This window comes from Gallinula chloropus (genome assembly GCF_964237585.1).
Source record: "Gallinula chloropus genome assembly, chromosome: 3".
NCBI classification, from domain to species: domain Eukaryota; kingdom Metazoa; phylum Chordata; class Aves; order Gruiformes; family Rallidae; genus Gallinula; species Gallinula chloropus.
The window spans coordinates 27,572,935-27,710,249 of record NC_140087.1 but is presented as its reverse complement, the minus strand read 5'-3'; the positions used below and the strand labels follow the sequence as shown (position 1 = coordinate 27,710,249).

General features: G+C 43.4%; 4 protein-coding genes across 4 annotated transcripts; 2 read left to right on the top strand and 2 right to left on the bottom strand.

Moving 5' to 3' along the window:
• Positions 1-15,859: 15,859 nt before the first annotated feature.
• Positions 15,860-48,758, top strand: TMEM181 (transmembrane protein 181; the record flags this gene model as incomplete). Its single annotated transcript, XM_084261270.1, has 17 exons — positions 15,860-15,990; positions 29,159-29,262; positions 33,929-33,984; positions 35,300-35,390; positions 35,970-36,088; positions 37,155-37,274; positions 39,612-39,692; positions 40,650-40,749; positions 41,479-41,609; positions 42,233-42,324; positions 43,345-43,402; positions 44,094-44,196; positions 44,294-44,345; positions 44,918-45,003; positions 46,068-46,154; positions 47,278-47,344; positions 48,583-48,758. 17 exons carry the CDS (start codon positions 15,860-15,862, stop codon positions 48,659-48,661), a joined length of 1,557 nt encoding a protein of 518 aa, XP_084117396.1. The 3' UTR covers positions 48,662-48,758.
• A 6,889-nt stretch (positions 48,759-55,647) lies between these two features.
• On the bottom strand, positions 55,648-61,003 carry DYNLT1 (dynein light chain Tctex-type 1; the record flags this gene model as incomplete). Its single annotated transcript, XM_084261951.1, has 5 exons — positions 55,648-56,056; positions 56,409-56,486; positions 56,703-56,826; positions 58,022-58,063; positions 60,977-61,003. 5 exons carry the CDS (start codon positions 61,001-61,003, stop codon positions 55,986-55,988), a joined length of 342 nt encoding a protein of 113 aa, XP_084118077.1. The 3' UTR covers positions 55,648-55,985.
• Positions 61,004-69,751: 8,748 nt separating this feature from the next.
• Positions 69,752-98,112, top strand: SYTL3 (synaptotagmin like 3). Its single transcript, XM_084261547.1, has 15 exons — positions 69,752-69,865; positions 71,633-71,848; positions 74,693-74,757; positions 77,424-77,475; positions 78,816-78,888; positions 79,825-79,897; positions 83,270-83,394; positions 87,045-87,188; positions 89,547-89,725; positions 91,902-92,004; positions 93,985-94,155; positions 94,356-94,440; positions 95,605-95,713; positions 96,600-96,805; positions 97,933-98,112. The coding sequence occupies exons 1-15, from the start codon at positions 69,756-69,758 to the stop codon at positions 98,058-98,060; spliced, it is 1,839 nt and encodes a 612-aa protein (XP_084117673.1). The 5' UTR covers positions 69,752-69,755; the 3' UTR covers positions 98,061-98,112.
• Positions 98,113-100,446: 2,334 nt separating this feature from the next.
• Positions 100,447-127,877, bottom strand: EZR (ezrin; the record flags this gene model as incomplete). The annotated part of the gene is made up of 13 exons (XM_084261041.1): positions 100,447-100,611; positions 100,952-101,203; positions 102,061-102,153; positions 102,460-102,620; positions 103,310-103,440; positions 104,242-104,405; positions 106,432-106,528; positions 109,647-109,793; positions 110,382-110,465; positions 111,162-111,436; positions 112,250-112,341; positions 117,037-117,124; positions 127,836-127,877. 13 exons carry the CDS (start codon positions 127,875-127,877, stop codon positions 100,447-100,449), a joined length of 1,791 nt encoding a protein of 596 aa, XP_084117167.1.
• Positions 127,878-137,315: the final 9,438 nt, after the last annotated feature.

The window sequence follows — 137,315 nt, the reverse complement described above, 5'->3', positions numbered from 1 at the left end:
ACTTTTACATACCTATACTATTTTAAAAATATATTTTGGAGAATCTCAAGTTTTGGTTTGTTTTTTTTTTCCTCCTCAGTATACCATGATATACCTGGTTTCCATTGTACTTAAAAACCACCCTGATCTGCCTCTCCTTTTATGTATCTTGTGTAATAGATTTTGCAGGAGGTGCCTAGAAAGCGTTGTTGGTTTCCCTATAAAAATGTGGTTTGTCCAAATTCTTTACTGTCTTACATGATTGAGAGATGGACTGATTGCCCTATTTTTCCTTGATGAATCAGAATTGTAAGAGTTGTCCAGCTGTTGCTTAATAAAATTTTGCAGACTAGAAAGTCCCTGACTTGTTATTGTTGCATTCTGCACCTTGTCAAGCACCTTAAATACTTTTAAAGCAGATGACAAATCTGTGCTGGAATGACCTGAATAAGAAATCACCAGGCACCGTTACGCTTTCTCTCTCCAGTAACTGTATCCACAAGTTCCACTGAACCTGATCTGTGTACCAGCCCATCATACTTGGTGTCATTCATAGGGGAGGATGGATACCAAAGTTTTTGTGATTGTTTTATATATGGTTGTAGTTGTTAATAGTGATACCTTCTCTTTATGATTTGGGTGAACAGAAGGGCTGTCCATGCCCAGCACCCTCTGTTTATGCTGCCTGATTTAGAGCTCAGGACATGTGCAGACATGAGCAGTGAAGGAGCAATACTTAAGCAGGGGCTTTTTAAAAAGAAACAGACTACAGGAGCTATACATGGAGTTAAGCTTCTATACGTGATTTGATAGCTCCTGGCTAGCTCATGAGCTTTATCACCAAGACAGGTTATTGTTTTTGATACTCTCTGGTCAATGGTATATTCCAGTTTTTATTGGCATTGCTACCAAAATAACTATCAATAATAAAGTAGAAATCTTTATTTAATGCTCAGTTTTTCAACAGCAGACCAGCTTTCATTATGCAATCTTAATGAGATATACTCTGGAGCTAAGTAATTACCTAGTTATGAGAGAGCAAAAAAACCCAACCAACTGGAGCACTTTGTACCAATCGAGATTCATCTCAAACCTTTCATCTTGTTTCTCATCCTTTATAGCTGGGTATTGCATGTTCTCATTTTCTGTTTAAAACAGACACATTTCACATCTCTTTGTGTTTGATCAAAGGGAAGCCTATTCATCTGGGGGAATATTTTGCTTTGTTGCATCTCCTGGTATTTTTATCCTTTCTGACTGTTCCACGTTTTCTTCCATTTCACACTTCCCCGTGGATAAAGAGGGAAGTTAGATTTGAACTGCAGTAAGTAACATTTCTTTGTTCTCCTTTCTCATCACACTCGGTGGTGATAGTCTTCTCCCTTAAGAGTATCTTTGTTCCCTTTGTTGCCCCGTTTTGGTAAGATTAATTTCTTCCTTTCAAAGCCATTTAGGACTTCTTTTACTTTTTTGTAATCTGAAAGGATATTTATTTTAGAGGAGAGTCTATATGAGGTGGTTACAGCAGAGAGAAAATACTAGAGGTGATTTAAGCATCATGGGAGCTTTCTAGTTGCCTCACATGAAGGCAACTAAATGCAGAGTCTCATCTTCAGAAGTCGTGTAACTGTGACATGACTTCTAAGTGCCTTCTCTTTCTCATTTTATGATGCTTTTTAACGAGGGAAACATTCTTCTTTTCATCAGGTCTATGAACATACCTTAAGATTTTGCTCCTTGACCTGGTGTGGTAGCTAGCATCATCTGAGGTGGAAAACATTAGTTTTGGCAGGCTGTGTTTCTGTGGCTTAGAGAGTTGCTAAAACCAAGATGCTGGTTTTGTTGGGATACCTGCTGCTTGTGTTCCTTTCAGAATATTACCAACTATTTCATCCCCAGTTTATAAAATGTGGGTTTTAGCAGGTCTGAATTGTGTCCGATCAACAGATCAGTGAATGTGTAAAAGAGAGTGGAAATCTTCCTAAAAATTGGCATATGTAAAATTCACACTGGAACTTCTGCTATGAACTTCAGGAGTTCCAGATGCCAGTGAAGTGACCTCTCAGGCCATAAACGCAGAAAGCATCCCTCAGAGAGCCACCAGAATCCTCAGTAAGTTCCACTTCTGGAGATCATGGAGAACTTGAGCAAGAGCAAAATGCATCACACTGAGTATCATCAAAAGAACTGGAGTATGTTCAGGATGAAAAAGCTGTCCAGTCAGCAAAGCAAATAGCCACTGAGAAAGGAGAGATTTCTGGGAAGTCAGTGAAGCTGTCAGGGGTGGATCAGCAGCATATGAGACAGAATGCACTTTACTTCAGAAGTAAGGATGCGTTAGTGTAAGCCACTGGTATTCAGATTTCTTAATGCAATTATCTACAGTCATGGTCATCTATGCCGTCATCACTAGAAAGAGAGCAGCTGTGGAAATGTCTTTTTTTTTCAGAAATTGTTATCATGGGGATGTTAAATATGAAGAGAATGAAATTATGGAAGATTATGAGAATTGTGATCTAAAATTAGATGTTCTGAGATAGAAAATGTTGTATACTAAGAGCTATTTGCATCCATTAGGAACATATCTTTATTTATCCAAAGATAATAATGGTGAACAACCTGGTAATAAGATTGCTTGCATCTGTGAATTTACAAGCAAGCCAGTGAAGAAAAGATCCAAGAAATGCAGCTGTCCTAAGATGGAGCTCAGGTCTGAAGGACCCAACCATGGAGTTCCTGAAGATATTTATCATGTCCCCAAAGTTTTTTGTTTATCTACTACATGTAGGTTACTCAGTGCAAGGGACAAAGTTGAAAATTTAAACAGAAGAACAGATGCTTAAAATGGTTTTGAGTAGAGTTTTACAGACAACTGATGACGTCAAGTGCCTTTAAATTTGATCTCTATATTCTTTTGGAAGAATCTTAATGTAGCAGGCAATTGAGAAGTAATGAGCTAAAGAGATTCAAAGAACAGGATATATAACAAAGTTTACTCTCAAAATAGTTAAGTTAGGTGGCAATGACATGAATGAGTTAGTAATCATACGAAACAACTGGCAGCCATGATTTAACTGATGAATCTCATCACCAGCTGGGTAGATGGAGGGAGAGCAGTGGACATCATTTACCTTGACTTCAGCAAGGCTTTCGATACTGTCTCCCATGACATCCTGACAGCAAAGCTGAGAAAGCATGGGATAGATGAGTGGACAGTGAGGTGGGTTGAGAATTGGCTGTTGGACCGAGCTCAGAGGGTGATGATCAGTGGAGCAGAGTCTGACTGGAGACCTGTGACTAGCGGTGTTCCCCAGGGCTCGGTGTTGGGTCCAGTCCTGTTTAATATCTTCACTGACGACCTTGATGAGGGAATAGCATCCACCCTCAGCAAGTACCCGATGATACAAAGCTGGGAGGAGTGGCTGACACGCAGGAACACTGCGCTGCCATCCAGCGAGACCTGGACAGGCTGGAGAGCTGGGCAGGGAGAAACCAGATGAAGTTCAACAAAAGCAAGTGTAGAGTCTTGCACCTGGGAAGGAACAGCCGTTTGTATCAGTACAGGCTGGGGGATGACCTGCTGGAGAAGAGCTCTGTGGAGAAGGACCTGGGGGTCCTGGTTGATGATGGGTTGGCCATGAGCCAGCAGTGTGCCCTGGTGGCTAAGAGAGCCAGTGGGATCCTGGGGTGCATCAGGAGGAGTGTGGCCAGCAGGTCGAAGGAGGTGATCCTCCCCTCTACTCTGCCCTGGTCAGGCCCCACCTAGAGTATTGTGTCCAGTTCTGGGCTCCCTGGTATAAAAAGGACAGGGATCTCCTTGAGAGAATCCAGAGAAGGGCTACGAAGATGATTAAGGGCCTGGAGCATCTCCCCTATGAGGAAAGGCTGAGTGAGCTGGGGCTGTTCAGTCTTGAGAAGAGAAGACTAAGGGGGGATCTAATTAATATCTATAAGTATCTTAAGTATGGAATGCAGGGGGAATTTGCCAGCCCCTTTTCAGTGGTCTGTGGGGACAGGACAAGGGGCAATGGCTGCAAGTTGGAGCACAGGAAGTTCTGCACCAACATGTGGAAGAACTTTTTCACAGTGAGGGTGACAGAGCCCTGGGACAGGCTGCCCAGGGAGGTGGTGGAGTCTCCATCTCTGGAGATATTCAAGACCCGTCTGGACGCCTGTCTGTGCAATATGAGCTGGGGAGCTGCTTTGGCAGGGGGGTTGGACCCGATGATCTCTCGAGGTCCCTTCCAACCCCTATGATTCTGTGATTCTGTGTGAATTTCACGGTAAGTCAGGAGGCCTGTGAGCACACACAGCCTTAGGTTATTGGGTGGGTGTTGAAGCTTTGTTTGAAAAATGAGAGTAATGCAGTCAATGCTAATGAGGCCGATGCTGTCAGTCTGGTAACTGCTTGGTCCATTTCCTCTCTGATGTTGTTGATAACCTATTGAAGTATGTAATGTTAGGGAAGAAGCACGTAATGATATCAGGAGGAACTGGTTTAGAAGTGATTCACCTTCACAGAAACATTATGGCTAGATGTCCAAGTAGAAATTTAAGATGTTCTCAAGTACCAGCAGAAAGAGGGGAGTTGGAAAGTGCTCAGGAAGGAATGTTGGAGGAATTTGTGAGGGCGAATACTAATTGTGCAACACAGAGAGCCAAAGAAGTCCCCATGTATTCCCTGGGCACTGGCAACATTGGGTGGGTTACAAGTTGACTCTTACTGAGATCATCGTTCTCTCTGCTACTACAGAATTAATTTAATCGAAAGAATGAACAGTGTTAACTAGGCATTGACTTCACCAGGTCATTAGCGTTACCAGATGATACCACAGCTGCAAAATACATGCCATGTGTGATTTTCCCAAAAGATGACAGAGGCAGCAGAGGATCCAAAGCAAGCATTCATTTTAAGACCAGAACTGCGCAGCAGCAGGGAAAGATTTTTAATCCAATCAGCAACTCAGGCCTCATCAAATTTGTTGCAGAAGAGAGTAAGTTTATGTGATAAATTCTCCATATCATAAATGAGTCCCTGAGCTAATCAGTGGCTTGAAAAAACTCTTCAGACTTCCTACATTCCAGCACAAAAAGCTCATGGACTTTTTTATGTGAAGTCTGTGCCTCAAGTGATGGGTGCAAATCAGCCACAGTTACCCTCGAAGACATAACTATTCTTGAGCTGAGCCTTGGATGCTGCAAATTTATCTCTTGCCCAGAATATCAGGTGGTTGGAACACAAACCTGGACAAGATTCACAGGCGTCCATGAAGCAGAATATTCCCCTGAGCTTGATGTTTGTGGTGTTGTAACAAACCTACATGTTGTGCTTGGGATGTTAACACCATTAGTGCTTTTAGAGGTGAGGGCAAGTTGGGAGACAGAAAACAGGTGTGGCCCCAAGCACTGGCAGTCTCAACAGATGTCTTTGAAACACAGGTGACATGCCGGGGTGGGCAGTGCTCGGTGTCTGTAAGTTTCTTTTGTTAGCCTCTCCTCCAACACACATGAAGCAGCCCCCAGCTGCCTCTGGGTGTGCTCTGTCAGTTTGCACCCTGTACCGTCGCCTGGAACTTGGAGGCAGTTGCTGCTGTACAAACCTCCTTTGCTCAGCCCTGCAAGCTGTGGCCTGACAACGGATACACGGAAGAATCTGGACGTGAAGTGGGTGTTGGGATCATCACTGCCACAGGTGCCTTTCACATTTGTTATCGGGTGTGTCCTCCCCTGTCAGAGCACATGTCCAACTCGGTAAGGCCTTTGCCTGAACCACCAAGTGCAAACTGCAGGTCCCTACCTACCAGAAATTTAAAGGTGAAGAAAGATACTGAGTAAGGTCATTACGCTAAAGATTTTTAAGACATGAATTATTTTCTTTATAGAATCTTGTAAGTGTTTACAGTATTTTAATGTGCTAAGGGAGAATATGTTGTCTGTTTATGGTGCTTTTAAACAATGAATATATATATAATTCTTGTTAATAATAAAATGTTGGCCAATTAATGTGTAAAGCTTAGATGTTACAGTGCAAAAATATGTTGCCAACAGGCATTGTTAAAAGCTTAATTATCACTTTGAAGTTACCAAAGGCTGTAGGATCCGAACAAAGCCTGGCAACACTGATACCTTCAAAAAGCATTATTAAACTTTGCTACTTCAAATGACACCAGTAGCTGAATTTTCTGACCTTGGTTCACAGACTCCGTGAGCTGAATGCTACTCCCAGGAGCTTTATACACAGCAAGCTCACCAAATTAACTGGATTTTCCTCCCAGGTGGTTCCTGACAATGACTTTTCTAACACAGTGACACAGAGAAACCCTGTAACAAAGGTTGTCTCTGCCTGACTCAGAGTGGTTGAATAAGCCATCGTTTCAGCTCCTCGGTGTTGCGTTCTAATAACTTCCCTTTTATTGCCATGTTCATTATTTCCCTTTATATTCATTAAGCCATTAAAAAGAAGAAAAAAAAAAACAAAATGAAAGCAACCTCAACACAACACTCTGGCTTCCTAGCACGTGCCACAGCGTGCCACCAGGCCTCGAAGGAGCCTTGATCCATCAGGGATGGCAGTGGTGTGTTGGGGGGCTTCTCATAACACTGCCTCAAGAACGAAGAGCGAGCAAACCCCGATTTCTGAGCCGCACCTGCGGTAGGAATGGGAAGGCGGGACGGCTCCTGCTATTCCATCGTTTCAGTTCCTGCTATTTCAATTCACTGGAGCAGCTGATGAATGAACATGCAGGCTGCAGCTGTAGGGACCAAATATAACCTTTGGAAAGCCAGAGGAGATCAGGGAATGGCAGACTGCAGCCGTTTCTGTTTCATGTGAAACAGATTCTCACTACAACAGAAATCATCTGGGACTGCAAAGCAGTGGATTTCAGCACACTAGCAGAAGGAATGTTCATTGTCATTTCCTGAGGGACCAGACAGTACACCCACAGGCAGCCAGGAGAGACAGCTTGAATCATAAAAGAAATTGAGTCTTGAGGGCCGTGCAGAGATGTGCAAAAGCAAGCTGTGTTGTGGCCCTATTGCTTGGAGTATGGATGCAACAAGCAGTACCCAGGACTTAGTTCCTAAACTGTGACTCATCCTGAGAGCTGTTGTTAGAGTAATTCTCAGCTCTCTTGTGGACAGCAGTAAGTGGATGGAATCCTGCTATAGCTTGAAACTTACTGTATAGCCCCAAAATAAAACGTTTCTAAAGAAATTCCTTTCTCACACACGGAGGCAAGAGGTGCATTCGGCGTGTGTCGTGAGAGCCCAGGCCTCAGTCAGCTCTGCAATTTTAGCTCCAAAGGAAAACATCTCTCTCCGAAGTACATGAGCTAACTTTAAGAAAAAATGTGGGAGTCTACTAGCTGTACTTTGTCACCCTGAGCGATGCAAGATGGTATCACATACTACTTGCTGTTGGAGAACATACTGCTAGACTTGAGAACATTTAACACCTTCCTTCCTTTTTCTGCTAAAATAGATGGGTAAATTAAGTACAAAGTTAAAGTACAGAGCCAAACATCCCGCCTAGCTCGTTCCTCAGAGAGTGTGGTTGATGACTTGCAGTTACCACCAGAATTGACCTGTGTCAGTTCATCTCATTTTTTTCTTTTTTTTTTCTTTTTTTTTCCCCCCAGAAAGTTGAGACTTGGCTAGTCTGTCATCAGGAATGGTATAAAGCAGGCTGAAGAGAATTCCAGCCAGCTGGCATGCATTTTTTATGAATTTTGTATCATCTGGGAAATTTCAGGAGCTTGAGAAAATGCTTACCTACCAATACTTGAAGAAGGCAGTAGGTAGCAGCCCAGACATGCTGACCCCAGCAGCAGGCAAAACAATAAAAAGGCAGAATAATATAAGAATACAAACCATGAGAAAGTAATTTTAGGTGTTATGTTATTAAAGAGATCTTATCCCACTGTGTCCTTTGACACCATTACTTGAGGTCGTTACCTCAATCTGTAAATACAATTTCATTCACAGGGCTTTTGATGAAATACTGCCTGGGGTTCCAATAAAGAAATTAGCTATAACTAGTGTGAGTGAGGTGGTGTGCTTTAAATGTATTACAAACGAACCCAAAGATCACAAGTAGCTTGTGAGGTGGAACTGTCACTGAGTGGAGCGTTTCTGATTGGATTTTGCAGAGGTGGGAACTAGATCTGCCAGTAAACAGGACTTGGAAGCAAATACAGGTCTGTGGTTGATCCAATCTGGACATGGCACAAAACTGCCAGGAAGGAGAGCAGCACTGAGGACAAGGCAGCGAAACACTACAGACAAAATGCATTTTTAAAATGGGTAAAGGCAAAGTTATGCAGTTAGGAACAAGAAATGTGGATGTATCTGCAAAATCAGTGATCTAGCTCCAAAAGCTGCAGGTCTGATTTGGAGAAACAGGCCAGAGCATCTCACTGGGATATGCTATGAACCCTGAGATCTTGCAGAAAGAGCTAGTACAGTCCTCGGATTGGTAAGTAGGGCAGTTGAAGGAGGGAAGTGATTTCACTTGTTAAAATACTGCATCTGCTTCTGCTTTTAAACTGTCTTGGAAGAAGGGAGAGTCTGTGGAGTTCAAAAAACTGAAGGAAATGCCTCACAGCAAGAGATTGGTCTGTTTATCTTATTTCAGAGAAGAACATAATTAAATAATTCTCACCATCTTAAAAAAAAATAACTAAAATACTGGTATCAAAAGGCACTTTGGTGTAGCAGGGAAAGCCACAGCAAGCACTAAGGACTGAGGGACTGGGGGCTGAAGCCAAGAAGCAGGACATGATGGAAATGATTAACACTGGGACAAGATCAAAGAAGTCATGGAATCTCCATGCTGCAAAACCTGTATGATCTAAGTTTTTGTGTTATCTTTAAAAAAAAACACATCATGTGATCTTTATAACTGGGCATTCACCTTGGTGGTTCAGCCCACAGGCGACTGGCTGGAAAAAGGCAGCACAGAATGGAGTAAGGCCCCGGTGATGCTGCCTGTTTGCAGGTACCTCGGGGTTCTTGCTCTTAAGGAAGGTGTGACAGTGTGTGTGTGTAGGCAACAACCTGCTTCTGAAATGAGGGACGTTTTCCAGAATGTCTGGCACTTTTTGCCATTCCCATGTTAGTTTTAATTGCTTCCCTTGAGATGTACAGAAGGCAGTTCAGAAGCATTATAAATAATGGAAAGGTATAATGAGGTATTCCATCTGAATAATGACATTCCGGGTGCTGGCAGAGGGGAGGCTGCAGAGAAATGGTGAGGGACAGCAGAGGAACACCAAAATCAGAGGAGGAGGAGGACATGCTCCATGGTGGGGATGGTACTCCACTGCCACCAAGGGACTGTGCATCCTATACACACACACACATGCACACACACCCCATAGCATGTACAGCTTCTGGAGGGACTGTAGCCTAGCACCCCCCCCCCACCCCCATTGCCTCACTTAAGAGATGATATAATTTACAATGATATATGGGGTGGGGGCTGGGTAGGAGAGATGCTTGGATGAAGATGAGCCTGGCAAAGGTGGAGAAGAGATGGTTTGCTTGGCTGTGTGTGGGCTAGGTTTGACTGAGAAAGACTTCGTTTTTTTCATAGTAGCTAGTGTGAGGCTACAGTCTGCATTTATGCTGGAAACAGTGTTCATGATGCAGATAATGTTTTCATTACTGCTGAGCAGTGCTGACACAGAGCCAAGGCCTGTGCTGCTTCTCACCCCATGCCACCAGCAAGGAGGCTGGGGGTGCACAAGGAGTTGGGATGGGACGCAGCTGGGACAGCTGAGCCCAACTGACTAGAGGGATATCCTATACCACATGGTGACATGGCTCAGCATATACAGCTGGGAGAAGGAGGAAGTGTGGACTTCCAGAGTGATGCCGTTTGTGTTCCCAAGTCCCCATTACATGTGATGGAGCCCTGCTTTCCTGGGGATGGCTGAACTGTCTGTATCTCAACCCACAAGGTTTGTTACTTTTACCCTTCCAATTCTCTCCCCATCCTGTGGGGAGGAGAGTGAGCGAGTGGCTGCCTGGGGCTGAGCTGCTGCCTGGGGCAAAACTACAACAGTGTGTAAATGTTTCTTTTGGGTTTTTGTTTCGTTTCCCAGTATCCAAATCAGTACTCGTTCATCTCAATTGACAATAAACTAAATTAAATTCCCCAAGTAACGTCTGGCTTGCCCCCAGCAGGAACTGGCAGGTGTTCTCCCTGCCTTCATCTCTGCACGTGAGCTTTTTTTGGTCCTGTTCTTTTTATTTTCTCCCCTGCACAGCTGATTGCAGGGCAGGGGTGGGAGAGTGAGCAAGTGGTTCAGTGGGAGTTTAACTGCCCATCCAAGGTCAACCCACCACACATTTTTAGCCTGAGGTGATACAATTTGCATTATTATTAGTCAATCCTAAATGTTCTTGAGAGATGAGCTTCTAATTTGGACATTTGTATTGGGTTTGTGTGGCAGGATTTTGGCAGCAGGGTGGAGAGGGTACAGGGATGGCCGTGAGAAGCTGCTGGAACAGTCCCCGTGACCCACAGAGCCAACACCAGCCGGCTTCAAGACAGCCCTGCTGCTGGCCAAAGCTGAGCCCATCAGCAATGGTGGTGGTGCCTCTGGGATAACATATTTAAGAAGGAGAAAATTGCACCACAGCAATTGGCAGTGAGAGAGGCTTGAGAATATGTGAGAGGACCAGCCCTGCAGACACCAAGGTCAAGGCAGGAGGGGGAAAAGGGGCTACAGGTGTCAGAGCAGAGATTCCCCTGCAGCCTGTGGAGGACCCCACCCTGGATCAGTTGGAGGTACCTGAAGGAGGTGGTGACCCCATGGGAAGGCCACACTGGAACAGGGTCTTGGCAGGACTGGTGGCCCCATGGAGAGGAGCCCAGGCTGGAGCAGGTTTGCTGGCAGGACTGGTGACCTTGTGGACAACCCAGCTGGAGCAGTCTGGTCCTGAAGGTCTGGACTCTGCAGAAAGGATCCATGCTGGAGCAGCCCATTGGAAGGACCCGTGTTGGAAATGTATGTGAAGGATGATCTCTCGTGGAAGGGACCCCACATTGGAACAGGGAAGGAGTGGGAGGAGGAGGAAGGAGTGGCAGAGACCCAGGGTCAACTCACCACAAAACTGGGTTTCAAATTTTCTCTAATGTATGCTCAGAGGAATATGCTGGGTGAGAACTGAAAAGACAGTGATCTTTTTCATTGACTGAGGTAACCAAAATACAGAATGTAAGCAGCAATTAAAAATGTGCAGTTGCTCTTAAGCCTTCAGTACTTGTTATCTACATGCCACAAGTTGCTGCATGTTCATTTTGTTTACAAGTATTCCTTTTAATAGAAGTGGGATATTAAACCTGATACATACCACTGGTAATTATTGTTCCAAGTACAGTTGACATCCGAAAGCTGGTAATCACACTGGAACAGCATAATGAAATGTTAATTTATCAATAGGACACAGAACATAGTCATGCTTCCAATTAGGCCATTTCAGTTTTCCCCTTGCTTTCTACATGCCAGTTGAGAAAAGAGCAACCCAGGGATGTTAGGAGATACACAAGGGTGTGAATCAGGGGTGATTACAGTTTCCTCTTTGTCATTCTTGAAATCACCTTGCAAGAGATTCTGCTAAGATTCTGATCAAAAGAGATTATAAATCTTATTCTATTTGCTTGTCTTCACATCTCTTCAAAGCAGGATGGATTCAGGGAAGATTAATCTCCAAAGGTAAAAAAAAAACCCCAAGCGCGATGAGTCTGTTTTGTTGCTGCTGTGAGGGTCGGGGCTGCCAGCTGCAGCCAGCTGTGTAGAGCTTTATTCCTCCCAGCGATGACAAGAGCAGCTGTGGCTCCAAAGCCCCTGTCAGCTCTGAGATGATTTGTTATGGATGATCTGTCAGGGGCTGCCCCAGCTGATGTCTCTGTGCCACCTCTTCAAATAAATGGCAAGCACCACGCTCCTGCTGAGCTCCCTGACCTTTCTGTCCCCAGGACGCCGCAGTGACCCTCTGCATGTGCAGCAAGAGCTGCGTGGCAACAGTTGTCATCGCGTAACTGGTTAGTTGGGACAAAGTCTTTTTCTGTCAGGATGAGACAATCAAGCCTCGATGGCCTGCGGCAAGACAGGGGGGGTTCTTTTCCAGACTCAAGGCAGCAGGGAAGAGGGCAGGGTGGACCAAAGTCCAGAGGTTTCCGTGGAGCTCAGCACAGTTGCTACTCATGTGATTTGGGGATGCTCAGTGACAGCTCCTGCATGCGGCATGGCTTAGAGGCATATTTGCAGCAGTGTAACAGCAGCACAGACTCTTATCTTCTGCAGGTCAGAAGGGATGTGTGCTTTTTTTCCTGTGCCCTCTGACATGGCAGCCCTTAACTCCACTCAGAAGGAAAAAGGCAGTAGCTCTTCTCAGCCAGCAGCTGCCACTGCTGCTTTTGAGCTGGCAGCATTTATTCCCTTAACTTCTCAGCGCCAGCTGCTATCGCTTCTGGAAAAGATGAGAGTAATAATCCCGATGCTTTTACGTGGATTGCCAAGCTTTGCATTTAGCTTCTATCACAATTTAATACATGTGGCTGATGCTGTAAAAGGCTAACTATGCACAGGGGGAGAATCAGAAAGGAAAATTACGTGGGGGACTTCTGTTAAGCTCCACTCTCAAAATAAAAACTGTCTGTGTGACATGTTGTGATGAGTGTATTGAACAGTTGTCGAGTTGGATCACGTCTTAGTCTTAGACTCTTGGGGCTTTTCCCTCCCTCATGAACTCCAGAAGCACTTGGGGCATAAATCGAGTTCCAGATGCTTAAATTCCAACTGAGATTTATAGGACTCTCAGTATTGCTTTAGATTGGTTTGTTCTTAGACACGGTTGGATGATGCCTCCCTTCTATTAGGTACTGTGAAAAGCAGCAAAACAAGGATGGCACAGAAGGCGCTGTGCTTGGCTAGATGAGCTGGGGTGCCCTGAAATGAGTGGGGCGAGTTATAGCCCAGTGCAGATTCCCAGTGCAGTTATTCTTGCATCTTGTTTGCAAAGCTGTCCGTGGAACCATGGCCTACCCTGGCTCCACGTGGCTGACGTCGCGCTTCCTGCAGAACCAAACACTTCTCTGTGCCAGCCCAGTCTGTGCCGTGCCTGCGCTGGACAGGAAAGGAGGACAGCCAGTTAATAGAGAAGTGCAACCTGTTGGCATCTGCAGGGCTAGGGGTAAGTGAACACCTAATTGAAATGTTCCATTCATTAAGGTTTGACAAAAGAAAATAGATTGGTAGTTTTAACAGAAGTGCCTGTTTAATATTAAAAGCTTGGTTTAATATTTTTCTAATGAAAAAAAAAAAAAGAAAACCTAAAATATCTTTGAAGAAAACATTTAGATGGCAGCTAATTTTTCATAGAAATGTTACCTAGGGACAGCTACTGTGTAGAAAGGCTTGCACTTTAAAGGAAGGCAGCAGGCCAGATGCGTACCTACAGTACGACATTCTCCAAGCCCCTTGCAGGTGGCTGATCTTCCCAGCCCAGCAGTGTCCTCAGCCCTGGGGTGCTGGGATGGTGCAGCTCTGCATGCTGTCAGTGCCCGGTCATCGCCCGGGCAGAGGAGGCCGCACACAGGAAACATCTGGTTTTCGTACCAGTGCACACGTGCAACTCTGTGTGCTGCTTGTTCTATTGGCATGGTGACCTCTGGAGACTCAAAGTTGTTTCCTTGCCTTCTCTGAGCCGTTGAGAGACCACAGTGGGAATACACAGTTTGCGTGACTCTTCAAAGCACAAATGTTACTATTCACACGCCTATTCATTTTAATCCTGTGGTGTTTGGCAGTTGTTAGATGAAACAATGTCTAGGGAGGGGTTTTTGATAGCAGAAGTTGGTGGGTCGGTACATGGTCAGTGCTGACACCTGCTCAGTGTGCGGAACCTGCGGGCCTGTCAGTCAGCCTTCTGTGGGGGCTGCAGCCGAGGTGCAGGGGACGGGCACAGTTTGAAGCTGGTCTGGATAATGCTCAGTGCAGCAGAAAGCAGACTAGATTCTATGTCTCTGTATGTATGCCCCCCCCCCCCAAAGACACCCTGACTGAGTTTTTTTTGTTTGTTTTTCTTTTGAAATAAATGCAATGTAGGGGTCATTTAGCTGCAAGCAATTAAATAGCAACCAGGTTTTTATCTTGAAGCCTATTTTTTATTACTTTCCTACAGTAATTGCATAACTCCCAGCAGTGAATGTGTTTTTACTCAGCTGAAGCCTAAATGGTTTCTTTCCTCCTTTTGGTAAATACTTGAAGAAGCCATTGATAATTCCTACCTCTGAGCCTCAGAGCTAGAAGCAGTACATTCATGACACTTAATAAAGAATTTTAATTCTTACTTTGAGAGAAAACATGACTAAATCTTAACCACAAATGAAACATTTCCCCAAAATAAGTACTGCCAGGAAAAATCCTACGTGACTATGTCAGCGCCATGTATTGTAAGGAGCTGGGTGCTGGCAAGCTGCAGTCACAGAAGTGAGAGGGACCAGCTGTGCCTGTGCCAAGGTTTCAAAGTTCAGAAGCTGGTCAAGCTTCACAGTAATACCAGCTGGGCTCTCTGCTCCTCTTTGGAGACTGCTCCAGCGCAATAGTCCTGTGCTTGTTAAGAACCTCCTCATCTCCATCTGAACTGTGTGTGTGCCTTTATCATGCTGCTACATCTTCTAAGGCTTAGAAATATTCTGAGTTAGGAAACAGAAGGTCTCAGTCAAAGGTGATCCTTCCTTTCTCTTCCTCTCTCTCCATCCTACCTCGGGAGATGTATTGTCCCTCTGCACCACTGGGAATGACCTCTTGTCACCGCGAAGTGGAGAGATGTAGAAGTGAGCTTTTAAGTAAAAGTGCAGGGACTGGTCTTAATACATGATAAACTGCAAACTAAGGGCAAGGCTGGGAAATAACCCAGCCCAACTCCCTGAAGAGGAACAGAAAGATGTTTTACATGGGAGCGGTAGTAGAGCAGCCTTCCAGATTTATATTTTCTAGAAACAATTACGACATACCAATAGTAATGGATTTTCATATTTAATATGTATACCATCATTGCTACTAATTCATGGACATTATTAAGGCCTGCATCGATAGAATCATTTAAACCAGACTTTAAATGTGAGTTTGTTTATGAAGAGAAGTTTAACACAACTGAAGCCAGCACGGCACTCCACAAACTGGCTGGGGCTCGGCAGAAGCCACTCTGGAAAGCTAACCGGCTAAGGGGATTGAGCACAGTGTGTCTTTCACACGTACCTCGGGCCGCCTTTGGTGGTGCACACTGGCCTCATTCAGGCTGGGTAAAGGCCACAGTAAAAATCAGGACGTTCATTTTGAATAGAGCCGGCGTGTTTAAAAGGACAAAAGAGGTTTGTTTTTAAAAAGCCGGTGTTCTCAGCGGAGGTAATGCGGGGTCTTTCCTCACTTCCCGGGGGAGCCACGGGCCGGACTGGAGAGGGCAACGCTGGGCCGGCGGGAAACGCGGCCGGGGGAGGCCCGGCTGCCGGCATCAGCTCCCGTGGGGGCTGAGAGGCTGTCGGCGCCGCAGCCAGAGCCCCCGGCCCTCCCGCCGGCTCCTGCGGCCCGGACCTGCCCTCGCATCCTTTCCCGCAGGGAAGCCCAGGGGGTGGCGGCGGGGCGGGGGCAGCCTCCCGCGGGCCGCGGCGGCGGACACCGCCCGCCCCTCTCCGTGGTGCTGAAGCGGCTCCCACCGCCCCCGCGGGCGCTGGCCGTGCGCCGAGGGCCCGCCCCTGCCGCCGCTGCTGCGGCTCCTGCACCGCCCCCGCCCCGCGGCCGCGCAGCGCCGGGCGGGCTCTGGCGGGGCGCCATGGCGGAGCGCGGGGCCTGAGGCGGCGCGGGGCGGCATGGAGGCGGATTTCGCCGCCTTTGGGAGCCCGCTGTGCGGCGAGGTCAAGCGCTTCTGCAGGCGGGTGCGAGAGACCTACCGGGAGATCAAGGAGGACCTCACCCCCTACAAGGATGACCGCTACTACCGGTACGGGTGCGGGCGCGGCTCTCCCCCGGGGACCAGGGCTTTCCCGCCCGCCGGGGCTCCGACCGGCTCGTCTGGAGGGGCCTCCGCGGCGCTCGGTCCGGGCTCCGGCGGGGACCGGGCCGTCTCCACGGGTCGTGCGGGGGGGGGTTGGGCGGGGACAGGCTCAGGGAGGTCTGGGGCCGGGCTCCATGCAGCGACCCCCGGCCGTGCACCCGGGAGCAGCCGCCCCGGCCTAAGGGCCGTCCCCGGCCCGCGCAGCTCCGGGCGCGCAGCGGCTGGGCGCGGCTGGGGCCCCGCCGCGGCGGTGTGCTCTGCCCGCGGGGACGCGTCTGGCAGCGCCTCTGGGCAGGAGGTCCCACAGCTGCTACCCTCGCCTATTGATTTCCGTATGTGGGTGATAAAAGCTATTTCCGTTCGCATTCCTCTGTGCCGTGCCTTTCCCGCTGTCTGGGGAAGCACGCTTGGGGAGCGTGGGCCAAAGCAGCCCTGAAGCAGTCCAGGAGTAGCCACGAAACTGGCTAGGGAATCAGAGTGGTTGGCAAAGGCAGAGGTCTGAAGGGAGAGATGTACTGAGTAGGCTACGCCCACGTTTCTTCTGTGCCTGGCCCTGTCTCCTGGTTCTGTGAGTGACCAGTGACAGCTGGAGAGCATTAATGCTTTGAGATGCCAGAAGGCCAGGAAGGCCTCCGAAGGCGTCGGAGCACTGGGGTATAAATGAGAAGAATTTTTGGAGCAGAGATGCGTTCTGAAAAAGCAGACTGAAAATCAGAAGAATCAAATGCCAGGTGCTACACAGAGAATGAACACAATCCAGCCACACAAATACAGGCTGGGGAATGAACAGTTCTGTGCTATTTTTGTAAAAAAAGTCTATGGGAACTGGCGTTGTCTTCTACACCTGACAAAGGTAAAAGCCATTTGGGGTGTACAACAGGGGCACCGTTTGCAAGATGTGAGAATGAAACCATCTAATTTAGTGACCACTCCAGACCTTTGCTGGAGGTGTGTCCAGTTCTGGGCACCACGCTTCAAGGGCGTGCCAGTGGAACAGAGCCTAAGGTCAGGGATACGGACAAGCAAAGGTCTAGGAAATACAGCTGTGAGGAAAAATTGAGGTTACTCTCACCCAAAAGAAGAAACACCCAGTTTGGGGTAATAGCAGATACTGTAAAGAGAAATTTCATGCTCATTTGGAGAATATACTGCAGAATAACTTAAAACAGTAGCAGGAACAGTTCATGTTAGACATTAAGAAAAAGAAAGCAACTTCTGAGTGGGATGGAGGGTAAAACACCATGGAAATAATTATCCAGGGAGACTGTAGCATCCTCGTCATGGAAGTTCATTAAAAGCTTTTGACAAACAGACCAAGAATTATGTAGGTTTGGCAGACACTCTCCTGAGACAGAAGGAAAATTATGTACCTTATGAGGTCTCTTCTACCTCAATTTTGCTATGTGTCTGAGATCAGGTACTTCTGTCTGTTGTGCACAGTGCCCCAAGTTCTCCAGCTTAGATCATTTGAGTTCAGTACGCTGTGTCCATTCTCCCCAGTGAAGAGGTATGTGGTTTGTTAGGTTGAATTTGTCTCAATGTTCACATTAGCAAAGACTACAGAGAGACACAGAGTTTGGAAACACTTCCTGACAGCCTGGCAGAGTTTTGTATGACCGCCATCCTGCCTGACAAAACCACGGCTCCTTGTATCTGAGTACAGTGTGAGAAGCCATGGGAGGTGATAAGGAGTGATGGAAATGTTGCTGTGTGCATCCGGTGGTGTGATAAATACAGGCACTAGAATGGAGAAACAGGGGAGACGTGAGCTTTGGATTAACAAATGACAGGTCCTGGGAGAGGCATTCTTACAGCTGTGTTTCCAGAAGAAACCTGAGCAGTAAATTGTAAATGACAGTAAATTGTCATTAAGTCGATTTTATGACTAAAAGTGTGTATGGAGGGACTTTCTGTATTGAAAAGAGAAGACACTGCTCCTCCAAATCAAATCAGCTTGGGTTAGGGCTAGATTGCCCTTTCTTCGATCAAAGTATCCCCAAAACATGAGCCACTGATTGTCCAGAATAAAATGGAGTAATACTGGGCTTTTGGCAAGGAAATAACATTTTGATATGTAGGAATCATGTGAGTACTACTTGGCGTTCCCAAGACCTTAACCTAAGGTCCTGACCTAGCATAGAATAAGTTTACTCTCCCTGCATACCTGCTGTTGTGGTGTTTCCCTTTAGCAGCATGGATGGATGTAGCAATGGCACCTGCTTTTCAGATTCCTGGTAAGGAGGAGAGTGTCCATTGACTCTTTCTTGATGTTGTCATGCATTCTTCTTATAGCCAGCTCTCACCTATGGGACAGAGAATTAGGTATTTCAACCTCTCCTTTCTATTTTATTCAGTACATTGGTCAGGTTATAAATGAGCACACTCAGGGATGTGTTGGAAAGACTTACTGTTCTGACAGCAGGAGGAATTTGGGAAATGTGACCAAGGAAATGCAGTGTGGCTTGTCTTTGCTTCAGATCAAGGAGGTTCTCTAAATAATCCAGTTACTAAAAGCAAGTGATATACCAGACTAACAAAATGAAGGGGTTCAGTGTGAGGAGATGACCTAGCTCAGCAATGGCTGATGAAGCTGTTATCCCAAGTAACTGTGCTTCCACTTGCATGGATGGCTGAGTCATTTCCGATTTGGTTCTGAGGCTGTCCCAGTTCAGTGACATCTTTTGGCGATGGTTTCCTTTAAAGCACAGTGCTTTGCCTCTGAACACGTGGTTCAGCAGCTGTCTGTGAGCAGCCTGCTCTTTGGGCAGGGTGACAACTACAGGTGGCAGGTGCCTCAGCCGTCTCAAGCTTCACCATCCTCACTCCACAGAGCCCCAGGGCACTCATCCACACTATAGGGATGAAGGGGTGTCCACATTTGTTGGTTTGTTTCTGCCAATAGCCCAGAATAATCTTTAAATTGAACCTCCTGTTGTATTTCCCCCCAGGTAAGCACTAGTTTTCCCAGCCCCCTGGGGGAGGATGGGGAGGGCAGGGTTAGTTGTGGCTCAGCAGCACTGATTAATGCCATCTGCCTAGGTTGACAGAAGAGGCTGTGTATCTACGGGCCAATGGGCGTGGTATTAAATAACCTCATTGGTAACCCAAATACAAGGTTGGTTTGGACTTAGTACAGCTAAGATCAGGCTGTGGTACACCAGGAGATGTGTGGTGCAGTAGATAAGCTTTAGGATTACTCTGATTCAGAGACCTGAAAAATTGCTCCAAACAAGTCACTTGAGTGAATAGTTTGTTCTGTGCTGTCTCTCCCTCCCACTCCAGTGTGTCCCATCCTCCCCTAGCACACCTCCTGGCCAGGGTGGTGGGGCAGGGAGAACTGGTGGAGGGCTGGCAGCCGATGGCTCCATCGGCTGCACTAGGCAAGTTAAAGTAAACTGTTGGTGCAAAGAGAGCTCAGTACTGATGGTGCCAAACCATCTGCATTTTTATCACTTAGACTTGTCATCAGTGACATATGCAAAGCTTACCAGGAGACATCAGGCCTCACAGTCAGCTGATAGTTATGTCAGTGGGAGTTTCATAATTCTAACCCAGCTCATGTTGAAGAGTTCAGTGTGCTAACAACATTCTGATAGGAAAGGTGGATGACGGGCTGGGTGGATGGAGGGACAGCAGTGGATGTTGTCTAGACTTCAGCAAGGCCTCTGACACCGTGTCTCTCAGTGTCCTTGTGAACAAACTTAGGAAAGTGTGGGTTAGATGAGCGGACAGTAAGGTGGGCTGAGAACTGCCTGAATGGCAGAGCCCAGAGGGTTGTGGTAAGTGGTGCAGAGTCCAGCTGGAGGCCTGTAGCTAGTGCTGTGCCCCAGGGGCCAATACTGGTTCCAGTCTTGTTCAACATATTCATCAGTCACCTGGGCAAGGGGACAGAATGTACACTCAGCAAGTTTGCTGATGATACAAAACTGGGAGGAGTGGCTGACGTACCAGAAGGCTGCGCTGCCATCCAGCAAGATCTGGAAAGGCTGGAGAAGTGGGTGAAGAGGAACCAAACAAAGTTCAACAAGGGCAAGTGTAGTAGGGTCCTGCACCCAGGGAGGAATAACCCCAGGCACCAGTACAGGTTAGGGGTTGACCTGCTGGGAAGTAGTGCTGCAGAGAAGGACCTGGTGGACAAGCAGCTCTCCATGAACCAGCAGTGTGTCCTTGTGACCAAGAAATCCAACGATATCTAGGGCAGCATTAAGGAGAGTGTGGCCGGCAGGTCGAGGGAGGTTATCCTCTCCTCCTACTCTGCCCCAGTGGGGTCATGTCTGGAGTACTGTGCCTGGTTCTGGGCTCTCCAGTTCAAGAAGGACAGGGAACTACTGGAGAGAGTCCAGAGGAGGGCTACAGAGGTGATGAGGGGACTGGAGCATCTCTTGTTTGAAGAAAGGCTGAGAGAGATGGAGCGGTCTAGCCTGGAGCAGACTGAGAAGGGATCTCATCAATTCTTAAATATAAGCATAGAGTGAATGTCTAGAGGAAGGGGCCAGGCTCTTCTCAGTGGTGCCCAGTGACAGGACAAGGGGCAATGGGCACAAACAGGAGCACAGGAAGCTCTGTCTGAACATGAGAAAAATCTTCTTTACCCTGAGTGTGACAGAGGACAGGGACAGGCTGCCCAGAGAGGCTGGGGGGTCTTCTCCTCTGGAGATATTTGAGACCCATCTGGACACAATCCTGTGCAGCCTGCCCCTGCTTTAGTGAGGTTGGGATGGGACTAGATGATCTCCAGAGGTCCCTTCCATCCCCTGCTGTTCTGTGATCCTGTGAATCTGTGGAAGCAACTGAAGTGCCCACCTGATACAGAGGAGAAAGCAGGAGGGTGGTCCGAAATCAAATGTGCATAACTATAAGCAACAAGTAGGTATTCTTGAAAAATCAATGTATAGGTTAATGAATGTATCCCACTGGCCAGTCAGCTCATACTGGGAAGCACAGTGTTGACAGTGAATTTAGTAATAATACCCAGAGCTTAACATAAATGACCTACATTCTGCCCTGCTTTAAATAAGGGGCACATTTTAAACTCCAATCATGCAAGAATAGGATATTTTGTACATCAAAAATAAAAGACTACATATAGGACATCCTGAAACATATTATTTAACTTGCAGCTTTAATTAATGCTTGATGTTGCTTATATGGGTAACAGAAGAGGTAATTACAGACGATACTGATACTCTTTATTTCTCAACATCTCCTATTAGTGTCTCCAGTTCATTAAAACATAGCTAATCTTCAGAACATGTGGGAAAAGTTAATTCACAGTTGTTCTGCTCCTTTGGCAAAAAGACCCAAGAATAGCACAGAATTTGACTTGGCAGCAAAGAGAAGCTGTTCATTTTTCCTTTGAGATACTCCAGTGCCTGTGTGCTTCAGAGAAGAAACTTGACTTTGCCAGGGAGGGCTGTTGTGATAAGGACACGCTTCTTCCCATCTTCTTAAAAATCTTTCCAAGTGCTCAAAGTGCAAGTCTCTGAGAAGCCAAGGGGTCGCAAGACCCCTTGATTGACCCTTCTTGCTGGAGAATTGCAGTCAAATTCCCTGAAGGCTGATGCTGCTTCCAGCCTAGACCCAGGCAAGAGCTTTAGTGGTTGCTTCAAGCCGTAGCTGGTACCTCTCTCTTGTTCTTCCAGGGCTCACTCCTGGGTCCTGGCATTTGGGGGAAGAACCCAAATGATCCTGGTGTGAAGTACACAGCTAGGGCTAGAAGGCTTGCAACAGCAGGAGGAGGAGACTGACGTAGCTTTGGGATTGCTTTAAGCTGCCATAAGCTGGCTTTGTGGCTGGAAGAAGCCATCCTACATCTCCTTTCCCTACTCACACATTCCTGCTCTCTTCCTCGTCTGCCCATAAAGATTCCTGTAGCTGCACAGTGACTGAGCAACTGATCCAGCAGCACACTGTGTTTTTTTCTGAGTGGTGTTTAGCTCGGGTAACTTCTGTTGTTTGATTCACCATGCAACTGCACAAAGGTATGTGCTGGCAAAAATCCGAGTCAGTGTTTGTGGAGGGAGAGGGGTTACACGGTGTCTTCCCTCTGAGCATTTAGTTTGTAAACTCAATGCCATTATTTTCACAAAACTTACAGGGTGCAGTGTATTTGTTTACAATCTACTTACAACCCTTTGGAAAGCGGTAGATGGCAAAAAGAAATGTGGTCCCATGGCTAATTGAAGTGAGCTGGATTTCAGGCTCTGCTACCCGCACTGTTCTCCAAGGGATTTTTGGCAAGGATGTGTGTCTGTGCTTCGGTTTCCCACCTGTTCCATGAGAAGAATGTGTGTTTGTTTTGAGGAGAATAAATTCACTCACATTAGTCAGACACCTGAGTGCCAGAGGGATTGGAGCTGTCATCCAAACAGCTCAGATGCACGCACGTAAATGGCAGCAGTAACTCTGCAACAGCACTTGCCAGAACACTGGAAACAGTCCTGGTTGCTGTAAGCATCAGTCCATTGTTTTCTGGCCAAGGAGGACTTGTTGGAGAGGCCCGAAGTGTGCTGAAAGCTACACACTGCATGTCATTGTCACCTGTGACCTAATGACGTTGAATTGTGGCTCGGCAGCACTATCTGGTTCTGAGCAGATGCAGTTTTTTAGGTTGTCCTGATTTTCTGCCCTGCAGTAGGGATTCCTGTTGATTGAAAATTTGTCAATACCTTTCCTTCATCACTTGGTATTATGTGCTTTTTTTTTATGGGATTGCTAAGTAATCATCAGTGCTGTAAACCACTGGTCTAACTGGTGGGATAAATACCAGTATAACAGACCAAATAAATTCCCATCATGTTTCTTTTGGGTTTAGTGGTGTTACACAGGAGACATACTGGGTCACACAGGTCACCAGTAGTGACATGTGCTACCTGTAGGGCAATTGAATGAAATGGGCATTATTATTAAGTACCTTTAAAAAATCACAACAAACCCATCTTACCACCTAAGTAAGCTTTTAACACACGTATTTGACTGTTGAAGAGAGAATATTTAAATCATATATGCTGACTGATCTATCTAAACATTTCTGTGGTCATCCTGAGATGGCTTTACCTTTTGTATATGACAAAGAGACCAAAGCCAGGGAAGTTACTCTAAATTTTATCCTAGACACATGGTATCCCCACACATTTACATAACTTCAGTGCTGGCTTTCTATGAGCAAATATTGAAGCTATAAAAATGAATAAGAAATAGAACTTGGCAAAAATCCCTAAAACTGCCTGGTTTTCCTCATCTCTACCCAACGGATTGCTTGACAGTCTTTGTTGCCAAGTCTTGGGAGACTGAATAGGAAGGCAGAATAAAATCCAACTTTATCTCAACATTTGTGCAAGAATAAAACAGTGTTAGGTGCAATCTGGAGATTATTATTAAGTAGTATGCTTACAGTAGTAGCTTACTCCTGGGATTTAATTTCTGGAGCCTGTAAGCCGACTGAATTCTCTGTGAACGTGATACGTTAATCACAGCTCCTGAGCACCACAAAGCCGCGTGCAGGTGACTGCAGCACGGTGTTTTCATCCCACTAAGAGCAAGTGATGGCAATGTCCCCATTGCCATTTGATCAGGCTGTGCAGAAAACTGCTGCCAACCTGGAGGCTGCCCCTGACGGGCAGTAAACACGCTCTCCTTGGGCGTGGATGGATTGCGTCAGTCCCTGCGCCTAACGGACAGGTTTAAATCCGCTCCGCAAGCACGTCTCTCTCTTGCAGGCCTTCTGTCTATAAGCTTAAATCCCCCTCCGATCAGCGTGGTTGCCACTGCCACAGCGCCAGCTGGAGCAGGGCGCTGGAAAGGTGCAGAATCCTGCCGGCACCCCAACAGAATGACCGAATTTGCGCCCGGGATTTGGATTTTGAACCCCTCAGCGGGGAAGGACGTAGGAAGCCATAGGCCTGCGCTCCAGGCCTGCCCACCAAAGCGAACCCGGCGTTTCAGAGCGCCGAGGCTAAGTGCCCGCCGTGAACTGCCTTCCCCAGGAGGCTCTCCCTCCCGCGGCCCCGGGCGGCCGGTGGGGCTGCCTGGGCGCCTCGGCGGCCCGTGACTGCGCCCGTTGCCCAACCCGGCGGCTCCCGCCGTGTAGAAGCGGCGGTTGCAGCTTGCGGTTCGGTGCGGGAGGCGGCAGTTCACCCCTCGGGCCCTGCCCGCCGTGCCCGCTCAAAGCCAGGGCCGCCAGCCGCTCCCCCGGCACCCAGGACCGGCGCCGTTCCCGGCAGCGAGCCGCGGCGCGCAGACCGCTGTCCCCTCCGGCTCGCCGTAGCGCCGCCGCCCCCTGCCAGTAGCGTCGCCCTTCGGCCCCGCGGCTGAGGAGCAGCAGGGATCGCCGTGACGTCTCCCGAGCCGCGTGGCGGCTGAGTGACGCACGCGGAAGCTGCCTCGAGCCACCGCTCGCGATCGTGCCACGGCAGCGGCGGCGGTTCCCGAGTGAGGGCAGGAGGCGCCCCCACTGCGCATGCGGCGCCGGGATGGAGCCGTGAGTGGTGGGCGGGGGAGGAGCGGGGTGGTCGCCGCTGGCGCGGCGGGGGTGGGGGAGGCGCGAGGCCGCGGGCGGTGGGGACCTTCGCGCGCGCGTTGGGCGCCGGGCGGGGCGGGCAGCTGGCGGCTCTGCCCTCGCGCTCGGGCGCCGGCGGCGGGAGCGGCCGTGCAGCGGCCGGCGGCGGGGAGCCCGCCTGCGGCTCCGAGCTGCCAGCGCCCCGGCCGCCGGAGCGGTCCGCTAGGTCACGGGGGAGCGCGCACCGACCCGGCGCTGCCGGCACCGGGACCTGCTTGTTTGCTTGGGGCCGGAGCTGTGCCTTCCTCTGTCGGGGCGCGGCACCTTCAGCTTTCCCCCGGTGGAGGCTTGAACGCTGGCGCTCGGCTCGCGCACGCTGACCCTCACGAGGGATGCTGGATCGGCGAGGGTTAAATCGCCGTGTCTGAGGCTTCGGGTCTCCAGTCAGAAACCCGCCAGTGGCCACCCGCTTCTTCAGCGGAACGCTGCTGCGTGCCTCTCCTGTCCCGAGCCAACACCTCCGGCCTCAGGTTCCGCCTGAGAAGGCAAGAGAAGTTTTCACGTGGACAGAGCCCTGGTCTTGACTGATTATTCAGTTTTCAGTGAATCACAGCAAACAAGATAGTAAAATAAACCCCAAAAGCCCCAAACCCCCCCGTGTGTGTGAGCTGTTTAGCGCAGTCATGGTTAGCTGTCAGTTCTCCTCTAACAGTGCTGTGTAGTGCTGTTTAATATTAATTGCACGCATCTTTCTGTGTAGTCACATGCTGCCTTGTTAGCTGTTAACCATTGTGGAATACATCTGCACGAAGAAATTCAAGGGCTTCTGGGGGACACCGAAGCAAGTGGTGTCTTTAAAGGGTGAGAAAGTGCAGTGTGTGCAGAGAGACGCAGTGCTATGAATGTAGGTAGCGTATATAATCACTTAAATCAAAATGGTTGTCATGATTTTATTTGGGAGTGAGCCTAAAATAGAAAAGAGGGGTTGAAGACAGATGTTGAAGCTAGTGTGTCAGAGAAACTGCTGTGCATAAAAGTGAGTGGTCTCTGATTGTAATATCAATTCTCTCCTACCTACTGCTTAATCCCAATCATTATCAAAGCCTTCCCATCTGTAAAATGAGAGTCTTAAATGAAAACTATTGTATAGAAGGCTCTAGTTTTCATTATGGTCTTTAGCAAAGACTATTGTGCAGGCTTGAGAAGTGATTTGATAGTTGAAGCGATATTTACTCCAAGAGCAAGATTTAATCTACCTTTACGTCTACACATGAACGAAAGATTGCAATTGTTGTGTGTGTTTCCAGAGTTCACTCTGTCACAGATTGCAATTTAGTTTCTGTTGACTACTGCTCAGGGTGCCCAAGTATAACATTTCTGTTTGTATCTCAATGCTTTCTGCTCCTTTAGAGTTAGTTTCAAATGTAATTACAAAATATTTAGTTTCTGTCTGACTTAAAGTAAAACTCAGTACAGGTACTAAAAGCTGCCTGAAAGATCTGCAAACACTTGGGTGACTGGTCTTGAGCTTCAGACTGCCTTGGCTAGGCTGATGAAAGCGTCTTCCACGGGTAAAGCAAAGCACAGTTCTTTACTCATTTGAACAGGTGCTTCCAGAGTGAGGAACCTTTTATACTTTTCCCATAAATGCCTTTCCAACATTTTATTCTTTATTAGGCTTTTCCAATGTGAGAAAGAAGCTGTTAGTGGGGGATCATCAACTTGCACCTATGTATATTCATAAATTATACATAATCTCTTTCCAAAAGGCAAATGTTAAACATCAGACATATGGGAAGATCATTTTACCTGCTTTGTACGTCAGCTGGTGACAGGTCGAAGTGAGACATGTTAAAGTCTTTCCTTCACACAAGGAAATTCTGTTATTGCAGCGAGGAACAATGAAAAATATGTATCACCCGATAGGAATGCTATGAATTGCTGTTTGCCATCGTGATAAATGTAGTAGAAGTTTGGCTGAGTTCTTACACTTGCTCTTACAAAAAGTGTCTGTGTTGCTTCATTGACCTGTAAAGCAGCACACAGAGTCAGCGGCTTAAATGAGACTTCAGGAGTGCCAGTGGGAAAGAAGGGGGGAAGACACAGAGTGTGTCCCTGCTCTCTCTGGGTTAAATGTGTGGCTGTTCTTGGGTTGGTGTAAACCTACCTGTTTTGGTTACTAGGTGTTGCACCACCTAGTAGTTGGAATAAAGGATGAGCCAGTGTCTGGAGCATGTTTTTTCAAAAGCTTGCAAGCACGTTTGCGCTCTGGCCTATGAGTAAACCAGTTGTCAACAGCTGTGACCGTTGTCTGAGTGGTGACTTACTTTCATGTAAGGACAGTGGAAATGAAGCTACTTTCTGTGTTCACATTGTGCATTTTGAAATGTTTGCCTATTAATTAGGAAGCTTATCTAAAGAACCAAGAATATGCATAGCAAGTCAGAAGTATCCTGCAGCAGACTATAGCTGTTAAGTGGATGCGCAGATGTAAGATGTTAAGAACAGCACAACCATATGCAGTACTTTCCTGGGTACTCTTCCAGTCACCAGTGGCTCTCAGCCCACCCGGGCCTGGTTTCTGTATATGGAGTAGTCCTCAGTGTGCTCTTCTGTGTAGCGTTTGGTATCCACTTGAACCCTTATGGTTAATTTAGGCATATCAACCTTTTATGTACCATTTTTGCAAATCAGGGATTTTCTTGTTAAGTTTACTATTTTGGTATTTCAAGATAATATCCCATACATGGTGTTCTTAGGCAAACAAGGAGTACCGGGTCATCTGTGGAAGTGAAGGAGCCCTTGGAACAGATGGGAAAAGGCACCTTCTTTAGTTAATTATTTTAGTACCGGTACAGATGTAATAGCTTTAAAGTTATGTAAGTCCATGAAGGCTGAGGTGTCAAAATACTGATTTAAGGAAAACACTGTAGCAATATCCCTGCAAAAGATGTGTGGACAAGTTCTGGCTTGAAATGACTCTACTGATTGGCGTTTTTCAAAGCCAGCTTAAAATCATATTTGTCTGCAGGAGTTCTGTGTGATGATCTCTGTGACAGAGATCTGGTCCATTCCTGTTTATGATAATTTCGTGTACATTTTACTATTTTTTGCCTGAAAAATCAGGTATTCTGACTTCTTACACTTGTGAAGGGGTTTTGTGCTGCATTAGGGTGTGTGTCAAGGCAAGGCTCATTGTTTGCAGGTGCTATGCCCACATAGAGCCAGTTTCTAACATTTACAGTTACATGCTTGCAGTTCTCATTACTTCTGTGTGTTTTCCTTCCTTCCTTCTCCATCTCCTTCGAAAGTTAAATTAAGATTTGGATCTTTCAAATTTTACAGTAAAGGAATAATGTGATTATTTTTGTAGTGCCTCATTTGGAGAGAATGTAGTAAGAAAATAGAAGTTATCATTAAATCTTTTTACTGGTTTAAAGTTAAATGCCTTGCTTTTAAGGACTGCCAGGCCTGCATGGGGTACCTGGTCCCAGAATTGAGGCTGGGCTTATGGAAAGCATTCTGCCACCTTTTATGCATTTCTTCGTTAATGTGGTGAACCAGTAAGAGCACCATTGAGATGTTGGAAAGAAGTTGGATTCCAAGCTGAAATGGAGCACTGTCATTAAAATCTTAGGCTTTCCTTTCTTTCCGTGATGGTGCTCATACAACTGTATCAGAGGATACCACCACCCACCCCCAATCCTACAGCTTTCCCATATAAACTGGACAGCTTTCTATGGTCATATCTGCTAGAACAGCAGTAGAAAGCCAGCTATATGATGGCATAGTTCTGGCATAAATCAACCCAAAATGTTGTCTGTATTTTGAAACATGGTGTATTTGTCCCTTTTTGATCTATGCATTTAACAAAAAGGAAGACAGAAGAAGGGAGAAAATGGATAAGTTACATAGATTCATTCTTGGATTATATTTCCCTTAAGCCAACAGAACTGGAAGCTACCTGTTTCCAGGAGAATGCACTACTTTCCCTCTTGTCTTTAATGTAATGATAACCACCATACAGTTGTGGAAGAGATGTCATTGCTTTTATGTGTATTTATATTTAAGTATCTAATAATAAACTTCAGTTCAGGTTTCTGTTTTCCAAGCTTTGGTGGAGCTCAGACAAGAATGCAGAAGCTGAGCATGCACATCTGGCAGGACTGGAATTCTGCCTTACTTGTTGTTAGGGATGTAGAAAGCTCATCGAGATTCTGTGCAGATAACTGATTTGTTAGTGACCTCACTCCCTTTAGGTTAAGCTGTCATTGCAGGAGGCATGGTGTCTTGGATGTTTAAAATATTTGTATATGAACTAAAAAAAGAAAGAAATGCTTTCTCTTGCTCAAGTCTTAGGACAGCAGAAAACCCCAGTGTAAAAAGAATAGTCAAAAATCAAAAATTAATATGTTTTGGGGCACGGATGTGTGTGCGCCTACGGGTGTCTGGTAATTCCCAGTAGTTATCCTTCATCTATAAAGCAGCCTTGCAAAGAAAAATGTGACCTCAGAGTTTGGTTTAATTTTCTTTGTGGAGGAATGAATGGGGTCTACACCCACCCCCTTTAGAAATATGACCAACAGCTAATTCTGTGCTTTCTTTTCCCTCCTGTAGGCTGGCACCGATGCGATTATATACCCTGTCCAAACGGCATTTTGTTCTGGTCTTTGTAGTATTCTTTGTTTGTTTTGGTCTGACAGTCTTCATAGGAATAGCAGGTAAGGATGTTGTCTTCTTAAAAGATTACAGTTCTTGTATGCTTTGTCTAAACCTGTTGGTATTTACAGATGTATTTAAATACTAATGAGCTTACTGCCCCTGAGAGGTCTGAGGGAGCCTTTTACAGGGAGGGGGAAGTGTTTCTTCCATCTCATTTTTTCATAGGAGGACTGCCCAGACATATTTGGTATTTGCAACTGCTCTTTAGGGGAGAGTCGGTAAAGTAAAACAAAACCAACTTCTTTGTAACAATTTTTTTTCAGCAGACTGCTACATCAATTTTCTTCTTTGTATTTCAGTCTGTAAAATGGAGGTGTTAATGCTTGATTTCTTGTGAGGAAATTGATAACAGTAAAGTCTTCAAATATTTGAGTGATAAATGCCACAAAAATATAAAACATTTTAGTAATGTAAAAATAGAACTTTTGTTATCAAACATATATGGTCTCTGGTTTCAAAGACCAGTCGTGGAAAAAGGGAGTCATGAAGTGGTCTGGAAGGCTAAGTACTTAGTGCCTGGATACTTATCCTGGAGATCAGAGAGATCTGTAGAAATCTGGTTGACAAAGATGCAGTATATTAAGCAGATGGAAAGCGTGGGAGCCCTCTGTATTTCACACTGGAGAGCTTTTCCAGGTCTAAAATGTACTTGAAAAGGAAGTCAGCATGCTGTCACTGCAGTGTTCATAAGCTAATAGTCTGCTGTCAGGTTAGCTTTGTCAACACAGAAGTGACAGACAGGGAGAGGGAGAGACTTCTACTCATTAAGCAACCCATCCCCATGTAAGAATTATTTAAGAACATTATCATTTCCCCTCACTTTACTGCTTATTTCCATGTCACCCTTGTGTCACTGTGACACTCCTTGACCAGTCTGTAGGGTTGTCCCTACTTCTGTCCAGTCTTTTGCTTCTTTTAGAATGAGGTGGGATGCCCAGGTCTAGGACTCATCTCCTAGGGCTGAACTCCTTAGCTCCTGCCTGCCTTGGAAAGAAGAGGGAGTTGATTTCAAGCAACTTTTTGGGCTTTTTGTGTCCATGTGTGCTTGTAGGCAATACATTCTTTGCAATGGCATTAAATAATAAAATTTGTCTTTGAAATAAAGCCTTCTTTTCTGCTGTTTGATTTGTTGTAGCAGCCTAAGGTCCAAACAGACTTTTAGTTCATAAAGGTTCACCACTGATACTTTTATGACTTGCCTAAGGGTGCTGAAGGGCATTACCTGACCACTAAAATACCACATAAATACATTTACAAAAAATGCATTTTGTATGAAAGATAAACAAAAAAAAAAACCCAAACATAAAACCAAACCACCAAAAAAAACCACCCCAACCATGAAATTACTTAATTTAGTGTCATTTGGCTATTGGCTCAAAAAATAAACCATATTTGTAGCTGTGTGTTTATACTGTCCAGTCACAGGAAATGCAAGAAAGTTGTTTCATTAAGACCAGGCAAAAAGCAGTGCTTTTTTCAGAGAAAACTGAGCATTTATTTCTTAATCTGCAGCAGGACCTGAAATGGGCTGTGCTGCTGTGTTGCATTGCATCTGCCTGATCTGAGGATGTGGTTGCCCTTGTTCCGGGGGACTTGGCTGCTGCAAGCAGTGCTTTGTCTGCTGTACCCTGCTGGGGTCCCAGGACTGCCTGTGATCCCCTTCAGGAACTGGCATGGCTGTGGGATTCTTGTCCTAGTAAGATTGGTGTGCTAGGTAGCTTTGTTGACAAAGTGTGAACACATTACATCATTATAACTTAATTATTTTTAAAAGAATGCTGTTTACCTTGGGAGGAGACCCACTAAAGACTTACTGTGATGGGTTTTTTTCAGCTTTTGCTGACAGCTCCTTGCTTCCTGTGAATGGAGGGAGGAGCACTAACAATAGAGTGCTCCCTCATTAAAGGGTGCAGTCTGAGCAAAACTCACCAAACCCACTAAGTAAATGAAAAAGGGGGAGACACATACGTATGTTCTGTGCTACTTGAATATGCCATTGCACATACTCAATGTCCTGAGCTGCTCAGGAAGCGTAGCTGCTTCTCATCTGAAAACACAAACCAGTTTAATCTGAGGTGGCTCTTGCTCTTCAGTTCTTGTAACCCAAGCCACATGCAAACTTGGTTCTTCCACAAGTTACACTTTCTTTCTTCTTTCCCAGTGGATCTGTTATGTTTTGGGGTAAGACAAGTCCAAGAAAAATGCAAGGTGCAGAGCTTGTTTTGTGTTCCTGTGCAGTTTTCCTGTTCACTAGCTCAGGATGGTTCTTTGCTTTCAGATGTGATTCTGTTAACTGAGCAAGACTAAAAGCAAAACAATAACACTGTAATTTAATCACCATTTTTTGATATTACCACACATGGTTTTGCTCAGTTGCTTTAAAAAACTTTGATGAATTGCTTGCTAGAGGAGTAGAAGTTATAGCAGTAGAACTTCATTTTTTTTTTGGTTGCTTCTCTTAAAAACTGGGACTGTGATCTCTCTGCCCCAACATTGGTTCATATCTTCTGGTAAAAAAAGAAAACCCCTTTTAAAAAAGGCTTGTTCAATTGTTTTTGTTAAGATGCAATTACTAAAATTTGATAACCAATCAACTGTGAGCATTTACTGAAATTTAATTATGTTTTTCAAAACAAAAATGGCTTCCAAAAATCTGAAAAGTCAGTGATGCAGAACTGACTTTATTTATAGCAGGTGGCTGTTGGTGAGGTTGAGCTGTAATTCTAACATGAGGTGTGATGGGTGAAATTCTTCATTTTTTCATTGAAAGTCTGTAAGATGTTTAATATTGTAATCAGAGTGGTTATGGAAGCCCAAGCAATGTCTAGAGCTGTCAAACTACTTCTGGCACAGAATGATGCCATGTTACTCATTTATAAACTTCCTTCTTGTCCATTGTTTCTCTGCAGTAACTTTGAAGTTCATGGTCTTTGTGAAAAACTGCCTTTCTTGCATCATTTTTTTAGTACTAAACTTGTGGTTGAAACAGCATGTTTTGAGAATTAATAAATTACATTAATTTGCCAGACCAACTATGTAAGGGGGGGAAACCATTTGGACAGAGAAATCACTGTGACTGGGAAGTCTCTAGTGTGACCCAAATTCACACATACATGTCCTGCCTATGTCCCAACCTGCTGAACATCTCTGTGTGTTCACACCCCGGTAGATAGACACAGACCTTTTCCTACTCTTCCCATTCATTGCTCTGATGTAGTCATTTCAGGTGTGTACATACACATTGTGACTGCCTGCTTTTGTGCATGTGCATAGGTGCATGCATTCCTCTTCTCCCCAGTACCACGTGCTCTTGCACACCCAAGGGGAGCCATGCCACTGTCTGCAGCAGCGTTATCAGAGGATACACAGAAGGTGGGACTAGATTCCTCTGAGAGGTGCACGGTGATAGGGCAAGAGGCAACATATGCAAGCTGGGACACAAGAAATTCCAGTTAGATATTAGCAATTTTTTCGTACTATAAGGATGGTTAAATAGTGGAACAGGTTGCCCAGGGAGGTTGTGGGAGTTTCTTTCCTTAGAGGTGTTTGAGATTTGACTGGACAAGGCCCTGAGCAACCTGATCTAATTAAACAAGAAGCCTCTGGAGGTCTCTTCTAACGTAAATTGTGATGTTATTGCTTCCTATTTACTGCATATAGTCTTAGAGGTCGGGGGTGAGTGGGTGGATGCAGTTACCAGGACATGCTAAGTGTGTGTGTCTCTATGCAGAATGATGAGAGGAATGGTTGCATGAAATGTCTGGTAGTGAGCCAAACATCTTCCCCTCTGACTGGACATGAAATCCCATGGATTGAAAGGGTTGTCTGTTTTATGAGAAATTCTTTACAGAACTTCTATGCAGTTATGTTTGTTTATGTGAGAATATACGTATTACAACCCCAGATTTCTATAGAAAAGGAGGGATCCCATCTGAACTGAGAACTGTTCCTAAACAAACGTGTGTGTCTTAGACTGACAGAGCAATGCAATGTAAATCCAGCAGTAGCCAGAAAGTACTGTTAGTGTTATTGTACAGGCAAGTACGCTCACACATGCATAAAAAGGGGTGGTTGTAATGCACTCAAGTACAATGGGATATATTTACCCTGGTACTCAGGCATTGAGTGCAATGTATCGTGGACACTATGGTCTGTGTAAATCGACTAATGGTAGCAGTTTGGCTATGGATACTTTATAGTGCAATTAAATATATTGTTGCTCCAGGTGCTTTTTGCAGCCCTTGTTGAGCTTCAAGATGCTGTAACAACAGTGCCACAGGTGCTTAGCTAGCTTTTTCTGTAGCTGAGTACTTTCACAAGTACAGCTTAGCTTAGGAGAAATACTCTGTGGGTTGTTGTAGTAGTTTAGAGTACACTTGCAGGGCTTCTGATGTGGAGTTTTTGATTTATAATTTACTTCTTATTTAATCGTGCCTTGAAATACTGTGGCAGAGAGGCTTAAAGGAACATTCAGGCCAAGTTCATTAGGAACATTGAAACGTCCAAGTGATTTACCCCTCAGCTTAAACATCTGAAAAGTGGGATACTACTTACGTGTTTTGCAAGGAGGTATTTTGTACAGTCTTTTGAAATCCTCTATCTATGTCATTATTTATCAGTAGTATGCATAATTTAGTATTGTTTTCTTCCTTAAATATTCTGTAGGTCCTAATGTAATTGAAACTTCTGTAGCAAGAACCGACTTAAATAACAGCCTAAAGGTAAGAGTTAATAAGTATTGTTGGATTACATGGATGGCTTTATTTGATGTCATTAATGTTAAACATTCCTCTCCTTCCCTCTACTTTACATTTTTACTGGAAAACTTCTTGGCCATGTGGTGCTTTCCAGTTTGAAATTGCACATGCAGTTCACTATGTTGTTTCGTAAGTGGCCCAGCAACAATTTCTAGTCTCTTACTTCGGGGAGCAGGTAATTCTGTAATGTTTCTGCACAGTAATTTCTGATAAGGTAATGCTTGAGTGTTGATAGGATTCCCTGGTGGGTTCATGTTGGAGATCTGTGTAGGGGGTCCAGAAATAGCAATGGAGAACTTAAACTGAAAAGCAGTGCTCTCAGTGGCACCTAACGATGTCCTCCTGTGATCTTCCTTTCTACCAGCTGGGAAGGAGCATTCCCAATTCTCCGTAGCTGTTCGCTGTCACATGGCAAAGACAGGGGATCTGGCTTCTTGAAAGCTTTCATATCTTGGTTCTCAGTTCTTGCATTTTTATTTGTCTAGCTCTTCCCTGTCAACCTGATATCTAAAGTAACTTTTGTAGAAGTGCTAAAGAGTCTCCTGGTTCTGTTCAGGCCAGAGTTACCCTCCCCTTTTATGAAGGAGTGATGTCTGGTAGTGCGGAAAACAGCCCCGGGCTAACTCAGCTCACCTGTGCTGTCTGCTTAGGGAGGTTAACTCTGACCTGGACAGAACCAGGACAAAATGTTTTGTTGTTTTGATTTTTTAAAAGTAAATTTTCTTTAAATACATTGGAATGTTTCTTTTTTTGGTCTCTTAGACACCTATACATATTTGGATTGGTATGGTGTTAGAGGTGGATTTCTTTTTTAAAATTAATCTTTTTATATCAAATGAGAGAAGTCTTTCTTGCGTGAAGGTTTTATCTATTACTGATACCTTCTATGCTTTTGAAATAAGTGTGGGATTTTTAGAAAACCTAGTGGAAAACAGTTGCCATAATTATAGTTGAACAGGTTGGAAAAAGTGTGTAGCAGATGAGGGGTCAAAAAGTCTGACTTTCAATGTAAAGTGCTAGAAATTACTTTTCAGTGTAGGTCTCAGGATCTTATTTTTCATATCTGAATTCATTTGTTTTGTTGCTGCTGCTTTTATCTTAAGTAGTTGTATGGAAGACTTCCATTTGAGCTGCTTATCATACTGTCCACAGAGTAGCACATACTAAATCTATTTCCAAAAATATTGTCACAGAATTAACATACCTTCCATCACTGTAACTACAGATGTATCATGTAACAGAATAATGGCTGGTGCTAACCTTGTGGGTTTTTCTACAGCTGAAGCCATTTAACTTAAGTTCACCACCACTGTCTACTTACAATCAGCAGCTGTGGCTGACCTGCGTAGTTGAGTTGGATCAGCATGATGGTGAGAATCTTACCTAATTCTCAAGAACCTGCTGTAGCTATCTGTATATCGCCTCTTTAATTTCATCTGTCACATATGTGATCCTGTTGCTTTCTGGCTATGGTTGGTGGGTTTTTCCTCTGATGCATTTTCTTCCCCTCCATCCCCTGCTCCCAGTAAAGAGAGGGACAGCACTGACCTTGAGAACTGGAAGCAGCGGGTATATGGGATAAATTATTCACTATTTCTGTGAAAGCAGGAGTATCAAGAGAGTCTGTGTCTCCATTTAGGAGGAGTTACTTGTGTAGGTTGTAGTGATAAGAAGTTAAAAAAAAAAACCCTCCCTGTAAATATGTGAGAAATACTGTATTAGTAATTGTTAATCTGATGAGATTCAGTACAGGGCATTTGTAACTTACTGCCTGAAGTTTTGTGGGTGTTTTATTAATGTATTGGACCCCTACTCCAGTAAAGTGTAACTGAAAAACTTTGAGTACAACCTTTGGATATCCTATGTGTTTTAAACTGTATTTGGAACTCTGGTTAAAGATTTCATTTATGCATATAGCAATAGCTTAATGTTTTCTCTTTTAATTACAGTGTCCTTCAAAAAGAATGTTACTATGGTAATCAAAGTCCTTGGAGTGGTGAAGGATGGAAGCACACCATATGTGAATAACCAGGTTCACAATCGGACACGATTACTCAGTTGTGCACAAGTATGTGCTCACTTAAACAAAACTCTGATGCAGTACATCTTTTTGTGTGCACGTTACGTTAGGTTGCAAATGAGGAGAATATGTCTGTTAAGCGTGTCTCAGGAAAGGTTCTGTAATTGTAACTTTGCTGGTAATGCTGACCAAGATACACACCTATCTGTTGTATTCTGTTTACTTTTATGACTTGTGTCTATTATCCCTTTCTTGTTAGAGTAGCTCTCTGCTAGCAAGGCAGCATATCCTGCTTACCTGGCTAAATAGATTTATCAGTACTGAAGGAAGGGATATTGTAGTAGAAGATTGGATATAGGGTTCTAGAGGAGAGAGAAATTCTCCTCCAATGCCTAGCAGAGATTCTGGTTGAAGTCATCCAGCAGCATCTGTGCTCTGAAAAAGCCTTTTTTTGCCATCTGTGAGGAAATATTTAAAGTTTTGAGTTTCTAGTATAATTTCCCTGAAATTTTTAAGCTTAGAGATATTCAAATCAGTTTTTTCAGGTGCAAGGCCTTTAGGAAGGACATAGCTGAAATTTTTTTTTGTGATAAAACATTTTATTTATCTTACATGCTTATTTCTTATATATACACATGTATGAAATCTGCAGAAATTAATGAGCGATGTTCCATTAAATTTACACACAGCCAAGAGAACAATATGCTCATGTTTTCTCTTTCCTCCTGTTAACTTCTAGAAATGAGTGCAAGATAGCCCCATCTCACAATCCAATGACCTAGAGCTTGACTGACAGAGTTACTCAGATCTTTCCTACTGCTGCAAGCAGTTGCTTCCAACAGCTTAACTGAAAAGCTACCCTTGTTTGTTGGTCCAACCTTTGATCCTGCTGAATGACTCTATCAGTTTCTTCTGCTTTGCCCAGTATCTTTCAAGAATTTATCTGCAGGTCTTGTTTGAGTCCTGTTCTCACTGATCAAGATTGGTAAGGCATATAATAAATAGCATCAGTATCTGACCATTTAGAAACAAATTTTCCAACCTGTACTAACAATGCCTATTCTGGAATAAATTGAAGCTTTTACATGCAATTCTTCACTGTATGTGTTCACAGAAATGCAGTGAAATCATTGTTGTTCACCTTGGCTACCTGAACTACACTCAGTACAACATATTTGTTACCTTTGAAGATCTAACTAAGTTGACATACACCATCCAGAATATCACTTTCACAGTAAGTATAGCATTTTATACTGAAAAAGAAATCTCATTAATTACTAATGCTATATAAATCTGCTTTAACTGCAATAAAAAAGCTATCTCATTTTTAATGATAAACATAAAGATGCATCATAATTTATTTTTCTGTTACTACTAAGGTGAGAACTGTTACAGCATTTGCTGTTAATAAGGGCCTAGACCATTTTTTTAACTCTGTAAGGAAAGATTTTTCTTTCAGAAGTGCTAATGCTGTTTTATGGGACAGATAAATTTAGTCTAATTCCTGGGAGGCATTTTTAATGGTAGGCAAGCTAGACTAGAACATCCAGTTTTCTGCATTTGCATCTCTCTATGAGAGATGTTGCCTCTCTAAAGCACAGCATCTTTTTTCAGCCTTTCCAGTAGGTGTATCTGAATTAGCAAGATTTTTCCAGACTTTACAAAAGTGTGGGCTGGAATTATTTAACAAACTCAAGGAAAAAATAAGATTTTATATATATATATACACACACTGTTCTTACAAGGAAGAGAAAAATGGTTATTTAGATATAGTAAGCAGGCTAATAATTCACTAAAATAATCAGTAGTGAAATAACTAGCTCAGTTTGTAGTGCTAAAGATTGGTTATAAGAGTTACATCATCAGTGAGCTGATTGGCTCCAGAAAGAAATTTAGAAACATTCATAGGGAGAAAATGAAACTAAACCAGATTTATAATATAGGTTACTGTGATATATTCTACCTGTATGCAACAGTTGGTTTGTCAGAGCAGGTAGCAAGCAAAATTCTTACAGTAAAGTAAAAGTGAGAAGGAAGCTCACTTAATATATATTGTACTGTGTAAAGCATGTAATTAAAAATAAGCTGTAAGGGGGGGGAACCCCCCAATCTCATAAACACTTTGCATACTTATAGATTTCAAACAGGACAGAGTGCTAGAGGATTTACAGCTTTCTGGTTTGTTGTCTTGCTTTGCAGGCTGCCTTGGAGGCAGACGTGCACAAGCCCAAACCCAAAGCCCTGTTTTCCCCCAGCAACTACAACTGTTAATTTATTTCATTATTACAATGGTTTATGGAGTCAGTTAGAATAACAGATTGCCTTTTGTGTAATGGGATTCTCTGCATGTAATGTTCATTCTACATTTGCAGTTTAAAAAGACAGTACAGGGGTTGACAGATTCAGTACATTGAAGGTAAAGGTTCTTGTTCAGATGGACAGATCTTATGTTGTGCTATGGAGTGTGTATTTCAAAAGTGTCTTCGAAAGAAAAGTAAGCAAGGTTTGAGATAAATTGACAACAGAGCAGACCTTATGCAAACTGATTTGTTACAATTAATACTTGTGCCTTTCTAATACTTAGAGAAGAAGAAGGAGCTTATCTTCTTAACCTGTTAAAAAAGTTCCTTATTTCTGGTTAGCTCATTTATTCTTCCCTTATTTGATTTTATTTTTACCACTTCTGAAACGAGAATAAGCTTTAAGAAAACAAACCCATTACAGAAAGCATGCCTGTACCTTCTCAAGCTCTTCATAATTAATTTATGCATCTGACCTTGGTAATAAAGAACATCATTCTGGATTCACACAATTATTGGCATTCAAACTTTGAATGAAGTGCAAGTGAAATCAATGAAGAATCTCCTTTTTGTCCTGAAAAGTGCTTTAACATGTAACAGCACACTAAGTATGTTACAAACTGACAGGGTGAAAGAGAGAAGCAAGGAAAGGCTGAGGGAGCTGGGCTTGTTCAGCCTAGAGAAGGCAAGGCTGTGGGTGGACCTCATTGCAGCCTTCCAATACCTGAAGGGAACATACAAACAGGAGGGGAAGCAACTTTTTATAAGGGCAGACAATGACAGGACAAGGGTGGGGTGGATTAAAACTAAAGGAGGGAAGGTTTAGATTAGATATTAGGGGAAGATTTTTACAGAGAGAGTGGTGAGGTGCTGGAACAGGCTGCCCAGAGAGGTGGTGGATGCCCCGTCCCTGGAGGTGTTCAAGGCCAGGTTGGTTGGGGCTCTGGGCAACTTTGTGTAGATCCAGGCTGGAGGTTGGTGTCCCTGCCTGTGGCAGGGGAGTTGGAACTCTATGATCCTTGGGGTCCCTTCCAACCCAGACCATTCTATGATTCTATATTATGCTGCTTTGGTTATCTTTCCATTGGCTTGTCCTACAGATACGAATTTATACCTGTCTTTCCATGGTGACATGGTGGAATTTGGTTATACCTTTACATGTTGAAAAGCCAGGTAACTTTTCAGTATCCACAGATAGTGCTAATTATTGTCATGTGTACCCTGTCAAACTCTGTTCACTGAATGGCTGCTTTTCTTCTGTTTTCTTGTAGTGGAAGACCTACAATCCAACTTTTTCACAAGTGGAAATATGGTTTCGATTTGTCTTTGTAGTTCTTACTTTTATGGTCACGGTAAGATCTGTGTTTCAGACCTTGTGGAATATATTATGTAGGTAGCTGTAACACTGCTCTGGAGTGCTGTGTTTAGGCAGCAGAGTGGAGATATCACTGTGTTAGTGTAGAAATTGTTTCTAAAATGCTTATGTTGTCGCTGCTTTTATGTTTTTACAAGTGGCATTGAAGGGACATTAAGAAAACAGGTTAAATGGGATTTTAAATTGAACACACAGAATTTTACTTACACATAGGGAACTGTGATTAGTTTCTAGAAAAAAAAAAATTTATAGTGGCAGATAGGCTCAGACATTGGAACAGAATGCCCAGAGTATGGGCTCTTCCATCACTGAGAGTGAGCGAAACTCATCTGAATACAGCCTTGATCTGGCTTTAAAGTCATCACTGACTGGTATGTGAGGATAGGCCAGATGACCTTCAGAAGTCTCTGGGAACCTAAATTACACTACGATTTAGACTCTTTCTCCCCTCCAACCTGGTTTGGCCCTTGGAAAAGTAGTGCTTGGAAAAAAACCCCAGCATAAAATCTAAAATGCAGAATTTTCAGAGCAAGGACAGTAAAGCACTAAACACTTGCATAGCATTTTTCTCACATAGATGATGTCACTCACCAGGTAATTGTGAATATAATATAGAAGCTGTTTGGTTTTTTGAGTGAGTGTAAGTGGAGGTTGTTGGTAGTGTGTGACTGGTAATTTATTCATGCTATTGTTTTACACTGTACCATCTGGTTTCCTTATCAGCTTGCTTGAGTGATTAAGTGTTTTGCATGGGGGTAAGCCAGCAAACTTGAAGCGGAAGTAGAAGCTTGAAGATTCGGCTCTTGTTTTGCAACATTCTCAGTGGCAAAGATCTAATGAATTAGCCTTTGCAACGTGCTGTGTTATCTCTTTACTCTGGTGGAACCATAAAGGCTGTATTCCTTCCTTACCAATTATTGTTGCTGTTTTACAGTGTCTGTTTGCACATTCCCTGAGGAAATTCTCCATGAGAGACTGGGGTATTGAACAGAAATGGATGTCCATTCTCCTTCCTCTCCTGCTACTTTACAATGGTATGTTTATCCTGGGATTTTTAGGGGGAAGGAGGGAAAGGAAAAGAGAAGGCAAAATGGAATTTGGCCTTGAACATATAAGCAGCTGTTTATAAGGCTTCAGAAAACTACTTTTAAAAAAAACCCAAAACAACCCTTTTTAAGTGTGTCAAATTCAAGGGCATAATGAGTGGGTGGATTTCATTCTTTTCAGTCCCATGAATGTCAACTCTTGTTTAAAGCTCTGGTTGGAGTAGGTGGCTGCAACTGCACTGAACTTTTCATATAGCAGCATGTAACTGTAAGTTCTGTGGTTTTACTTTTTCTTTTTTTGGGTACTTGCAGTTTAGTTAGAAATGGAGGCTACTTTTAGTCCATATCAAATATACTGCACTCTGTAGCAGTACTGAAAGAGTATTTGTCTTTCAGTCATTCTATGATAATTGTTTAGGTCTTCACCAAGAAAGTCTGATAGAAAATGTAATAGAAAGCCTGATAAAACCTGAAATCTTCTAGAAATGCTGGCAACCGTTTCCAGGCATTTCTATAGCACAGAGGATTGGTGCTGGAGAAATAATTTTCTTTGTAAATTACTTCAAGATACAGAAAACTTGCATTTCATTTTCTGGTGTAATTTGAAAAATCTTGAGGTTTTTGTTCCTCTGAAGATACATTCTGCTTTATTTTTCGTAATGGAAAAGACTGTGCCTTTTCTCCCTCTGTTTAACCTTTTTCCTTATTTTGTTACAGATCCATTCTTCCCACTTTCTTTCCTGGTGAACAGCTGGTTTCCTGGCATGCTGGATGACATATTCCAGTCACTGTTCCTGTGCTCGCTGTTGCTGTTCTGGCTGTGTGTCTATCACGGTATACGAGTACAGGTAAGGGTGTGACATTATCCACTACTTACTGAGGAAACAGTGCTTGGGGTTTTTTCAGTTCTGTCAAAAGGGGGCAAAAATTAAACCACGTTTTAAAAACCCCAAATATTAATTTTATTCTTAAAGTACAATGTGTTACATGAAGATTTGGAGTTGAAATTATTTTGGTAGATTGTCATGATGATACCGTGTCTAAATGAGATAGATGGGATGGCCCACTCTAAACTACAGCAAGACAGTCCTTGGAATTATGACACCATTATACTTTGTTCTTCTTTGAAGGGTTTTGTTGGTGTATATGGTGGTTGGCCGGGTTTTTTAAACCACCTCAAAATGCTGCATAAGATGAATTCTGGAGCATATTCTTATAATTGCAATATCAGTGAAATACGTGGGACCTTATAAATAAGGTGCTCCAAACCTACTATATCTTATTAATAGAAAAGATGATACAATTTTATGTCCTCTGTAATCACTTGTGCAGGTTAAAAACACAGAAGACGAGTCTCCTAATGTAGTTCATGTTGAGTGTAACAAGGATGCTAGTTGCTTTATTCTGTGAAGAATGAATGATGTCTCAAATGTGGGCTCACTCCTTCACCACACTGTTGATTTCTCAACAGGGAGAAAGGAAGTGCTTAACCTTCTATCTGCCCAAATTCTTTATCGTTGGGTTACTGTGGCTGGCCTCTGTTACACTAGGAATATGGCAAACGTAAGTAATGTAAAGTCTAGTGCAAAAGTAACAAGCTGAATGTGTTCAAGAATGAGAAGATTGTTTATAACTGGTGGTATCTGTTTCTTAATGTTCTGACTGTGATGTAGGAATGGGGTTCAGATTCTTAGATTGTTTTGCAAATTGTGGATGATTTGAAAACAGAATTGCCCATGCACGATCTAGTTGTACAGCATTTTATAAATCATAGTGAGACCTAGAAATCACTAGTTTGTCACAATATTACAGCACCCTACAGCACACTCTAGCCCATGCCCTGATCAGCTTTTAGTATTTGAGGCAACTGTTTCTCTGTAGTTACCAAACCTTTGCAACTATTAAACTTGCACAGTTGGTGTTGATGCTGCTTAGCCAAGCTGTGCTCTTTCTCCTCATAACTCCAGTCTTTTGCTTGGTTTAGTGTTTTTCCCTTTTTTCCAATTTTTAGTGTCACTGTTTCCCACAGAGAAAACTTTGTGAGTTTTGGTATGTTTGTATGACCATTTTAGTCTGAAGTGTTTGCCTCTTATTGTATTTCTCAGAAGGAAGATACAACGGCATGCAGAAGGTTAGAAGGTATGGTGCAAGTGCAGGAAATGCTTGTGCTAAAGCCCTATCAGCAGAATTGCTGTGAAGGAAGGGCTTAGAGCACTGTTGTTTCTTAAGTATAACTCTTAGCACCAAGGATAACATTTAAAAACGAAATCCTGAATGCTTTTAGGAATTTACAAGATTATACATATTCTGAAGAACAAGTGGGCAGGTTAGACATGCTCATGACAGAAGTCATTTGTATTCCTTGAACACTCAGTTTGTGAAGGAGGAGGTCCTGTAATGCAATTTGTCATAACTTTGTTGAAATCAATTGCAGGAATTTGTACAGACAAAACCTTTAGTTGTAAACTCTGTATAGTAACTTGAAACATTTCTTGTGTTGGTGGGTTTCTTGGTCAGTACAGCTGTTTGACCTGTCTTTTGTAATGGTGTAAGTACCACTTTTTAATTTTGAATCTTTTCTAGGGTTAATGAAGTTCATGATCCTACATATCAGTACAGGGTTGACACAGGTAATTTCCAGGTAAGTCAGAAATGTTTTCATGCTATTAACTTGTCAGGTAGAGATAGGCAATACAAAGAGGTGGGGTTTGTTCTTCTTTTAAAATCTAGAACACAATTTAGAAAATAGCAAATCTGGTCAGAGGGTTTTATCCTGACTAGGCTACTTTTAATTTTGCTTTAGCTCATGCATAGGCCATATCGACTCCATCCTAATGAGCAGAGTACATTGTCTTGCAAATCTGGAGACAACACCACAAGTTTAGTCTCAGACTCCTGATCATTGGGATTGAAAGAAACTCTTTGAAGCCTCTTGTTAAGTCAGTTTTGTACATCTTTACTCCTGCCAAGATCCTCTGTCCTAGTAAATTTCAGATTTCCTTGTTGTAAAGGAAGATCTGATTTATAGGTGTCCTTGTATTGTTCTCAGGAGTGGTGTTTTTAGAAGATCATTGAGATTCAGCTCACTGTGAACTCACTGAATAAAATGACTTGTATTAAACAGCATTTCTCTACGTTCCCAAAAAAGCCTACCTTGATGTGTAGCCACCTTCATTTTCTACTTCCTTTCGTGTCCTTTCATGAGCCTTCTTTCCCTGAATGGTCTAGGGACTGTTCTGTGTTGTGGTTTTGGTACTAATGATTTCTAGTGAGGGAAGAAGGAATAGACCAAATCTCAATAAATAATAAAAACCCTAACACCATTCTTACAGGGAATGAAAATCTTCTTCCTTGTCGTGGCAACCACATACATTCTCTACCTTTTGTTCCTGATTGTGAGGGCATGCTCAGAGCTCCGTAACATGCCTTATGTGGGTAAGGAATATTTCTTTTGATTCTTCCCCAAACAGGTTTGCTTCTGCTAGATAGAGGTGTAAGTTTGCTAATAACAACTTTTCTCAATCTTTTTCAGATCTCAGGTTAAAATTCTTGACAGCATTAACCTTTGTGGTGCTTGTCATTAGGTAAGGCTTTCCAAAGTACATTTCTCAGTACTGTAACTTTTATAACCTTTTTTCAGTGCTCTGAATACATTTTATTGATGAAATTGTCAGTGAAACTGAGGAATTCCTTTTGATGTGATTGTTATGGCAAGCCTTTCTTACTTTTTTTAACCCTTCTTGGGGCTTTTAGACCTAACTTTATATTATTTCCATCACCACAGCAATACACTGCAAGATTTAGAGGTTCACTTAGAGATGTTTTCTGTACTGTTGAGTGTCTTTGGAGTGTTGTAAGCTTCGCTTAGTCAAAGTAGAAGTTTAGAATTAGTTTCTTAGGTTGGAGTGGGGGAGGCAGATACTTAGAGCAATCACTTACTTCAAATTCTTGCAGAATCTTCTCTTGTCTGTAGTGGATGAGGGGTTGTTTTGGGGTTTTTTTTTCCAGTTTATTCAGTTGACTGCTGACTTTTAATCACCTTGGAATAAATGTTAAGCATGTTAACATAATTATTTTCTCATATGCTTGTCTGCCAAGCTGCTATTTGAATTTTGCTGTTTAAAGTACACCTATATGCTTTAACTTCTTTCCACAGCATTGTCATACTCTACCTACGCTTTGGAGCACAAGTTCTACAGGACAACTTTGTTGCTGAGCTGTCAACTCATTATCAGAATTATATCCTTATGTTGTGATAGTACTCAACTAGGGTTGTTAACCTGCTTTCGTGCAGCAGGTACTTAAAAATGATGTACCTGAAGACTGAGACCTTTGGCTTCTGGGTGGTGTTTTGAAGTTCAGGTCATTTTGACTGAGGTTTTGTGTCAGCGTTTTGTAATGGCTCTTAGCTGAGACAGTTCAGTCCAACTTGTTTGTATCACATGATCACAACTGCATTTGATACTCATTAAAAGGGATGAAGGCCTAGATAAAAGGAATTTTAACAAGTTACTGTGACAAATTTTAATTTAACTTGCTGTATTACCTATCAGCTGGCATGGGGAGTACCAAAATATTTGAGAAATTAATAGTTCAGTAGTCACTGAAAATGTATTTATGCGTTAGTCCAGATCTACAGATAGAAGAGGTCATAGCAGAGAGTTTAAATGACTTTAGAGAGAATATTTCTGATTTCTGTTGGCAACAGGATTACAAACTATGACCTGAACCATGACATCCTAAATCATTATACTTTCTGAAAATGCATGTGTGATTGCAACTGCTCCGGTTACTGATAAGCTTTGGTCGGAGTTGGGAGCTAGTAGCAAACACTATGTTAAAGCCTTCAGTATTTTCCCAAAATGATGGCAAGAAGCCATCCTCAGAGTTCTATCTACAGGTAGTCCTTTCTCCTTCCTTTTCAATCACAGTGACAAGGAAGAACTTTTTTAAAAGTAAAGACACCAAAACCACCTGCACACCCCCTTACTCAGCTTTCTTTTACCACTGAAGGCAGAACAGTTCAATTTACCATGCACTCCACCACTCAGGAGTAGACTCTATCTCGGCAAATGTTAGTTGTGTTAAAGCTTTGCCTTCGGTGGGACCTATACCTTGAAATAGCTTGAGTATATTATTTATCATTGTGTTTAAAGTATGTGGTTTTGTTTAGCTATTCATGCCCTCAAACTTCACTAAGGTAAACATTCTTCCCATTGAAACAGCTTATGTGTGGTTTGGGTTTGTTTCTGAAGTTAATAGTGTCTGGAGCTGTATTGAGCAATATCCTTGACACATCCTACCAGCAGAATTCTTATCGTTTTATGGTTTATTGAACTTTTATCTCTACACATTAGCCTTTGTGTATTCCCCTTCAAAGAATGCACTGTATGGTAAGTGTAAGCTGTTGTCTGGCAAACTTAGATGACACGAGCTGATGTATTAGCAGATACTCTGTAGCATCATTATATTTTGGTTGTCTCTTTACTGTTTTGATTTGCTTTGAGTTAACATAAGCAGAAGCTGCACTGTTCCCGAGCAAATATGAAAAAATGTATAAAATATATGCAACTAATTAGCTAGACTTGAATTCTTGCCCACATAAATCAAGCCAGTTGTCAATATGATGTGTTCATATAACATATTAACTTTTGTCTGACTCACAGATGATCTTTAATGAGCAACAATATGTCATTTGTACTTTGTTCTATCAGTAAGGTTAATATATTGGCATGCTGGCAAACTGGGCTCTGAAATACGCTGTTGGAAAAGCAGGAGTCACACTGATCTCTAACATGGAGGAGTTTTGGTGAAATTGTGATGGGGAGAGGGCTACACAGGGCCCATGTAAAGAGATATAAGGGATTGAATTGGTGGTACTTCTGGTTTTGCATTGAATTTCACTTGCATGTAATCATGAACTGCAGCTAAGCAGCACAGAATATGCAAGAAATGAAGGCAAGGTTAAGGGATTTGTCATAGATAGCCAATGGAAAGTATGTGCTTCTTTTCCTCTCAAGGTGCAAGTCCTTCCTTCATCTGTCACAGGGGTGAAAAATAATTGGCTTGCATACAAGGGATGACAACTTTGGTCTACTTATCTTTGTAGCTTAGAAATAACCAAGAAGTTAACAAAGTCTGCTTTTTAACTTATTTATGAACTTTTGAATAATGATTAAGAATAGTGAAGTCTGTCTTAAACTTACATAAAAATAATTAATATGACATTGGAAGCTGCACAAGGGAGGAAATCTGCCAGTGCAACACAAAGAATATTTATCTGAAATGAGACCTTTATGTCATCTCCTTAACTCTTAATACCAATACCATGATGATGTGGCTGAAGTTTGAAGAATTTAAAGGAGAGAATTCCTGTTTGTTGAATTAGTTTTGGTGAATTCTAGTTGTGACTGCCTTGGTAGTTGTCAAGTCTGTTTCATTGGTGTTGGCTTAGTAGAAGTACAGACACGTTTCCATATTTAATGCACTAAACTAACCCTTACTTGTATTTTCCAGAATCACAGTTGAAAGACAATCCCGCTTTTTCTATGTTGAATGATTCAGATGATGATGTGATTTATGGGTAAGATTATAAAATACCTATGGAAAGTTACCTTTGGTTTGCTATTTCTATCCCGTTCTTTTTCGTATTCATTAAATAGGTGAAGGCTTTGTAGGTTGTTAGTGACAGCATTCTGCCTAAAGAACAGACTCAGAACCTTATTCTGAAACAGAAACGGAATGAGATGGTCTGTTATTTTGTTTTCTTCTCTTTTGGTTTCTAAAAGGGATTGCCAAGGCACTGATGTAAACAGGTATGTAAGTATCAGGATGCTGGCTGGTCATGGGGTGAAGGCAGCAAGGGATGTGAAAGAACTTCCTTATAAACTGGGAAGGACTGCAGGAGTCGGGTTGAGTTAGCAAAGGGGCAGCTCCTATGTAAATGTTTCAGGGAAGGAGACTGGCATTTCTTGAGAATTCATTGCTTTGCTGAAATAAGAATAATCAAATCTAGCAAAACATAGAATTGTAAAATGGCATGGGCTGGAAGGGACCCCAGGGATCATAGAGTTCCAACTCCCCTGCCACAGGCAGGGACACCAACCTCCAGGCGTGGATCTATACAAGGTTGCCCAGGGCCCCATCCAACCTGGCCTTGAACACCTCCAGGGATGGGGAATCTACTACTTCTCTGGGCAGCCTGTTCCAGCGCCTCACCACACTCTCTGTAAAAAAACTTCCCCTAATATCTAATTTAAACCATCCTTCCTTTAGCTTTAATCCACCCCACCCTTGTCCTGCCATTGCTGTCCCTTTTAAAAAGTTGCTTCCCCTCCTGTTTGTATGTTCTCTGGACTTTTGTGAGTTTATGTAATATGGGAATTCTAGCAGCGTGTAAACCCTATGCCAGTCAGGTGTCTCTGTGCTAGACATGGAGCAAGCACGCTCTGCGGTGACTGGAAGAGATAGGATGGGGTTAATGCTGCGGTCACCTAAGTTAGCAGTAGACTAGCTGTATGCATTGTCTGAGATAACTGCCCTTTGTTTAGTTAGATGAGTAGTGGTAGTACCAGCTTGCTTCCATACTAATCCTTGTGAAGAGTGGCTTGTAGTTACTGGAGTAAGTTTTACTATGCATTATCATCTGGAGAAAAGATATATATATATTGTTCTTATCTCCAGCAAGGAAGGAAAACAGATACCAGCTACTTACCCAAATAACAATTTGATGCCTCAACTTAGTTTAGAACTTCTGTGTTTATTTTGGACTTCCTTTCTGAACACTGTGTGCAGAGCTTCTAACAAGTGTCTGTTTCACAGGAGTGACTATGAAGAAATGCCGCTTCAGAATGGCCAAGCTATTAGAGCCAAGTATAAAGAGGAATCAGACAGTGATTGACACTGGTGTCAACAGACTCATTCAGCTGGAATTAAACCAATTCTGAAGTTTTTCTAGATGGACAACTTCCTTGGCTTCCTTACAGTCTGCTGCCATCCAAACACTGATTCCCAGGAAGTTCATCCTGCTTCTGCTTCTGTTTACACAGTTAAAACTGAAAAAAAGTATGCTTGAAAAGGCTGTGGTGAAAACTTCAGAAACCAAAATTTTTACACGTCTCATAAAATGCCTGATAGCAGGATGTCAGTGGACTAAAATCTTTTAAGTCCACTTCCATTTAGAAGTGTCAGTGATTCTGTGCTGATTTTAAAATACTTCCTTGCTGCTTGTTTGGGTTTTGTTGGGTTTTTTTTGAGGATTATGTACAGGATACTGTCATTCATCTGATGCATTTGTGTTAGCTCCGCTGAATATTGTCCGCTGCTGTATGAAGTGCCTCATTTCCCTTTCAGTTTTCTATCTTACTCTTTTAAGCTGGAGCCAGTGAATGAAGTGTTTCAGGGTTTTCTTCTTTTTTTAATGCAAGAAAACACAAGCTTTCCTTTCTTCCATCAAAAAAGTGATATAGACTTAAGACCGTTTAGCAAATTAATTTAAATGAGTTTACCAGATCTGTAGTTGAAAGATATGTACAAATAATCAAGTTCTAGTGAGCCAGTATAACCTCAGTGGTGCAAAATTATTTGTATAATACATGTTTCATAACATGCTTTACTGCCACAAGAAGTGGATTGTTTGGTTTGGTTTTTTTTTTTTTTTTTTTTCTTAAACAGCCCTTTCAAGTGGAAATATTCAGGCAGTAACGAATCTCAGAAAGAAGCCAGCACTTTTCCTTCTGGGATTTCTGGACGCTGGAAGAGATTGTTACACAGGGAATACAGTGTGAATGTTTCAGAGAGAATGAATTTCAAATTTCCAAACATTTCATTTTTAGAGGCTTTTCTATGTCAGAATTTGTCTTTAAGCTATACTAGCAGATAATCTAGGTCCCAGGAACAACTGTGGTTCCCTATGTATCGACTGTGTGGGGGAGTTGGGGCTTTTGGGCGTATTCAGGGTGTGTTCAACTTTGCCGAACCCCAGTCGCCACCTGCACTGAGCGGGACTTGGGCGCTTTGTGATTCTCCTCTGCGTTCTGGTCTGGGCTGGAGTGGAGTTATGCAGGAATTAAGTATTCCTACTACAGTGCTGCTGTATTTAAAAGTGGCTTTTCTCCAATGCCATTGTTTAGTTCTTTATTTAAGTTGATGCTGTTTGTTTGTAACTACTTTTGTTTTCAGGTACTTGACCTGTCTGAAAGTATCTTTTTCTTTTTTCTTCCCCCATGGATTTGTACCTGTAACTTACTCCTACAAAATTGCTCTGCTGCTGTAGAAAAGACTCTTAAAGCACTGTTAATGTACTTAGCAGAAAATGGTGCTGGCTTACACTAGGGAACGGAGCTGTGTTAAGCAGGAAAGTGCAATGAAATCCTACTAGACTTGCAATTGCATTTGGGAAAAAGTAGATTTGTGCCGTTTTAGACCAATCCCATTGCAATAAGTTGTTTGGGACCATGAAAGGGAGGCTTCCCAGGACAGCAGTTTGCTTAAAGAGTACCAAAGGAACTGACTGCTTCATGTGGTTGCACCCCTGGTGTCATAGAATACTTGAGATTACATTGGTGCTCTGCTAAAGACAAATGAGGTAAAATGCTCTCTGTATGTGTGACAGCAAGAGAGGGAAAGCTTTCTAAAATATGAGCTGTGAAATTTTTTGAGAGTATTTGATGTTTAAAACTTTCTGTACCAGGAATCATTTATTTGTTGGAAGCCAAAGCACTATTGTGTGGCTACGGCAAGGAAACTGCTGCAGGCGAGGGGAAAGTTTTTCTCCTCTAATTTCTTAATGGTGTCAGTTTAGAAGAACATACAGCAAAACATTAAAGAAGTATTTCAAGTTAGTGGTGTTTTTTTCCCGAGCAAACCGTAGCAAGCTGTATGTTCAGCAGGGTTTTTTTACCAAGTATGGGAGGTGATCTTTGCATCCTAACAGGAGAGCCCATTCTTATTTTTGCTATTGCCCGCATGACTCTTGAGGCTTACAGCTGTTTGAATTTGCAGAGTCAGACTTGGGAGCCAACCAGGCCTCCTTTGCGTACCCCAAAGCCTTCTGACTTTCACTAGAGTAACAGTATGTCCAGGCATGAGGTCTTCAAAAATTGGTTATTTACATGATCCTTACGTATTCAGACCTTTTTGACTCTGGTACTGTTTAAATCTGTTCTGAATTGTTCCTTAGAGGTTATGATTTGCCCAATCTAAAGTTCCTTATGCCATCTAAACTGGTTGTTATAGACAACCCTGAAATACAGTGTCTTGCTTTGGGATTTCATTACCCCAAGAAAATATTTTTAATCTACCTTGGAGATGTTGGATTTTTTCTTTAAGCTGTTCTCAGCCCATTTCACTTGCCGTTTTGTGTGCATTAACTTCTCTACATCACTACATTCAAAAAGTGAAAATTGGACAGCTGAGAATGGGAAATGTGTACTTCAGATAAGTATCTCACTAGAAAAATAGTGAGAAAATAGTTCCCTCATTAATTTTTTGATATTATATTTAAGCAATATTTGCCATGCAAAATAGTTTTGTATTTTGGAAGTGCTAGAGTGAAATGGTAAGGTTGGTTGAAACACTGTTACATCAAACTCAATATACAGTAAAAAGTGAAAGGCAGCAAAGATGATGAGAAAATAGTTTTTCTATCAAGAAATCTCAATTTCCCTCCTCTTATTTCCAGGGTTGGAAAGCAGAGAGAGTATCTGAGGAATATTATGCTGTGGATTGTCAGTAGCTTGGGAGTAGATGGAATAAATTCACCTCAGTATTGTAACCTCAGGGTGAAACAGGTGAGGTCTGGGTAAGACACTAGCCTGGCTTTCCTTTCCATACTGTTAAACTGGTGCTGTACTTCCATCACTAGTGAAACAGTGTAAAATGAGAAAAGCATGTGAAAAGGCCCCACAGCGTACGGTGTTCCTCCTCTAAAGATGCCTGGTAATGACCGCAAGACTTGCGCGTACACAATGATCAAGAGAGATGTTAAAGAAGTTGGCCATCAGTGAGTGTGAGGAGCCATTCATGGCAACCCTTTTCTGTCCTTCAGAAACACCACTGGTGGTGGGAGCTTTCCAAAGGGCTGGCAGAGAACAGGAAGCTAAGGCGTAACACCATTAAGGCTCAGCCAGTGTGCCAGTGATGCTGGGAAAAGGGGGGAGCATGGTTGCAGCAGAGAGAGACTTTGATCCGTTGTCTTTCTCTGAGCCAAAACTCAACTTTGTATCCATAGGCACCTAATTTTTCCCATTTCCTTGTGCTTATGCCAGTAATAACCTTTGCATTACTGTAAAACTTTTTAGATGTTTGTAAATATGTAAAATGAAAAAATGGAAAAATTGTGTACCAAAATGGTATAAAAATGTGCAAGATAAATGCTCTGTTTAATGAGAAGCTGTAATTAAATGCTGTTTTGAGAAAGTGTGCATGAGGACGTGTTAAATATTCTATGTTTCTAGAAGTTGTGTTAATGACAGCAGATTATCCATTTATGTTGGAAAACTTCATGCTAATCTGGAATATGAAGGAAAAATATTTTACTTCAAGCAAAAGTTGGGTATTGAGTTTCTTGGAAGACTTCATATGCATAAGCATTGTTAAATATGTTCATAATAAAGTTTTATATCTTTACGTTGTATCTTGGTTTTATTTCCCTTCTAGGGAGCAACTACCATTTTCATAACTTACACGATTTTCAGCTTACATGTATTTTTCTCCTGTGTATTTCAATGTGGTTAATGGTGTAAGGATGGGATCCAGGAGCCTGTGGCAGCACACGGTAACCAGGGAACGGTGGTTTGGGTTGGGGTTTTTTTGGAGTTTCTTTTATTACCAGATCTGAGCTTGAAGGTGGAAGGACGGGTTGCTAATTCCTAAGAACTGGAGTAGCCCGTTTACAAAGGGGAACTGTCCTCAAACAGCTTAACACCCATTTTTCAAAAGCTGCTGTTAGATGATGCCTCTGCCAGCAGAGCTGCAAGTTCTCCCACCTGCCCTGCACAGGCAGGAAGGGGTGCCCTACCTTCAACCCCCTGGCCAGAGAGGGTGAAGATGCTGATGTCTTTCATCACTTCCCTACAGTGCTGTATCTGAGGGAACTGGGGTTGTTTGGCCTGGAGAGATTGACAGGGGACCTTCTCACTCTCTGCAAAAAGGGGCTGTAGCCAGGTGGCTCTGTTGGTCTCTTCTCTCAAGTAACAGAGAATAGGACAAGAGGAAATGGCCTCAAGATGCCTCAAGGGAGGTTTAGATTGGATGTTAGGAAAACTTTTGTCCCTGAAGAGGGTTGTCAGTCACTGGTACAGGCTGCCCAGGTAAATGGCTGAGTCACTGCCCCGCAGGTATTTAAAACAAACACACAGAGATAGTGCTGTAGGACACAGTTTAGTGGTTGGACTCAAGGACCTTAAATGCCTTTTCCAACCTAAATTATCTTACAAGAGTAGCTGGTTATAGCTGTTGGACTGCAAAAGTGATCAGCATGTCACCCTCCACTGGGAGAGATGCCTTGTATATGCTCAGGGGGGGGACTGAAATCTGTAAATACCTCTGCACAAGTGGATACTTTGCTATCAGATGGCAGTGCTCACCAGCAGCATCACCTAACGCTGAAGCAGCCGCCTTTAGGCTTCAGTTAAACTAGCATGGTGGAAGGCATGTCATACTCATCAGTGGCAGCTACAGTCAGTGACAACAGCCCACTTCCCCCTTCCTGGCTCCCCTCCAGACCAGGGCTGACATGCCCCAATTTCTACAGTTGCAACCATATGAAGAGCCCCGGCAGTAACTAGAGACAGGAATTGGACTGACCTCCTAATTACCTTCCTGACTATGCCAGCCCACCATTTGTGGTATTTCTTGTTTTTCACAGCCAATTAATTACTGAGAGCAAAGCCTCTGTAAGCTCATCACCCTACTGCCTTGCTTTGGCACCGAGCTGGCCAGCAGTCTTTGACAAAGGCTATTGAGGTGTTTGAAGGTAATTCAGATTTAAAAGTCACTGACCATGGAGCAGTGAGACTAGTACACAATGTCTGTAATACTTTGCAGAAAAGAACTACCTTCATGCAGGGTGGGGAAACCAACACACTAAACACCCCCAGACCTCTTTCTGCAGCCCTGAAACTGTTACATCAGAAGCACCAGCTATTGCTCACACCGAGAGCGACCTGTAAAAACTGCATCTACCTGCTGTAGTACAACCTCTGCTTAATGCAACAGGGCTGTTTCCTCCTCATGCAGCTCTTACACTGACAAGTGTCACAAACATTTTTTTCCTGCAGATCAGCACATGCATGAACCAACAAAGAAAACCCCAGGGGATTTGCTATCACTGACATGCCCCAAGGACAAGGGCTGTTTTAACACCTGACCAAGAAGTTTCTAGATGTAAATACTGACTCAAAAGTGCACAAAGCTTTCTTTTAACTGTAAATGAACAGCTGAATGTGTACTACACTACCAGCACTAATCTGGCATACTAATGGAAAGGAGATGAAGTATCCAACCATCCAGATCAGAAATTCCCTTGGCAATTCAGAGATCAAAGACTTATTCTCTTGATGAGAAGTTTGTTGCTCACCTCACCCTGATGGTTATTTCAGGCACTTTATCTATCTTAGTATTTTCTCTTTAGAGGTGCCAATATCAGTTCTGACAATAGTCAGCATTCTGCTTCTAGCCAAAACCATGCTAAAACTCTGCTACAGAAGTGTAAGGTAGATACTCCTCAGTATAAGGGGTGTACACTCTGCATAGTCCTGTGGCACTCACTACGGCTTGGCATCAAGGAGATGTCTTTAGACATGTTTTTAAACCAGAATCCTAGCAGAAATACATAAGCCTTACAGCTCTATTAAAAGTCTCAAATGTACCAAGCCCAAACCTCCTGATAAAGACAACTAGCAACAGGCCTGCTAGCAACAGAAACGCATAGGAAGAGGGTTGAAGCCTTGCTGAGTGCTGGGTTTCCTCACTCATGATATGCTGAGTAGTCACCCCAGAGAGCATCCCTGCACACCTAGTGCTATGAAAAACAAGTCCTCTACTGTCTATTCGATGTTTCAGTATTACATCTTTCCAGATCATGCAAATGTACTGCTGTTATCAGCACTCATCTCACTTGAAACAGCTCTAGTGAGAGACAGAGCCTGAAAATATTTGACAGGGCTTCCTAAGTATAAGCAAAAGCAGGTCACGCAGGCTGACTGCAGCCTAGGCATACTCCCATACTTGCTTTGTAAGTAATTCTTTCAACCTCACTAGCTGGACTGAAATTCATAGCATGCACCCGTTTAATGAGCTGACAAAGCAAACCTTATCTGAGCCCCTGCTGAAAACTTGTCTTACTTGTTACACCTCCAACTTTACTCTAGAAGGCAAGAGGCTCTATCTCACATTCCTTAGTCTTGAGGCAGTTTTTTCCTCCTTTCAGAAAGGATCATGTTTCACCAACTATCAAGGCTCATCACAGTCACCATCAGCAAAATCCATCTAGACAGCAGGGGGAAGTTCAAGACCTACTAAACACATGTAATGGGAGGCAGCAGTGAGTGATTACCTGTGTACAGCTTATTGAGTACCTCTAGAATGTGAATAACTTCTTACCTTCTTTGTTCAGTGAAGACAGGGGGGTTTTCTGTTATCATTCCATGCCCTAAGTAGCATACAAACAGATTAAGCAGATCCCCAAAATGCAGCCACGTTACTTTCTGATAAACATCACCTCATTGTTCTTGCAATTTTGCAGTGACTTCAGCAAAACTATGGAAGTGTTCTGTATTCTGGTAGGTACCTCAACTACTTTGAAGAGAATAACAAGATTTGGAACTTTTTAAAAAAAAACAGAAGAGTTAAGTTTAAATGAGTCACACCAATGGTTATGAATTTCAATAATTTAATGCAAACTAAGGGTACAAAGTGTGAAAGTTGGTGTCTCATTTATATTGGTCTTAAAGAAATCTAGAGAAAGTGTTTACACTGCAGCAGATTTCAGTATTAGCACCTTGAAGAGAAGTTCTTGAAGTGTTAAGACAGTATGGCAACACTGGTACGACACGAAGTACAAACATAAACCACGTAGCGGCACATTTCCACATTTCTACCTTTGAAAAAAGTAACTTTAAAAGTACATTAAAACCAGAAGTTGTTCAGTGTGTTCACAGTTTGAGTAGAGACGGCGTCAAGTGCTGGAGTAGAAAAGAGGATGAAGATTCCAAGGCCATTCGTTATATTGCAAGTCCAAAGGCACTGACAATACAGTACATAGTCTTATTCTCCCATCTCACAGTGCAGGTTCCTACGAATGCAAAAAGGGATTTCAGAGCCAGAAGAAAGTTACAGTCATTAAATGTATGCCCTCATAAGCATGTTGCTAATTGTTCACATTAAGCAGCTTAAGAATGAAGCTTTCATGAGAGCTAAGCATTTTATATGTAAAAGAATCAGCATGACAGCCAAATGGAAAAAATACCAAACTGCATGCTATTACTCCAGAACTACAGCACGTGGAAAAAAGTATCTACCTGGTCTTAAATGGACTAGCATTAAAGTTGCAAGCTGAAGAATCATGGAATCATTTGGTTGGAAAAGACCTTTGAGATCACCAAGTCCAACCACAATGCCCAAAATCCAACACTTGTGTATCTTACCATCGCTGGAGTTGTCCCAGAAGCAAGAGCTTGCTGTATGTAGCCCAGCACCATTCTTCTGCATAATGACACAGGTCACTGTTGATCAGCAAAGAAGCTTTTATTAATTTATCACTAGCATTAATATTTTTAGCTACATTTTTGCTTAGCATAGCACATACCTACACACATATGCATACATATGTGCTTGTGAGTAGTATATAGGCGTGGTTGTTGCTAAGACTTCCCCCACCCCGTACCCATCAGTGCCCTCGGCTGTACCAGCTTTAACCGAAAAGAGAAAGCTGATCTCACCAATGTACTTGAAAGGCTTCCCCAGCTTTGTGAGCTGGCTCAGTGTCTGTTCCACCACACTTGTTGTCCACTGGTTCACTTTGCTGTGCTGGTAGGCATTGCCGCCTATCGCGCTTTCTATGGCCTATCGCGACAAACACAGAGAAAAGATGCACCGTTGTCAATCTACACGGCACCCACTAACCTATTCCAACATCGAGCACTATAGATGAGACCCCACACCCACAGAAACAAGCCCTAAATACTTCCTGTTGGAAGTTGTTCAATTACTAAAACCCCAGAGGTCAGAGTTTGAACCAGGCATAGGGGAAATCACAGGCTCCATCCTCTCTTGGTTTTCTGATATTCTGATTATTTGTAATTCCTATCACAATGTTCTGAAGCCACAGCTGTGGAAAGGACGCTGCATTTAAACAGTCTGGAAGAGACTGAAAAAATGCACACAGCAACGGCTTGTTCACACATATTCTGTGTGAAATAAGCTTCAGATTTTACAGAGGAATAATTTTTTGTGAAATAAAACCCCAACAAATGAAAACAAGAGACCCATTTATAGGTGCTGGTTACTAATAGAGCAGAAGCTTTTAGCTAAATAATCCATTTTACTATGAGGATAGTTTCCCCTTTAAGATACAAATAAAACTACATTAAAGCTGCAGGTTTTCCACTGATGTATTTTTCCTCACAGCAATTGCATAAAAACTGACCACAAAATTATTGCAAATTCAGATCAGACAAGAGCCTGTATTAAAGCATGTGTATTCAATTTACAGAGTCTGACCCAAACAGTTGTTTTCCAACAAGAAAAGATTGGACTAGTCAGCTCTACAAGAGGAATTCTGGGCACAAAACCCAAATCCCTCTGGAAATTTTCTATACAGGAAATTCATGTTTCTTAGCAACAAGAGCAGTTCAATCATTTCAAACAAACAAGAGCTCGTTTTGAAGGAAAAACATCTCAAAAGCACACAGTAACATGCATATGCAGACAGCCTATAAAATCCCTGTATGTTACTGAAACATGAAAATCTATCCCTACAGGGTTTAACATAAAACACCGCCCCAGAAATTCTAAAGGATTTTAGCAGGGATACACCACAATCAGAGGGGAGCATATGAAATCATTTTACTTATCTTTTGGATTTGTAATACATATCACAACTAAAGCTAGTATGTCCACTGGTTAACAAGCACCTATACTTTGATAGCAACCTATCTAGAAATCGTATCAGTTATCAGAATTTCTTGCATGCCTTTCGGCACACGGCATACAACACACGATACTTTCACATCAACAAGATTAAAAAAATCTTATTTACCTCTTTAATGATGCCACTAACTTCATCAACAACAAAGGAAGTCTACAAAAAAGAAGCAGAATTTTAAATAATCAGTGGACACATTCTTCTCTTTACTAAGTTTAAGCATTGTCAAGAACATGCACTAGAAGCTTAATTTACACTTGTTAGATTTCCTGCAAGTCACAAGATACTGAGTCGTCTTCTATTAGCACATATGTACCCGGGGTCTCTAACCCAGTCAAGTTAACGTTCTTAGCTAAGTAATGAAAAGTAACACAAACTAATACCGGCTGGCCTTTTGAGACAAAGGTTTCAAACTTTAACTTGAAAAGGTAGTATGTACAGCAGTTCTGTACTTCTATTTTCTCATTTTACCGGTAGCAGTGATGCTCACAACCTGGCGGGGCTGCAGAGATAACCCCGGTGTGCAGGCACAGCTTACTGTTACAAGAAACCGCCAGCTCCAGTGCACTGATGTGGACAAAACACCAGTTCACAGCTCAAGGAAAAGCTGTCACAACAATTTCAGCTGGGGATAAGAAAACCGCCCCCTGGAAACGAGAGGGAACTTTTTGTTTGCTCTAGCTCACTGAACATCCCACCACCTATAGCTGTCTCAGGCTCCAGGAGTACAGACCAAAGTCTACAAAGTCGTATAGACCTGTTTACTTGTACCGTTAGTATGTTTTCCTGTTTTGGTCTCTCAGCTATTGCTGCCTCCCATGTAAGGTGACTAAAACAAGGTGCCACCGCTGTGAGGGGCAGCCCACACGCCGGCAGCTCTGGGAGCCCTAATGGGCAGGATCCCGCACGGTGCAGCAGTGAGCCACACACTGGCTGGCGTGCACACATGCATCTGTACTAGTGGCATCTCACAGCATCACCTCACAAACCAGAGGATAGGAATCAGACAACAGGCACATAACAGCAAACTAAGTACTTTTGGAAAACTGAATAAGGACATCAAAATTAACCTAATGAAGCATATACTGAGTTTTCACTTGGAGATCTGTCAGCTCCTCCATCTGGCAATCATGAGTAACAGTGTACCGCAGGTGTGCAGGCACGGAGTAAGGGAATTCCAACTTCATATTCAGAAACCTTTGGTCAGAAGGCAAACGCTCTAATCGGCTTCAATGATGTGTGCAAGATGTGAGCAGCTGAGTGTTCTCTATGACAGAAGAAGCAGCAGCATACCCCAAGAGATGTGCAGATGATGCCTCCTCTTGAACTATTCTGAGGTACCAACTTACACACATCAACATTTTTAAAAGCTTTTACGCACTGTGGCAAACTGGCTTTTATTTTCAGCTTCTTGACTTTAATTTTAATACACCTCATTTGTTTTCATGGTGCTAAGATTTATGGATGCTTACAGGCTAAGGTGCACAACTGCATTTACCCAAATGAGAGCTACAATTATCAGAATTCTTTCCCATAAGTTAAGAATATGCACGCCAGACGTGCCGGCAGACATGAAGCATGCTGCCAGGCAAGCTGATACACTATACAGTTTTTTCTTCACAGCACCTAGAACTCTGCTCAGAAATATCCTTGAGTGAGCACAAACAGCACTGACTGAATTTAACAAACAGCACTAACTGAATTTAACCCAAGTTCTCAAAGGTATCTACAATCTAATTTGTATTGAAGCAAGTGGGAACAGCTATAGACAGACTGGAGAATTTGGCTCTCATGCCGCTTTTACTTCTCAACCTTCTCCCTTCTCAGGGATGATAGCACGCATGGGTTTAGACATATGACAACACAGAACGTAAAGTTCTGCTATCCAGCTTTGTGATTTATATGCTACAACTAAGATGCCAAATAATACATTACTTGTCCATCTTTTAACAAGATGATATAAACACTTTTTTTGCTAAAAAAAGTAAGGGGAAAAAAGAAACTTTTGGATTTCCCCACACTATCCCTCTGGCACCAGGAAAGCAGGCGTGATGTTCACAAAATCTTGTTTAAGAGGGGTGCTCCCAGGCAACAAGTGCAAACTGCAAACGTCTAAAGACAGTTTTGAAAACAAGCCTAATAATGATGTTCAAGTATGTTGATTAGATCTTTAAAAAATAGCATCTGTAACTGTAACACAGGCCAGGCCCAGCAATGGGGACAAGGCTTTGTAGAGCGCAGGCCTGACACACCTTCACCCCAACACTGGTCTGCTATTGTCTGACCAAGCCCCAGCGCAGCGGTTTAAGGACAATGCAGCAAATTGTCACAGCTCAGACAAGCTGTCCCTCGACACTGGCTGGGCAGTCGTTCAGCACGACAGCTTTATCCGACTTTGTGCCTTCTCTAACGGGGCACAGCGGTCCCACCGGCGGGCCTGCACCGGGCAGGCTACCTGCCTGCACTCTTCGCCCCGCGCAATCAGCTCATCGAGTCATCCTCACGCTGATCCAGGCAGGACCCGCAGGCTGCCGCGGCCACCGCGACACTGCTCCAGCTCTGTCACCCAGCGATCCGCAGCGGCAACTTTCGGGAGGAAAAAAGCAGGCGCGGGTGGGCCCACGCCGGGGAAAAGGGGCGCAGCGAACACCCGAAACGCCGCCAAGGAGCTGGCCCACCGGCGCGGCCGGTAACCAGATCTCTTCGCGCCGCCAGAAGGACGGCGAGCTGCGGGGCGGCTGCGGCCCGCCGGGGAAGTCCGGGGGTGGGGGGGGGCCTGCAGGGCCGGGCGGCAGAACAAAGGCTGGGCCTGTCTCCAGCCGTTGCCCGGGACGCGCGGCTCAAAGACACCGCCAACGCCCGGCGCCACCCTGGACGAGGGCGGCAGGGGGTCGGTGCGATAGGGGGGAGGGGGGGCGACGAGGTCGCAAGGGCCCCGGGCTCGGTCGAGGGGCGGGCTCCGTGGCGGACAGGTATCACCGAAGACCCTCCGCCGGCCCGCAGCCTCCCGAGAGAAGACGAGGCAGCCCCGGAGCTGCCTCAGCCCTGCCCCTCACCCCACTCCGTTACCTCCTCCCCCGACTGGAAGTCGTCCATCTTCCCGGTGGAGCCCCTCACGCTGCAACCGACACGCCGGCACCGCCCCCCTCACCGCCGAGCCCCGCACGCCGGTCGCTACCCGCAGCGCGCCTGCGCCTCCGGCTCCGCGCCCCCTCCCTGGCCGAGCTGCAACAGCCCGAGGCACTTGCGCAGTGCCGCCTGCGGGCGGCGGGACCGACCACCAGAGCCTCCCGGCGCTCCGCGCCTGCGCGCCTTGCGCCCGTCTCTGTTTAAGTTCCGTACGACCCGGCGGTTCCCCGCCTGAACCGCTGGCAGCGCGCCTGCGTACTCCAGCCCATCGCCCCGCCTCTCCCTCTACGCCTGTGCAATACGCCTCGCCGAGCGCGTAGCAACAGGTAGCGTCCCGGTGTCTGCCTCGGCCGTCGCTATGGGGTTGGGCCTGTCCGGCGCCCTGTCCGCCGCGGGGTTTCCACAGTGACAGCGCTGAGGCGCCCGGCCGGGACCCGGGCAGGGAGATGCCGCTCGGCCGGGTGGTGGGCACCGCCGTCCCCTTGTCCAGCGCCCCAGGACCTGGGGCTGAGAGGAGGCGGGTTGCCACGGCTGAGCCTCTGGTACATACAGCTTGCCGCTTGTGCTCGGTGGGCGTGGAAGGGAGAGGCCCTTCCCTGGGAAGGGAGCTCTGCGTCTTCTTTCCTAAAGAGAAGGCCCGTTATGCCCTGCATGCCCGGGAGCTGGAGAAATCACAGAAGGACATGGCAAATACGTGAATTCTTACACGGCTAGAATCCAGTTGTTATTAGCAGTCAGAATCAGGACCATAAAATTAAAGGACATGCTATTCACCGTTAGTAGATTCTGTGTGTGCAGTGTTCACAGGTTGCCCAAATTGCTGATGATGTCAACATCTAAGAGATGATGTAAGCACTGGAAGATGTTTTTCAGGCTCAGAGCGGCCTGGATGAACTGGAGAAACAGTATGAAGAAAGGAGACAATAACTTACCTAGGGCAAGTGCAAAGGCCTTGACTGAGGCAGGAATAACCAGCTCTCTAAATGCTGCCATGGCAGAACCAGCTCACTTGGTAGCTGTTCCATAGACAAGGGAGTAGGGGAGAGTATTAAGTCCCTCATACAAGGCAATTATTTAAAAATGAGATTCCATATTGTACTGTATAAGTGGATGTATATCTTGCAGGACGTGGGAAGCTGTGTTTTACTGTACTCTGCACAGTAAGGCCTCATAAGCAATGCCGTGTCCAGTCTTAGGCATATATCAAGAAAGTTGTGAGTTACAGCCTCAGAGCTCCAAGGGTGGAATAGACCTCACCTGCCCAGATCAGCCTCAGCTGTGGAGTCCACCCCTGCGCCCTCTGCTGCGGGCCCTATGTTTTGGCCTTGTCTCCAGTCCCGTGCCTGACCCTGCCTCCTAGTTTTCTTGACTTTGCTTTGGTACTGTTGGGGGGTCCTTCAGGCAGCACTCACTCTACATGCCCTGCTGGGATAATGCAGGACCACAGCTGGCTGCAGAACTTGCCCCCGGCCCCTCTCCTTTGAGCCCTGCACTCACTGCTTCCTCTGGGCAGAAAGCAGAGACCGAAAAAGGAGGCTGATGGGAATGCTAACAAGTGGTGATTTTAAGACAAAGGAATAAAAGGGTGTAACTTGGTTATATTCTCAGAATGTATAAAATAAAGCAGCAGTTTTCCATGTCTGGGAGTAAAAGGGAAAAATATGTTGAGATAGAAGTGTGACAATTAAGGCTTTGTTTAAATATTAAGGGAGAGCTGTCAGTAAGGCTAACGTGGCTAACATTCTTCAACCTGGCTTTGTGATACTACTGTGGAAAATGCTGGGAAATGTTGCTTTTGCAAATTGAAAAGGGTTATTGTATTTTCTGTAGAAGAATTTAAGATCTATAGAAACTCTTGATTAACTGACCAAAACTAAACTTTATTAGTGTACACAGCTGTAACAACAATGGTAACCAGCCACAATCAAAACCAAAACCAAAATAACAACAGCTCCTAACAGTGCATAAAATTCTATCCTATGGCATCATTCACACATCGCCACATCATCTGCAACCCTGTGACGAGAAGCATGGGTCCTCTGCCTGGAAGTAAAGCAATAACAGAAAAGGAAAACCTTGATTCTTTCTAAACCAGCTGTCTGAGTTTGAAGAGACGTCTCGGTCTCAATAACCCCCACCTCTCTGGTTACTCTGGGAGGTGGAACTGCACTTGTCGGGTAGGCGGTGTCGACCTGAAAGTCTAATGGCGAGGGAACAATACACCACTATAGCCATAGCAAGGACATTGTCCCTACTGCCTGGCTATAGTGCTGTAGAAAGGAAACCTTACCACTCCTGGAGTTGTAGGGCGAAGTTCGGGGGAGGGATCTGGGGTCTTGTCTTCACCAACACCAGCCATTTTCTGCTGCTTGACTGCTTGTTCACCTGACTGTGTGTTTGTGGAAATGCACATGCACAGTTTTCCCCCCCACCTCCCCACAGAAAGTACTGGAAAGGGAAGCTCATGCATGCGTGAATCCAGTGAGTCCAGTAACTCTGCCATGATGGTTGATTTGAAGGCCATAACTGGCAAAGAAGACTCCAGCCAGTTTTGACCAGGCCTAGGAGACCCACCTAAAGCTTAATTTGCTAAGTAATGGGTGCTGGGGTGGGAAAACTGTGGACTCATGTCTCAACATTGCTGAAATATTACATGAAGACGGTTGTAAAGGGTTAAGGAAGACTTGCTAACAGGATGAAGTGCCATAGTGGTGACCTCCCATAAACAATGCCTCGCTTGAAGGACTGTGCCTCACTGATAAAGAAGAAACATCAATTGGGACATAAGTTTGAGTCTAACACTGTATTTTGAGTAAATTGTGCACTCAAGGATGATGTGCTCTGTGAAAATAAAATGATTTCTTTGATGAGTTGCAGTTCCCCCCATCGGTCTAACAAACTCCTTATCTGTTCATCAATTCCTTGCTTGCCTTGTAATTGGTCATAAATTCAGGCAGAGCATTTCATTTTAACTAGCTCAGGCTCCCCGTTGTCCTTGAAGGTATACAAAACCTGCTGAAACCAAACCTGTAGTTTGGATCACAGTGAAGGGATACCTGAGTCTGTGCAAAACAGAAGGTTCCTTGCAGTGACAAAGAGGAGCTATCTGACTTCATCCCCATGACCCTCAATGACCACCACCAAACAGCAGTGAGCAGGCACAGTTGGGAAGAGTTTATGGAAATCATTTCTTGGAACTCATTTTAACACAAAGCGGGACAGGTTATGAATATGTACAGGTGTATGAGGTAACCTCATGATTTTTGAATGAGGATATGATATAAAAGTGCTACAAACTCTGGCCAAAGGTGTGCCTACTTTGTTAGGTCACCTGCTCTTACAAGAATGTATAATAAATTACTGCTTCACTAATGTGTCTACCTCAAGACCTTTCTTTAGGAGCATTGGCATTTCTAACACTACAAATCTGTTGCTACGGATCGTTACAATCCTCAGGATATTTCCATCTTTTGTTTAGTTAAAGTTTTGCCTGAAATTAAATCCAAATATTCTTTATTGGACTTAGCTCTGTCCTCTACTAACAATTACATTCTCTTCAGCAATACACAGTTGATGCAGGTGATTAAACTTGCCATACACAGATGGAAGTGTTTGAACCTATTTAACTTAACGAGGTTATAAAGTTGCAGGCTGATTAATTTTGCCATGTGAATAGAATTGCAGTGCTTTGTTTAATGTAACTGAAAGTAATATCTCTTAAAAGACCCAAAGCACTAAGAAGGGGTTCTGTGATGTACATACAGTTTATCTGGTAGAGCCAGGAACAGGAAAGGAGGTTGACCTGCAAGAACAGCCTCCCATCTTTTCTGGACTTTGAAATAACTTGAATGTAATTTTGAACTTTATTGTTGTTGGTTTTGTACTAGACAGGATTAGGACATCCAATCCAAATAATATTTTAACTTGTAATTGTTATATGAGATCAGTTTTCTAGTTGAGGGGTAAAATAATTTCCTTCTTTTTGCAGATGCTTAAAATAATGAATTACTTTGAACTTTTATCTGTACTAATTGCTTTGTCATTCAGACCTGAATAGAAAATATTTTGTTTCCAGGAAATAACTGTTTACGACCCAGGCAGTGTTTTCTGCCTGAGCCCTGGGGAGGTTGAGGTTAGTTGTATTTGCATATCTATAGTATCAGAAAAAGAAATTATGTAGAATTCAAAGCCGCTTCTCTTCCTGTATGCGAACCAGGAGACTGAGTGTATTTTGCAGATACCAGTCATCTTGCATAGCTTCTTGTACTGAGTCTTTTTTTAATGTTAGAAATACGAATAGCTTCTCTTTAATTGCTCATGGTTGCCAGAGACCTGGCAGAAACTGTTGTAATGCTGGAGCTCTTCTTTAAGTGTGTTTGCTTTCAGCTGTTTTGGGGATGCTCCTCTGTACATACATCAGTCTAATTTTGGTGTCCAAAGGAGGGTAGAGAGCAGCCATCAGTTTATTTTAGGAAAAGATAAATAAATAATAAGAGTCCTATTCATCTCTTAGAAGCAGTTCAATTCCACACATCTTTCTTTGATGGCTGCAGAAAAGGTAAGGGCATCTTTTAAATGTGTTCTGTATGATATTACACAGGGGCATGCGTTTTAACTGATCAGAATGGTGGGTTTTAGTCTGCAAAGATTTCATGGAAAAAAACTGTACAGTTCCCCTAGAACTGTAAAAAGTTTTGTTGATTATTTTTCCTCTTGTTTAAAGTGCTGGAGAAGGATGTTATTAAAATCACAAGACATAGCTTTGGTAAAACATTACCAAAGAAGTTACAAATAATTTGCATGTGTGTATGCAGGGATGTGAAAATTAAACTGTTGCAGCCAGGCAGTATAAAATAGCACCCGTAATTTTCTCAAATAAGAGTAAAACTGTGTGATTTGCCTCTGCAGAACAGAAAATAGCCATAAATTCCAGGAGCTTTTGTGATCATTTCTACTCTAAACCACCTTAGTCTGTGTCCTAGCTCCTCATGTATTACATCCATCTTCTGAGTTAATGAATGAAGTTATCCAATTATCTCGTCAATGAAGGCTGTGGCTTTAGAAGATCAGTTTGTTTATACTTATTTCATTGTCATTATTTTGCTAATGCTTAAGGGCCTGAAAGGAGATAAATAATACATTGCATGCAAAATTGTTTTGATAAAAAAAAATCTTGCTAACTCAGGTGTATCTAAGTTCAAATACTTAAAAAATTAGGTGCCTTTTGCCAACTTAATCTTGTCCTAGGTAGGTCTTTTGATTGATCTTCAGTGACATAACTGTTTCAGCCTGGTAGAAAAGAAAAAAGCCAGGTCTTCTGAGACTGTACTGTGTGCAGAGCATGCTTCCCTCTCCTGAAACACCACGGCATTGGGTATCCCATCTCATCTAAAATGGCTTTGAGATTTCACATGATTTTTTCAAAAAGCATAATTTTAAATAACGCTTGAACAAAATACTTTGTGAGCTTTGTGATGAGAAGGGAGAGGTATCATGGTATGTACGAAAGAGGTTGCTGTTGCTTTTGGTTTTACATAGAAGATGCTTGTCTTTGAGGTTAGGTGATGGTGTGAAGCACTAGCTAGCTGCACTCACTGGGTGAATGTGAAAAGAGGGCCTCTGTGACGGTTTTTAAGACTGTTTTATCTTGTGGAGGAGTCATTACTGAAAATGCCACTTCTTTGTTGCTGCCAAAAAACTAATCTAATGCAAACAGCTTTGGTGTTAGAAATGCACTTCTTTTACAGTGATAGAGAGCTGTTCAGTCCAATTTAAACACCTCTGTGAAATGATTACTAGTTCAAGTCTGTTGTGGGGCACAGGTATTATCCCCCATTTTGGGAGATACAGGACTTTATTCTTAAAGCTACCTCATCGTTAACTTTGATTTTGAGTAATCTTTGTGCAAGAAAAATTGACAGAGCACAAGGACTCTCTGAGCTTAAAATCTTTATGAAAATTTGAATAAACACAAACCATAGGTACGTCCAGGTTGATATTGATAGAGCTTCTGGCTACATGGTGGGTTTTAGCCTATATTCTCTGCAGCATGCAATGTCCTGCCTAGTGGTGAGGCAGTCACAGAGGCTGTCTCCTACATAGGGCAGGTACTACAGGATGTAAGGTCCCTGACGCTTTGCTCTGCTTGTTGTTTGCTGCTAGAGGATTATGTTCATCTCTCCATCCTGGTCCTTGTAGCAGTCTGCTGCTGGCATTAGATTCAGCGCTTATGATTTATCACTGTGAGTAGGATACAAAGTGCAGCAGTAGACTGACTGATTTGGATTATGGTGTTTACTGATCTGGATTATGATGTTTGCAGTCTCACTGATGGGCTGCAGTTGAATTCTGAAGAATCCTGCCCTGGCTAGGGCAGAACCTCAGTCTCCCGGGGGGTACAGCTGCAAGCAAGAGAAAGTGGAAACGAGAGGGCATCCGAGCTATTTATTCTCTCATGCCATTTAAATTTGTGCAAGCTTGAATAACCAAAACCAGAATTTGAAAAAAACAAAAAAAAAAAATATATGCATCTCTAAATAAGAAGGTGTGTGCCCTCAGTATTTTTCACATACTAAGATGTCATCTGAAATCCAGTTTCTAAAATAGGCTTGAAATACAGAAAACTTTGTGCTCTTTGTGAAGATAGGAGGTAGTCCTTTTTAAAAGAATTTGAAGGAGATATCAAATAGCAACAATATCTGCTTAACTTCACATATTGCTCTTTGTTGCTGTTTTATGGTGGCACATTCTTACCAGCTCTGTATGACATTTGTTTTCTTTCATATCACAAGATTGGTTTTAATTGATCTACCTAATAATGACTGTCATGAATTTACTAGCTTTTACTGATGCTTCAGCATAGTTTTTGATGATGTTGTCAATATGCTACCCTGTGGAAATTCTAGGAGTTTACAGAAAGCATAACTTATGCTGTAATGGGTATTTTGGTATCCTGCATATTGCAGGCATCCCCAAGTTTTATTGACTGCCCTTTCAGATTTTATTGACTTAAATGGAGATGAAGGCTCTAAACACACACATCAGTCCTGGGAGGTATGTTGAGGTAAAATATGAAAGCATATGTGGGATGCAGGAGCCTTTGAATATATTGTGCTAAAAATTTGCTCAGGCTTTTTAGATTTGAACTGACTAATTTCCTGTGAAGTTTCAGTTGGGAAGGAAATAAAATACGATTATGTCTATCTCAGTCTCTTTTGTTTCCACAGGAAACCCATCTTTTTTTTTTTTTCTTTGTTAATGCTGCTTCTGTGAAATGCTTTGTCTTTTTGGTGTCTGTTGAAGGGTTTCATAAAAAATACAAAAGAATGGAATGTATGCTGTTTATAAATACAAATTATTACCTCCTGCTGTTTTTTTGGTGGGAAATGACATAACTTAATTGGGGCAAGCTGTATGTAGGGTAACTTCCTGCACCAACAAAAATACGTTGTCACTATATATATGAAGTTTTGTTGGGTTGGTTTGTTTGTTTGTAACTTAAAATTCACAGTATTTTAAAATAACTATCCAGCAATGCAGGCAGTCAGATTCTCAGCTGAGGTCCAGCAGCACCAGTAACTGCTCTGGGAAAGCTTTACCCTCCTGTCTTAGTATTTAATTTGGATTGAGTTTGAAACACTTAAACAGTTTTCATATGCACATCTTCAATATTTGGTGTACCATCAGTGGAACATTTCTTGTGATACCCACTAGACAGTAGCATTAAAAGTTAATGTGTTTGTAAGCTGAATTGGATCAAATAATTTTATTTCTCCACTTCAGTGCAAAGTATATTAAAATTATTTTTTATTTTAGTGGGAGTTTTACAAAGGGGAAGATCATAGAATATTTCCAAAATACAGTTCTGATTCTGATTTAATTTTATGCTTCTCAAATTTGTACATCGGCATCATCAGTTTGGGGTCAAAATTGTTAGTGAACTGAGCTGGAAATAGTAGATAGCTTAACTCTTCTGTGTTTGTGTGCATTAACAAAGGTAATGGCATTATTGGCCATTAAACTCTTTATCTAGACTTAACAGACATAGGTAACTGATAGAATTCAGAGGGGGTGTTTCCCCTTAGGCTTGTTGTGCTTTGTCTTTTCAATAAGTTGGGACCAGAAAGGGGCAAAGAACAGAACTGTGTTAAAACATCTCCTGTATTTGAGTTAGTGCATAAAAAGTCTGAGTGTGGCAAACTGTGGTCCTCACATAGTATTTGTAATGTCTTGGAGAGGTAAGAAGGGATAATAACATGTATTCTTTTTTTTCCCCTAGGCTCAGAAATCCCAAATCTACAAGACCAAATAAAAACAAACATTCCCTCCAGTCCTTTACACCATCTCTTGGTGAATTGTCCCCCCATCTGGTGAGAGCCTTATCTTGGGGGAACCTTGCTGCAAGCTCTCAACTGCTGTCAGGAAAAAAAAATACCAAGAAGGTTTTTTTCCACGTGAAAAAGAAGAGACTGCTGTGACCTTGCTAACTGCTCATATTCCCTGAGTAGCAGAGACTCTTAAATGATGACTTGTGTGAAGACAGACTTGGTTATTTTTCTCTTCAAGGGTATGACACAGTGAACCTTATCACCAATCAGTAAGAGTGCAGGCACTTAGTAAGCACACAGATGATGTTAGACTCTCAAATGTTGTATCTGTCATTCTGGATGTAGTAGAACAATACCACAGGAGTCTACAAAATAAGTGGAGCTTGGCAAAAATGGCCAGTGAGTTTAATCTAAACTTCCTGAAGGAATTGGAAAGAGAAGCTGTTCTGGAAGTCCTGTATCGAGACCAGATGGTGAGAAAAACAGAGGAAGAAAGAATAAGGTATCTGTGGTTCTCTTATTCCTGTATTTCTGTTCCTTTTTTTAACTTCTTAGCTAATGCCTTTTTATTCTTTGGGGAAATGAAGGGATATTCAGAGCCTCTTGGACTTACTGTCACTCTATAGTAAAGATGAGCAAATACTCTTCAGTCCATAATCTACTTGGTTAATTTTACTTCTAGGCTTCATGCAAAGTTCAGTTGCTGCCTGCATTTTTCCTATGAAGGCTTTATGGCATTCTCCTCCTCCTCCTCCTGTATATGCTTTTATAGCTCTGGTAACACAGAACATACACAGATCTTTGGCTGCTTTACTTAACATCTGTTGTGCCAAAATCGGGGTTAAGACTCCATTAGATATCTGCTCATTGTGCTGAATCCATCACCATCCCTTCTTACATACAGCAGGTACTGAGTGCACCACACTGCTGTGGAGGTTGTCACTAGTGGTAGTAGGTGATGTTGGTTAGAAAAAGAATTCTATCTTATTACTTGACACTATGCAATTATCTCACTTGTGAAGGCTAAGGGATAATCAATCCTCCAGCATTTAAGTGGCTTTGTATCAGGGATAGAGAAAATATTTCCTTGCAGCTTGTACCCTGCTTTGTCACATTGAATCCCCAGGCTATTTGTGTTGCTAAGTTAGAAATTTTTAGTCTCTTAAATGTAGAAATTTAAGCTTTGTTTACAGCAAACATTTATGTTAAGTATTACTGAACATATTAAATGATTGTGGAAAGTAAGTAAAGGGTTATAAAGAAAGCCTGAATTGGTTAGAAAATCCCTGACAACTGTTGATGATGTAGCTAACAAAACCACAGATCTTGATTATTGGTACATGTGATGGAAGCAATGTTAATGAAAGGGAGAGCTTTCAGTAATTTAATCTCATGTGATTATTTTTTTTAACTTTCAGATCGTAGAATCACAGAATCATAGGGGTTGGAAGGGACCTTGAGAGATCATCGGGTCCATCCCCCCTGCCCAAGCAGCTCCCTAGCTCATATGGCACAGATAGGCATCCAGATGGGTCTGGAATATCTCCAGAGATGGAGACTCCACCACCTCCCTGGGCAGCCTGTCCCAGGGCTCTGTCACCATCACTGTGAAAAGGTTCTTCCGCGTGTTGGTGCAGAACTTCCTGTGCTCCAACTTGCAGCCGTTGCCCCTTGTCCTGTCTCCACAGAGCACTGAAAAGGGGCTGGCCAATTCCCTCTGCATCCCATGCTTAAAATATTTATAAACACTAATTAGGTCCCCCCCTTAGTCTTCTCTTCTCAAGGCTGAACAGTCCCAGCTCACTCAGCCTTTCCTCATAGGGGAGATGCTCCAGGCCCTTAATCATCTTCGTAGCCCTTCTTTGCATTTGTGATTATTTCTAATTGATAGAATATTAGATTCTTGGATAAATAGGATTAAAAAAAAATAATCAAATGAAAGGGAGTGCCATTTAGTCTCAGTGTTTGTATGTGAATGCATAAACACTTGCATACATAATTTTGGAGCCGTGCCCTGAGTGTGCATGAGTGACGTGACCAGACACCCCCTTATACTAGGCTATTACTCCATCTGTGTGCACAGTTGTTGTATGTACAGTCACAGTGCAAAAATGCTGTGTGTAAACGCCTTCAGACAGCTCAGTTGAGGCCAGACTTGAGGGCTTGTCTCCCACTAGTAACGATGTTAAACAGCCAGGGTATTAGCTTGTGATTTACTTGGGGGTTTGAGGGCATTTCTTTCTTTTTTTTTTTTCACCTGCACGATTAGGAAACTGAAACTGCAGCTGCAGCAACTTCAGTGGAAAGGGGCAAGGAATGCAAGCCATGAATACCAGGAGAAATCCTGTGCTCGCTGTCAGAAATCGCTTGGGTTGTTGATGAACAGAGGCGCAGTCTGCAATGGGTGCAGCCATCGAGTGTGCTCCGAATGCCGTATCTGCCTGAATCCCTGCCTCTGGAAGTGCACTGTTTGTTATGCTCATGGGTAAGAATTTTTACTGGCTTGGGTAAGTGCTGGTTTACACTGGTTATCCAGTAGATGCACGCTGGTTTTGTGTGTGTCTCTTGCTTTAAACCATTAATGGAAAAAAACCCAAACAACCCTCTGGCAGAATGAAAATGTTGGGTGAGGTCCTGGCAACAATGAAATTGATGGAAATTTTGTGTTACATTTCATTTAGCCAGGATTTCCCTTCCTGTATTTAACAAAATGGATCCTCAGGGTAGGCCAGAAGTAGTATGAGAAAGAGAACAGCAAAGCGTAGGGACACTTGATGGTTTCTGAACTGCAGACTGACTCAATACTGAACCAATGCATCATATCAAGTTGCTGAAGATGCTGTGTTTTGATGTAGTATAGCCAATTTCATGACAACTTCCTAATAATTGACTTTTTTTTTACCTCATACGTCAGGAGTGAGGAACCAGTACTGATGAATAACTTGAAGTCGTGTACTGTATAAATTTAAAAAGCATCAATAACGCTATCAGAAATTGTTTAAATGTGGTCAGAAATCAAAATATGTTTACTTTGAATTAGTTGGGGTTTTTTCTTTATGTCACCTTGGTTTTATTTTTCATAATGCAAGAAACAATTCTTTTTCACTATTGATACAATATTTTTTAGCAAAATACTCCATCATAATCCATTCTATATATCAGAATCTTTCTAAACCGAAAGGTTTTGCTGTATTTCCACTTTTGATGAAAAATAATATTATGTAGGTAAAGAAAGACAGTTTTGGAAATGAATCAACGTTCCCTGTACAAAGGGTGAGGATATGAATGAAATTTTATTTTATGCCAACACAAGATTAATTCACTACTTTCTCTTAAAATGAGATCTCAAAGTGAGATTTAACTAATGCCTGGGAAATGTAAGGCAAGGTATTGATCTTAACTAAATGAATTTCTGCTTCTAGTTTGAAGTCATTTTCTATAGCTTAGAAGAGACTATATACTATCACTAAAAATTTGTTCTCGGATTCCTTGGGTTTTGTTGCAATTATGCATAAATTATGCAGATTAGCTCCATATATATTTGCTAGAAAGCAGTTTCTAGATTTGGGTGCATATATTTCCCTATCTGTGCTTCATTCTGTGCATATTAAAAGAAAGGTTAAAAAGTTAACTTTTCATATGCTGCTCTAGATACATCCTCCTCCGCTTCCTCTTCTTTTAAATTGGTTTCCAGTTATGTGGTGGCCACAGTGGAAATCCCCTATAGAGTAGCTCCTTGTTAAGCTACCTTGTACAGGGCTGCATGACCTTAATTATTTTGTAAACTTGTCCAGATATTTAATGGTAAAACCAGGAAAGCAATATTTAAATAAATTAGAAGACGTTTCCCCCCCCCCCCTTTTTTTTTTTTTGGAGGAAATTTACTTTTCTGTCCTGCTAATACAGAGGAATTCTTTAGCTATCATTGAAATTCTCTTTTTAGCAAAGAGATGGCACAATTGATCTTGCTCATTCATGATGCACAGTCCATTAAAATCTGTTAGACTTCTTCCATTGCCTTCAGTGAGCTTTACATCAAGGCTGCAAATCTCAGGAAGTGCAGCAGTGCGGTAAATGCTACTCAGTGCCTTTTGTTTGCCCTCATGGAGTCACTTTTGGTTATAGCTTACCTTTTTCTTTTTAAGGGTAAGGAGTATATTAAGGTATTTCCAGATCTGTTTTCCTCCTGTGAGTGGTCTGATTATCGCATGAGTCTGTGCAGAGCTGGAGATTAAACTCTGGGAAGATAATCATGGGTAGTGGGCAGAATCTAAAGGCAAAGCTGGACACGACACTCAAGGCACTACCAGTGCAGAACCCATGAAGATCTAGTGCAGCCAGAGATTTCAGACATTTATTAGTTAATGTATCTACATACAAAGTAAATAACTATCCTGTCTCAAAATTTATTTTAAGCTAATTTTCAAATTTATGTGTGTTCAGTTATGCACAAGGACCTATGGTTAGGCATGAAAATCCAATCCAAACCAGTAGTTAATGTTTTTATTGTTCTGTATTGGTGCTTATAAGGTGTATTTTAAATGCCTAAAATGCCTTAAAAAAAAGCCACAGAGAGCACAACCAGCATCGTATCTACGGTCTGTCTGTCTTAACATAGAGTAAGGTAAGGTGTGAAATAGCAGGCTCAGGGATTTTGCTGCCTGGCCTTTGGTGGATATCACTGTAGCTCTCATGTTTGGAGATAGTGCTTCCTTAAGGAGGCAAGCCCTACATGAATTTACTATCTGTATATTTTTGACAATTTCAAGTAATTTTGGCAGAGGGAATGGCAACAAAAGGATTAATTTCATAGAAGGAAAATGGACTACTGGGTAGACAAGAAAGTTTCGTAGTGCCTACACTGCGGAAATTTTTGCAGTGGCACTTCAGTGTATAATAAGCATCAGAAAATTCAGAAGGAACAGAGATACTATATATAGCCTAAAAATAAGAATATTATTTAGATGAGAATTCAGAACCTGAAAACCCCAGAGAATCTTCTCCTTAGTTAAAATTCTTTCTGTTTCTCTAATAATGGATGAGTTCAGATTGCAAACTTCATCTAAGTCAGTTGGAGACAACAAAATGCAAGTTTCAGAGCAATGCCTAGAGCAGTAGGTATTGCATTCTTTGGGCAGTTTTACCTAGCAAATAAGGGGGAAATAATGGAGGAGAGGAATCCTTTGTTTGCAGACTTAGTCAATGGAGCGAGCAGTCATGAAGTCCTAGTTTTGTGGTAGGACTAAAAGGATTGTTAAAGGGTTGTCAAACATTTGAAGAAATGCACTTCAGAAGATGTTGATTCAAATGTCTCTTACGTGTTTTTCAGAGATGTGAAAGTAAAGGCTGGTGAATGGTTCTTTGAGGAACGAGCAAAGAAATATCCAGGTGAAGGTAATCGCTGGAACAGACTGTCTTGTGATGGGTAGTCCTCATCTCAGTGAAACATAGAATGTAGCCTGCCACTGTATTTAAGATTTCTTCCCCTTGGTGCGAGATTTGCTAGAAGTTATCCTGCAGTGCATTTGTCTTATGCACTAAATAAAACATGATCACAAGCTAGCAGAATGCATTTTGAATTATTTAAAATTATAATTGATTTTGTATAAATAATAAGAAAGTTGCTGAGTGTATCAGTGTGAATTAATGAGTGTGTAAGGCTTCTAAGAAATGCTGACGTGAAATAAATATAGAAATGTTAAAATATCTGTGTAGGAAGGAAATGATCTTGCATCCATTGTTATCAAAGTTAAAACATTGATTGTTATTGCTGAGAAAGTTCTAAAGCTTAAAGAAATGACAGAATAAAATACTACCTTACCCCCACCCCCCAATGGATATCTATAAATCAACAGAGCACTAAATGCTTGATGATCCTTGTAGAGTATCTTGAGCTGGAAGTGACTTATGATTCTATGCTTACTGCTTCTTTACAGCTGAGCCCTTGCCTTGTGTTCAATCTTTTCAGTGCAATTAAAAATACAAAGCCCTGAAAGAAATTATAGAGGTTGTGGATGGATTACCCTATGGGGAATGTGTTTCTGTAACCAGAGGGCTATTACTCTCCGTTTTCACCTACAGTGACTAAATGAGGCAGAGAGTATTTCCTTCCTCTTTCCCTTGAAGTGCCACTTCAGTTAGGCAACTATCTCGCTTTGTGCCTGACTGTAGCTAAATGCTCCAGTTTCACTTCCAGCATCTGCATCTATCTAGACTTAAGAAAAGCTGGTAAAAAGGGAAACTTTAATAAGAATAAATTTATATGGAAGAATGTAATCAGGCAAATGTGGGCTAATAAGTATTCAAGAAAGGCAGTAGGTAGCATATTAAGAAACTGAGCTACAGGTCATGCTAAAACAATTCACTTAGAACTTGAAAGGTTTCACTGAATTCCATTCTGGCTAACAGAATTACTTATTTTAGAGAAAGTACAGTTGTATTCCATAACCATTGTTAATGACTTTATGTTGTATTCTTTTCATTGAGCCTAAAGCTGCTGTTTTTAATAATCTCTCTCAGTTATTGAAAAATGCTATGTTGTTTTCAGGCACTGAATCTGGTATTGCAAGGTACCACCTGTCCCTCTTCCCAGTAAAATAAATGGGTGCTCACCTTGCATTATCAAAGCTTTGTGGGTGCTTGAAGCATTTTGCTTAGCTGGGCTGTTAGTAATATTGTTGAAGACACAAAATTCTAAGGATATTCAGAATATAAGCCTGCAGGGAGAAAGGTGTTTTGTTTAGTTTCTTTTGATTAGGCCAACTGATACAATTGAAGGAGCTTAAAAGCTGGCAAACTTTGAAACAGTGCAGCTGCCGTGGTTAGGTATCCTTCAAGCCTGGGGAGACAGTGCCCTCTTTTGGTTTGAAAATACAACACAAGTGAAGTATTCACTGTAAAGTAAGTTTAACTGAAGATTTACATGTTACAGTGAAGTTTTGTTGTGTCGCAGAGTAAAAATAACACACACGGTGATGTGACTTTTTAATTTTGTGTAGCTTCTACCTAAAGAATAAAAGTAGTATTTTCATTAAAAGGCATATTGCCTTTACTGACTAAGAAATTTGAAAAACTGAGAAATCATTTAATGTTACAGTAACTGAAGATACCAACTATTCTTTATTAATAACAGAGCATTAAGCCTGGAGTTCTGGTTGAAATTTGTAATGTCAGTAAGTTGGTTATTGTTTCTATTGCCATGAAGGTCTGCTACTTTGTAAACTAATATGTTATAATTAATGACATCTTCAGCAAAGCATGGATCACGTGCTGCGCTCTGTATTAGGAATGATTGGTGATTAAAGCCACTCCAGGTATTGTCAGGTGGGCATTTGGTACAGGCATTTAGCCCTTCTTTCTGTTTGTGCTCACTCAGAGCAAACAGACCTTTTGTAAGTCTTCATTGTTTGTGCCTCATGGAGTGCTTGCTCCTTGGTGTGGCTGCTCACCTGAGGAATGTGGCCTGGTTGCTGTTCCCCCAGGGGGATGCCCTTAGCAAAGGGCTTTGCACGTGTCTGAGCTAGTCATTTGCATGATTGCTCAGATCTCTCCTAGGAAGAGCGAAAAGAATTTGCCTGAGATGTAAGAGGTGAGCACGTGCCTACTCCTGTTCGCGTTTCCAGGCTTTGCTTAGTGCTTGAGTTGGATGGTTGGAGTGTGCTTCAGTGCAGTGGGCCTGTGCAGTGCCTGCTCCTGGGCCTCAGGTGGCTGAGAGCACTTAGCAACCTGGAGGTATGGGCCTGTCTGCGTCCACACGTGATTGTCCTCACACAGCATGTCTGAGGAGCTGGTCTGAACGTGTCACCTGCAAGAGGTGAAGGTGAAATTTCCAAAGTAGAGTTTGTGATACAGGAGAAACGTGCATGTTGCTTGGCACCTCTGCTGATATGTCAGTCGAGGGCTGATTTCACCCCTGACTTACATGTGCAGGACCTTTTGTAAATACAGGCCAGTTCCTGAAAGGCACTGATTTTAAAAAGCATTATACAAGTGTTAGTAACTGCTGTTGTTGCAAAATGACCTTTGGGTGTTTGGTTGGGGTTTTTTTATCTCCTTCACAGGCAGACATGAAACAGTTGGTGCAAAGCTCTTGAAATCTTATCAGAATCTGAGGTAAGACTCATAAAAGGACAAATGGTCCTTGGACACTGAGGGTTTGCCTAGGTGATATATTGTATGCTATAAGCTAGCCAGCAGTTTGTGGGGTTTTTAATTATAAAAACCAAATTTCAGTGCTCTTTGATTACAAATGGTAAAAGCTTAGAAAAATTGCCACTTTTATCTCTCAGCCACCCATAGGAAAGGTCTCAAGTAAAAAAAAGTACTATGTTTAAAGTAAGTTTCTTATTTACTTGAAATGAAGAGCCATACATTTTTTTATATGTGCTTATATTTTTTGCATATGTGTTTACACCATTGGCTTTGAAATTTACATGCTACTTTTAAATGATCAGAGATTAAAGTTATTTTCTAGGTATAATACCAATAGCCTCGTTATTTTCTCAATGAGAGAGACTGTGGATTTGATAGATTTAAAATAAATAATATACAGGAAGGTCTGTATTCAGTAAGATACTTACTAAACTTGAAACAAGTAAAAAGTCTTGTTTATGCTGAATAAATTCTTTGACTTGGGGCCTAAGCATGGCCATACTTAAGTTATTACTAGTGCTATCTAATGAAATAACAGCTGTCTTAAGCTATATTGTATAAAATAGATTCTTTTCCTTAAAAGAAAAAAGGAAGTTTAAGATACAAAGAGAGAGCCTCAGTTTTATGATAATTATCTGGTGAGGTATAGCTGCATAAGACAGAAACTTACAGTCAGGTAGGTATGATCCTAACCAGGGCTTGCTGTTGCCTGGATATGTTAAAAGAGAATCAGAAAGGAAGTTCACCGGCTGCCTTTAGGGTCTGTGATTGTGCCATGATAACAGCATCAGCCAGGTAACAACAGATCTTTATAGAGATGGGGGCTATTTACTACAGATGAAATGGCTGGAATGCTTCAAAGGGGCTCTTACAGCTCTGGGCCCAGCCAAGAAAGGCTCCTTTTAGTATTGTAAATAAAGGTTACTCTTTTCAGAAAACATCTCTGAAACAGAGATGGGGAGTGTTAGACAGGAATTGTGTTTTAGCACTTGGGATGTGTTGTAATACTGCCAACCATATAGAAGTCTAGGAAGCCTGTCCTAAATTAGACCTTCCTGATTGTTTCAAATTAATAATTCTGCCTAGAACAGACCAATATTGAGCAGATAGAATGGTAGTCCTAATTCTTACAAACAGGGAATGAGCCTGTGCCACAACTCTCAGAGATGTGGGATCTCAACCCAGATCTTTAGATTGCAGGAGAGGCAGGTAACAGTGCTATGCATGGATATGGTTTATTTATCCATCTATTAGCATAATGTAATAATTCTTGCACTGTTTATTGTCTCTTATATTTCTAGTAAAATTTCTGTTGTGCCTCCAACTCCACCTCCTTTCACAGATTCCACAGCAGGAAGCAACACAACCGTAAATGTAAGTCTCTGCAAAATACAAGTGTACATCTTAGGGTGTAATTCAGATGAAAAGGTCAACCACAGAAGTGCAGTAAATAGCAGCAGCTCTAGCATCATATTGCTGTATAAATCCTGCCTTCTGTTTCTTTGGGATGTTTTTTTAATGCTGCATTGGAAAGGTCAGAGGCTATCATGAGGGATGCTTGCAATTAGTTTACAGTTTTTGAGGGAAGTATTCTGATGCCCTCTACTTAACATTAGAATACTGCACCTGATTTTTGGTACCTTGCTACAGGAAGGCTGGACTGAGATCCCCTGAGCTCCCCTCCAGCCTGGAGGATTCCATGATCCTAGGATAGTCTATAGCCACTTATAAAGTGATCATTCCATGAGTTTCTTTCATTACTGAGTCAAAACCAGGGAGTTTGGTTGCCTTTGCATTACAGTTTCTCGTGGGCAGAATAGCAGGACGTGGTTCCAAGCTCACCAAAATCACACCAGGTTATGATTTCAGTTCATTTTGGACTGGTTCCTCAGAGCCTGGTTCTGAAGCCCATTGTAATTCTGCAAACATTCTGATATGTGCTTACCTGGAGTTTGATGAAAACTTTGATTCAGAGGCACAGGAGCATCTGTAATAGATGGGACTTACCCACTTGAATATTACATACATTGCAGCAAATCAGTGATTTAATTAGTTGTATTTATGAAATTGCTGTGTGATCTTCCTACAAGGGGTTCCACTTAAACAGCAAAGAGTAAGGAACTGAAAAGATTATTTTCCATCTTCATACAGTTTTCAACCCTGCCAACGTGTGTCCTCAGGTGTGTTTGTCTCCACAAGGGCTGCAGCCTGACCATCTGATTGTTACATGGTCTGTAGAGATGTGATTGTGGAAACTTCAAAACAGCAAATATTTGGTGTTTTCTTACTCTTGGCTTCTCCCATTTGCAGGCACTCAGTCAGTCTAAAAGCTTTAATAAATCTGTGGAAAACTTGTTTTTGTCTCTCACAACACATATAAAAAGTAAGTAGCTTTCACTACTTTGTCATTCTAGAGTACTGTAGTCAAATGTTTCAACTTTTTGGAAAAATTGTTGGTTAAAAGATAGTTATTAAGGAAAAAAAAAAAAGGTTATTGAGTAACAGGTGAAATTACTATTGCCAAGACTGAGCCAGCCTGAAAAATAATACAGTAAGTCTAATTCTCCTTCAGTATTCTTAGACTTTAACAAGGTGATGATACCAACACAGAATCCATTTCTTGCAGAACTGTGAAAAAAGTGTGTAGTTTGAAGTTAACTGGGTGTTCAGTGTATTTGACTCCCATTAGCACAGAGCAGTGACCACTTTCTACTGCAGTGACCTTTGTGTTATCTGACTGACCCTCAACTGACCCTGTCAAAGAATCTATCATGCAATGGAAGTAGAGTTGTTTTTTTTCATTCAGTGTCACTTCTCAAGAGGGCTTCCTTCCTCTTTCTCAGTCTGTCTAGTTGGGTGAGTTTTATTTTTTTCCTTCAGTGAATGTTTCTAAGAGCCAGCCAGTCCTAACAGCACTTCTTTCACTGATTCTTTTGGTTCCTTCTTCAACTGATTCTTTTGGTTCCTTCCACTCACACTGCCAGCTGTTCTTTAGGGTGTATCACCTGTAAGGGCAGCTGCTTTGAGGACAGCCAGCCTTTGCGAAGAACAAATTAAAGGCATCAGTGACCAGAGGAAAACAACTTCTGAACCTTATAAAGATTACAGGGGCTTTCAGATTTGCATGTATTTGAATGAATTGTAGTGTTTTCTTACTGACTTCATCTTGAACAACCCCAAATGTGAGATTAGACCTGAGTAATTTTGGGTTTAGTGACTTTCTGACTTTCTCCCCAACTTTTGTCTTCGCTCTCATTTGGTCTTTCCTCTAGTTTCTTCTACTCATCATAAAGGCTGGCTCTGCTTTAGCTGCACAGATTTACTGTGTCTGTGTGAACAGAAAGCTATGCAGGGACAGGATGGCTAACTCTCCTGAAGTGTAGTGTAGGCTTGCGTAGGGTACTTTGTTACTGGAAATAGCTAGCTGAGGCAGCACAGAACTGGATACAAAGTAACTTCTTCTGCTTTCTGTTAGTTTGGAGCCTGGTCATACCCCACATTTACTGGTAAAGGCTGTCTGGACTGCAGCAAGCTAATTTAATAGCTCTCTGCTATGAAGAGGAAGGTCCGACTTCCCCCACATCTTTCCTTTCTCTGTTTCTGTCCTTATGCTGCTGCTGTTTAACTTGAGATAGCACCGGTGTGTCTGGACCGCTCTGGAAACTGATTTAGCTAATTAACCCAGACAAAACACCTAAGTACTTTTCTGCTGGTTTGGTGAGTTAAATAGGCTCAAGGTAGGGTATATATGCTGGAGCCTGCACAACAGAGGATGCTGGCCCTTGTGGCCAGGAGCACTGTTTGGGGGGGGGGGGGGGGTGGAGGGCGGGGGGAGTGGTGTAAGAAAGTTGTTAGCTCAGTTCAGCTGTATTTGAAACCCCACTCAGGTACTGTCACCTACAGTTAGGGCAGAGCCTTTTAATTTGTGAGAAAATAACAGGCTGTTGGAATCTCTGAACTCAATAATTAGAAAGTATAGGAAGCCTTACAGAGAGAAGGACCTGGGTTTCTTGACTTAAGAAAACAGCTCTTCCAGACAATGTGGCCTCTTAATGAAACCTGGTACTGTGCTGATAAATGCTTTTGGTCACGAGTGTCTAAAGTTAGCATTCTATATCTTATCCAGATACAACAGTCCTGGTTTGCAGAGGTATTTAATACACCCAGCTCTTGTGTGCTGCAGTAAATAAACCTGGAGAACCTTGTTATGCCTCTGATTGTGTCACTGGAGCCAGTGCATGTGTGTGTCTGAGAGCAGCAGGAACAAAGGGTTAGCCCTCTCAGCGCAGTGCCACTGCTGTACAGTCTTCTTTTTACTCTGTTAACCTCCTGTTCCAGCCTGGTTTGGAAACAACAGGAGATTATAATCCAGTGTTTGCCATTTGGTGAATGTAGGAGGAGTTTGTTGTAGGGATCGCCCTTGGCACTGGAGATACTGTCCGTCCTTACTGGCCATTTGGGTAGAGAAGCCAAAGGAGGAATTGATATAAAAACCAAACAGCCATTCTTTTTCTTCACAATAACCTGTTCTGGAACCTGTTCAGCTTTTTATGTGTGACAAGGTTGTGTTTTTGCTTCTACTGCTGGTAAAGCTACTCAGATTGTATCTACTCCATTAGATCTCTCACTCCAGTTTCTCTTATAATCTCTGATTTCTTTGTGTATTTTAAAAACCTGGTTTCATTTACAGTCAGAGATGATTTAATTGAGCCTGCCTATGAACATGTCACATGATGCCTTAATGGTGTACACAGAGTACAGTAAACATCTGAGGACTGATTGCTGCTAAGAACAAAACTAACCCAAAGTGGCTTTAAAAATCACACTTTGCTGTGCTGTTGTTTTTGAATAGCATAATGACATAGTGTCTGCTGTCTGAGGTTCCTCCACAGTGGCTCACACTGAGAGAGAAACATTTCATTTCTTCTGTATGAATTAAACATATGATGGCTATTTCATGTACCACTTATAACTTATTAATTCTTCATGAGAGACTATCTGGGATGTACAGCAGTGTCTGCTGCCAAGCCTGCTGGTTTTCAACTTCAGAAATCACGGGTGGGTGCTGCCCTTCCCTTTAAGTGAAGTTCTGACTGTTCCCTGCAGAATAAGAAGCAAAAAGCTGTGCACTAAATGTCCAAATAGATTGATTTGACAATTAACTAGATATTATTGAAGTGCTAATTCAATAAGTGTGGACATAAGCTTTTCTATGAGTGATGGAAGGGCTACTTACGTTCTTAAAACTTAGATTCTTCAAATTATATGTGGTTTGGGACCAGAGTTTGTAATAACTCTCATCCATATTTTGGCTAAATATCTAAGTATTTTCCAATATGCTCTGCTTTCTAATTTCCATTGTCATGTCACTTTATATTGTTGTTTTATCCTAAACCCAACCAAGCTGCGTTACAAATTAAACTGTATATAGGGACTGTGGTAGCTTACTTCTGCAAAGGAAACAGCATTTGATAGCATACAGTATTTGATAGCATACAGCAATTCCTTCCAGCAGCTATAATGACAGGAAGCAAGGGGTATAATTTCCATTTGAAAGAGCAGAAAGGATTTAGGTAGGCAAAATATAATTATAAAAATGGGACAAGCACTTACCTTCACATCTGTTTCTTGCTCTTCACAGATTAATACTAAAATAGCAAGGTGAAAGTTTGAAGACTACAGAATTATCCTATAAATCTACAGGATTGCTTTGCAATGTTTGTCATAGTGATTTGTCTCTTTGTTTTCACTTCAGAAATCTCTAAGTCCCAGAATGATATGGCTGACAAAGGTCTCCTAACCACAGACTATGGGCAGAATGTGGAAAGAAGGAAGCAAAGGAGGAGCCAGTCTGACACTGCCATCAACATCACAAGCAGGGTATCCATATTATTATACACAGTCTCTAGCTGTAAGGGCTTTTTCAGGAATGGAATATATTTGTAAGAGTAATGGCTTGCAAGGTGGAATCTTATTATTTGAGCAGGGCTGAGCTGGGGTTCACTGATCACGGCCAGGATCCTGATTCTTCGCAAGGTTTTTGAGTCTGCACACTTGATCTCAGCCCAGAGCTGAAATGTTAGACTGAGAATTTACGAATACCCTCATGTAAGGAGGGGGAGGATGGGTTGTTTTTGTCTTGGGTGCTCACAGACTTTCTCCAGGCTGATTGATGTCTGCTCTGTGTGATTGTTGAGCTGCGGGGAGGTGCTCTGTCTCTGGTCCTGCTGCTCTTGCTGCTGAACAGGACCATGCTATGACCATCCAAAACCCATCCTGACGCTTCCTGAGCACTTTTTAATTTGGCAAGGAGAAAATGCTGACTGCTGTCAGTTGTTGGGCAACTTCCCTTTTCCTTTTGCTTTGGTTACAGTCTCTAGCTTTCAGTGTTTTCTTGAGAAGTTTGAGAAAAATCCAGTCATCTGTTTTTCCACAAGTTGCACAGGGCTAAAGATGATGTCACATCTGCCTTAAAGTTACACTGAACATTTTTTGTACATTTTCAGCTCTCAAGTGACTGAACTTTGTCTGTACTCAATTTTCCATGTAGTTGGTACTTACTGAATTGCCTTGTCTGTCTGAATGAGATGGTTGTGGTCTGCTAAATGCCTGAAATAGATGCTGAGAAAAGCTTTTGCTCTGGGCCAAATCTCATGGCAAATATTACTCACAGCTCCCTTGCTGCACACTTTTCACTTTCCTCTGAAGTGTTAAGTGTTGATAAATGAAAGAGACAGGATGTCAGACCTCAGGGACTAGTGGCTTGAACTGGCCCAGAAAGGTCTGTGAGCTCTATGAAATTAGTTTGGGTATCTTTGTATGCAATAATATTGTAAACAAAATGGGCAACAATGCTGACTGACATTATTCCACAGGCAGAGCACTGCTCTTTTAATGCAGAAAAAACCATTGGAGTTGGAGATAATTTTAACTTAAACTGTGCTTCACTGCATGCTGATCACACACATCTTGTCATGTTGAAAAGATGGGTATGGATTCTTTGGCTTGAGAAATGTATTAGTAGCAGATTCTAAATTATTTGTGTGGGTTTTTAATCGCCCATTTAAAGATTTAGAAGTTAATTAATGTCCATCCCTTGCATTACAGATTTTGAACGATAGAGTTCAATGTTGTTTGTGTGTCAGAGCACTATTTCTCTGAGTCAGGGAGGTTTTGCTTCACTCAAACCAGTTAATGATATTTAACCTAGAATTTCAGTTTCTCTAGAATTACTGTTGATCTTTTTTTTCCCTCTCATGAATTTAATCTCTGCCATTTACATTTTTTAATATTGAAGGAAATTTTTACTAGTCTGTCCCTGCACTTATTTGATGGTGTTTTGTGCCTTTACTACTGTGATTTGGAAAAAAAAAAGAAAATCTCTGTCAATGGTACTATTGCAGTATTCTTCAATGTTTTTTCCATTCTTGTTTTCCTTTAATAAGGGTAGCTGTTTACATCCTTACTACAGCAATGACTTAAGTTTAGGGACAGAACCTGCTTTAAACAGGTTAATTACTCAAATTTATAACAAAATATGATGTAGAAATCTCACTTGTGGTGATTTGCACCCCAGAAAACTTTCTTTTTCAGAGGGTGAATTGAAACAGTATTTTTCCTCCCTAAGAAGTTTGCATGTTTTCCTAGGAATGACTGAAATGTAGTAGGTGTAACTGCCATTTTGAACGTGTGGGGTATAAGCCTGGGGCATCACTTCAGTCTCAGGAGCACTCTCTGTTTCTTAAGTAAGTTCTCCAGATTTGTGATAGTTCAGAGCTTGGTTCCTTCAGGTCAAAGTTGAAAGAGGTTATATTTAACTTCAGTAGTAATAGCAAGAACTGCCAGCCAGTGTAAAATCTGCGTGTAGGAAGTTAAATAGGGTTTTATGGGGCCTCTTGCCATCAGAATCCCTTAAGTTCATTAAAGGAACTGCAGTTACCCACTCCCCATGGGGGGAACAGGCAGACATGTGCAAGCTCTGGGAGCTGTCTGTGGTGTATGGGTAGCTGTGGGTTACCCCTCCTGGAACAGTGGGTGCAGGATGCTGCAGATGTTAGAGCTGGGCTAGGTGAGAGTCTTGCTTATGTGTTCTGATACTAAGGTTAGCGCTGGTAGCACAGGTTTTACCTTCTCAATCATTTCTGTTCTGTTTAGCAGAGAGAGAAGTCTTTCTGATCCAAGTAGAAGCTAAAATTCATTGTGTAGTAGGTTTTCATTAGCAAGTGAAAGGGGTGATGTTTCAGGTTTCTATAGAGCAGAAGACAGTTTCTCTGCTGAGAATTATGAAGCTTTGGGTGAGGGGTTTTTTTTTTTGACACTATATTCTGAATGCCTTTTCTGTCTGTTCCTTCCCACAAGGGAACTTAATTCTTACACCTATTCTTAAGGTAGAGCAGTTACTACATATAACAATTTCTGTGAGTTATAGCAACAGCATAACAGTTTGGATTTTGCAGGTCCTGTTTAAGAGGTAATCTCAATATATTATCTCTTCTGTTGTCCTCATTCTTTAGGGGTATCTGCTGATTGTGCAGGAGGGGTTCCCAGGTTTGTTAAACCATTATCTGCTTCTTTTGTGCAAATAAGTCCCCATCCTTTTTGTTGATTCAGCCACACTATCTTCCTTCTAGTCTTCCAGGTAATCCCTGTTATGTAATTTTTTAAAAAGGAAATTATTTTCTTGGATCCTAACCATGTAAAATTTCTTGCCTCACTCTTTTCCTACCCACTGAACTGTGACCATACTTTGAATAGATTGTGTTATCCAGGGTAGTGGCACACCAAAATGAGCCAAAAAGTTATTTTCAGCATATGTCTACTCACATGTATTAGTCTTTTGGCACTTGGTTCTGTTAACTGTAGTTATAGGTAACAGAGGTGGGTGACAGTAAACCTCAAGGAGTTTTGCTAGTATATGTCTTAATTTTCCACAAATTATTAGGGTCCTAATAGGAAAATTGGAAAAGTGAATGGACTTAGTCAAAGCAAAGTCAGGAACACCTCCAAAATGTAAACCTTTTCTATAATCAAAGCTAAGTATGAGGTTTTAAGTCTGATTCTATTTTCAAGTCTCTTTTAACTTAGATTCATTCTTGTATAGGTATACATGGGCATGTGTCATGTGTAATACAAAATACTATTTTTAATTTCCTGAAGGCAAGATATCTTTTTTTTCTTCCAAAATTGCTGTTTTGTTAAAGGTCAATAAGGCCTTTCATTAGTGCATTGCTACTTTTGCTGTGTGATTAGTAGACTGTTGTTGGTAATTGCCATGGTACTGGTCCTTAGATTAGGTAGTGGTATGTTTATTTTAAAAAATTATCAATTTAATAAATGTACTAGCTGTGATGAGAGAGTTGTAAATCAACATTTAAATTAGGTTACTAAATTATCTTTTAAAGTGTACAATCTGTGTGACATTGAGCAAGGTGAATTGTAGCTATTTACTGAATTTTCTCCTGATAGCATTCCTGAAGGAACCCAGACACTTTTCTGTAACTAAAATGAATGCCTTTCTGAATTTCTTACAGATTAAAAGCACGCCCAGTCTTCAGCAGCTCATCACTGGGACTCAAAATGACAGTGGAGTTCTGACCAAAAGGAATAGCAGTGAGGAAGAGGACATAACAACCAGCCCCACAAGCGATACAGTTTTCTGTGACAGCAGGAAATACGTAAGTTAAAGGGTGAAGCACAACAGAGCAGGTGCCTAATGGGAACAGAGACAAAGGCTAAGGTCTTGTGTAAAATTTCAGTGTATTTTGGATTATAGTACAAAATGAAAGAGGAATTTTACTTAGGTGTTTATCTTATGAAGAACTGACTGCCACTGGCACAGTCCTCACAGTAATGTCGTGAACTTCCTTGTAGCACAAGCCAAACCAAGTTAATAATGGATAATTGATGGTTATATCCCCTAATAATGAATAGTTGACAGGTGTGCTTCCTCAGAATGTTGCAAATGCAGCTAACATTCTTCTCATTTTTTATTAGGTTTGGGATAGTTACATGGTTCTTTCAAACCCAGCAGCTAGCTTTTTCCCTTAAAATTTGATTTAACAAAAGGGTTTTGTTATTCTGCCAGAACTTTGGTAATGAAAATGTCAGTGGAAATTCAAATGTCAGAATGTCAGTGAATGAAGAGGAAACTGACAGTGACAGAAGCCAGGGGAGCAGTTCATAGGTTTAGTGGATGGCATTGAATCCTCTTCTGATGGATGGAATTTTGAATACTGTAAATGAGAGAGAAGGAAGCCAGTTGTAAATGAATTCAGCACATTCTTTAAAGACTCTGTGATTAACTGTGGAAGGTAATGTCTATGTGTTACTGATGAGGTTAAGCAGGGTGAAGTATCCAAAGAATCCATGAATGATGGTGTAAAGAAAGGAACTAAAATGACGTCTAGGGCATCAAAATTCAACCTTTGTGCTCACTTTACACAGGAGTGTAAACACACACAAGGACCATGGTGGGCTCTCATGGTTTACTGCACTGTGGAGTCTGAGGGGTTAATCTGACAAATAGATAAACAGTTTTGGATGGTATTTGTGATTCTAATGACAGCCATTTGAACTGGGATATAGACAGTTCAGGCTTAAAACAGGCTTAAAAAGTATTTTCTCCTCCCTTATAAAAGGGAAGGTCAAGTTCTATTAAACTTCCCTTTAAGGGTGCATGTTGGATGTTGGTGACTGCTCCATGAATATGTATCTTCTGAAATGTCAGATGGCATTGTTTCCAGTCATGTCAGCAGGATTGCAATACATGAAGTCATTGCTAAATCACACTGAACCAAAAGGATGAATGATTTCTGTGTTGAATATGTCATTCTTGATCAGGTGGGAGACATATGTAGTGATACTCATTCCAAACGTCCTTATTCACAACACCTCTGCATCCTCTCTAAATAAATACAGGGTTCTGTGAAACAAGTGTTAGGGACTTTTGCAGAACACTTTTTTAGGGATATGATCTGAAACAAAAATCTGTTTGCTTTCCTTTGCATGAAAGATTTTGGTGGAAAATTAGCATTTTGTGGTCAGATGAATAAAAATATGTCAGTGAGTGAAAGAGCAGAGCTGAACAAAGCTGCAAGGGAGATGGATTACGCTGATAAGCATCTTGTGGCAGGAGCAAGATTACATGCAGCAAGCATCAGGTCAAAACAATCCTAACACCACTTCTAACTTCCTCAGTAAGCACTCTGACACTTCTTTTATAGGGTTTGTATGTTACTCAGAGCTTATAAGGTAGATAGCTTCTTTAATCTAATTAAGCTGTTGGTGTGAATTTTAAAATGAGTATTTGGCAAGCGGCAGAAACAAAGAAGAGCATCTGAGTGGAAGGGAGCAATGATCTTATAAACACCACTCTGCACTCCTGGCTGCTGGCTTGTGCAATGCAACTCCTTGGTTAACCAGCCCTGTGTGGGTTGGTGTTTATTTTCAGGGGGAGGAGTGATCTAACACAGATATCTTACCAATCTAGGGCAGTGTTGCTGTGAGATTAATCACAACAGTTGTGCCTTTGTGACACATGCTATTTAAAAAGTTTCTAGGGCTTACCTTAAAGAACATCATTATAAATTAATGGAGATATATTGGTTGAGTTGATAATTTGTTACAGCGAAGGCTGGATAGCACCAGAAGTTCTGTGTCTCTGCAGAGCCACAGGAAGGATTATGGTCTCTTCCTTCACTGCAGTCTTGTGGCCTCTGTAAATGCTAGACACAACTGCTGTTTATACATGTGGATGGACAGCATCCAGACCTTTGCCCCAAAGGCGAGCTGGGAAACACCTTCTGTGCACCAACATGTGGTGACTGGATGTCTCTATCAACAGTTTGCCACAATATGGATTATGTCATTTTGGTATGGAATCAGGGCATCGTCTAGAATATTATTGGATGTGCAAGGCCACTTTTTGTTTCCTTTAATACATGACAGAACATAACATCTTGGCAGTGTATCCTACTATGAGCTATGTATGTTTGATCTGAAGCTACTTTTCCCAAACATCTGTCTTTTCTTAGGGGAGTTTGTTTAGCCTTAACAGCACTTGCACTGAGTCTGGCAACTTTGGCAAGGCTAATGTCACAGGAGAAATAGAGTTTGCCATAAGATACATCTTCAAAGCTTGCATCTTGGAAATTTGCATCAAGGGATGCAAGAATCTGGCTTATGGGGAAGAGAAGAAGAAAAAGTGCAACCCGTAAGTATTTTGTGGAGGAGAAAAGAATAAGGAGAATATTCTGGTTTTAAAATCCTTGTGTGTTGTGATTGAAATTGATTGATATGTTAGCACTTTCCAAACACCCAACACATATACCAGCCCTTTTTACATGTGCACGCTGCAAGACAAACAGGTTTCATACCAGCATTAATTCTGTGTTGACCATTTTCTGCTAGTAATTGTCTCTTTCCCTGCCTGTGAGCAGGTTGGTGTCTGTGTTGCTGAGCACCTTTGGGTCTCAAGAATGGCTGTTCAGAATTTAGCTCTTAAGTTGTTCCCCAGCAGTTAATTGAAAGTGGCTAGAACATGAGATGTCAGTAGATGAATTAGGAACACAACTCACTGTGGGTGATTGCTATGCTATTGTTGTGCTTCCACCTTCCATAATAAGAATAGAAATTTCAGATACTGCAGCACAATAAAATATGAGAGGAAGAAATACCTGCTTCTGCAGGCAAAATGTGCTATAGAAAATTTTGGTTGGATAGTTAAGCCTCAATGGTTTGTATGTTACTAAACAATCCTCTCTGACCATGCACCAGCCATTCATAGAAAATCACCAGGTAGAATACGTAACTACCTGTTCTTGCCTCTGCTGTCACACTGTGTTTGGGCACCTGAGTGACCACATTGGAATTGGGGAGTTGCAGCCACCTTCACTCAGGAGGAATGTGGCTTTTGTGCATCTCACAGAGGCCAGTCATAAAGATGAGCTTGGTGATGAAAGGAGGAGCCTTGCTGGAACAACAGCTTATGAAGCAGAGTAGTTTGGGAGCTCTTCAGAAGTGGGTCAAGGTTCTTTTAAGTCCCCTGGTGATAAAGTGAGGCAAATGGTTGCAGGAAGCCTGAAAGGCACTGTGGGAAATGCTGTGCAGTGTACACTGTGTTCTCTGTTGGTATATATTTATGTATTTATGTATTTCTGTGGGTTTCCAAGCCAACAGAAAGAAGCACAGGCAGTGTGCTCAACACATCGCAAAGCAGACTTGTAACTGATGTTTAAAACCTGTTGAATTATTTAACTGTTAACTGCTTTGAAGTCTGACTACTTTTTAATTAAATTGATCTGGAGTGATAGAGCAAAAGCCAAAGCTTCTAGTACCTGAATATTTTTAAAAGCAATTTTACCTACAGATAAGTTTGGAAAGAATAGGAAAGATGTATAAATTCTGCACTGATTATATGAGGTAAAGCTGATTTTGTTATTTATTCAGTTTATTTTTGTTACTTTATTTAATCAAGCAGCTTTTTAAAAATTCATTTAAATCATATTATCTGAAATGTATACAAGTACAGTTTTAAAATATTTATTGTTATATTAACAATGACTCCTTTGATTGCTGTGCTTAGCTGTGAGCAAGCACTGTTGCTAATACTCTTTGGTTTTGAAGCCAAATCAGAAATACAGCCCACTGAACTCATAGTAAGGGAGATATTAATGTTCATGTGACCTACACATGAGAAACTTTGTTAGGAATGAGGGTCCAGGGTCAATTCAAGGGTCCTTGATACTGGTCCCACTCAGCTTCCAGATACTTTTTTTATTGGTTTTCTTTTCATTAATGTTAGGGCAGTTTTGAGCACTTTAGACAATCTCCCCCTTTCACTCTAGTGGCTGCTATAGCAATTAACATTTTAAAGATATGAGTTATTATGTATTATTGGTATGATTATACCTTTTATTTCGCTGAGTGGTACTTGGTGTTGTAAAGAAGAGATGGTTCCTTAGTTAACATGCAGTGGTGATTCTAAAGTTAATTGAGTTGATTTTTCTTTGAGCACATAACATGCTGCCTGTTTTCATCATAAAACTGTCATTACAATTGGCCAGGCGACTTCCTTGGTGGCTATTTTATCAGAGGCCAAGTGGATGAAAACAAATAATGCCTGTTCAGACCCTACTCCTTTGCCAACTAGAAGTGAAACACGTTAGCTGAATGATACCCAGGGATCCTTTTTATTATGTCTGCTTTTATCAAGAAAGGATATAAATCACAACTTACCATTTTATTGTTTGGAAAAAGACAAAATCAATACATTTTTGTAGGGATTAAGACAAAAATCCTCCTTTTATCTGATGAATTTTTCTTAAGTAGGTTGGGTTTTTTTCCCTCCTCCTGGTCACTTCTCATATATCCTTCTCTTTGTCTACAAGGTACGTTAAGGTTTATTTGCTTCCTGATAAATCTCCCCGCAGCAAGCGGAAGACAGCTGTCAGGAAGAACACCGTGGATCCAGAATTCGATGAGACCTTGAAGGTACTGGGTACAGCTGTGTGCCTCTCAGTGTGCTTTTCCATGGTAACATCTCCTTTTGTAATGCACAATCCTGCGAGTTCAGAATCCTCCTAATGGGGCAAATCGAGGAGTCACTGACAGGAATAATTTTTAAAATGGTGGTTTTTTCAGTCTGAATGAGAGAAAATGCTTTTGGAGTTACAACAGTAAATTGCATCCATTAGCCTTTGCCTATGAAAACACTTTTAATGAATTCCAATGTTGTTCTGAGTTACCTTATAGCAAAAGTAACGTGTCTGCCATACACGCTTCTTTGTACGTTCAGGAAGTGGGTGCATTGCAGAGCAGTTAGTATTTTACACAGGTATCCCTTCTAACTGAGACCCCTTTTGCCTGTGCCATGGGAGTTAGCTGAATGCTAACTGAATTTGGCCACCTCTCAAACATTGTCTGCTTCCTTTCCTCCATGCAACTGATACCAGGCCATCTCTTTGAGGTGTCTAATTTCAAACACTAATAATCCCACCAGAGAACAGGAGTTATGATTTTAATTCCTTAATGCCTTGCAGTATTATTTCTTGCATCCATGTAAAACTAGGTGTAGAAAATAGGAGCCATTATTCTTACTCCAGAGGCAATTAATGAAATGTGAAGCTTAAGTCAAGCACTGTCAGCTGGGAGAGATTGTATGAGTTTAGTTGTTCCCAGCTCCAGTTTTGTACTCTGATCACTGCAAGCTCTTTTTTCTGTGCATCAGTGAGCTGTGGTAGCACATAATGTGATGAGTTCTTCTGTAACATGTTGTCTTGGAGGAGACAGGAAACCAGGTTCATGGTGGGACAAACTTGTTCTGTTGTTCGTTGAAGTTTCAGTGTTCCCTTTGTCTCTTCATGGGTATCAGCATCAAGAGTTTGCAGTGAGAGAGGCAGACAACATGTTTGAAAAGACCATTGTTAAAATTCGTTAACAACAAAAGGAGAATTATGTATTGTATGTAATTCCCATATAGCCCAAAGTCTGTGTATAGGGTTTAACTTGGGAGAAAAAGAGCCTTAATTTGGAATATTTGGTCATAATTTTATAGTCCCTTTTCAATGCCAGAGTCACAAAGAACTCCCAGGAACTGGGAGAGCTGCATGAACGCAAAAGGTAGTTTAGTTAAAAATTTTTTAAGTTACTTTATTAGCTTGGCCATTTCTGCTACTCTGGATAAAAGAGCATGGCACTAGTCCAGATGAACTACAGCATGACCCTGAGCCCCAACTCAGTGGGATTCAGCTGCAAATTAAGGCAGCTGCATGTGCCAGAGGTGGGTAGGTGCTCTTGGGAATCACTGGATCCCAGGGTCATTAGCCCCATACACCCAGCTTGTGAGTCAGCAGCTTAAATGTGTGTCTCAGTGTCCTTGTCCATGCCATGGCGTCCAGCTTTCAGTCCAGGCAGGTCACTTGTAGGCTGGGTATCATTTGCCAGTCTTTTGGGTATATTAGATACCCAACTATGTCTCAAAGGGCTCTGACTATGTTTTGGGAGTGGATCAGGGCTTTAATTTGTGGGCAACTGAATTACTTCCTTGTCCCTGCTGACTGCCTTGAGTAGATGTCTGCTGACCCAAATGGAAGTTTTAGCACCTTCATTAGGTATCTTAATCTTGAAGTGGCCTCCAGAGCAGACAAATTCTGCTGGGAGTCAAAACCAGAATATTTATTAAAAAAAAGGAAAAAAATGGCCAAGAATTATTTAAAGTTCTGAATTAATAATTGCAATCTTTAGCAAGGCAGGTCAAGGTATTCCTGGAATGTTGTTTTGCATTTGGATGAACATTATTTAGCATTTAAGTAGTGGGGTAGTATGCAGATTGCAGAACAGTGAGATAACATGGTTCTGTCTGTGTCCAGATGCCTTCAGCTGGGCTGTGGCTGGGCTTCCTGTGGGCAGGTTGTGGGCAGGGGGCTGCGTTCATCCTGTGTACCACCCTGTAAATGCTGCTTGTCTTCCTAGTACAAGATCGAGTACTCCCAGCTGGGAAGTCGGCAGCTTCAGATCTCCGTGTGGCATGCAGGAGCGCTCAAGCACAGGGTGTTTTTGGGGGAAGTGGTGATTCCACTGGCAGTGTGGAATTTTGAAGAGGACTCGATGCAGTTGTTCAAGTGGTACCAGCTCAAACCCAAGGTGATTATGAGTTTTTTGTGCGTGGTTGTATCTTAAGAGCAAGGTGTCGTGAAAGCTGTATCACCCTTCTGAGACCATGGAAAGAAAGATGCTGTCGATCCAGCCCATTAGTGAGATGTGTGGCAAACACAGATAAACTGAGGGGAAGATGTGGAGCAGAACGCTCGCAGTAATGCAGATTTCTCTGTCCCTTTCTTCAGCTTGACAAGCCTGAAGATGATCTCATCCAGTACAGCGGCGAACTCCTTGTGTCTGCAAGACTATTGGTCCCAGCCCAGTGTGAAGGTATAAAGTGTTTCAGCAGACATGGATCCCTTGGCTAGGAAAGAATTGGGATTAATGAAGAACTGACAAGGTGTTCATATCGTTTTCCAGTGTGGAGTTTACAGCAGCTGTTGCAAATGGTGGTTTGTGGTGTCTTATATTTTAAATTAATGAAAATCCAACCACTTCCCAACTTCATCTTTTAGTTCTTAATGCCAACAAAGGCTCTACATTATAATGGCAGCAGTATCATGCACCCAGCTGTTTGGCCGCTTGTGTCTGTCGTGGTGTTGCCAGTAGACTGTTTTCAGGAGGTGATGCAGCAGTTTTACTGCCAAAGGCAGAGACTGCCAATTTAGGGAAAAGGTGGAAGGGAAATGGCTGTGAGGGTGCCAGAGCAGCCCCCTTGGCTTCCTCCCCTGGTCTCATGTTGGAGACTGTTTCACCTGGAAGATGTCAGGTTCAAAATGTACAGTTGGGATTTAGTTTTTGGTGATGAAAGGCTTCTTGTATATTAAGCATTGCTGTAGTGTGTCAGAGCAAGCACCTACTGCTGGAGCAAAGCACTTTGGGGAAGAGCGATAGGACAACCTTGCTCTCCTTACCTATCTAGGTCACAGTGAGGCATAGAGAGGCTCAGAGCTCTAGTAATGCTCTCTGTGCTCAGGACCATAGTAGCAGGTAGAAACCAGTAGGAAGATATAATTAGCTCTTAGGTTAATTTTGTCCCCTTTTGTTTTCCAAATGACCCCAAAGTTACCAGTTTGCTTGCTTCTGTTTTTTCTCCACACATGTCTGTGTATTGGGTCTCTGCTCTACACCTAGAGCTCTGACAGAGGAGCTGGGTCACACTGGGGGTTTCGCTGTTTCTCTTGCCTTCTGGTTTTGTTTCAGAGGAATGCTCCCATGGGTACTGCCCTGTGTTTACTTTTCACAAACACCACAGAAAGCTCAGTGTTTGGAACAGAAATCACAAAGCAACCAGCTACTCACAGCTTACTCCTCTTTGTGTGCACGTCACGCACTGTGCAAGCAGATTAAAATCTTTCAAACGATCCTAATGCAGCACTATGAGCCCTTCTCTCAGTAGTGCTGCTTAGGCAGCTTCCTACTGACTTACAGCAGCATCTTAAGCTCTCAGCTGAACTCACTGGTTATTTCATGTGGCAAATGTGCCTGTTGCAGGAAAAAAAGACCAAGGACACCCCCACTGCCAGCTGCAGGTTATGATACTTGGGGCCAAGAACTTGCCAGTGCTGAGGTCTGCTGGACTGCCGAGCTCATTTGTTAAAGGGTATGTACAGAGCTAATGCTTCAAGTAGAGAATGCAGTGACATTCTGTGCAGATGTCTGTATTAACATGTTCTCAGCAGGAGACTGGCATGTGAAAGTGGCATCGTCCTCATCTTAGTCAGTGGCATGTGGGTGTCTGCACAGCAGCACCCAGCAGGGTGGTGACAGGTCCCACCTGCTCTTTCAGTCCTTAATAAACTGGATTCACTAAATAAAAAGGATTTACTAATGTCATTAAAATTTAGACTTCAACCATAAATATCTGCTTTTAGATATTGGGGGGGGGGAAAGTGCAAACCAAGAGGGTATTTTCATTCCTATTTTCGTCTCTGCCTTTGCAGAGTTATAGCTTTGGCTACACTGGAAATGGAGCACTTACCCTCTTCATTCCAGGCATTTTAAAAGAGGAGGAACAGCATTTTTCTTCAATTTGCTGAGTAGCTTCTATGTGGGATCATTTTACTTTCCAACTGGGGGGTGTCAGGTGCCATTGGAAGCATCATTCTGGGGTGTGCTTACAGCATCTCATAAAGTCATTTCACCTGCTGTAGCTCCTATCTTTGGTGAAATGGGTGAGCATTTAATCTACTGAAAGGCAAGTTTCAGGTGGTATTGGGTAACAGAATGGGGTGGAAAGACTCTTTCAGCAGCCAGTGACAGCAAAGGAAGAGCAGGCCAGCAGAGCCTACTTGCACCCACGCTGAATGCAGACAGGAAAAGGAGCAAGTCCCAAAATAAACATGCTAGCACCGTGGTCTACCTTGCACTTAGTGAACTTTTTTTGCTATTTGAGGCAAACCAAGGGGCCCTAGTGGTTTATTGCAAATCTTCTGGGTTTTGGTTGAGAAATCAGTAACCTTGCTGAACTCTTAACTGTTTTTGGGAAGGTGCCTTATCCTTCCAGACCAAGGAGAGGTGAAGCAAAAGTCTCCTGTTGCCAAGAAAGAAGCCTGTCCCCAGTGGAAACACTTGTTTGCCTTTGATGGTGTTACCCCAGCTCAGCTACAGCAATCAAGTCTACACTTGACTGTCTGGGACCAGTCAACGTTCAGCTCAAGCGCTCAGTTCCTAGGAGGAGCCAAGCTTGGTGCAAGTAAGTAATCTACTGCTAAAAACTGAAGGCAGTTTGGGTAAAGTTCATTAGTTTACATGCTAAATAATGATATTTCCACTGTGCTATTTATTACCTGCTGGCACCTGCCTACACATACAGCACCGGCCCCCAGCCTAAGCAACTTGAGCTGTCATCCTGTGGGAGCTGATGCTGTCTTGTCAGGGGGAATTCTCAGGAAAGCCACTGGTTAGTATAGGAGCTGCCTGGGCCAGAGCCAGGCCCTGCAGCAGCCAGGCACGGAAAGGCTGGGTGGGGTGAGCTCAGCCAAAGCTCCGCGTGTGCTTCTTAACACGTGTTCCTTGAGCCGTTTGAGTTGGCTGACTTTAAATGCTGTCTCACCAAAAGGAAGCACATGAACTAATGCTCTGGTAGACTCCTCTCTTGCTTGTATTTGTGCTTACTTCGCATCCTCCAATCAATCCAATCAGTGGGGGATAGGGAAAGGGACACTTGCTCAGAAGGGGCCATTCCACATCTGAGTGGGATCACTCTGCTCTAGGAGGAGTGAGCTCTCTCTCAAGGCTGAGAAATTTCCAAACAGCCCCCTGCTCACCAAGCAGGCCCCGTTCTGTTTCACTGCTCCCTGAGCAGGGAAGCATTGTCACTTAAGAACTACCTGGCAGTGTCTCTCCTGTCTTCCCAGAGAGCTTCAGAGGCATATTGTCCCTAGTAATAACTCACTGCTTCCTCATGAATGGCTTTTGATTCTCCTACCCCATGTTTTCCTTTCTGTAGAGCAGAGACTCCCTACTGCTGAGTGAAGATGGCTATCCTGGCCCAAAGCCTAGTAACACACTGAGCGCACCAGAGATGCACTGAGCAGGCAGCTTGGTGCTGGTTTGCTCTTTTTAGCATGCACAGTCGCTCCTCTGCGTTCCCATCATGCAACCACAACAACTGTTCTTTGTTGCAACCTGACAGTGAGTGATCCTAGCTTAACAGGGTGTAAACAATGCTTCAGAAGTGTTGTTTTTGAAGCAGCTTATTACAAGTAAAGCCTTAGGAGCTGCAGAACTGCCGTAGGAGTGGGAGAAGCGGGTTGGTTGTTACCTGTCAGCTGGGTAGGACCACGTGAAAAGTTAACGTCTCTCTTGGCTTTCTTGCAGAGGAGTCGCTTGGCTGTACAGACCTTTCTCAGTCAGTGCTGCAGTGGCAGGAAGTGCTCCACAGCCCAAACACGTGGATGGACTTTACACTTGCACTGCAGTCAAATAAGGAAACCTTTAAATCCTGAGAGATGACTGCACAACAACTTTTTCTCCCCCCCATGTACAATGTTTTAAATTCAAGTGGCGTGTACCTTTCAGGTCTGGGGCAAGGTATGCTCTAACAGTACCTACTCCAGCTTTTGGGGAATAACATTATGCATTTGAAAGCATGTGACATCATGAAGTTTTTATTTCTCCAAGAGTTAAGGCTTTGGTATCTGTGTCTCTGGCTGGAGTTTAAGGTTAGGATGGTTTCTTCAGGAGTGACAAACTCCGTTAGAAATGCGTTATGCCAACACAGCAACAATAGCCAGATGCTACTCCCATTTCTTTGCACAGCAGAACTAATTACTTCATTTAATCCCAGAGGGGAATACTTAGAGAAAATAACAGTTTCCTTAAGAACAGTGTATCCTTTCACTCTGAGCTTGGTGTTTCATACATGTTCAGAGAGAAGGGGAGAACAACCTTCTCTTCACCTGTTTGCTGCAGCTGGGTGATACCAACATCTCTGTGCTTCGGAGTGTTACCCTCCCAGTATATTCCTTCACATGACCCTAAAAAGCTGTGGCCACATGTGCCTGTCACCCATGTTCTGTACCATGGTGCTTAAAGCCAGTTAAATGTATAAAGTTTCCCTGAGCAGGAGGGACAACAGCTAAGGGAGTAAGTGTAGTTGTAGGATGTAATTTCCATTCTTCCCAGCTGCTGATGTGAGGCAGTGCCACATGCTATACCACAGGACAAGACTTTAGCTAAACTTATTTATTGATGTGAGCTGGCAGAGCTGTAGTTTCTACCCCTGTATCAGTTCACTTTGTCTCATCTTCCCCTCCGCAGCTGTACCTGGTGCTGCTGCAGCTGCTCTGTGCTTCTGCCCTGGGACTCAGGTCAAAACAGTCACACTGGTCATTACCACAGGTTTTCTCCCTGCTTCCTTTCCAGGTCCATGTGGCTTTTTAACTCTTACATCCTTCAGACAGAGGGATTCATATGCTAAGCTTGAACAAAAAGAGTTATAGCACCCCTTACACAAATACACCCTGCTCAAGAAACACTTGACTCCAAGTCCTTTGTTACTTTGCAGATCTTTTATTTAGGTGTTTGCTGCTGCAAATAAAAAAAAACCCACCCAAAACCACACAAGATTCAACTCAAGTATAAAGCAGCATAGATGTTGTAAATGGAAGAGAAGAGCTGACAACATACTGTATCTCACTTTCTAACAGATTTTCAAGGAAAAGGGGAGATTAGTGGGAAAGGAATGGTCACAGAAATGCTCTCTACTAGAGAGAATACAACTGTGATATAAACAAGCAGTCCCTTCATCTTTGGAGTCTGAAACTTTAAATCAAACATTTTAAAAAATTAGAAAATTTGTTAGAAAAATAGGTGCAGTAAAATTGTATATATTGGATCATGTGTACATATAACAGATTTCATTAAGTAAAAAAATGATCTTTACAAATAATGCTTTATAGCAAATAATCAGCTGCACTGTGTCAGACTACAGTGGCATTGAGGCATTCTTTACAGATGCAAGTCATATTAAATCTGAAAAGTAACAAAATATACAGAGCAAAACTATTACTTCCCTTTCCACTAGTGCAATCCACGTGTTGCATGGGTTATAAATACTACGCCTAACTGATCAGTAGTGGAGCCGGAACGCACGCACAGGCGTGTTTTGGATTCCAACGGAGCATTTGCCTAGTTGCTACGCGCAGAGGGGATCGGTGTCCCTATGCCACACTTCTGAGCCATCGCTGCAGCGCTTCTGCAGTTGAGAGCAGCAACCAGAGAAAGCCCCGTTCCTGCACAAAGGAGGCCTGAGGCGGTGTCAGTTCTTTGGTGCGCAGGGGTGGGGGGCGGAGACCAAGGACAAAGAGCAGGGCCTGCAGCCCTGTACACAGGTTGCTTGCAAAGCCCTGAGTTCTACAACCCCTCTTCTCAACTGCAGCTGACAGCATGGAGAGGTATGGCACAAAATTCACCCACACTTGCTTATTTTTAGACCAAGCTGGATCCAGCACCTGCACAAGACTTGTATCTTCAACTAGAAGCACAGCCTACCAAAATCTGTCTTGCTTAAAGAGAGATGTGACATAAGGCCTTTTGGCACTAAGCAAAGGCATGAGCAAGTTAGTTAGTTACCAGGATTAGTGGTACAATGAGTCTGTAACTACCGAATTTAGGTATGTGTGGAATTTACAAATTTAGTAGGTATGGAGTAAGAGGGAGATCCAAACACCTCTGGGCTTAGAGAACATTTGTTAAAGGTCATACAGCAACCCCATCTCAGGAGAAACAAATAACAACAAAAACCCCCAAACCCCCACAACAAAAAAAAACCCAAAACAAGAACACAAGATCTGCCTCCCCCACAGTCCTGCCTTCTTGTTACAAGCATCATTACATCGCCTCAAACTCATCAATCCTCTGCTTGGTGTTGCCTTGCCGGATCTGCCGCAGCGTCTTGTACTTGTCACGTCCCTGTCGCATGTTCTCTGAGTGGATAATATCATTTTGGGTCCTCTTATTTTCATCTCTAGCCTGGGCCAGCTCATCTGTGAGTGCCTGTGATATAAAGGACATTAAACACAGATCATACATGAGAAACTCACAGCTCCTAACAGTGGAGTTCTGTGGTAAGAGCTGGCAGTTGTTAGGTGACTGGACAGATCGGTGATATGGACACAACACACGCCTCCCATGAACACTATGGATGATGTAAGTGATCTCAAAGCCTGAGCACTGAGAATAATCTTTATATACCTTGTCTTCAATTCAAACTGTCTATAGGAACTGTAAAGGGAAAGAACCCATCATGCCTTCTGTGCTTAACCGAGGCGCTAAAGGATCTATTTTCCAGGACCGATTGTGTCAATTACTCTGCCTCTCCCAAACACTGCCTTACCCTCAGTTGCCTCTGTACACGTTCGTTCTTCTCCGCTTCAGTAATGCGCTTCTCCTCGTTGCGGTCATTCCTGATCCCCTCGCTGGAGAACTCTGCGCTGTAGGCAGAGTACTCAGATCCTTCGTCCTGCAAGTGGTCCTGGACATGGTAGTTCACTGGCTCGTAGACAGGTGGTGGAGGTGGAGGTGGAGCAGTCATTACCAGGTGTAGCTCTTCCTTTGTCTTTACCAGATCCTCCTGGGCTTCCCTGGCCTTTGGGAAAAGAGTGAAAAATATTTTAAGGCATTTCTTGCTTTAAGGCAGCTTAACGAACGCCTCAGCGCTCATCTTCCCAGTTCTGTCACTCTGGCATGGGGAGCAGAAGAGCGGGAATTGAATCTCTGCAGAACATCCCTTTTTTCACTAGTGATGCTATCATCACCCACAGAGTGGTGTGCAGGGGATCTGAACAAGACAATCTTCCAGTAAAACCCAGCCCAGGAGAAAAGAATTCAGTGGGACAGGGCAGTTATCCTCATCCTGTTCCCCGGGCGCAGAGCCGCAGGCTGTGAATGTGGGGCCCCAGCTGGCATTTTTAATGCGGTTACAGACCAGGCAGTCAGCTTCCTCCCTGCTTGTGCTGCCGCCCTCCCACGCGGTCGGCAGCGCTACTCACAGGGCACCAGGAGCACCAGGCACACGAGCCTGGCGTGGTTTATTTTGGGGTTTAGTTCCTCAAATTATCCAACTCTGCTGAGCCAGGTACCAGGGGAAGCCACTAACAACAGCGCACGCTCCTCAGGCCTGGTACCTGCAGAGCTGCTGCCTTTGCAGCGCCTGCTCTTGCTTTATGTCATATTTTCAGACATAACATCATGGACTGAATGCATCATGTATTCCTGTGCCCCTTCCCCTCTGTGCTCCAAGAGGATGTTTTATGGATGTTTCCCTTTTGAATTTAGACTGGAGGCTTGTTGGAAGAAAGGGGTTTGCACTGGCACACCGCACTCTCAGCGCAAGTCTGCCCTTCTCTGCCGGTGAGCAGACGTTTCCCCCCACCTGTTTCGGGAAGTCACACCAGGCTGAGCACCGCGGTGTGCTCTGCCCAGGTGTAGGGCAGAGGTACTCACTCTGATCTGCCACTCTTCAACCTCGCTCTCTTTCCGCTTCCTCGCCTCTTCGAGAAGTGCAATCCTGGCTGTATACTCTGCAAGCTCCGTAGCCTGTTGGAGAATAAAACTGGAATTATAAGGACTCTTAAAAAAAAGCCACAAAAAAACCCCAAACACAATGGGAAAACCCCGTTGACTGAGGAAAGATCAAAGTGTTTCACTCCATTTCCTATTCAGTCTTTGTTACAGTGAGGAACAAAAAGTAGATTGCTCATAATAGAAACCAGTGCCACAATGATGCTATGGCATGGCCTAGTACTTCACTGCCCTCTGTTTTTCCCGCAGAACAAGGCTTTGCCTTACTCATATGGTGCAGTAACACGCCTGTATCCCATCCTTAAAATGACTGGGTCTTACCAGCTGTTCTTGGCTCTTCATCTGGTCCAGAGTTTGTCTCTCCAGCTCTTCCTTGGCCTGCAGAGCAGCCAAACGGTCAGCTTCTAAGCGTTCTGCTTCCGCCTGGGCTCGTCTCCTTTCCTCCTCCAGCTGAATGGCTCTTTGGATCTGATCTGAGAGCTCTGGAAAAAGACAAGTCAATGCAGTTAGTCCACAAGCCTGCTCAATGCCAAGAGTCTACAAGACAGTCTCTTCGGTAACCACAGAAGGTATGACAAGCACCTGACTCCAGTTTGCAATACCCCCTCACTGTGTTCCATACAGTAATTTTTTGCACAATACATCAAGTAACAAACTTCACAGGTTTTAATTAAATCTTCTGCAAGGTATTTGCACCAAAGTCTGTAGCACTGGCATGATCCTGCTGCCCTGAACTGGCAGGTCACTGCAAGGACCAGATGTTGCCATTTCCAATCTGCCTGTGTATTGAATCAGAAGCTTCCATCTCACCAGGAAGACTTGTCCCCAAAGTACTTTTTCTGTCAGGAGTTAAGTAAAAAGTACTTGAGAGCTGAATGACCTCTGTTAACTCGCTGCTGAAAGGGGCTGTACTGCCAAAACCCTCTTGGCAATGGGGGAAAACAGAGTTCACATGACCTTCATTTCCCAAGTGCGATCAGCAGGTTTTTATGCCTTGGATGATCTCAGCAGCACAAGCATGTTGGTGTATTTATCCGTATGGGCAGGTATCAGTAAGCCTTGCCAAGGGATCCAGTGTCACCAGATTTAAGTGAGGAGCAGGCTGTGGCCAGTATCAGCCTTCCATGAAGCACAACACACGTGATCTGGTCAGCCAGGACGAGTACGTTACCTTTCTCTGCTTTCTGAGTCTTCACCTCATACTCCTGTAGCCTCACCAGCAGTTCCTCCTTCTCCCTCAACATTTGCTCTTTCTCCCTCTCAATTGTCTCCCTCTTCTTCTTTTCATTTTCTAGTTGTTGCCTGTTAGAAACAGATTTCATGCTTGAGGCTTGCTTTCAGACCTAAGCTACAGCAAGGCAGGAAAGTTGGCTGGGCAGCTCTCCAGGCAGCTCAACAGGAAGCGATGGCCACAAAGCAAGAGCCGGAAGACACAAATACATCCAAGGCTGTTCCTCCAGCACTTCAGAACTTTTGCTCAGTTCTGGATACCCCGTTTCATAAAAACACTTGTGTTTTTGTTGCCTGCCACAGACATTCAGAACACTAAACAGCTGCTAGATGCAGAGAGAGAAAATCAGAGAAGAACTCTGTGCTGCACAGCAGAGGAGGGCTACGTTTGTTACTTCGGTCATAAGGGAAGCCAAGCCAAGGAGGTGTGAAAACAAGAGCAGCGAGGGAACTAAGCCAAGCAGGCCATGCATACAGGGGAAAAGCAACATGATTTGTAGCATCATAAGCAAGCTGCAGCCAGTGGAATTGCTTATACTTTTTCTTTGCCCCTTAGAGGTCTCCCAGCCCCATCCTTATGTGTGGGCCAACACATAAATTGGGTCTGAATACTCACGAGCCAGCAGAACCCCTCTCTAGGTGTGTGCCCCCACACAGGAGCCCACTGTGCCTTTACTTGCACGTTTCCTCACAACCCTCAAGACCACAAACAGGAGAGCCGAGCGCGCGGACACGAGCCCCAGGCAGAAGAGCTGGTGCTCACACCACCACTGCAGGACATCCTGCGCCCGCCCCCGCAAGCCAGCAGCGCTCTGCAGCCACGTTCATGCGGGACGGCTCATCTTCCCCCCTCCCCATACTCAAGCAGCTCACCTCTCCAGTTGTTTCTGGTGCTTCTCCTCCCGGGCCTGGGCTTTCATCTGTTGCACCTCAATGGTATCGGGCTTCCTGCGCCGCATGTACAGCTCGTGGTTGCCCATGCAGAGCTGCAGGATCCTCTTGTTAATTCGCAGGCGAGGGGCGTAAAACACAAAGTCCTAGAAGAGAGACACTGCACAGTTGGTTCTTTTCCAAGCAGGCTTTCTCCTCTCCCAGCTAGCTGCCAGCAGATCATCTCACCACAAGCCACATAAATACAGCAGCAGGGACTGCCAGCCTCGTCTGAAACCCAAATGATTATTTACTTTATGCCTTGCAAGTCTGCGCAGACTTGACAAGTTACTCTGTTCATCCTCTCTAAAAGGTACTTTTTCTGGGAACCTCAAATGTCTCCATTTAGAGGAGACTGTGGAGTTTAGAAATGGTGCAGAAGATTCTGGGTTAGCAGGCAGCCATCTGGGCAACTCACAGACCCCTGGTATCGAGCAAATAGTCTTTAAGTTTGCATGGTTTTGTGACTGAAAGATAAAGCCTGGAACTACAACCAGACTGCAGGCAGTTAAACTGCCCGACCCATTTGAATCCATACCCAAAACACCATCTGTAGTTTTTCAGAGAAAGAGAAGTACCTTCCAGTATCACTCCTTCCTCTCCATGGCATCCCCAGTTAGGTTGGCCATGGCTGTTAGTGTCAGATGAAAGCTTTTGTTGTTTTTTTTTAAACCAGCCACCATACGGGTTGTTTTGAATATTGGGGTGCAGGCAGGAACAAAAGACAAGATACTCTAAAATTGCTCATTCTGCAAAAGGAACAGCCCCAAATTTCTTATCAGGCTTTGACACAAACTATACCCCAGACTGTATCTGCTAGAAGAACGTCTGCTAAGAAAGGGATACAGAGGGCCAAGCCCATTACCCGCCTGGTGATGTTTCTGAGTTCACAACGTGTTCACAAGGCAGCTGAACCACCAGCCAGGAGGAAAAAGACAACTGAGACAGAGGGAGGAAACATAACTGAGTTTTTCAGTGTTAACACCTGCCTGTATCAGCCTCTTGCAAGGCTCCCACTCCAAACTCTGCCAGATTTACTGTTAGGGAGTGGATGAAAAGCTGTGATCTGTAAACAGGAGATTCGTCATTCTGTAACGTGAACAGCTCGTCCAAGAGACTCAGCTCTTGAGAAAAGCATGCCTGAGTGTTGTTGATTTCCACTAATAGCATCACAAAAAGCAGTTCCTCTCCCCCTAAAGCCCAGGCTGTTAATCTGGAGGAAAGCCCTGCAGTACACCATGTGTTAATATCCTTTAAACCACTGAGAGGATCTTCTTCTGTTGGAGAGATTTATAAGCCATTTGCCAAAGCCAAACTGCTGATTACTTCTCAGGCTGAGTACCAGGGTGGGGGAAGAGAAGAAAAGGCCTCTCTCAACTACTCCAGTAGTTTCACAAGACTGACACAATGAGATCCACCTATAGAGTTAATTCCACTTTGTGTTCTCAACAGGTCCCAGTAAGTTGCTAATTCTTCATTAAAATCTGAAAACACGTTGAAAAGAAGTATTGAAAAGCAACATTGTCAGATAGCTACATTTCAGTTCTCCACAGAAACCATGTCCTGGCCATCTACCCTGGTACTCAAGGACACCACTGACACCGTGGCCATTAATTGGCTTTTACTCTTTCAGCAGCACAGAAGTGAGCAGGGAGCATTAAGATGGGAAGCTATATACATATATATATATCCATGTGGTTTTACAGTAGCATTTGGATGATTTTTGTGGGTTTTTTAATGAACAGTAACAACAAAGTTCCTCACCAGCCTCCACACACTGAAAGGAATGGGAGAGGACAAGTCTCAGCATAATCTGGTGACACACAAGTTCACAGAACTAGCGAAGAACCTCAGATTTAAGCATAAGGCTACCTAGCTGGGGGGGGTGGGGGGCGGGGGGGTAATGGGAAAAGGACTCTACAGTTGCAAAATCCTTGTCTTTCTCCATGTTAGATAGCACCATAAGCCCTTTATTTATGCAGCACAGAAAAATAGACAGTTTTAAATACTAAGGCTCGTTTTGCATCTAGAACATCAACAACTTTCTCTTCCCCAAAGACAGTTATTATTTGGAGATGAGAAGTATTGGGTGTTCACATGCAGCATGCAGGAATCCTTGCCAGGCATACTTACTGGTGCCTTCTTGTCAATGGGCTTTATAACAAACTTCTTGTCATTGAAAGAGATGTTTCTGATTTCGCTCCAGGGGAACCCAATCTTTGGAGTCAGTCTGGAAAGATAAATATCTTTAAGAGATGCTGCAGTGAACATTTCCCCACACACAGACACAGACACACACACTGCTTCTAACACACAGACTCCGTGGGATGCAGCAGGCTTTCCCAGTAGACAGAAGATGGCAGCTGAACCAAAACACAGAGAGAGTAGGGGAAGGGCCCAATCACGTCCCACTCACCTCTTCTCATTTAGGTCTGCTGCCCTACTGACCTCTGGCTGTGTGACAGGGACAGTCTCTGCCAAAGCCACACTCAGCTTCACCAAACACCTGCTTTCAATTCACAGCCTAAAATCTGCAGCGTGTGGACAATGTGCTGTGCTTCCAGGAGGCTTCTTGTACATCATGGGAGGCATAAGCCAAAGCAGCTCAGCCACTCCCCACACCTTACTGTGCCCAGAGAGAAGTCTGCCCTGCTCTGTTGCAGCTGGCCTGGTTACCTCCATGCCGCCTTCACTTCTAGGGCATGGGCAGGCACAAACACAAGTGATAGATGCAGATTTCTTGTCGTTTGTTTCCTCCCCTAGATTACAGACAAGGCCCTGCTCTTTCCTTCCATGCAAACTGCTCTTTCAGCCCATCCCACCAGTCACAATGCAGAACTTTAGACATTGGTCGTACCATGAGCTGTACCACGTGGTGCTCTCCTACTGGAAAGCACGCTAGGAAGCAAAGGGCAAGATTCAGACTTCAGGCTCCTCCTCGTTGCTTAAGGAGTTCAGATCTATTGGTTCGTTTTAAATGACTTCTTTAAGCTGCACTAACATTGGAGATTTTCCTCTGCTTTCACTTCTCCAGCCTCAGCATGTAAAAGCATTGAGTTACTCGTGAGATCAGGCGTTTCTGAGCCATCCCAGTCCTTCACCCTGACACACCTGCCCAGCTCTGCAGCAAGTTCTAACAGTATGAGGACTTTCAAATTTGACTGTAACTAATTCCTTTAATTCCTCTCCAACCAAATACTTCCTTTTTTGTGTTTAATATCACATTATTAGTCATTTACTCTTCTCTTGCCAAGGGAGGGCCTATTCTCTGGAGATAGCAGTTAATGATTAAGAATTGTCTTACAGAAGTGCCTACACCAAGAAGCAATGTCCTTGTTATTATCAAACCGCTCCCAAGATGTGTCTGACACACTGCAGCACTGACATTCATTTCTAGCAAATGATTTGAAGACACAAGTATTTAATATTTAGCACTTAGACTTTCTTTCAGGGTTCCAACTCACCAGAACTCTGTAGGAAACTCTTTTGTGGAGCTCACTGGTCACAGAAAGAAGAGCTGGCAGTTTTAGAGGACCTTGTCACAGAGATGGAAAGCTACTACACAGCATGATTTTGTTAGGCCCAAGCATTAAAAAAGACTTCCTTTGTTTAAAATAAGACATCAAGAATAAAATACATCTTCAGAACTTACCATGCCCTAACTCAACTGCATGATTATGCAACACTATGTGTGGGTAACATTAAGCAAGAATCGTAAAGAAAGAGATTTGATTAGACTAAGATTAGCTAATTACTCCAGCCTCTGTCACATTAGCTTAAGTGTTTTGACTCTGGATAATACAGTGTGACAACTAAAGTGCTTCATTTATTAAAAAGTCCTATTGCAGATTCACCTCTTTAATGCAGAGTAAAAAAAGCTTGAAAATCCCTTTGAGTGGGGCACGGACACACACTGCTGTCAGCACAGAGCCTCACACACACTGAGCACACTCACGTTCCTCACACTGAAATCTCTGCTTTCTCACCTTTGCCCCAGTCCCCAAACTCTGCCCTTACAAACCTGAGGGGAGGTAACTGGTTGCTATTTTTCCAGTCCCCCTATCTGCTCAAAAGACTTAATTACATAGTAGCAAGAGTTACAGCAGAAACAAGCAGCTTATCCCAACACTGTATTTGTTTTGCAAAGGCTCCTGATAGCTCTTTACAAGTCGATGGCTATATTCTGTCTGCTCTGCAGCCTGAAAAACCTGTTTGTGTGACCATGGTTACATAGCAAGACCAGTCATTCAAGACTGAAGTATTACATGAGCGAAACTACTTTTCTTTCAAGTGACACTCCTTGTTTTCTGGGTGACAGCACATATTAGCATTGCAGAACAGACGGCATTTCTCATCGCCTTCTTAACAGAAGCTACAGAGAGTTCCAATTAATACTTGGGCTGCATTCAAAGCTTTTTGGAGGCAAAGATGTAGAGCAGGTGAAATCCCCTCTGTATTACAATGATGGTTTGTTACAGAGCCGTGACATGAAACCAGACTTGGAACATTGCAGAGAAAAAAACAAGGGAAAAAAAAAAGAAGAGAGCAGTCTAGACAGCAACCCTGCAATAAGGAAAAAAAATAGGTCTATTTTAACTCCCCTTCAATCCTTCTATTGTGGAGTATTAGAAGAGATTAGCAGGCCTAGACACAGATGTTCTCACCTTCCCTTTACGTTTATTTATAGATGCAGCCTATCATTTCCCACCTACTATCCAATTAATAATGGCTCTGCCTTTAGCAGAAGGGCTGATTAAAACTATGTGTACCTCAGCAAGACCTCATTGCATTCCTCGTTCACTGGTACTATACAGGGTAACTCCTCCCTAGGTTCTGGGTGTCATCTGGCTTTGGTTTCGTGTCCACCCCATAATCTTTTTCAAAACCAGGCAGTTGTACAGACATCTATCATTAACATCACTATAGGAATGGCTTTAGATGTCCAAACCCTCCACAGATACGTCAGCCTACCCAGGTTCTTGTATCTGCTGCTGGCATACCTGGCAGCCTGACCCAAGGAAAAGCTCAGTAAACTCTTTAGTTCAGGGTTCAGCTCTAGAACTGCTCATGATTTACGAGGTGGCACAGTCCAACTGACATCTCTGTGCAGGGCAGGCTACAAAGGCCAGTGAAGTCATAAAAGCAAAAGAGATGTGAAAGCTCATTTCCTAGCACAGCTTCACCTACTGATCCACAACTGGAATGCGATCAAGTTCTGAACTTTGCCCTGATCCTGTAAATGAGAAACGTCGTCCCTTGGCTCCAACACCATCCCTGACTCTGGGAGAGCAGAGGTGATTTGAAAACAAAAAGGAAAAGAAAAAAAAAAAAAAAAAAAGAAGTCTTACTTGTCATCCTTTTCATAGATGTTGAGCCCCAAGGCATCAACCCCCAGCCAAAGGTCAGTTCCTTTCTTATTCTTGATTTCAAAGTAGTTGATTCCATACATCTCCAGGTCTTGAGCAATCTTCAGATATTCCAGCATGGCAGTCTCTCTGGTTGAAGCAGGAAGGAGAGCAGGTATTAGTCAGATAAATGAGAAGCTGTCTCAGAAAGCACAAGGGCCTCAAGAGAAAAGTTACAAATGAACACTGAGCATTTGGGAATCACTTTAGAGGTTACAGCATTACACCTAAGAACATACACACACAGGGGACTATGCCCATTTACTAAGTTCTAGCATTTCCAGACACAAACCCAACAATATTCATCTCTCTCAGCATTCATCCTTGTTTCAAGGCACGGTCAGTTCACCATCTGCCAATGCAAATGCTTCAGTGAACTTAAGGTTAAGATGCATGCCTCTATGTTCCCCTCCCCCTGCCCCAAAGTCATCACTGATACACTGTGCGTAGGTCCAGGATTTTCAGAAAGCCATCCAAGAGACTGTTCTCAGCACTAGTGTGAAAATTCTGAGTTTTATCAGGTGATTCAGTGATGGACTAGAAAATACTACAGCAAGAGTTTCCCCACACTCCTGGAGTCTGTTTCAAAAGGAGGTTGTAGAACTGCGAGCTTAAGGTAATCAACCAGCATCATTAAAGGTGAAGTCAGCAGCCTGGGGACCAATACAGATCACTTACTTCAGCATGCCACTGTGTTCAGCGTGCCACACCTGGATCCGTTCTTCCCACTGCTCTCTGGAGAGTTTATGCTGGTCCATCACCCTACACAGAGAAGGAGAGATTAGAAAGATCTGACTTTGTGTTCTGCAGCATCCACTGATGCTGGTCTTTGCAATAGTCTTACTGAAAAATCAGCCTCACTGAAACCAAGAGGAAGCTCCTGCTCAGTCCGAAGACGTACTCTGAGAGGCAGAGTAATTCAGAATGAACAAAAATCCTCTGCAAAGCTGTCTCTGTTCAATGACCAGAGCCATGAGAGGAGCAAGCAGAACACTGCAAGAGAATCACACACGTGCTGCTGACACTGCAAGGTTAAAGCAAAGCAAAAGTTGGTGTCGTTCCTGGAATGAGACACTCTGCAGAGTGCTGCCAGGAAGCAACCCAAACTTCTCCCTGGATGACATATGCACAACTGAAGGTTGCTCTTTTCTTCTTAAAGAGGAGACATTCATACTGCCAGTTATCAGCATGGTAGCAATGGTTAGGAAAAAAAAGCTGAATTCAAAAGTATACTTCCTCTTCCTAAACAACTCAAGGAGAGAGTGAGAAACCACCCCCTGACAGATAGAAATAAAGGAAGGAAGAAACCTAAATGCATACCAGTTAGGTTAAAAATAACCATGGTCTCAGTGAAACTCTTTGCATTTAACCAGAATGTAAATTCTTGAGTTAAAAAAAACAACCCTCAACAACTCACAAAAAGAAAAAAATGGGAGACTGCATCGACCAACTCCTCACCTCTGGGGGATCAGACGCTCTGAATTGAGGTATCCAGGCTTGTGCACATCTCTGTTGTAATCTCCAAATTTGGCTTGCACAGCATAGGAGCCAAGAAGTACTGCTGTTTCAGGTGGGCAGTAGATCTCATCGCTGAGGATGCCTTCCTTCACCTGCAGGAAGAAGAGCTTCTGCGTGATGTCCTGGATCAGCTCGTCAGCCACATCCTCTGGGAAGAACTTGGCACGGAATCTGAACTGGAGGGGATTCTCCTTTCTGATTTCTTGAGCAGAAACCTAAGGACAGGGGCAACAGCACAAGTGAGCAGGGTTGCAGACAGTACATTGCTTTCACACAGAACATGGGAATCTGGGCATTTGCCTTAAGAGGTGAGTGACTGGCACCTGGCTACTGCTATTCCTTAACTCCCACAGCTTACTGGTGTGAGAACACAGGGGAGACGCATTAAGTTTTCCCACCAAGTCAGTAAAATTCTGCTTGCCCAGCAAACCTTGGTCACTGGAGAATGATTTACCATGCTGCATCAGATGGCAAACCCACCCAGTACTGTACATGTTCAGCAGAGGACAACCTCCTGTCATTAAACAGGTATGTCACCGCCTGCCCCATCCAGAACAACTCTTCATACCCTCACAAGAATTGCAAGTCCACAAACGAGCACATCAGGAGGCAGCTCTGTGACAACTGCCCAAGCCCTGAAGCAACCTCCCTTTCTGATCAGTGCAACAGCTGATCCTGCACAACCAGAGACTAAAACCGTCACAATCACTAGCGAAGATGCTCCTCCAGACACGGCAAGAGCAGCTGCTTCTACCCAAAGTACCACAACAAGCCACTGCTGTGTATCTGACAAACGCTGCAAGGCTTTCTACAGTTCACACAGAGAGAAAGGGCAAGCTTCCACTATGCCACACCTCACCCTAACAGTTCTCATGGAGGTCACAGTTTTCTCCAAAAATAATCCTGGAGTTACAAGAACTAAGGAACAATCAACAACTGGTACATGGTTTATAAAGCTGCAGCCAGTAACACATCAAGGATCATGTAAGCTTTATCCTTTGTTCAGCAATTAGCCCCAAGCCCGTTACCTTTTTATCAAGCTTCAGCCAAGTCTGGAATCCTTTGTTGTCCACGTACTGAAGACCAAAGTACCACACTTCTCGCAAACCTATGGTTTTAACTACCTGCAACAGAAAGGTTAAAATAAAACATTTTAAAAAAAGGTTATTATAGGTTTCTGTTCACTTGAGGTCCAGGTGCTCTCTCAGTCTTACATCACCTGTGGGCACAGGCAACAGCCTAAACCCACTGCTCTGACATCTCTTGATTTCATTTTATAGACAAGCTATACAGCTGCCACCGTAGAGACAACAACGGCACAGGCTAAGCCACTACAGTTTCTAGGAGGAGATGATTCTGGAGAAACCAGGCAAGACACAGGGCAAGTGACAGGCCACCAACAGCTAGACTGGTACAGACAGCACATGGGTCTTTTGCTGGCTTGTATCTACTGACCTTTCTTAAAAGTGGACTTGGTGAAGCAGACAGGTTACTTCTCTCACTACGGTGATATGCTGTTAGTACTAACTACAACTACCTAGCAGTACTAATGGCTCAAGTGATCTTGTCTGCCAGTCACCAAAGATTACCTTGCTGGAGGAAGCAGCTGAGGGGTGCTTCACACACCTCCTGCAGTAAGCTCCCTGTGCAGTTTGGAGAATCAAAACCAGCTACAAGCGTTCTCAGTCAAGGGTGTTCTTTTTTTTAAAACAAAGAAGGACTGGTGTTGAAGAACAAAACACATTGATGGCCATATGTTAGGACACATTTCATTTCCTATATTGCAAATACTAACCAGATGCAAGATCCAGAAACACCATCCAGTCAATGGCAGATGCACACTTACTAGTGAATCCAGTCCTGTCTGGACATGTTCCTTATCCTTTGTGAAGGACATAACCCAACAAGCTCCTGACCTCCTCCTACTCCTGACCACTTGTTCTTATAGCCCAGTAGTTTGCTGCCAGCTCATCTACCTGTAAAGCTGTGGCTCTAGACAGAGCTGAGATCTGGAAGGATCCACTACATATACGTATCTGGATCACTTCCTTGATGTTATTGGCAGAGTAGCTGCTCAAAGTGATATGGCATCACTACAAGAAGATGAACTGAAGGGAAGGCAAAAGCTTTTTAAAACTACTTTGCAAGTTAGGAAAGTGTGACAGGCTTGAGAGAATGTAGTTACATGTGCTTCAACAAGTTTTAAGATCCCAATCCAGGATCTGTTTCACCCTCCCCATTTATAGTATTGCTGGAGACACTGTCTCTCTGCTGGAGAGCAGACTTGAGAGACAATGATTTTTGGATACTTAATTAGTTTTTGCAGTAGTTTCCCTTAAATTTGCTTACCAGTGAGCTAGAGCCAGCAGTCTGTATCTGGACTGGCTTCCTGGGGTTAGTAAGGGAGGTGGGGATAAAGGCACCATGCTGTTCAAGCTGTGAGCATTAATGTTCCTGTGACACTGTTGAGTAACAGGCAGCTTGTAAGGTTGGTATGAGCAGTGGTATCAGCAGACCGAAAAAATTCCACAGTGGTATGAAAAATGTCACTAAGCAAATACAGTTTTAAGGATAAAGAGGTCAGTGCCTACTAGTTGAGGAAATGGGATAGCTACATGGCTAGACACTGTGGGCTGCATTCAGTAGGCTGCAGTTAATATATTACACTTCAGCAGGGCCGTAAGTAACTAGTTTTAACACACTAGAATTTATGTTAAAAAGCCCCCAAACCCAACAAACAGGAAGCTCCACACCCTACAACTTTTCAAGAAGAGCTGGGGCCTGAAAACACTTCAGCCTTCACTTGACTAAAACCCCTTTTTCCTCCCACCCCAAAGCGGCTTGTTTCACCGCAGAGCAGCCAAGTTTTCTGGCAGCTGGGTGTACTTTTAAAAGGGTCAGAGCTGGCCTTTACCCAACCTAGCAGAAAAGCAGGGCTACGTTGAGCTGGGTACTTCCTGTTGCACAAAAAAGTGTTGCAACTCTCCTATAATAGAGAGTTGCACAAATCCAGCAGTTATCAGGTCTTTATCTCGGGACGGCTCTTACAACAGAAAAAGCACACTTCTATAAATCAAGTTAGCCAGCCTGCAGATGATGTGACCCCTCAAGTTCTGCCCAAAACAGAAAGCAAGGAAGAAGGAAGCATTATGCTAAATTTCACAATTTGATGATTGTGTTCCAATACAAAGATGTGGATATTCTGGGAAACGGCTTATAACCTTCCTCCATAGCAAAACAAGGAAGAACTAAGAACCAGGGCATTATGTTCAAGATGGGACACCTCCCCTCACCCTCCTCAAATGCATGAGGCAACAAATCTCGAATCTGCCCGTTCCACCCAGCAATGCACCCATTCCCAGAAACTGCTAGTGGCATACTCCTCTCCATTTGAATTGCTTTTCCAGGATGGCACCAGGAGGGGCTCCAGCCAGCTGCAGAGCCCACAGTGCTCGTTCTTGGAACACCTCAGAACACTGCTGTATAAACTCTGCACAGGTCTGACTGAAGCAGAGCTGAACTCAACATTCACAGGCTCCCACTGTTTGCCCTGTTGTATAAAAGGGAGCTATAACCCCCCTTACGTGCAGGATACGCTTTCGCTAGTGAAGCCAAAAGCGCAAGAGCACTGTGAGAGTACTTTGGCTTGCTGACAGCCAGGCCAAGAAACCATCTTGTGGCTTTTAAAAATAGCTTGCTTTTTCATTGGCCTTTCCCCCTGCACAGTGCTTCTGCAGTTGGAGCTGGGCCACTCCCCATACCTGCGAAAACCTGTTGGCTCCATAAGTTTTATGAGAGTGTAAACTCCATCCGAGATAAGGGCCTAGTAAAAGGCTTGCACAGCACAAGTGGCGAGAGGATGCCAGAGCAGCTGCGGCCAGGCACACAGCCTTCCCCTTCCCCAGATCCATGCTGCACACTAGTACCTCAGCCTTCCCAGCAGGCACAGATGTGCACTCCAACCAAGTATGGACCACTGGTAAGAACTTCCAATCACAGGTTTTAAACCCAAGCCGTAGGATGTGAGGAGCAAACCTTTATAAGGTGACAAATAGTCCACTAAGTGCTGTAACAAGCAATCCTCAGAGGTTCACGACTACCTAGAGAGCAAGTTAGAAGTATCTTGGATCTAAGGCATCCTGCCTTTTTCCATGACCTCAGGTCAAGAAAGTAGTTTCTTTTCTGTCAGAGATGACCCTAACTCTTAACAAATGTAAGCATTAGTGAATATACGGGGTAGGAAGTTCTTATTGAATCCTTGTCATAAGGAACATAGGGCACAGTTACACTGTCTGATAAAAGACATTTCATTTAAAAACCTGGCTTTTAGTGATTTGGATGTTTGTATCCTCAGAGATGAAACCAGAGTTCTCTGTCTCAGGTTAGCATGGAAGGGGCTGCGGGGGGAAGTTTCCCTGATGCAAGGGTGATCAGCAGTGGATGGAAGGTCAAACACCAAATGCTGGTTCCAGAAAAATGTAGTTTTCCTGTGTACTTCACCACATTTCCAGCCAATGAATACTTGATGTTTATCCAACATCCAAAAAACCAAAAGGAATTCAAGTTAGACTTAATGCATTGATTATAACTTGGTTTTATTCTTTCACTCCAACCAAGAACCAACTAAGCATTGTTTGTTTGTTTGTGGTTTAGTTGGTTTTGGAATCTGCACGGTTGCTGTAAGACCTAGCAAGTCCTTGCTAACTCATTGAGATGAGAAATTGCACGGACAAAACACTTACCAGGAAGGAACACTGCTTAGCCAGTTCTGCCTACCTGAGTTAAAGCTCAACAACCCTGTGCTGTGAAGGCTAGCAGGGGACAAGTGCAAAGGAATTGATGTCACACTTTGTAAACAGCTTAATATGTGTAACTGAAGTCTCCATAGATGAAGTCTTAGTTTTCAGGGTTCCAGTAGGGATATCTCAAAACAAGCTTTTTTTTTTTTAAACAAAAAAACCCAAACCAAAACCAACCCATGTTCCATTTTCTGCTGAAATCTAGGCCTTACTTCAGTTTTTAAGAGTAAGCTACCTAAGAATAACAAAGTTTTACAAAGTGGTCTTCATTTATTTTAGTTGTTTTTACCTGACCTTTGTAGGTCCACCTCCAAACAGACCTGCATATTGCTAACAGCAGGAATAATAACAGTAAAGGAGGAGAATGTTGGCTACTCGTGCCCTCCACTTCCCTTGGAACCCCTGGAGGCAGGCTGGACAAGTGTCTGCTCCACCCTGCTGCACCGTGGCTTCTTACAAGGCATGCTGTTAGATCTCCTGCACAGACATCACAAACTCTTCTGGTTTTCCAGTAGCTGGGCAAACTCGGACACCCATGGCAAGTGGTTACCTCCAACCCAGCTTATGAATGAATCCAGCTATGCCTACATCTTTGTCAGCCATCTAGCCCCAATTCTGAAGTTTTATGCCCAGAAACAACCTTTCAAATTTAGAATTTAAGAAACAAATAAGACCTAAGCTGTATTTCAGAGCAAGCAGTGCCTTTTGTACACAACCACCTGTGCTCTCTAGAGGTTTTAGACTGTCTCATGACATTTCATCACCCAGCACTGCTGTGAAGACAGGTCTCACTGGAACATGACATACCTGCAAGGATTTTGGTTTTGGTTGTGGTTTTTGTGTTTTTTTTTTCTTTTACCATGATGGAATTTAGACAACTTGGTTGGGACCAGGGGCCTCTGATTAGGAAGTGGAGAGAAGAAAGAAAAATAAGTTTGGAATCCAGTCTTAAGAAATTACTATAGTGTGAAACGCACTCCAAGCTTAAGCAACAAGAGCCCATACCAACCCTTCACTGACCTGGTCAAACAGCTGTTTGCCTGTAGTGTTTGGCTGGATGGCAAACTCCAGCTCTGCATCCATAGTAACAACTCGAACATTGATCTAAGGAGAAAAAACAAAAAGCATTGTTCAGGAGGAATGGCAGAGCATTTCTCAGTGCTAACACAGGACTTTGTGTACCATACAGTCTCCACGCTTTGATGCACTACTGTAACCTCTACAATACACACACTTAAACCCCAATTACATTTGTGTTATCACTCCAGCAAACGTAATTGGGGCACTGACTTTGCTGTCTTATCCAGATCGTTCTGCAGGCTTTCCTACTCCACACAGGATTGGACTGACCTTCTGATTAAATGAGAGGGCATTTTAGGGTTGCATGTTTCCAGGTGTAAAACCCCCTGGAATAAAGGCTCCAGTGACTGTGCAGCATGGCTGCCTGCAGGCCATCCCTTGGATTACAAAAGGCCCTAATGACTAAATTAAATTTAAGACTTATAATTTAACTTCCATTTATATTACAGCTGGAATTAATCTGAGGTTTAAAAGGCAAAAGACGCAGATTATTCTTCCAAAGCAATCAGCATTAACCTGATAAATGCTCATTCTTCCCCCTCATAAAAATCTACTCAGCATATAAAACCAGCAGTTATGGGTACAGAACGATACTACAGGACAAGAGTTCACTAAACTGTTGCTGTCAGCGAAGACACAACATAACCAGATTTACTGCAGCAGCAGAAACAGACTGCAAAACAGAGGTCACTTGCACGCAGAAGACAAGTGTGTTCAATGGCTGGAAAAGGTCTGTCAGCAGGCTAGAGACAAAGGCAGCAGCTGAGCTTGCAGGGAATAGCAGGAGGACCATCAAAATGGCAATCAGGGAAAGATTATCCACAACCCTTCCACTACAGGAGACTGTATTGCTTGCAATAGTATATGATGTGTCAAAAAAACAAACCAAAACAAAAAACCCCCAACCACCCCAAACCCAAGTGTTAGAAGCCCCAGAACAAACTAGGGTAATTGTGTAGCTTAATTCTACTACTGAGAGAGATTTGACACATGGTATTTTAAAGGGAAGAGAAGAAAAAGTGGACATGTAAATACAAGGCCAAACAACTGATAAGATATGCGCAAATGAGACTATATGATATTTTTCCAACGTTTTATAAATGCCACAGAAAGCTGGAGCACAGTGTTTCCTGTGTAGCAAGGGAAATTCAGATACCAAATTCTCAGGAACAGCAAGACATCATTTGAAGATGTGACCTTAAAAAGCTCCTGTTGCTTAATTCCTCTGAACAATAAATCCCTAATCATATTGTAATCCCTTTCTACCCCCTTCAAGAAAACATATGCTCATAATCTGCAGTTTTGTATTGTGCAAGTTATCTGTACTTCTGGCTGAAACACTACAGTGGGTGTAAAATAAGTATCACTTCGCAAACTAAAGGAGCTGAAAGGATGTGCTTCTCACTCCTTACCAGAAACCCTGCAGGATGTTGGCTAAGCAGAGAATTCCAGTCTGTAACAGCATGCTCATCTGTTACTCTGTCTCCTCAGCAGTTATTTGCCAGTTAAAAAAAAAAAAAAAAAAGGTAAATTCCCTAGTCTAGAGGAACACTGTATCTTTCTCCATCCCTAAAAGACCCTTCTGGACTCAGTTCCCTTCCTAAAGGCTCAGCTACACATTGAGAGACTTGGTGCTGATGCCATCTACCTGCTAAATCTTTTAAGCATGATTGAAGACCAAAAATTGAAGGCATCTACCTTTCACTTCAATCATTTAAAGCTATAAATGTGCAGAAACATGACAGCTTGGTTATCCTAAAGCTTTCAAGGACACTTGGGGCACGTGGTGAAGGTTAATGTCTGTGTTCTCAAAGGGCTGAAGGACCAGCAGGTGTGCCCTCAGACATGCTGCCAGCCACAGGACAGGCAGGGCAAGAGGAGACAGGGCCTCCAGCAGCCATCACTCCAGAGAGTCGATGACTGCCTGGGAAAATGCTTTGAGCCTTCTTTCTCCCACAAGAAGTCCTCCTGCTTCTCGTCTCCAAACCTTAGCCTTGATTTCAAGAGGAACATCATGGTTTTAACAGCGTTTCTAAACAGATGTCCTACAACCACGTCACACAAGGTTTTAGCCACAGAGAAGCTTCTGGTGAAGTAGGCAAACAGAGCTTAACCCACATGAAACCCTGGTTTAGACAGCCTGGAGAAACCTTGATGTCTGTTAGGCTGAGAGAAGGCAAGTTTGGCATTCAGCTCAGCCCACACGAAGATCGCTGTGTCAACAAGATGATTAAATCAAAACCCGAGGTGCTAACAAACTCTGAGTACTGTTGGGGAGCAAAAAAAGCAACAACTCAGACGAATTTCTACCAGCAACAAAAAGAGCAAGATGCAGTTAAGACACAGCCAAAGTCCTGCTTTACCCTGATAGACAAGACAGGTCATTTCTAGGATCCCCACAAAATCCTGGCAGAATCCCAGGACAAAAATTGAAGCCATAACATAAAAGAAAGCCATTTTTAGTTGTTTCGGAACACAAATGCTTGGAGGGGGCAGTAGAGCTCATGACTTTTATACATGAAATAAGAGGTTTTAAATGCCCATGGCATGCTAAAAATCCTAGACAGGAAGATGAGATTTCCTTCTCAATAGGCTCATGCCATAACACTCTACAATTATACTTTTATGTCTGAGACTAACATACTCTCAATCAATGATAAATAGGGCCTTAGAAGGTTTGCTTGTGTGTATAGAAACATCACAGATTGAGATTTTTTTCATCTTAGGATGCATAAAATTACAAACAAATTTGATCCAGAGGAGAAAAACCCCTATGCTTTGAAAAGCCAATGCCATTTGCATCTAAAGGAAAAAAAACCTCCATGAATTATAAGACACAACATAAACCAAAGACCTTACTATGCTGAACATTAATTCTATGACTTCAGACTGTCCAGGGTAAACTCTAACATATTACCTAGTTTTCCAACTGAAACAAGAGAGTGCAAGTAAAATCAAAGACAGAGCAGAAAATAGCTTCACGATATAGTTTAAATAAACGTAATGTTATGGAAAGTTCTGGTACTGGACATTACAGTAGTTAGAATGGGATCTTCCTTGTTTCAGCAGTGCCCTCAAGTCATGCATTCATTCTTACTCCTGTTGTTTGTTTGGTCGGTTGTTATGAGAACATCCCTTCTAATGCTTAGTGGATCAATCCACGGGACACTGCAGTCTTTCAGAAGCTGTGCATCACACAGGACTGAACTTGGAAAATTAAAATGATGTGGGAAAAACATTCAGAAAACACTGTCTCTTAAGGAGGCAACACATCATCAACCAGGTCATTTTCTCTGTGCAAGATCCAAGACCCAGATAGGAAGCAAAGACAACTGCCTCTTCATGAGCACTGTTTCCAGGTCTGTTGGACACTGTGTGTGCACAGGTAGTTTTTTTTTTCCCCCTGAAGTCTGACTCTCAAACCACAGCCTGGTGGTCCAGAATCCACCTCTGGTTGCAGGCAATATAGTATCTTTGAACTTGACCACCCATCTTCTGATATTTAACTTCTTCACTGTAAAACATCAGGTGGAACAGGAGAAAGCCCACCCTCACACACATAGGTATTTTGTATCCTGATGCATGAAATCCCACACCCCCTAAGTTCACCTGCATAATAAAATAGTTCAGTGAAATCATGAAGTTGTGCAAGTCATTTAAAATAACATACAATTTATTTCCAGGGAGCCCATAAAATAAAGGGCAGTAAATACCAACTTTTACCCACGTACACAAGACAAACCAGTACTTAACAGGTTGCACATCACTACCATTACCGAGCTCTAAATGCCTCAGACAATGCTCAGGAATGTTTCCTTCCTCTTTCAGAGGAGGGACAAAGACCAGAGTCTTAAATAGCAGGTGTACAAGTGCGAATGCTAGTGAAGTACCTTTCCCAGTGGGGGTGATTAGTGTTATGATAATAGGGGAACCTAGAAAGGCATGCCTTCTTCCTTTGTCACTGGATGCCTGGAAATCCCAGGCAAGTAGCTGGGACACGTAGGCAGAACAAGCACAGGGCACTGAGGGGATAAGGGTTTAGTGTTTCTGGAATGCTGCACCTGCACAGCACACGCTGTGGAAAACAGCATGCAGGCCTGGTAAGGGCTCCTGCACCTACACAAACTGACCCTACAGCACAGGGACACGTTTGTGCTAAAGGAATACCTCAGTCTTAACAACAAACAAGAAAAAGCAACAGTATTAAGAATACTATTAAGAATGCAGTAGCATTAAGCTTGTGTCCTCACATCTGCAGGTCTCCTCTTCCACCATGCAAGCAATGACTAGTTCTGTACTTGCAATAGGTAAGATGTTTTTGCCCCAAGCCACAGTGCATCTGCCTGGATGAAGCAATCTCATCTCAACCTCAGCAACCAGACCTGTTCATAGGCAGGTGCAGTGACCAGGCACCTGCTAACAGGAAAAGCAGTTTCACACAGCACCATCGGAGGACACTGAAACTCTATTCATCTACTTTCCATGCATCATTGTTTGTTGGTTTCAGGCCCAACAGTAATGAAAGATACTGTGCTGGCTGGTGGAGTAACTGTAGTCCCAGCTCCCGGAAACTTTTTGGGGAGAATTTTCAACGTGGTCAGGGAAAAAGCCCTAAAAGCTCCAGAGCTCAGACCTTCAATGTCTGCCATTTCTGTGTGTGGTGGTTTGGCCCTGGCTGGAGGCCAGACACCCACCAAAGTCGCTCTATCACTAAGTCTCTCTATCACTCTACTTTTCAGCTGGACAGGGGAGAAAATATATATTGAGAGGCTTAGGAGTCGAGATAAGGACAGGGAGAGATCATTCTGCAATCAGCATCACGGGCAAAACAGACTCAACAGGGAAAGAAAACTCTCTGATTGATGACACTGCACACCCAGTGACACCAGAGTTGGGTAATGAGAAGCATGACCAGATCTTAAAGCACCTCCCCCACCCCTCCCTTTCTCACAGAGTCAACTTTATTCGTAATTTTTTCCCTTCCTCCCCCCCCCCAGGTGTCACTGGGGGAGACAGGGAATGGGGGGTTTGGGTCAGTTCCTCACAAGCTGTTTTCCTTCTTAGCTGGGGAGGGGCATTCCTCACACTTCCCCTGCAGCACCGTGGGGTCCCACCCATGGGAGACAGTCCTTCACAAACTTCTCCAATGTGAGTCCTTTCCCACAGGCTTCAGTTCTTCACCAGCTGCCCCAGCATGGGTCACTTCTATGAGGTGCAGTCATAAATCATAGAATGTGTCTCAGTCTCTCAGGCCCAGACTGCTCCACCCTGGTCCCCCACGGAATCACAAGTCCCCCAGCAAACCTGCTCCAGCATGGTCGGTCTCTCCACAGGCTGCAGATTCTGCTGCCAGGAGCTTGCTGTAGCACAGGCCTCCTATCCAGCAGATATTCCATGATTCTACATCACAAACACAGCATTTGCAGCCAGTTCTGTTTCTTCTCTAACAGAATTACCTGCCTCATTGATCAGACCTCATCTAGTGACACATTTGTTGTGGACCCATATGACATAGACTATGTATACAATAAATCTGAGCCATGTGACACTGACTGAGTGACAAGTTGTGCACATGGATTCTCCAGAATGTCTGTCAAAGCAGAAGAAAACAGCATGAATATCAAGCAAAGCATCAATTCTATTCAACTCCTGCAGGATTGCCGGGACATGTACTCTGATGTTTTCATGGCAGGCCAAGGGGCTTGAAAACATCCCTTGTAATCTCATGGTTGCTAGTACACAGAGGTCCACAAATAGCTCCAGTCAAAATCTAAAAAGCTGTTTAGGAGGACCAGGCTAGAATTCAAGGATCTTGGTAGGTCTGAGAAATAGCTACAGGTGTTACACTTGGAGACATGAGAATGGACAAGAGGCAGACAGAGAGGTGAACAAATTACAAGCTTCCAAACAATGGGCTACAGCAGGACTGTAGACAAGGATGTGGTCTATTATAATCCTCAGAAAAACACTACATTTCCTGGTGTGATGCTATTACATGGAAGGAAAAATTACATTCTTGAGTGTATTTGTCACTTGAAGTATTACAGAAGGTGACTATTCTGTTCTGCTTGCCTGACGACTTGCTAGGTGGAATGCTGTCACTGAAATTTGAATGCTTCTTTTGGAAGGGACTGAGTTAATGAAGAAAAGTCTGTACTAACCTGCAGGTCAGGTGTGGTTTTGGGTTGGTGGTGGGATTTTGAGTGGGGCATATTTTGTTTGTTTGTTTCAGACTGGAGTTGATTTGTTAGCATGGCACTGATCACTTCCCAAGCAGAGTTGTCTGAAACATGAAGCATTCATAAAGAAGACAGCAAATTTTAAACCCACAAGAAGGGAAACATCAAAAAAACCCTCTTATTTTGCAGGCTAAGTAACAGGAAAAGAAACAGTAATTGCTGGAGTGGTAAGACACTGGGATACTCTCTAGTCACTTGGGCACAGCCTTTGTACGAGAGCTCCCCAGTGCTACATGTGTATGATTTAAAGCATCTCCAAGAAGCTAAAATGAGAGGGCAAATAACAAACCTGCAATTTGTCTTCTGTGGGAAGGAGAACCTGACTCCTATGACAGTGGGGAAGAGATGCAGAGCACAACACTGAAGACAGCCTTTCAGTACTATCTATGCACTCCTCCCTTGCTCCCATGCCAGAACCCTTTCTGCACTACCTGCCCAACACTGGTTCAGAGAGGGCAGCAGCAGCACAGCAAAACAGCCCTGAGTGTTCCCTTCCACACTGCCGAGCACATAGTTTGCTAACAAGGGAGAAAACAGCCTCATCGGGTCACAAAAAAAAAAAAAAAGACTGAATAGGGGCCAGCCCCATTGGCATCCACTTGACTGATAGGCAGAGTTCAGCACACTGATTTAACTGACCCAGTTTCTCAGCATACCCTGTTAAATCAAAAGGACCCGACTGTGAACTGAAGGATACATTCCATTTCAAGTCTCACTGCATTAAAGGCTGTTTCCTCACTGCAAACAAATGGGGACATTAAGTCACGTTCCACCGAAATTCCTCAGAGTCTATGAAGCAGAGTTAGGTACTGCTGCATTGGCAACAGGTAAAATTAGAGTTGAATAGGCTGGTCTTTGTTCTTAAAAGCTTGGTCACCTTCCCTATTAGAGGGGAAATACCACAGAGGGTAAATACAGTTGTATATAATAATCTAGACAGCTAGTTATTACTTTAAAATTGTCCAGCATGATTGTCAGGCTTAACTGCTAATCAACTTTCATGCAACAGCTGGTGAAACTGTATTTTTTTGGTAGTAATCCTCAGTTTTTATGGAGCAATAACTATACTTAAACAAAATTTCTTAACTTTATTCAAAGGCACTAGGAGCCCAGGCATTCATTGCTCTCATGTAAAGTGAAAATTACTTATAACATCTTCCATGGAAGTTTTTCTGAAGAGAGAAAAAGTAGTTCGAGGGGAAGCCAACAAGAATTTTGAAGTGAAACCTGAAAGCTAAAGACTCGTTTGGATGAAGGGGAGGGGTGGGGGGCTTATTGTGGGCAGGAACACCTTGAATACCCAGATCTAGAGAATCATCCAGAAATTCCAGTTTTAGCGAGGCAGCCTGAATTTTCAGAAGGAACTTCCCCCTCCCGGCCAGCATACACAAAGGTCACGAGAAAGACAACCCACTGAGCTCAGTTCTGTGGCCAGGTCACTTTTTGAGAGATAGCATGAGGCCGTCCTTACCATTAAATGTTAATTCTAGAACATAAATTCACACTTCTTTAGCTTCTCTGTGTGGGAGAAGATGCCATACTAAATTACACACCTATCTCAGCTTCCTAACCAAAGCCTGACACACCTTTTGCCAGCATACAATGGCTGCATAGCAGGCTTCTGGGTGAAACCTGAGAAGCGGTCATCATAGCTGTAATTCAGTTCTTTATCCCAGGGGAAGCAACAAGGCTCTGCATGCCAGAGGATTGTGAAGATTTCACATAGATCAAGTGGATGACCCTTCATCAAATCGCTAGACCTCAGCCAGACTTCCAGCACTCTCCACCCCTGGTCAGCTCTGTACATTTACCATTAGGTGCTCTGTGGAACAGTAAAACCAAGTAAGCACTCTTCCTTGCTTGGGAGTTAGGGGGTAATTAAATCTTTCTCTCACCCTCAAATGAAGCCCCTTACACTTAGGGAGCCCAGGTGTTTTCCATGCAAAAAAATTGTTCATGCTTTCTCTGAGGGCTGTAGGAATGGTTTACTCTGAACACAGACAAGGCTAAGAAGTGGCAGGAGGGTTTATGGCATCCTGCTGAAATACATTAACATATACTGTAAAGACTTCCCAATACCCTGACAATGCTAAGGGAGTATCTGTGTACAAGTGGCAGCCTATTTAAAGGAGGAACACACAGTCAACCGCCGCTTGGATGAGCCCTTTGCCCTCAAAGGATGTTAGGATGGATTTAGGAACACCGACTGCAGCCACAATAGGCCCTTTGTAACTAAAGGATAAATACAGAGCGAAGCTGGATCCAGCTCCTTCATCCACAGGCAGTTTTATCATGACAGCTGCTGCATCTAATTAAGTACAATGTAGTTGCAAGACTAAAGCTTTGCACATGAAGTTTAAAGAAAGCTCTACAACCAATCCTCAGATCAGCTTTATCTCAAGAAATCGCTCAGACTCCAGAACAAATTAGACCATCTCTTGTGGTCTTACATCAGAAACATCACCATGGGGCCAAGTGCAGATAATATAGGGGCTTAGGATCTAAAGTTTTATAATAATTTCTGAGTCTTTTAAACAATTTAACATCTCTGATGCTGGAGTCAGCTATGTAAATTGATGCAATCCTGCCCTGATCCCCACAAGGGAAAATAAAAAGGTAACCAAGTATCTTACAGTCTTGATCCACAACACAAACATCACTGGGTCCCTCTGCTTGGCCTGGCATTTGGAAGCAACAGGCATGCGACAACCTATGCGTCACAGTACCCTAGTAACAGACAGAGGCAGGGGCTGAAAGCATGAATAATCTAAATAAAAGCTGTAACAGCCTCAGGGCTTCCCCTGGGTCTGAGCACCAACACTGGTGCCTTTCATTCCAATGCTTATGCAGAGGTCTAGGCTCTAGAGCACAATGGCATGGAAAACCCAGAGCCATTCTGAAGTCAGAAGTCTGGCAGATACCAAACCCGAGACCAGGCAACAACACAGCCTGTCAGCACACAGGTCTCAACACGTTCAATAGACCCTGTACAAACAGTACCAGCACAAGGTACAACCATTGTTCTTCTGAGGTGGAAGAGCAGCACGTTACACTGAGGCAGGGCAAGCTGTGTGAGTGCACCGAGCCTGTGACTTACTCACAGGATTATGCCCTGAAAGTAGAAGAGGATACCCTGCTTTCAGCTGAGAGAGTTTCCTTCATAGAAGCTGGGGTGGGTCTGTGTTATGGATTGGTGCTGAAAACAGCATTGATAATGTAGCAATGTTTTGTTATTGCTAAGCAGTGCTTACACACAGCCAAGGCCTTTTCCGCCTGGACACATCATCCCACCAGTGAGGAGGCTGGGGGTGCACAAGGAGTTGGGAGGGGACACAGTTGGGACAGCTGACCCCGACCATATGACATCACGCCAAGCTTATAAGGGGCTCAGAAAAGAGGAAGGACAGGAGGCAGCAGCGTTCAGAGTGACAACATTTGTCTTCTTAAGTAACTGCTACATGTGACAGAGCCCTGCTTTCCTGGAGATGGCTGAACAACTGCCTGTGCCTGGGAAGTGGTGATGGAATTCTTTGTCTTGCTTTACTTGCATACATGGCTTTTGCTTTACTCAACCCACGGCTTTTCTTGCTTTCACTCTTCTGATTCTCTCCCCCATCCCACTGGGATGGAGCAAGCAAGCAGCTGCATGGAACTAAGCTGTTATCTGAGGTAAAACCATGACAGGGGACCAAGAACCAACTCTTGGACAAGTGTTCTCAACATCTGTCCTCTTCCCAGATGGAAACATTACAGGTTGAAAAGCTGCATTTTCATCAGATGCAAACTGAAGAAGCTCACGGGTATCCAAAGGCATGGAATAATTTCCATGCAAGGATCAACTAAACGAGATAGGACTTCTCAGTCTGGAGGGACGTAAGATATTAGGATGTAACAACATAAAAATCCGTGAGTTACACAGGTTGATCAGGGACCATATATCCATTGCTTTATTAACAAAGTAACAAGACGACATCAACACTCTGAACAAGATAAAAAGTTTTTCACTTAATTCTGTAGCAAGGAGTTTTGTAGATAACTTTCCAAACAATGTGAAGGTTATCTAGGACAGCCTTTGCTAAAGCATACTGTGGATGTGGTTTCAAGGAGAGAGTGGACAAGTCCAGAAATCCATTTAGTAACTCATTATATAGTAACTTTCAGCCTCCAATACCTCAGCAGCTCAGAGGAAAGCAATGGTGCATGTCTTTGAAATACTCATCAGGCATCAGCGTGTGGTCAGCACCAGAGGTATACTATTAGGCTACAGGGGCTTTCTGCCTGACCTGGCAAGGCCAGCCGTGTTCTTATGGAAGTCAAAGTGCAGGAGGAACATGAACTCCATTTACTTCAGGAGGAATAGCAAGTGTAACAAGTCACACAAGGCCCAGTGATGATGCATTTGTCAAAGAGTGAATTATTGATTCAGAACCTTTCTGTTTTCCCTATTCCATAATCAAGCTCTCTCATTTTACCTCACAGGCTTCAGAGGAACATACCATATGGCATTTGGAAAATTTATGAGTGGGATTATGCGACATGGTCACCCCGATAGCCCGATCTACCTTTGATACGCTACAGTGCCTACACTTCCCAAGAAGGTACTTCAAACAGTATGCAAGAGGTATTATTTGCTCCCAGATAAAGGTAGGTCATTGCAAATCCTGGAATGTCACCTAAGCACAAAGATATTGCTCTTGAGAAGTTATAGATCATACATTAAAAATGATTGGAAGGATCAGCAAAACAGCTCTTTCTGACCCCTAAAACACCCTGAGGGCTTCCGAGATGAAACTCCTCACAGGTCCTTCACTACAGAAGCTCTATGGCAAACCAATATGCATCAGTTGATTCCCAAAGTGTCCCCAGAGCACAGTGGGGCAGTAAAAAAATAACTTTCAAGAGCTGCCTGCACAGCTGTAGCAGTTTTTAAAGGGGAAAGCTATTCTTACCCACACTGACATCACCAAATACCAATTACGCACATCCACCCACCAATTCACACCGCATGCTTTGTGCACCAGGAACTTTCTATAATGACTTATCTCTACAAATACAAAAAGTTAAGCAAGCTAAGCTTTCACAGTTAAAGTGTATTCAGCTGAATGTTAAAGTATAACTAACTCCCACAAACAGCTCTGAAACCCAGGTCTTACAGCACAGACTTTCAAGTCCTCTACTGCGCTGCAGAGGCTGGATTCAGGCACCCCCATATAAATGTGAGATTTTTTGATCTCTGCTTCTTCAGGTAGCTGGCAGCTCACATACTTGCTGTATGTATCTGCAGAACAGCAGTCTCTTGGCAGAACTGAGCAGCTCTAGATGCATTTTCTAAGCCTGTTCAAGAGGCATCAACTGGATGTCCATCCACTTGCATCCCCTGAGGAGCATCTCACACTTACTCTACTTTGAGGTTAGAACCATCACAGCAAGCATGGGCATTTTCATTGAGGAAGAGATGGTGAGAGTGATACCTCTGAGTTTTACACAGTAACTAGAGTACTTGCTCATGAAAGCCAGAGGGAGAAGCAACTGCACAGTAACTTTCTCTCCAACAGAGCAATTCCATACTCCTCAAAACTACCAGAAGGGTACAGACCTTGTGTAGGGGTGCCAGCACCTCTCACATGGAGCCTACAGTTTCTCTTGCTTACTCAGATGAGAGCCCCGCACTTTAATTCTTAGGCTCAGGATTTTTATTTTAATTGACAGCTGTCAGTTGATAGTACCAGGTGTCCATCAGTCTCAGCTGAGCACATGGTTGCTACTTACTGCCTCTCACAAATGAGAGTAGATGCAGAGAAGACAGCTGATTTTTCCCCCACTATGAAGTAGGAACTATAAAGAGAAACAGAGTCTGGTCTGAAGAAGTAATAGGGAGGCAATATGGTTACACTGAGCTACCCCTTCTTTCCAGCTTCACATAACAATTTTCTCCCTTTCCTAGGGGAAAGGATCCTGCTCAGTAAATGACAGAGACTTCTGCAACAAGCTGTACTTCTCGGCTCACAGGATAAATGTTATCTAATGCTGAAAGCAGCCTTCAAAGCAAGCACAGAACACAGCTAAAACACATTACTTAACACAGCATACAGTGTGGTTCAGCAATCGCAGGCATCATTGCCTTCCTTCAAGGTCAATTGAGTGATTATGGGATTTACAGCACTCAAAGCTCTTCGGACATGGAGTGCCAAACAAGAGTGACACTGATGCGGGAATCTCGAGCAGTCATCAAGAAGTCTTATTCCCGAGAAGTCCTGACATACCCAAGCTTTTTTTTTTTTGTGGACAGAAGATGTTTATGTGGGCGGAGGGAGGGAGAAGAACAGAAAGGCTTATCTCCCCTCCTCTGCCCTTTAAGAAGGCTAAGAAATTCTTTTAAGTAATGACTAACATAACAGTTCAGTTAACACCCTTGATTTCTCTGCAGCAGCTAACATCCCAAACTGCCCTCAGAAATGCTTGCTCAGCTTGCATAGCAATCTAGGTTTCTGGCACATTTTTGAGCTCCTTCTCTTACAACTTTAGCCAGTTGTGAACTACTTCCTAAATTTACTATTAATATAATCCTTCACCTTTCTTTTGCAGCTGTGAGTGGGAGTTCTTACACTTGGCAAACAGAAGCTTCCTTTATATTTCCATTCTGCTGAGCATACACGGGGCTGCAGTGAAGTGCACCGCACACCGCATCATCTGATGCACCACAATTAGTGCTTACAAAGAAAGGACACCATTTTATTCCTGACTAAATCTATAGTTATCCATAAGCTAAGAGTATTTTAATTAACTATGAGCACATAAATTACATGAAAAATATTTGTATCAGTCCAGTTATAGCAATCTGACATGAATAACAGAGATAAAACTGCAATGTGTTTGTTAGAAGATACACAGTCAAGAAAGATCTGTGAACAATTATTATCTGTATTTGGAATAAATTCCTGTCACTGTGCTTGCCTCTCTTTGGGATGGTTTATCATAAATTTGTTGCATTTTAATGCCATAATCTGATCACAGAGAGCTAAAGGTTCAGCAGAAGGCTTACATGCTGTTTTTCTCCAGAATTCATATATACAGTCAACATCAAACAGGTACAGAGGACCTGTCTAACCACTAAATGCCTAGCACACTACTAACATCACAGTGCTGGGAAAAAAAACCCTTTTGAGTCATCAGTTCTAGTTCTCCACTCCTACAGGCAGTGACATTAAATCATGTCCTTGTCAAGCTTTATTTTAAGGGATGTTAGGTCTGGGAATAGTTTCTTAAGAGGAATAAGGAGTGGGGGAAAACCCCACCCACCCACTGAAGCCCCACCACACCCCCTTAGCTGCTCATTTAAGTGTCTCTTAAACCATGAGATCTGCTGAAAAGCAATTCAGTTCTTCCTCCTCTTTGGCACTTAAACCCCTTACATTTTATACAAGTGAAGGAAGAGGTAACTCGTTTAATTCCACCCAGCTGAGCTAGCCAGCATTGTCTTACTGTGAAGTGGCTTTCTGCCTCTACCCATCCTGTATAACCCTTCTCTACACTCTGTTCCGGATTTGTCTCTCCTGGACACAGATAAGCACAACCTATATTCAAGGAAAGATCACTCTAGCACCTCCTATTTATACCTTCCATTAGAGAAGCCCTATGTTCTTCAGATGACACAGACAACAAGACAGTCATCTTACCACTGACTAATCCCTACCCTTCTACCCTACACAGCAAGGTACCTTCTCCCACCCTTAAGTTTAACTAGGGCAATGGGCCCTTATCACCCCAGTCCTTCAGCCCCCTTTATATGGTGGTCCTGTTAACACCTTCCCCTCGGCAGCATGGCACTAGCAGAACCCACTAGGATGCCCAGCTTCGGCTGCAGACCATGAGCAAAGGTACTAAGAAGCGGTGCCTCACAACATCACCCACTTGCATTTTCCTCCTTTAGTGGCAGAAGCTGCCAGCCTGTGATCACTGCTGGCCTCTCTTCGCCCAGTTTTATACACATGCACATAGGTTCTTGTGTGACACTACATCAAATGTTTTACTCCTGAAGTTTAAGCTTCCCTCCCCCGCTCCAGAGGAAACAAACAAACAAACAAACAAACTCCACCTTTGATAAAGCAACAAAGAATGCTGGTAGGTCAGATCAAATTAACAGGCCTATAGACCAGAGATCACGTTTCCTCCTCCTTATGTAAGTAATGTTCACTAGCCCGCAGCCATGCTGTGCTAGCCACAATCTATTAGCTTGGTTTGCTTTGCAGGAGGACATCATTCAGCTAAAGCACCATCCCTCCAGTGAGTCAAACAGAAACCAACTAGTAACAGGCATCAAGGAGCAACACAGGCACTCCAGTACTGAAAAGACACAAGGCTGAGCAATTAGGCTTATTTAGCCTTTCACTTGCTTTCAGATAGCACGGCAAGAGTCAGATGAGATGACATGTCTTAACATTTCCTTACATAATAACTCACCACCTGTGAAATCTAATGAACCTCAGTACAAACTACATGGAAATGACATATCTGAACTGTTGGTGAACTCCCAGCCATAAGCTTTCATGCACTGGGCACAAGTTGTTGTATATTTATAGCTTACCTCAGAGAGCTTTTGTTACTTTGTAACTGCTACACACAGCAGAATGTCTGTGTTACGTTATAAATTAACACTTCACTACATTAACAGATACATTTCAGAATTATTTTCCCCATCTGCTGCTAGAATTTGTTTTAAGCACTGCAGATATACCTCAGATACAACTAATTGGAAGTAAACGTTACCACAGAGTATAGAATGCAGATGGCTTTTTAGTGCTTCACTTTGGTACTCAATTAAAATATAAAATCATTCACATTCTAGTGTTAAGGCATTCACTATTGTTTATTGTGAAAGAATAAATTCCAAACATCATGTTTAAGTTTTGTGTGTGCTTACACATTTTTGTTATACCAAAGTCTTCACACAAAGGTTTAACTTACTGGGTCTGGGGTGGGGAACAGTGCCAAATTTTTCTTCTGTTTGCAAGTAAAAATAAGATGACAACTGATGTTGCCAAACTTCAGACACAGCAGCCTGAGGTCTGCCAACAAGCAACATCAGATGCACTTACACCAAGCAGACGAGACACGTGCAAACAAGCATGGATAATAAATATTTAGTAGCTATGTCAAATACCCATCAGAAAACTGAAACTGCCTCCCTGTGTGTCCCAAGAGTTTATGCTATCGTTCCTCACACATGCCAAAGGCTGTTGTTGTGTTCATCCTGAGCTCAGTGCTGTCCCTGGAGCGTGACAGACAGCTTTACATCCTCTCCCCCTGCTCCCTGCAAACCGACAGGAATCCTATTTAGCTGTATTAAGACCAAATGAGCTGGGTTGGGAAGGATCCAAATCCAGTCTCAGTCTGAAGAAGTCAGACCAAACACTGTGTTTTACGGAGACAATCTCTGCAAAATTCCTCTGTTCTGTTTACAGTAAGGTGGCAGTTACCCTTACTGGACAGCAGATTTAAAAAACCTGCTTACATTGTACAAAGAATGGACACAGAGTCTTGTCCATAAATTCCAGCTAGGGGAAATTATTAGAGTGCAACTGTCCTTCCCCAGTGGAAGGTGGTTTACAACACCCACCTTTGCTATTCAGTTGTTAGTCAGCCAAGAAACAAAGACAAACCACCACCTATGAGGGAATATGAACACAGACATACCAGGTAGAAGGATGAACAAGGCTATAATTTTTTATTTTAAAGAGATTAAGAAATTTTTCCACGCCTATCCATGGCTTCCAGTAAGACTTAGTCCTAAACCAGGATTTCAGATTATTCTGGCCAGGATATTTCAAGAAAGCACTCTGTAATTAGCAAATGGCTAATAAGGCAGAGAGAGATTATTCACACACAATCTTTTACATCCCTGCTTTGTAAATTCTGCATTTTCTCCCTGACTCGCAGAAGGATCCTTTCAGGGTGCATTGTTTATACACAATAACATATCACCTCCTACTGATGAAATACACGCAGAAAGACTGAAGATTTGGCAGTTCTTAAAACGATCGAGCACATTTACAGAAGCTGCAACATGAGTTGCACCCCTTTTCTTTAACAAAAAAAAAAAAGCTAAAGTAACTTTTTACGTTAGGGTGGTAAAACATCAATTGCTTATTACCATAAAGATAAGCTTGTGCACTCCCATTTCACCGAGTGTAGCTAATACTCGAGTCCTTCACTGCATTTTAAGAAATATTGCCTCTATTGAGGACAGCGACAACAATCTGCCCTGATTAAGCTCTCCAGAGCTGGAAGCCCGCCTGCTCCAATGCCCGCTCACAGCCTGGCGTTAGGCAGCTGGTTCCTCAGGGCAACTGCTGTTTCCAACTAGCAGGACAGTAGCAGATTTTGAACCAAAACAAGCCAAAACAGCCAAACCACTAGAAAAACGAGGGAGGGTGACCGGGGGGAGGGAGAGGAAGATGAAAAGGACAACCGAGTCTCTTAAAATTTAAAAAAAAATAAAGAAAAGAGAGACCCGAAAAGCAGAAAGGCTTTTGATAATGACTGGCAAAGGCTACTGGGGAGAGCTGCGTTAAGAGTCCCGGGCATTTAGTTTTCAGATCACGAAGCAAGGGGAGGAAAAAAAGTTTTTCGCGTGTTTAGGGAGAAACACACGCTCCCTGCGGCTTCCTGCAGCTAAACACCTATGCCACGCAAACGCTAAATGGAAGCCAGCACAGCTTTGCCATCTCTCGTTAAGTGGGAGTGCCATAAAGTCTCCTCTTTTCGGGGCTGCTCGGGAGGTCTGTGCGTTTCTGGGACTGAAGACGGAGTAATCCACCGTTTGCTCTCTCTCAGGCGCAGCTCCCGAGGCTCCTTCCTCCTCTCCCGGCGGCGGCGGGGCTGGGGAGCGGCGCCCCGGCGGGCGGGGTGAGGCGAGGCGCTCCTGCAGCCCGCTCGAGCCGCCTCCGTCCCGCCGCGGCCCTGCGCCCGCCGCCGCCCGGCCGGTGAAGCTCCCGCGCGGCTCCGGAGGGCGCCCACTGCGAGCCGCCAAGACGCCCTGGGCGTTCCTCACGGTTCAAGCAGCCGCTCGTTTCGTTCCGGAGCGCCTGTGCGAACCCAGCGGCGCCGGCAGCTCCCTCCTCGTACCGCCGGGAACTTCTGCGGGTGTCCGAGCCGAAAAGCCCCGTCCCGCCACGGAGAGCGCAGCCCGCAGCGGGGTCTCTGGTTCAGCCTCGCCAGCGCAGAAGCGGCAGGGCCCGGGGTTAAAACCCAGCCGCTGCACCGGGACTCTTGCGGCCCCGGTACGGCCTCACAGAGCACTCACCCCTCCCTCCGCGCTCCACTTACCGGCTTCGGCATTTTGAGGGCTGGTAGCGCTTCTCCTGTTCCCGAGACAAACGTTCACGCAGCGGCTGCCTCGCCTCAGCCGAGCGCCCTGTGAGGAGGAGAAGGAAGGAGCCGCTCCCGCCGGCGGCAGCAGCACAGCCCACGAGTGCGGCGCCGGCCGCCCGGCGGCTGTTAAGTACGCAGGTGGGGCCGCGGCGGTGAGTCACCGCCGCCGGCCCTTACCCACCGCTCCCCCCGGCGCTTTTCGAGTGAGGGCTCATTCAGGCACTTCTGCCGGCCTCGCTACGACACCCCCGGGGCGCAGAGGAGAATACGGGTCCGAAGCCTCCAGCCTCGCCCCCCGGTCCCCGCGGGGCCAGGGACAGGCGGGGTCGCTTGCGAACTGCCGAGCAACAGGTGCCGGTGGGCGGGGGCGGCGCCGCCCCGGTAACCTGCTGGGCACAGCCGCGGCGGGGCCTGCTCCTGTCGCCTCTCCTCCGTGCCTCTTGCTTACGGCCCCCCGCGGAGCGACCCTCGGTCCCGGCGCCGAGTCCCGCCGCAACATGGCCGCCTGGGCGAGCCCCGCCGCCACGCCCGCACCTGCCGCCGCTGCGGCCGCGCCGGGGGCCCAGCGAGCAGGGCCCCGCCCGGTGAGGCTTGGCGGGGATGGCGTTCCCCAAGCCACGGATGGCTCGGGGAAGGTGTCCGGTTAGGGGTTCGGAGAGGAGAGAGGGGGGGCCGCCGTGATGGGCTCACCGAGTCCCTGGCTGCCCCTGCCTCCAGCCTGGCCGCCCGGGACCAGGGAATGAGTTACTGTGTCTTGTAATGACGGGCACTGGCGCTTCTTGGGTTTTATTGCCCAACAAGTGCCAGGGATTTTTGCTATGTTATTGCAATAGTTCAGGTGTTTCTTGAAGTCCAAAATCGGGAGGTACCATTACTTAACACAGGATTGCTTTGTCTATTAAGGCACATTTTCAGTAACAAATGGCAGCAAGAGAGAAAAGTTTGAAAATCTGTCTGAGTTCCTAAGCTAGAAAGCAAAGAAGGCACTTTACATCTTTTATCGAAACCAAGAAAGATCATGCAAGTAGCCTAACAACTTACAGGCTCACAAAGATGACTAAGTCTTGTGTCTTTGCCCCTTGTTCCTTCCCCCTCCACATCCATGAATGAACACACTCCCACAGACAAAGTGTCTGCTAAAGCCGCTGGCCTCCCACAGCATCTCCTCGCTTGGCTGGCCGGCTGCAAGAGCACCCTGTATTTACATAGTCATGGGCAACGGCCTGTAGGATGCAGCTCCTCTGCTGTGCTGGCGATGGCACGTAGCTGAGTTGTAAGGTTAAGGAAATGGTGCGATCTGTACCCGAGCTGCTGTCTGCTACATCCCCGCCTCAGGCAGCGTCTGGCCATTCAGTTGGAAGAGGCATAGGATGGGAACAGGGAGGCACAGAACACAGCAAATAACCGACTAAATGGAAAATACATAGCCCTGGGGAGGGCCTGGGAAGTACCAAGGAATGGTAACAAAAAGGCCAGCCCTAACAATACAGTTCCTGCATTGGAGAGGATCCAAATGGTGCCTTCCCTGACAGAGTCAACTAGGCAGCAACTGGCAGTGCCACATTACAATGAAAGAATCGCTACTGCGTCAGGTCATGGGAGAAAGGGGAGGGGAGCTGAGTCGGAAGCTGAGAGAATTCAGAGTTCTATTCCTTTCCTGTTGCATGATCCTTGGGGATTAGAGGAGGCTTTACCATCGAAACAGAGCCATGGGGGTGGCAGCTTGCAACAGCAGGTGAGAAGAAATAGTCTAAGCTGAACAGCTTCTAAGAAAAGGGCCATGGGATCAAACATCTTTGGAAAACAGATATGACCCCCATTTTCAGAAGAAAATTCTGCTAAGATTTACTCATATTAGGTTAATTTAACAAAATATTATTTGTGAGGAGACTTTCTATTCTCTTAAGTGACAGGCTTATGTTGGGATTCCTACTCAGTAGGATCCCGGAGATGGACAGAGCAGATTACTGCAGTGTTTTAGGTAGGCTGCCAAGCACATTGAATGACTCTTCCAAGTAAGGAGTGCTCTAAGAACCCAGCTTTTACAGCTCTGACCCAGAACCCTAAGTGGTGTTCATAGACCTTCTGAGGGGATGGAAAAGGATCGAGATATGTTCATTCCCTCAAATACAGATTTTGGCTTTGACTGGAAAAAGAAAAGTAAAACAAGTGTGTGCATCTGCATACCCTAGAAACAGGTTATTGTACAGATCTAATGGGAAGCCCATTTCCATCCTGGGAGACTTCCATTCCCAAAACCTTTTCCTGTCCACAGCTCAAAAAGGGCTCAGAGACCATCATCCTGGAACAATTCAGTGTCGGAGTGATGCCTCATTTAATAGATCATAATCTCTTTAGTGTCTGGAATCAGGTAAGTATTTGTTTCCATGGGTTACTTGTATATATAGGGTTAAACACCTGGGTTTTTTTAACACCCTTGCTTCCTAACCACAGAGACCTAGAGGCAAAAGGAATTTAGGTGACTAATAATTAAGTGTGGCAACGTGCAATCTTTAGGTTCCTGTTTGCCACAGCACATAACCCTGTGCTATTCTCCCACAATCACCTGCAATACATGAGGAAAGGCAGATACCTCAATGGTATCC

Excerpts from the sequence above, each read along its gene's own strand:
- SYTL3 (XM_084261547.1), top strand. The coding sequence starts at position 69,756 with ATGGCCAGTGAGTTTAATCTAAACTTCCTGAAGGAATTGGAAAGAGAA. Across the intron at positions 74,758-77,423 it reads AAAGAAATATCCAGGTGAAG|GCAGACATGAAACAGTTGGT; the intron begins GTAATCGCTGGA and ends TCTCCTTCACAG. Across the intron at positions 89,726-91,901 it reads AAGAAGAAAAAGTGCAACCC|GTACGTTAAGGTTTATTTGC; the intron begins GTAAGTATTTTG and ends TTTGTCTACAAG.